Source organism: Vigna unguiculata, chromosome 9 (assembly GCF_004118075.2).
Source record: "Vigna unguiculata cultivar IT97K-499-35 chromosome 9, ASM411807v1, whole genome shotgun sequence".
NCBI classification, from domain to species: domain Eukaryota; kingdom Viridiplantae; phylum Streptophyta; class Magnoliopsida; order Fabales; family Fabaceae; genus Vigna; species Vigna unguiculata.
The window spans coordinates 43,811,582-43,933,251 of record NC_040287.1 but is presented as its reverse complement, the minus strand read 5'-3'; the positions used below and the strand labels follow the sequence as shown (position 1 = coordinate 43,933,251).

At 34.1% G+C, this 121,670-nt stretch overlaps 6 protein-coding genes and 2 long non-coding RNA genes across 13 annotated transcripts; 4 read left to right on the top strand and 4 right to left on the bottom strand.

Annotated features, from left to right (window-relative positions):
- Positions 1 to 53,854: 53,854 nt before the first annotated feature.
- Positions 53,855 to 62,657, top strand: LOC114163285 (histone deacetylase 19-like). 4 transcript variants are annotated; one of them, XM_028047505.1, is made up of 8 exons: positions 53,855 to 54,055; positions 54,477 to 55,061; positions 56,363 to 56,803; positions 57,204 to 57,434; positions 58,709 to 58,776; positions 58,858 to 58,915; positions 62,136 to 62,204; positions 62,303 to 62,657. In XM_028047505.1, the coding sequence occupies exons 2-8, from the start codon at positions 54,534 to 54,536 to the stop codon at positions 62,381 to 62,383; spliced, it is 1,476 nt and encodes a 491-aa protein (XP_027903306.1). In that variant the 5' UTR covers positions 53,855 to 54,055; positions 54,477 to 54,533; the 3' UTR covers positions 62,384 to 62,657. The 4 variants fall into 4 exon arrangements, with proteins under 4 accessions (XP_027903306.1, XP_027903305.1, XP_027903304.1 ...); XM_028047504.1 differs by having other exon boundaries at positions 53,867 to 54,055; positions 54,489 to 55,061; positions 62,130 to 62,204; XM_028047503.1 differs by having other exon boundaries at positions 53,867 to 54,136; positions 62,130 to 62,204.
- Positions 62,658 to 66,327: 3,670 nt separating this feature from the next.
- On the bottom strand, positions 66,328 to 68,414 carry LOC114163747. The gene is made up of 8 exons (XM_028048041.1): positions 68,338 to 68,414; positions 68,167 to 68,259; positions 67,601 to 68,075; positions 67,212 to 67,527; positions 67,075 to 67,132; positions 66,808 to 66,878; positions 66,444 to 66,544; positions 66,328 to 66,338 (listed from the first exon to the last, which is right to left on the bottom strand). Exons 2-8 carry the CDS (start codon positions 68,257 to 68,259, stop codon positions 66,328 to 66,330), a joined length of 1,125 nt encoding a protein of 374 aa, XP_027903842.1. The 5' UTR covers positions 68,338 to 68,414.
- Positions 68,415 to 74,593: 6,179 nt separating this feature from the next.
- LOC114163138 (monosaccharide-sensing protein 2) lies at positions 74,594 to 80,359 on the top strand. Its single transcript, XM_028047256.1, has 7 exons — positions 74,594 to 74,741; positions 74,824 to 74,897; positions 74,968 to 75,075; positions 75,216 to 75,782; positions 76,294 to 77,234; positions 78,750 to 78,937; positions 79,696 to 80,359. Exons 3-7 carry the CDS (start codon positions 74,997 to 74,999, stop codon positions 80,144 to 80,146), a joined length of 2,226 nt encoding a protein of 741 aa, XP_027903057.1. The 5' UTR covers positions 74,594 to 74,741; positions 74,824 to 74,897; positions 74,968 to 74,996; the 3' UTR covers positions 80,147 to 80,359.
- Positions 80,360 to 81,632: 1,273 nt separating this feature from the next.
- On the top strand, positions 81,633 to 83,419 carry LOC114163137. The gene is made up of 3 exons (XR_003599370.1): positions 81,633 to 81,712; positions 81,869 to 81,930; positions 83,214 to 83,419. It is a non-coding gene; the product is annotated as an uncharacterized LOC114163137 (long non-coding RNA).
- Positions 83,420 to 83,729: 310 nt separating this feature from the next.
- Positions 83,730 to 96,404, bottom strand: LOC114162318 (alpha-1,3-mannosyl-glycoprotein 2-beta-N-acetylglucosaminyltransferase). Of its 3 annotated transcripts, none has more exons than XM_028046164.1 (19): positions 96,319 to 96,404; positions 96,154 to 96,225; positions 96,025 to 96,075; positions 95,837 to 95,924; positions 93,574 to 93,636; positions 92,695 to 92,729; positions 92,535 to 92,611; positions 89,760 to 89,805; positions 89,518 to 89,580; positions 88,973 to 89,039; positions 88,831 to 88,899; positions 88,662 to 88,731; positions 88,497 to 88,558; positions 87,534 to 87,624; positions 85,933 to 86,026; positions 85,340 to 85,402; positions 85,223 to 85,261; positions 84,967 to 85,137; positions 83,730 to 84,413 (listed from the first exon to the last, which is right to left on the bottom strand). In XM_028046164.1, the coding sequence occupies exons 2-19, from the start codon at positions 96,220 to 96,222 to the stop codon at positions 84,297 to 84,299; spliced, it is 1,335 nt and encodes a 444-aa protein (XP_027901965.1). In that variant the 5' UTR covers positions 96,223 to 96,225; positions 96,319 to 96,404; the 3' UTR covers positions 83,730 to 84,296. The 3 variants fall into 3 exon arrangements, with proteins under 3 accessions (XP_027901965.1, XP_027901966.1, XP_027901967.1); XM_028046165.1 differs by having other exon boundaries at positions 96,154 to 96,239; positions 96,319 to 96,400; XM_028046166.1 differs by lacking the exons at positions 95,837 to 95,924; positions 96,025 to 96,075; positions 96,154 to 96,225; positions 96,319 to 96,404 and adding an exon at positions 94,659 to 95,805.
- A 2,031-nt stretch (positions 96,405 to 98,435) lies between these two features.
- LOC114196215 lies at positions 98,436 to 100,069 on the bottom strand. The gene is made up of 3 exons (XR_003606638.1): positions 99,982 to 100,069; positions 99,795 to 99,866; positions 98,436 to 98,660 (listed from the first exon to the last, which is right to left on the bottom strand). It is a non-coding gene; the product is annotated as an uncharacterized LOC114196215 (long non-coding RNA).
- A 1,089-nt stretch (positions 100,070 to 101,158) lies between these two features.
- On the top strand, positions 101,159 to 104,935 carry LOC114164046 (probable galacturonosyltransferase 3). Its single transcript, XM_028048516.1, has 9 exons — positions 101,159 to 101,378; positions 101,451 to 101,494; positions 101,571 to 101,616; positions 101,719 to 101,766; positions 101,849 to 101,986; positions 102,512 to 102,649; positions 102,939 to 103,273; positions 103,362 to 104,307; positions 104,535 to 104,935. The coding sequence occupies exons 1-9, from the start codon at positions 101,340 to 101,342 to the stop codon at positions 104,808 to 104,810; spliced, it is 2,010 nt and encodes a 669-aa protein (XP_027904317.1). The 5' UTR covers positions 101,159 to 101,339; the 3' UTR covers positions 104,811 to 104,935.
- A 7,618-nt stretch (positions 104,936 to 112,553) lies between these two features.
- LOC114162505 (protein NLP2-like) lies at positions 112,554 to 115,495 on the bottom strand. The gene is made up of 3 exons (XM_028046423.1): positions 114,495 to 115,495; positions 113,561 to 114,422; positions 112,554 to 113,473 (listed from the first exon to the last, which is right to left on the bottom strand). Exons 1-3 carry the CDS (start codon positions 115,158 to 115,160, stop codon positions 112,641 to 112,643), a joined length of 2,361 nt encoding a protein of 786 aa, XP_027902224.1. The 5' UTR covers positions 115,161 to 115,495; the 3' UTR covers positions 112,554 to 112,640.
- Between the last annotated feature and the right edge of the window lie 6,175 nt (positions 115,496 to 121,670).

Here is a 121,670-nt window from a genome sequence, read left to right as displayed (position 1 = left end):
TGCGTGCGTGCGCGCATATGTGCGTATGTGTGTGCGTGTGTGCAGGCGTGTGTGCGTGTGTGTGTGTGTGGTGTGTGCGTGTGTGCGTGTGTGTGTGTGTGTCCGTGCGTGTGCGCTTGTGTGTGTGTGTGTGGTGTGTGCATGCGTGCATGTGTGCGTAGGTGCGTGTATGCGTGCATTCGTGCATGCGTGCGTGGGTGCGTGTGTGCGTGTGTGCGTAGGTGCGTGTGTGAGTTGGTGTGTGCGTGCGTGTGTGCGTGCACGCGTATGTGCATAGGTGCGTGTGTGTGTGTGCGTCTGTGCTTACGTAGGTGCGTGTGTGCGTGGGTGTGTGCGTGCGTGTGTGCGTGCGTGTGTGTGTTTGTGTGAATATGTGCATCTGTGTGTGTGAGTGTGTGAATCTGTGCATCTGTGTGTGTGGTTGTGTAGGTGTGGGTGGGTGGACGTGTGTGTGTGTGTGTGTGAGTGTGTGCGTGTGTGCGTGCGTGCGTGCGTGCTTTTGTGCGTGTGTGCGTGTGTGCGTCCGTGCGTCCGATCAAGAGTGCGTGTGTGCGTGCGTGTGTGCGTGCGTGTTTGCGTGCGTGCGTGCATGTGTGCGTGCGAATGTCCATGTGTTTCTGCATATGTTTATGTTTGCGTGTGTGCGTGCAAGTGTGCGTGCGTGCGTGCGTGAATATGTGCGTGCATGTATGTGTGTGTTTGTGTATGCGTGTGTGTATGCGTGTGTGCATGCGAGCGTGCGAGCGTGCGTGAGTGAGTGTGTTCGTCGGTGCGTGCGTGCGTATGTGCGTAGGTACGTGTGTGCGTGTGTGCGTGCGTGCGAGCATGCGTGCGTGCGTGCGTGTGTGTGTGCATGCGTGTGCGCATGTGTGCATCTGTGCCTGTGTGCGTGTGTGCATGCGTGTGTGTGTGCATGCGTGCGAGCATGCGTAGGTGCGTGTGTGCGTGCTGGCGTGCGTGCGTGCCTGAGTGCATAGGTCTGTGGGTGTGTGTGCGTGTGTGCATGCGTGTGTGCGTGTGTGCATGCATGTGTGCGTGCGTGTGTGCGTGCTTGCGTGTGTGCGTGCGTGTGTGAGTGTGTGTGTGCATGTGTGTGTGCGTATGTGCATGCGTGCGTGTATGCGTGTGTGTGTGTGTGTGTGTGCGTGCATGCGTGTCCTCGTGTGTGCGTCTGTGACTGTGTGCGTGTGTGCATGCGTGTGAGTGTGTGTGTGTGCATGCGTGCGAGCATGTGTAGGTGCGTGTGTGCGTGCAGGCGTGGATGCGTGTGTGCGAGCATGCGTGCGTGCGTGCGTGCATGCCTGAGTGCGTGGGTGTGTGGGTGTGAGTGCGTGTGTGCGTGTGTGCATGCGTGTGTGCGTGTGTGCGTGGGTGTGTGTGCGTGTGTGCTTGTGTGCATGCGTGTGTGGGTGTATGCGTGCGTGTATGCGTGTATGCGTGTGTGTGTGGTTGTGTGTGCGTGTGTGCATGCGTGTGTGGTGCGTGTGTGCGTGCGTTCGTGTGTGCGTGCGTGCGTGGGTGCGTGAGTGCGTACGTGCGTGTGTGCGTGTGTGTGTGTGTGCGTGTGTGTGAGTGTGTGCGTGCGTGCGTGCGTGTGTGCGTGTGTGAGTGCGTGTGTGGTGGGTGTGTGCGTGCGTGCGTGCGTGCATGTCAGCATGTGGGTGTGAGTGTGTCCGTGTGTGCGTGTGTGCGTGCGTGTGTGCGTGCTAGAGTGCGTGTGTGCGTGCGTGCATATGTGCGTTGGTGTGTGTGTGTGCGTGCGCGTGTATGCGTGTGAGCGTGCGTGAGTGCGTGTGTGTGCGAGCGTGCGTGTGTTTCTGCGTGTGTTTGTGTGTGCGTGTGTGCGTGCGTGCGTGCGTACGTGCGTGTGTGCGTGGGTGTCTGCGTGCGTGGGTGCGTGTGTGTGTGTGAGTGTGTGAGTGCGTGCATCTGTGTGTGTGTGTCATTCTGTGTGTGTTTAGGATTTAGTGTGTGGTTCTGTGCGTGCGTGCGTGTGTGCGTGCACGCGTATGTGCATAAGTGCGTGTGTGTGTGTGTGCTTCTGTGCGTGCGTAGGTGCGTGTGTGCGTGGGTGTGTGCGTGCGTGTGTGCGTGTGTGTGTGTGAGTGTGTGAATCTGTGCATCTGTGTGTGTGTGTGGTTCTGTGTGTGTGTGTATGCGTGTGTGCGTGCGTGTGTGCGTGTATGCGTGTGTGTGTGCGTGTGTGAGTGTGTGCATGCGTGCGTGCGTGTGTGCGTGCATACGTGCGTGTGTGCGTACGTACATGTGTGCGTGTGTGCGTGCGTGCGTGCGTGCGTATGTGTGTGTGTGCTAGCGTGCGTGCGTGTGTGCGTGTATGCGTGTGTGCGTGCGTGCGTGAGTGCGTGTGTGTGTGGGTGTGTGCGTGCATATGTGCGTGTGTTCGTTTCTTCGTGTGTACGTGTGTGCGTGTGTGTGTGTGTGTGGGTGCGTGGGTATGTGCGTGCGTGTGTGATTGTGTGCGTGCACGCGTATGTGCATAAGTGCGTGTGTGTGTGTGTGTGCGTCTGTGCGTGCGTAGGTGCGTGTGTGCGTGGGTGTGTGCGTGCGTGTGTGCGTGTGTGTGTGAGTGTGTGAATATGTGCATTTGTGTGTGTGAGTGTGTGAATCTGTGCATCTGTGTGTGTGTGTGGTTCTGTGTGTGTGTGCGTGTGTGCGTGCGTGTGTGCGTGTATGCGTGTGTGTGTGCGTGTGTGAGTGTGTGCATGCGTGCCTGCGTGTGTGCGTGCATACGTGCGTGTGTGCGTGCGTGTGTGTGTGCGTGCGTGCGTGCGTATGTGTGTGTGTGCTAGCGTGCGTGCGTGTGTGGGTGTATGCGTGTGTGCGTGCGTGCGTGAGTGCGTTTGTGTGTGGGTGTGTGCATGCATACGTGCGTGTGTTCGTTTCTTCGTGTGTACGTGTTTGCGTGTGTGCGTGTGTGTGTGTGTGTGGGTGCGTGGGTATGTGCGTGCGTGCGAGCGAGCGTGCGTGCGTGCGTGCGTGTGTGCGTGCGAGAGTGCGTGTGCTTTTGCGTGTGTGCGTGCGTGCATATGTGCGTTGGTGTATGGGTGTGTGTGTGCGTGTATGCGTGCGAGCGTGCGTGAGTGCGTGTGTGTGTGCGAGCGTGCGTGTGTTTCTGCGTGTATTTGTGTGTGCGTGTGTGCGTGCGTGCGTGCGTACGTGCGTGTGTTTGTGTGTGCGTGTGTGCGAGCGTGGGTGCTTGCGAGTGTGCGTGCGTGCGTGTGTGCGTGGGTGCGTACATGCGTATGTGTGTAGGTGCGTGTGTGCGTGTGTGCGTGCGTAGGTGTGTGTGTGCGTGGGTGTCTGCGTGCGTGTGTGCGTGTGTGTGTGTGTGAGTGTGTGAGTGCGTGCATCTGTGTGTGTGTGTGGTTCTGTGTGTGTTTAGGGTTTAGTGTGTGGTTCAGTGCGTGCATGCGTGTGTGCGTGCACGCATATGTGCATAAGTGCGTGTGTGTGTGTGTGTGTGAGTGTGTGAATATGTGCATTTGTGTGTGTGAGTGTGTGAATCTATGCATCTGTGTGTGAGTGGTTCTGTGTGTGTGGTTGTGTATGTATGGGTGGGTGGACGTGTGTGTGTGTGTGTGTGTAAGTGTGTGCGTGCGTGCGTGCGTGCGTGTGTGCGAGGGTGCGTATGTGCGTGTGTGCGTGTGTGCGTGCGTGCGTGTGCGTGTGTGCGTCCGATCGAGAGTGCGTGTGTTTCTGCGTGTGTGCGTGCCTTTGTGTGTGCGTGTGTGCGTGCGTGCGTGCATGTGTGCGTGCGAGCGTCCGTGTGTTTCTGCATGTGTTTATGTTTGCATGTGTGCTGTGCGAGCGTGCGTGCGTGCGTGCGTGAATATGTGCGTGCATGTGTGTGTGCGTTTGTGCATGCGTGCGTGTATGCGTGTGTGCGTGCGAGCGTGTGAGAGTGAGTGTGTGGGTGCGTTCGTGCGTGCATATGTGCGTGTGTGCGTGCGTGTGTGTGCGTGCGTGCGTGTCAGCGTGTGTGTGTGTGTGCGTGCGAGTGTACATGTGTGCATGCGTGTGTGCGTGTGTGTGTGTGTACGTGCGTGCATTTGTGCGTACGAGCGTGTGTTTCTGCTTGTGTGCGTGTATGCGTGCGTGTGTGCGTGTGTGCGTGCGTGCGTGCATATGTGCTTAGGTGCGTGCGTGCGAGCATGCGTGCGTGCGTGCGTGCGCGCATATGTGCGTATGTGTGTGCGTGTGTGCAGGCGTGTGTGCGTGTGTGTGTGTGTGCGTGTGTGCGTGTGTGCGTGTGTGTGTGTCCGTGCGTGTGCGCTTGTGTGTGTGTGTGTGCGTGTGTGCATGCGTGCATGTGTGCGTAGGTGCGTGTATGCGTGCATTCGTGCGTGCGTGCGTGGGTGCGTGTGTGCGTGTGTGCGTAGGTGCGTGTGTGAGTTGGTGTGTGCGTGCGTGTGTGCGTGCACGCGTATGTGCATAGGTGCGTGTGTGTGTGTGCGTCTGTGCTTACGTAGGTGCGTGTGTGCGTGGGTGTGTGCGTGCGTGTGTGCGTGGTGTGTGTGTGTGTGTGAATATGTGCATCTGTGTGTGTGAGTGTGTGAATCTGTGCATCTGTGTGTGTGGTTGTGTAGGTGTGGGTGGGTGGACGTGTGTGTGTGTGTGAGTGTGTGCGTTTGTGCGTGCGTGCGTGCGTGCTTTTGTGTGTGGGTGCGTGTGTGCGTGTGTGCGTGTGTGCGTCCGTGCGTGTGTGGTGCGTGCGTCCGATCAAGAGTGCGTGTGTGCGTGCGTGTGTGTGTGCGTGTTTGCGTGCGTGCGTGCATGTGTGCGTGCGAATGTCCATGTGTTTCTGCATATGTTTATGTTTGCGTGTGTGCGTGCAAGCGTGCGTGCGTGCGTGCGTGAATATGTGCGTGCATGTATGTGTGTGTTTGTGCATGCGTGTGTGTATGCGTGTGCGCGTGCGAGCGTGCGAGCGTGCGTGAGTGAGTGTGTTCGTCGGTGCGTGCGTGCGTATGTGCGTAGGTACGTGTGGTGTGTGCGTGCGTGCGAGCATGCGTGCGTGCGTGCGTGTGTGTGTGCATGCGTGTGCGCATGTGTGCATCTGTGCCTGTGTGCGTGTGTGCATGCGTGTGTGTGTGCATGCGTAGGTGCGTGTGTGCGTGCTGGCGTGGATGCGTGCGGCGAGCATGCGTGCGTGCGTGCGTGCGTGCCTGAGTGCGTAGGTCTGTGGGTGTGTGTGCGTGTGTGCATGCGTGTGTGCGTGTGTGCATGCATGTGTGCGTGCGTGTGTGCGTGCTTGCGTGTGTGCGTGCGTGTGTGAGTGTGTGTGTGCATGTGTGTGTGCGTGTGTGCATGCGTGCGTGTATGCGTGTGTGTGTGTGTGCGTGCATGCGTGTCCTCGTGTGTGCGTCTGTGACTGTGTGCGTGTGTGCATGCGTGTGAGTGTGTGTGTGCATGCGTGCGAGCATGTGTAGGTGCGTGTGTGCGTGCAGGCGTGGATGCGTGCGTGCGAGCATGCGTGCGTGCGTGCGTGGTGTGTGGGTGTGTGTGCGTGTGTGCGTGTGTGCATGCGTGTGTGCGTGTGTGCGTGGGTGTGTGTGCGTGTGTGCTTGTGTGCATGCGTGTGTGGGTGTATGCGTGCGTGTATGCGTGTATGCGTGAGTGCGTGTGTGTGTGGTTGTGTGTGCGTGTGTGCATGCGTGTGTGGTGCGTGTGTGCGTGCGTTCGTGTGTGCGTGCGTGCGTGGGTGCGTGAGTGCGTACGTGCGTGTGTGTGCGTGTGTGTGAGTGTGTGCGTGCGTGCGTGCGTGTGTGCGTGTGTGAGTGCGTGTGTGCGTGGGTGTGTGCGTGCGTGCGTGCGTGCATGTCAGCATGTGGGTGTGAGTGTGTCCGTGTGTGCGTGTGTGCGTGCGTGTGTGCGTGCTAGAGTGCGTGTGTGCGTGCGTGCATATGTGCGTTGGTGTGTGGGTGTGTGTGTGCGTGTATGCGTGCGAGCGTGCGTGAGTGCGTGTGTGTGCGAGCGTGCGTGTGTTTCTGCGTGTGTTTGTGTGTGCGTGTGTGCATGCGTGCGTGCGTACGTGCGTGTGTTTCTACGTGTGTTTGTGTGTGCGTGCGTGTGTGTGTGCGTGGGTGTTGCGTGCGTGGGTCGTGTGTGTGTGTGAGTGTGTGAGTGCGTGCATCTGTGTGCGTGCGTGCATGTGTCCGTGTGTTTCTGCGTGTATGCGTGTGTGTGTGCGTGTGGGAGTGCATGTGTGTGTGCGTGTGTGCATGTATGCGTGCGTGCGTGCGAGCGTGCGTGCATGCGTGTGTGCGTGCGAGAGTGCGTGTGTTTTTGCGTGTGTGCGTGCGTGCATATGTGTGTTGGTGTGGGTGTGTGTGTGCGTGTATGCGTGCGAGCGTGCGTGAGTGCGTGTGTGTGTGCGAGCGTGCGTGTGTTTCTGCGTGTATTTGTGTGTGCGTGTGTGCGTGCGTGCGTGCGTACGTGCGTGTGTTTGTGTGTGCGTGTGTGCGAGCGTGGGTGCTTGCGAGTGTGCGTGCGTGCGTGTGTGCGTGGGTGCGTATGTGTGTAGGTGCGTGTGTGCGTGTGTAGGTGTGTGTGTGCGTGGGTGTCTGCGTGGTGTGTGCGTGTGTGTGTGTGAGTGTGTGAGTGCGTGCATCTGTGTGTGTGTGTGGTTCTGTGTGTGTTTAGGGTTTAGTGTGTGGTTCTGTGCGTGCGTGCGTGTGTGCGTGCACGCATATGTGCATAAGTGCGTGTGTGTGTGTGTGCGTCTGTGCGTGCGTAGGTGCGTGTGTGCGTGGGTGTGTGCGTGCGTGTGTGCGTGTGTGTGTGTGTGTGAGTGTGTGAATATGTGCATTTGTGTGTGTGAGTGTGTGAATCTGTGCATCTGTGTGTGTGTGGTTCTGTGTGTGTGGTTGTGTATGTATGGGTGGGTGGACGTGTGTGTGTGTGTGTAAGTGTGTGCGTACGTGCGTGCGTGCGTGCGTGTGTGCGAGGGTGCGTATGTGCGTGTGTGCGTGTGTGCGTGCGTGCGTGTGCGTGTGTGCGTCCGATCGAGGGTGCGTGTGTTTCTGCGTGTGTGCGTGCCTGTATGTGTGCGTGTGTGCGTGCGTGCGTGCATGTGTGCGTGCGAGCGTCCGTGTGTTTCTGCATGTGTTTATGTTTGCATGTGTGCTGTGCGAGCGTGCGTACGTGCATGCATGCGTGAATATGTGCGTGCATGTGTGTGTGCGTTTGTGCATGCGTGCGTGTGTGCGTGCGAGCGTGTGAGAGTGAGTGTGTGGGTGCGTGCGTGCGTGCATATGTCCGTGTGTGCGTGCGTGTGTGTGTGCTTGCGTGCGTGTCAGCGTGTGTGTGTGTGTGCGTGCGAGTGTACATGTGTGCATGCGTGTGTGCGTGTGTGTGTGTGTGCGTGCGTGCATTTGTGCGTACGAGCGTGTGTTTCTGCTTGTGTGCGTGTATGCGTGCGTGTGTGCGTGTGTGCGTGCGTGCATATGTGCTTAGGTGCGTGCGTGCGAGCATGCGTGCGTGCGTGCGTGCGCGCATATGTGCGTATGTGTGTGCGTGTGTGCAGGCGTGTGTGCGTGCGTCCGAGCATGCGTGCGTGTGTGCATGCATGTGTGTGTGTGCGTCTGTGCCTGTGTCCGTCTGTGCCTGTTTGCGAGTGTGCATGCGTGCGAGCATGCGTAAGTGCGTGTGTGCGTGCAGGCGTGGATGCGTGCGTGCGAGCATGCATGCGTGCGAGCACGCGTGCGTGCGTGCGTGCATATGTGCGTAGGTGTGTGCGTGTGTGCAGGCGTGTGTGCGTGTGTGCGTTCATATGTGCGTAGGTGCATGGGTGCATGCGTGCGTGTGTGCGTGTGTGTATGTGTGTGTGTTTGTGCGTGCGTGTGTGCGTGTGTGTGTGTGTGTCCGTGCATGTGCGCTTGTGTGTGTGTGTGTGCATGCGTGCATATGTGCGTAGGTGCGTGTATGCATGCGTGCGTGTGTGCGTGTGTGTGTGTGTGCGTGTGTGTGTGTGTGTCCGTGCGTGTGCGCTTGTGTGTGTGTGTGTGTGTGCGTGTGTGCATGCGTGCATGTGTGCGTAGGTGCGTGTATGCGTGCACTCGTGCGTGGGTGCGTGGGTGCGTGTGTGCGTGTGTGCGTAGGTGCGTGTGTGCGTGTGTGAGTTGGTGTGTGCGTGCGTGTGTTCGTGCACGCGTATGTGCATAGGTGCGTGTGTGCGTGTGTGCGTGCGTGTGTGTGTGTGCGTGCGTGCGTGCGTGTCAACGTGTGTGTGTGTGTGTGCGTGCGAGTGTACATGTGTGCATGCGTTTGTGCGTGTGTGTGTGTGCGTGTGTGCGTGCATGCGTTTGTGCATACGAGCGTGTGTGCGTATCAGCGTGCGTGTGTTTATGCTTGTGTGCGTGTGTGCGTGCGGGCGTGCATATGTGCTTAGGTGCGTGCGTGCGTGCGTGTGTGCGTGTGTGCGAGCATGCGTGCGTGCGTGCGTGCGCGCATATGTGCGTAGGTGTGTGCGTGTGTGCAGGCGTGTGTCCGTGCGTCCGAGCATGCGTGCGTTTGTGCATGCGCGTGTGTGTGTGTGTGTGCGCCTGTGCCTGTGTGCGTGTGTGCATGTGTGTGTGTGTGCATGCGTGCGAGCATGCGTAGGTGCGTGTTTGCGTGCAGGCGTGGATGCTTGCGTGCGAGCATGCGTGCGTGCGTGCGTGCATATGTGCGTAGGTGTGTGCGTGTGTGCAGGCGGGTGTGCGTGCTTGCGTTCATATGTGCGTAGGTGCGTGTATGCGTGGGTGCATGCGTGCGTGTGTGCGTGTGTGTGTGTGTATGTGCGTGAGTGTGCACGTATGTGCGTTTGTGCCTGTGTGCGTGTGTGCATGCGTGTGTGTATGTGTGCATCCGTGCGAGCATGCGTAGGTGCGTGTGTGCGTGCAGGCGTGGATGCGTGCGTGCGTGCATATGTGCGAGCGTGCGTGCCTGTGTGTGTGTGGTGTGTGTGCCTGTGTGCGTGCGTGGGTGTGTATGTGTGTGTGTGTGTGTGTGTCTGTGTGCGTGCGTTCGTGTGTGCGTGTGTGCGTGTGTGCGTGTGTGGGTGTGTTCGTGCGTGCGTGTGGGTATGTGCGTGCGTGCGTGTGGGTGGGTGACTGTTTGAGTGCGTGTGTGTGTGTGTGCGTGCCTGAATATGTGTGTGTGTTTGTGTGCGCGTGCGTGTGTGTGTGTGTATGTGTCTATGTGTGTGAGTGTGTGTGCGTGTATGTGTTTATGTGTGGGGGATGTGTTTGTGTGTGTGTATGTTTGTGTGTGTGCGTGCGTGGGTGCGAGTGTGCGTGTGTGTGTGTGTGTGTGAGTGCGTGTGTTCGTGCGTGTGTGCGTCTGTGCGTGCGAATGTGCGTGTGTTTGTGTGTGCGTGTGTGCGTGCGTGGGTGCGTCCGTGCATGTGTGCGTGCGTGGGTGCGTCCGTGCATGTGTGCGTGCGTGCGTGGGTATGTGCGTGTTGGGTGTGTGTGTGTGTGTGAGTGTGTTTGTGTGTCTGTGTGCGTGCGTGCGTGGGTGCGTGTGTGCGTATGTGCGTGTTTGCGTGCTTGCGTGTGTGCGTGTTTGCGTGCGTGTGTGCGTGTGTGCATGCGTGTGTGTATGTGTGTGCGTGTGTGCATGCGTGCGTGTGTGTGTGGGTGCGTGCGAGCATGAGTGTGTGTGTGCGTGTGTGCTTGCAAGTGTGCGTGCGAGTGGGCGTTTATGCGTGGATGCGTGCGAGTGTGCGTGTGTTCGTGCGAGTATGCGTGGATGCGTGCGTGTGTGCGTGCGTGCGTGCGGTGGGTGTGTGTGTGTGTGTGTGTGTGTGTGTGTGTGTGTGTGTGTGTGTGAGTGTGTGTGTTTGTGTGTGTGTGCGTGTGTACTTGTGTGCGTGCGTGCGTGAGTGCGTGTGTGCGTGTGTGCATGTGTGCGTGCGTGCGTGTGTGCATGTGCGCCTGTGTGCGTTTGTTCATGTGTGCGTTCTAAACCCTAAACCCTAAACCCGAAATCCTAAACCCAAACCCCAAACCCCAAATCCAAAAACCTGAAACCACAAACCCTACACACGAAACCCTAAACCCTCAACCAGAAACCCTAAACCCGAAACCCGAAACCCGAAACCATAAACCCAAATCCCAAAACCTGAAACCCTACACCCGAAACCCTACACCCGAAACCCTACACCCGAAATCCTACACCCGAAACCCCAAACACGAAACCCAACATCTGAAACCCTAAACCTGAAACCTGAAACCCTAAACCTGAAACTTGAAACCCTACACCTTACACCCGAAATCCTAAACCCAAACCCCAAACCCCAAATCCCAAAACCTGAAACACAAAACCCTACACACGAAACCCAAAACCCTACACCCGAAACCCGAAACCCTACACTCGAAACCCGGAACCCTAAACCCGAAACCCGAAACCCTAAACCTTAAACCCAAACCCGAAACCCCAAATCCCAAAACCCTACACCCTACACCCGAAACCCCAAACATGAAACCCTAAACCCGAAACCTTAAACCTGATACGTGAAACCCTAAACCCGAAACCCGAAACCCTAAACCCAAACCACAAACCCCAAATCCCAAAACCTGAAACCCGAAACCCCAAACATGAAACCCAAAACCCTACACCCGAAACCCGAAACACTACACCCGAAACCTGACACCCTAAACCCGAAACCAGAAACCCTAAACCTTAAACCTAAACCCAAAACCCCAAATCCAAAAACCTGAAACCCTACACCCGAAACCCCAAACACGAAACCCTAAACTCGAAACCCTAAACCCAAAATCCAAAATCTGATACCGGAAACCCTAAACCCGAAACCCGAAACCCTAAACCCGATACTTGAAACCCTAAACCCGAAACCCTAAACCCTACACCCGAAACCAGAAACCCTAAACCTTAAACCTAAACCCCAAACCCCAAATCCAAAAACCCGAAACCCTACACCCAAAACCCTAAACTCGAAACCCTAAACCCAAAATCCAAAATCCGATACTGGAAACCCTAAACCTTAAACCCGAAACCCTAATCCCGATACCTGAAACCCTAAACCCGAAACCCTAAACCCTACACCCGAAACCCTAAACCCAAACCCCAAATCCCAAAACCTGAAACCACAAACCCTACACACGAAACCCTAAACCCTACACCCGAAACCCTAAACCCTAAAGACTAAACACCAAACCTTAAACCTAAACCCCAAACCCCAAACCCCAAATCCCAAAACCTGAAACCCTACACCCAAAACCCCAAATATGAAACCCTAAACCCGAAACCATAACCCGACACCCGAAACCCTATACCCTACACCCGAAACCCTAAACCCCAACCCCAACCCCAAATCACAAAACATGAAACCCCAAACCCTAAACACGAAACCCAAAACCGTACACCCGAAACCCGAAACCCCAAACCTTAAACCCAAAACCCAAACCTCAAATCCCAAAATCTGAAACCCTACACCTTACACCCTTCACCTGAAACCCTAAACCTGAAACCCCAAACCATACACACGAAACCCAAAACCCTACACCCAAAACCAAAAACCCAAAACCTGAAACCCTGAACATTAAACCCAAACCCCAAACCCCAAATCCCAAAACCCGAAACCTTACACCATACACCCGAAAGCCTACACCCGAAACCCCAAACACGAAACCCTCAACTCGAAACCCTAAACCCGAAACCCAAAATCCGATACCGGAAACCCTAGACCCTAGACCCGAAACCCTACACCCAAACCCCAAATCCCAAAACCTGAAACCCCAAACCCTACACACGAAACCCAAAACCAAACACCCGAAACCCGAAACCCTAAACCCGATACCCGAAACCCTAAACCTTAAACCCAAACCCCAAACCCCAAATCCCAAAACCCGAAACCCGAAACCCGAAACCCTACACCCGAAACCCTACACCCGAAACCCCAAACAAGAAACCCTAAACCCGAAACCTGAAACCATACACCCGAAACCCTAAACCTGAAACCCTAAACCTTAAACCCAAACCCCAAACCCCAAATCCCAAAACCCGAAACCCTACACCCTACACCCGAACCCCGAACCCGAAATCCCAAAACCTGAAACCCCAAACCTAACACACGAAACCGAAAACCCCACACCCGAAACCCGAAACCCGAAACCCTACACCCGAAACCCTAAACCCGAAACCCGAAACCCTACACCCAAAACCCCAAACATAAAACCCTAAACATGAAACCATAACCTAATACCTGAAACCCTAAACCCGAAACCTGAAACCATAAACCCTAAACCCTACACCCCAACCCCAACCCCAAATCTCAAAACATGAAACCCCAAACCCTACACACGAAACCCAAAACCGTACACCCGAAACCCTAAACCCGAAACCCTAAACCCGAAACCACAAACCCTACACCCGAAACCCCAAACACGAAACCCAAAACCCGAAACCCTAAACCTGATACATGAAACCATAAACCTGAAACCCGAAACCCTAAACCCAAACCCCAAACCCCAAATCCCAAAACCTGAAACACCAAACCATACACACGAAACCCAAAACCCAAAACCTGAAACCCTAAACATTAAACCCAAACCCCAAACCCTAAATCCCAAAACCCGAAACCCTACACTTTACACCTACACCCGAAACCCTACACCCGAAACCCTAAACCCGATACTTGAAACCCTAAACCTGAAACCCTAAACCCAAACCCAGAACCTCAAATCCCAAAACCTGAAACCACAAACCCTACACACAAAACCCTAAACTCTACACTCGAAACCCAAAAGCCGAAACCTTAAACCCAAACCCCAAACACTAAATCCCAAAACCTGAAACCCTACACCCGAATCTCAAAACATGAAACCCGAAACCCTAAACCTGATAGATGAAACCATAAACCTGAAACCCGAAACCCTAAACCCAAACCCCAAACCCCAAATCCAAAAACCTGAAACACCAAACCATACACACGAAACCCAAAACCCAAAACCTGAAACCCTAAACATTAAACCCAAACCCCAAACCCTAAATCCCAAAACCCGAAACCCTACACTTTACACCATACACCCGAAACCCTACACTCGAAACCCCACACACGAAACCCTAAACCCGATACCTGAAACCCTAAACCCGAAACCCTAAACCCAAACCCGGAACCTCAAATCCCAAAACCTGAAACCACAAACCCTACACACAAAACCCTAAACTCTACACTCGAAACCCAAAAGCCGAAACCTTAAACCCAAACCCCAAACACTAAATCCCAAAACCTGAAACCCTACACCCGAATCTCAAAACATGAAACCCAAAACCCTACACACGAAACCCAAAACCGTGCAACCGAAACCTGAAACCCAAAATCCCAAAACCTGAAACACCAAACCATACACATGAAACCCAAAACCCGAAACCCGAAACCCGAAACCCTACACTCGAAACCCAGAACCCTAAACCCGAAACCCTAAACATTAAACCCAAACCCCAAACCCCAAATCCCAAAACCTGAAACCCCAAACCCTACACACGAAACCGAAAACCCCACACCTGAAACCCTAAACCTTAAACCCAAATCCCAAACCCCAAATCCCAAAACCCAAAACCCTACACCCTACACCCGAAACCTTACACCCTACACCCGAAACCCCAAACAAGAAACCCTAAACCTTAAACCCTAAACCTTAAACCCAAACCCCAAATCCTGAAACCCTACACTTTACACCCTACACCCGAAACACCAAACACGAAACCCTAAACACAAAACCCAAAACCCTAAACCCGATACCTGAAACCCTAAACCCGAAACCCGAAACCCAAACCCGAAACCCCAAATTCCAAAACCTGAAACCACAAACCCTACACACAAAACCCTAAACTCTACACTCAAAACCCAAAACCCGAAACCCAAAACCTTAAACCCAAACCCCAAACCCCAAATCCCCAAACCTGAAACACTAAACCCAAAACCCTAAATCCAAACCCGAAACCCCAAATCCCAAAACTTGAAACCACAAACCCTACACACAAAAACCTAAACTCTACACTCAAAACCCAAAACCCGAAACCTTAAACCCAAACCCCAAACACCATAATCCCAAAACCTGAAACCCTACATCTGAAACCCTACACCCGAAACCCAAAACCCAAAACCCGAAACCTGAAACCCTACACCCAAACCCCAAACCCCAAATCCCAAAACCTGAAACACCAAACCATACACACGAAACCCAAAACCGTACACCCGAACCCCAAAACCCTAAACATGAAACCCTAAACCATAAACCCTAAACATTAAACACAAACCCCAAACCCCACATCCCAAATCCCGAAACCCTACACTTTAAACCATACACCCAAAACCCTACACCCAAAACTCCAAACACGAAACCTGAAACCCTAAACCCAAAACCTGAAACCCTAAACCCAAAACTCTAAACCCAAACCCGGAACCCCAAATCCCAAAACCTGAAACCACAAACCCTACACACAAAACCCTAAACTCTACACTCGAAACCCAAAAGCCGAAACCTTAAACCCAACCCCAAACACCATAATCCCAAAACCTGAAACCCTACACCCGAACCCCAAACACGAAACCCAAAACCCGAAACCCTACCCCTGATACATGAAACCATAAACCTGAAACCTGAAACCCAAACCCCAAACCCCAAACCCCAAATCCCAAAACCTGAAACACCAAACCATACACACGAAACCCTAAATCGTACACCCGAAACCCAAAACCCAAAACCTGAAACCCTAAACATTAAACCCAAACCCCAAACCCTAAATCCCAAAACCCGAAACACTACACTTTACACCCTAAACCCTAAACCCTACACCTGAAACCCCAAACACGAAACCCGAAACCCTAAACCCGATACCTGAAACCCTAAACCCGAAACCCTAAACCCAAACCCAGAACCTCAAATCCCAAAACCTGAAACCACAAGCCCTACACACAAAACCCTAAACTCTACACTTGAAACCCAAAAGCCGAAACCTTAAACCCAAACCCCAAACACTAAATCCCAAAACCTGAAACCCTACACCCGAATCTCAAAATATGAAACCCAAAACCCTACACACGAAACCCAAAACCGTGCAACCGAAACCTGAAACCCAAAATCCCAAAACCTGAAACACCAAACCATACGCACGAAACCCAAAACCCAAAACCCGAAACCCGAAACCCTACACTCGAAACCCAAAAACCTAAACCCGAAACCCGAAACCCTAAACATTAAACCCAAACAACAAACCCCAAATCCCAAAACCTGAAACCCCAAACCCTACACACGAAACCGAAAACCCCACACATGAAACCCTAAACCTTAAATCCATATCCCAAACCCCAAATCCCAAAACCCAAAACCCAAAACCCTACACCCAAAACCCGAAACCCTACACCCGAAACCTTAGACCCTACACCCGAAACCCTACACCCGAAACCCCAAACAAGAAACCCTAAACCCGAATCCAGAAACCTTAAACCTGAAACCCTAAACCTTAAACCCAAACCCCAAATCCTGAAACCCTACACTTTACACCCTACACCCGAAACCCCAAACACAAAACCCTAGACACAAAACCCAAAATGCAAAACCCGATACCTGAAACCCTAAACCCTAAACCCTAAACCCAAAACCCGAAACCCTACCCCTGATACATGAAACCATAAACCTGAAACCTGAAACCCAAAACCCAAACCCCAAACCCCAAATCCCAAAACCTGAAACACCAAACCATACACACGAAACCCTAAATCGTACACCCGAAACCCAAAACCCAAAACCTGAAACCCTAAACATTAAACCCAAACCCCAAACCCTAAATCCCAAAACCCGAAACACTACACTTTACACCCTAAACCCTAAACCCTACACCTGAAACCCCAAACACGAAACCCGAAACCCTAAACCCGATACCTGAAACCCTAAACCCGAAACCCTAAACCCAAACCCAGAACCTCAAATCCCAAAACCTGAAAACACAAGCCCTACACACAAAACCCTAAACTCTACACTTGAAACCCAAAAGCCGAAACCTTAAACCCAAACCCCAAACACTAAATCCCAAAACCTGAAACCCTACACCCGAATCTCAAAATATGAAACCCAAAACCCTACACACGAAACCCAAAACCGTGCAACCGAAACCTGAAACCCAAAATCCCAAAACCTGAAACACCAAACCATACGCACGAAACCCAAAACCCAAAACCCGAAACCCTACACTCGAAACCCAGAAACCTAAACCCGAAACCCTAAACATTAAACCCAAACAACAAACCCCAAATCCCAAAACCTGAAACCCCAAACCCTACACACGAAACCGAAAACCCCACACATGAAACCCTAAACCTTAAATCCATATCCCAAACCCCAAATCCCAAAACCCAAAACCCAAAACCCTACACCCAAAACCCGAAACCCTACACCCGAAACCTTACACCCTACACCTGAAACCCTACACCCGAAACCCCAAACAAGAAACCCTAAACCCAAATCCAGAAACCCTAAACCTGAAACCCTAAACCTTAAACCCAAACCCCAAATCCTGAAACCCTACACTTTACACCCTACACCCGAAACCCCAAACACGAAACCCTAGACACAAAACCCAAAATGCAAAACCCGATACCTGAAACCCTAAACCCGAAACCCTAAACCCAAACCCGAAACCCCAAATCCCAAAACCTGAAACCACAAACCCTACACACAAAACCCTAAACTCAACACTCAAAACCCAAAACCCCAAACCCCAAACCTTAAACCCAAACCCCAAACCCCAAATCCCAAAACCTGAAACACTAAACCCCAAACCCTAGACCCAAACCCGAAACCCCAAATCCCATAACTTGAAACCACAAACCCTACACACAAAACCCTAAACTCTACACTCAAAACCCAAAACCCGAAACCTTAAACCCAAACCCCAAACACCATAATCCCAAAAGCTGAAACCCTACACCCGAAACCCTACACCCGAAACCCCAAACACGAAACCCAAAACCCAAAACCCTAAACCCAAACACTCAAAACCCGAAACCCGAAACCTTAAACCCAAAACCCCAAATCCAAAAACCTGAAACCACAAACCCTACACACGAAACCCTAAACCCTAAACCAGACACCCTAAACCCGAAACCCGAAACCATAAACCCAAATCCCAAAACCTGAAACCCTACACCCGAAACCCTACACCCGAAATCCTACACCCGAAACCCCAAACACGAAACCCAACATCTGAAACCCTAAACCTGAAACCTGAAACCCTACACCTTACACCCGAAATCCTAAACCCAAACCCCAAACCCCAAATCCCAAAACCTGAAACACGAAACCCTACACACGAAACCCAAAACCCTACACCAGAAACCCGAAACCCTACACTCGAAACCCGGAACCCTAAACCCGAAACCCGAAACCCTAAACCTTAAACCCAAACCCGAAACCCCAAATCCCAAAACCCTACACCCTACACCCGAAACCCCAAACATGAAACCCTAAACCCGAAACCTTAAACCTGATACGTGAAACCCTAAACCCGAAACCCGAAACCCTAAACCCAAACCACAAACCCCAAATCCCAAAACCTGAAACCCGAAACCCCAAACATGAAACCCAAAACCCTACACCCGAAACCCGAAACACTACACCCGAAACCTGACACCCTAAACCCGAAACCAGAAACCCTAAACCTTAAACCTAAACCCAAAACCCCAAATCCAAAAACCCGAAACCCTACACCCGAAACCCCAAACACGAAACCCTAAACTCGAAACCCTAAACCCAAAATCCAAAATCCGATACCGGAAACCCTAAACCCGAAACCCGAAACCCTAAACCCGATACCTGAAACCCTAAACCTGAAACCCTAAACCCTACACCCGAAACCAGAAACCCTAAACCTTAAACCTAAACCCCAAACCCCAAATCCAAAAACCCGAAACCCTACACCCGAAACCCTAAACACGAAACCCTAAACTCGAAACCCTAAACCCAAAATCCAAAATCCGATACCGGAAACCCTAAACCTTAAACCCGAAACCCTAATCCCGATACCTGAAACCCTAAACCCGAAACCCTAAACCCTACACCCGAAACCCTAAACCCAAACCCCAAATCCCAAAACCTGAAACCACAAACCCTAAACCCTACACCCTAAACCCTAAACCCTAAAGACTAAACACCAAACCTTAAACCTAAACCCCAAACCCCAAATCCCAAAACCTGAAACCCTACACCCAAAACCCCAAATATGAAACCCTAAACCTGAAACCATAACCCGACACCCGAAACCCTATACCCTACACCCGAAACCCTAAACCCCAACCCCAACCCCAAATCACAAAACATGAAACCCCAAACCCTAAACACGAAACCCAAAACCGTACACCCGAAACCCGAAACCCCAAACCTTAAACCCAAAACCCAAACCTCAAATCCCAAAATCTGAAACCCTACACCTAACACCCTTCACCTGAAACCCTAAACCTGAAACCCCAAACCCTACACACGAAACCCAAAACCCTACACCCAAAACCAAAAACCCAAAACCTGAAACCCTGAACATTAAACCCAAACCCCAAACCCTAAATCCCAAAACCCGAAACCTTACACCATACACCCGAAAGCCTACACCCGAAACCCCAAACACGAAACCCTCAACTCGAAACCCTAAACCCGAAACCCAAAATCCGATACCGGAAACCCTAAACCCTAAACCCGAAACCATAACCCGACACCCGAAACCCTATACCCTACACCCGAAACCCTAAACCCCAACCCCAACCCCAAATCACAAAACATGAAACCCCAAACCCTAAACACGAAACCCAAAACCGTACACCCGAAACCCGAAACCCCAAACCTTAAACCCAAAACCCAAACCTCAAATCCCAAAATCTGAAACCCTACACCTAACACCCTTCACCTGAAACCCTAAACCTGAAACCCCAAACCCTACACACGAAACCCAAAACCCTACACCCAAAACCAAAAACCCAAAACCTGAAACCCTGAACATTAAACCCAAACCCCAAACCCTAAATCCCAAAACCCGAAACCTTACACCATACACCCGAAAGCCTACACCCGAAACCCCAAACACGAAACCCTCAACTCGAAACCCTAAACCCGAAACCCAAAATCCGATACCGGAAACCCTAAACCCGAAACCCGAAACCCTAGACCCTAGACCCGAAACCCTACACCCAAACCCCAAATCCCAAAACCTGAAACCCCAAACCCTACACACGAAACCCAAAACCCCACACCCGAAACCCGAAACCCTAAACCCGATACCCGAAACCCTAAACCTTAAACCCAAACCCCAAACTCCAAATCCCAAAACCCGAAACCCGAAACCCGAAACCCTACACCCTACACCAGAAACCCTACACCCGAAACCCCAAACAAGAAACCTAAACCCGAAACCTGAAACCATACACCCGAAACCCTAAACCTTAAACCCAAACCCCAAACCCCAAATCCCAAAACCCGAAACCCTACACCCTACACCCGAAACCCTACACCCGAACCCCGAACCCGAAATCCCAAAACCTGAAACCCCAAACCTAACACACGAAACCGAAAATGCCACACCCGAAACCCGAAACCCTACACCCGAAACCCTAAACCCGAAACCTGAAACCCTACACCCAAAACCCCAAACATAAAACCCTAAACCTAAAACCATAACCTAATACCTGAAACCCTAAACCCGAAACCCGAAACCCTAAACCCTAAACCCTACACCCCAACCCCAACCCTAAACCCTACACACGAAACCCAAAACCGTACACCCGAAACCCTAAACCCGAAACCCTAAACCTGAAACCCCAACCCCCAAACCTTAATCCCAAACCCCAAACCTCAAATCCCAAAATCTGAAACCCTACACCTTACACCCTACACCCGAAACCCTAAATCTGAAACCCTAAACATGAAACCCCAAACCCTACACACGAAACCCAAAACCCTACACCCGAAACCCAAAACCCTACACATGAAACCCTAAACCTGAAACCCTAAACATTAAACCCAGACCCCAAATCCCAAATCCTGAAACCCTACATGTTACACCCTACACCCGAAACCACAAACACGAAACCCTAAACACAAAACCCAAAACCCAAAACCCGATACCTGAAACCCTAAACCCGAAACCCTAAACCCAAACCCGAAACCCCAAATCTCAAAACCTGAAACCACAAACCCTACACACAAAACCCTAAACTCAACACTTAAAACCCAAAACCCGAAACCTTAAACCCAAACCCCAAACACCATAATCCCAAAACCTGAAACCCTACACCCGAAACCCCAAACACGAAACCCAAAACCCGAAACCCTAAACCTGATACATGAAACCATAAACCTGAAACCCGAAACCCTAAACCCAAACCCCAAACCCCAAATCCCAAAACCTGAAACACCAAACCATACACACGAAACCCAAAACCCAAAACCTGAAACCCTAAACATTAAACCCAAACCCCAAACCCTAAATCCCAAAACCCGAAACCCTACACTTTACACCCTACACCCGAAACCCTACACCCGAAACCCCACACACGAAACCCGAAACCCTAAACCCGATACTTGAAACCCTAAACCATAAACCCGAAACCTCAAATCCCAAAATCTGAAACCCTACACCTTACACCCTACACCCGAAACCCTAAATCTGAAACCCTAAACATGAAACCCCAAACCCTACACACGAAACCCAAAACCCTACACCCAAAACCCAAAACCCTACACATGAAACCCTAAACCTGAAACCCTAAACATTAAACCCAGACCCCAAATCCCAAATCCTGAAACCCTACATGTTACACCCTACACCCGAAACCACAAACACGAAACCCTAAACACAAAACCCAAAACCCAAAACCCGATACCTGAAACCCTAAACCCGAAACCCTAAACCCAAACCCGAAACCCCAAATCTCAAAAATATCTACTGGTATGTATAGCAAAACAAACTCTCAAGGGTTATGTAGTTATGAACTGTAGTATTTAAATTTCTTAACTAATTATGATTTTATTTTTAAAATTATCTTAGAAATAGAATTAAAAAAATGGTAGTTAGAGATTATTGAGATAAATTATTTTAAATCATACATGAGATGTAATTCTAGAAGAGAGATAGGGAGAGAGAAATAGTCATAATAATTGAAAATAAAGGGATAGTAAGTAATTTTTTTGTAATTTTACTCATGAATTTTATTTTACGATATAATAATACATGAAAGATTGAAATTTTCGTAAGGTACGATATTTTAACAAATAAAATTTTAACAATTTTGACAAACTACTTTATTCTTAAAAAGATAAAAAAAAGTACTATTTTATTATTGTATTTTGATTAAAAATAAAAAATTAATTAATTTAATTTTACATATAAAAACTTTGTCAAGTTTGTAAAAAAAAATTGTCAAAAATTTATTTTTCATTTTCTTAAAAGGTGTAAAAAAAATTGAAAGACAATAAAACTTTATTTCATACACATATTTATTTTGAATAATGGATATGAAAAGAAATTGTTTTTGTCTCATTGTTACCAAAATCAGATAAGCCATGGCTTTTAGAGACATAGGAAGAACTAGTGAAATTATGAATAATACAAAGAAGAAAATATTATGGGTGACAACACGGGTTTGTCTAGCCTGTTTTGATTATCCAACCCAATTTAATTTGTTCTATTCTTCACTTGCCAAAAATTGATTGGACCAAGCTAGTTTGCCAGTGGAAAAAGGGTTAGAATCTGCAGCTTGTCGGGCCATAGTACGGGCTAGCGGGGTGACCCCCCATTTTTTAAAATTTTTTAATATTTTTATTTTTTTTATATTACTTTCAATTTTTTATATATATTATGTTAATTATATATATATATATATAGATATACTAATAAATAAATATATAGAGCATATTTAATTGTCTAAGTATTTTTTAAGTTTCTAATTTATCAATTAATATCTTTAATTGGATAAATTAAATAATTATTAGATTTACATGTTAAATTACTCTATTATTAAATTAATGTCATGCATCTTGTATGTTATCATGTTAATGACATGATTGCATGTTATAAATAAGCCATGCTTAATTGCAAATTTTATGTGCACAACATACACCATAATTGGCAACTCTAAGCGGGCGGCACCATGAAAGGACATGTAGCAGAACTCATTGACAAAATTGTGAAACTTTGTGATGAAGGGCATCAAACTCAAAGTGTCTTGGTGCATATCCCTTCAACCCAAGAACGAGAGGGTCTTTCATGTCATACAATTGGGATACGTCGAACCAGGAGACTAGTCTCTGTGGCTAAGATAGAAGCTCTTGTGCGCACGGTTGAATTACTTGGAGTTGGAAGAGGTATGATGTTATCGATAATATCAGTATCAGTTTACCTATATGTGGATAACTGACTTTCTAATAACATTTATACCCTCAAGAAGGTGGCGCGAGGTTAAGCTACGAGGTTTCTCGGATGCAGACCACAGGACTCATAGAGATCTAAAGCTATGATAGATCTTTTTTTGTTTTTTTTCTTACTACAATTCTTATTAATACTAATTTGATGTAATTCTAATTTGATATGACAGGATAAATGGAACACATTAGTGCACGCGGCAAGAATTCCCCATGAGCGATGGAGGGGAGAGCCCATACCTCAGGAGCTCTTTGATAGAGTCTTAACTGCTCATACGCTTGGATAGAGTCTATATGGATAGAATCTAGAAGACTGTCTGGTTTGTAGGTATATTTGTTAAAATAAAAACAATTTATCTTATTCGAACTTTTGAATAATGATAGTGAAGTATCTGTCTTAAAAATTGCTTTGCATTTATAATTAACTATGCAAAATAATTTATAATTAACCATGCAAAATTATATTGAATACTAACAGTAATTATGATCACGACTTAAAATAATATTTTACTTTCTCGAGGATTAAATGAAATATTAAATTCATTATATATAGAGTTACTTGAATGTGATAAAATGTAGTTCTTATCAATTATGGAGAACTTTGGACGATTACTTCATTGGCCGTCAGCTTGTTCTATCATTGTGAATATATTGATTTAATAATACATATTATTTTATAATTGTTCATTGATGCTAAGGGACTAACGGTAACAAGCAGTCTTTGTGTTTCTCTTTCAACCTTTATCTTAATATGATGTATTTTATGAACATATTTTTGCAGGTAGTTAGATGGAGGTGTTATTATGTTTGATATAAGCATTAACGACAAGAAGGTTATATGAATTTTATGAGCTAACTGAGTGCTTTAAACTTATGAATATTATGATGTGTAATCAAAACTTTTTTTTATTAATAGAACCTTTAGTTATGAGGGCTATTGTGAGTCTAGGTATCAATCTTATATTTCATAGATAGAATTTGTGAGAATCAACACAATATCTACTGGTATGCATAGCAAAACTCTCAAGGGTTATGTAATTATGAACTGTAGTATTTAAATTTTTTAACTAATTATGATTTTATTTTTAAAATTATCTTAGAAATAGAAATAAAAAAATCGCAGTTAGAGATGATTGGGATAAATTATTTTAAATCATATATGAGATATAATTCTAAAAGAGAGATAGGGAGAGAGAGAAATAGTCATAATATTTAATTGAAAATAAAGGGATAGTAAATATTTTTTTTGTAATTTTACTCATGAATTTTATTTTACAATATCATAATACATGAAAGATTGAAATTTTCTTAGGGTATGATGTTTTCACAAATAAAAGTTTTAAAATTTTGACAAACTACTTTATTTTTAAAAAGATAAAAAGTACTGTTTTATTATTTTATTTTGATTAAAAAATAAAAAAAATTAATTAATTTAATTTTACATATAAAAACTTTGTCAAGTTTGTAAAAAAAATTGTCAAAAATTTATTTTTCATTTTCTTAAAAGGTGTAAAAACAAATTGAAAGACAATAAAACTTTATTTCATACACATATTTATTTTGAATAATGGATATGAAAATAAATTGTTTTTGTCTCATTGTTACCAAAATCAGATAAGTCATGGCTTTTAGAGACTTAGAAAGAACTAGTGGAATTATGAATAATACAAAAAGGAAAAAATTATGGGTGACAACTCGGGTTTGTCTAGCCTGTTTTGACTGTCCAACCCAATTTAATTCGTTCTATTCTTCACTTGCCAAAAATTGATTGGACTAAGCTAGTTTCCCAGTGGAAAACTGGTTAGAATCTGCAGCTTGCCGCGCCATAGGACGGGCTAGCGGGGTGACCCGCCATTTTCGTAAAAACATATTCATAAACTCGGGTTTGTCTAGCCTGTTTTGACTGTCCAACCCAATTTAATTCGTTCTATTCTTCACTTGCCAAAAATTGATTGGACTATGCTAGTTTCCCAGTGGAAAACTGGTTAGAATCTACAGCTTGCCGCGCCATAGGACGGGCTAGCGGGGTGCACTAATGTGTTCCATTTATCCCGTCATATTAAATTAGAATTACATCAAATTAGAATTAATAAGAATTGTAGTAAGAAAAAAACAAAACAAAGATCTATCATACCTTTAGATCTCTAAAAGTCATGTGGTCTGCATTCGAGAAAGCTCGTAACTTAACCACGCGCCACCTCCTTGATGGTATAAATGTTATTAGAAAGTCAATCATCCACATATAGGTAAACTGATATTGATATTATTGATGACATCATACCTCTCCCAACTCCAAGTAATTCAATCGTGCGCACAAGAGCTTCTACCTCATCCACGGAGAGTAGTCTCCTGGTTCAGCGTTGCCCAATTGTATGACTTAAAGGACCCTCTCGTTCATGGGTTGAAGGAATATGCATCGAGACACTTTCAGTTTGATGGCCTTCATTGCAGAATTTCTCAATTTCGTCAATGAGTTCTGCTACATGTCGTTTCATGGTGCCGCCCGCTTAGAGTTGTCAATTATGGTGTATGTTGTGCACATAAAATTGGTAAGTAAAAATTGTAGCTGCTTTGCAATTAAGCATGGCTTATTTATAACATGCAATCATGTCATTAACATGATAACATGCAAGATGCATGACATTAATTTAATAATAGAGTAATTTAACATGTCAATCTAATAATTATTTTAATTTATCCAATTAAAGATATTAATTGATAAATTAGAAACTTAAAAAATACTTAGACAATTAAATATGTTCTAAATATTTATTTATTAGTATATATATATATATATATATATATATATATATATATATATATATATATACATATATATATATATATACATATATATATATATAATAATAAATATAATATATATAAAAATTTGAAAGTAATCTAAAAAAAAGTATTAAAAAACTTTACAAAAATGGGGAGTCACGCCGCTAGCCCGTCCTATGGCGCGGCAAGCTGCAGATTCTAACCTGTTTTCCATGGCAAACTAGCTTGGTCCAATCAATTTTTGGCAAGTGAAGAATAGAACAAATTAAATTGGGTTGGATAATCAAAAAAGGCTACACAAACCCGTGTTGTCACCCATAATTTTTTCCTTTTTGTATTATTCATAATTCCACTAGTTCTTCCTAAGTCTCTAAAAGCCATGACTTATCTGATTTTGGTAACAATGAGACAAAAACAATTTCTTTTCATATCCATTATCCAAAATAAATGTGTATGAAATAAAGTTTTATTGTCTTTCAATTTTGTTTTACACCTTTTAAGAGAATGAAAAATAAATTTTTGACAATTTTTTTTTACAAACTTGACAAAGTTTTTATATGTAAAATTAAATTAATTAATTTTTTTTAATTTTTTAATCAAAATAAAATAATAAAATTGTACTTTTTTTATCTTTTTAAAAATAACGTAGTTTGTCAAAATTGTTAAAATTTTATTTTTAAAAATATCATACCTTAGGAAAATTTCAATCTTTTATCTATTATTATATCGTAAAATAAAATTCATGAGTAAAATTACAAAAAAAATTACTTAATATCGCTTCATCGTCAATTAAATATTATGACTATTTCTCTCTCCCTATCTCTCTTTTAGAATTACATCTCATATATGATTTAAAATAATTTATTCCAATCATCTCTAACTGCCATTTTTTATTTCTATTTCTAAGATAATTTTAAAAATAAAATCATAATTAGTTAAAAAATTTAAATACTACAATTCATAATTACATAACCCTCGAGAGTTTTGCTATGCATACGAGTAGATATTGTGTTGATTCACACAAATTCTATCTATAAAATATAAGATTGATACATAGACCCACAATAGCCCTCATAACTAAAGGTTCTATTAATAAAAAAAGTTTTGATTACACATCACAAAATTCATAAGTTTAAAGCAGTCACTTAGCTCATAAAATTCATATAACCTTCTTGTCGTTAATTCTTATATCAAACATAATAGCATCTCCATCTAAATACCTGCAAAAACATATTCATAAAATACATCATATTCAGATAAAGGTGAGAACAGAAATACAAAGACTGTTTGTTACCGTTAATCCCTTAGCATGAATGAACAGTTATAAAAAAATATGTATTATTAAGTCAATATATTCACAATGATAGAACAGGCTGACGACCAATAAAGTAATCGACCAAAGTTCTCCATAATTGATAAGAACTACATTTTATCACATTCAAGTAATTCTATATATAATGAATTTAATATTTCATTTAATCCTCGAGAAAGTAAAATATTATTTTAAGTCGTGATCATAATTACAGTTAGTATTCAATATTATTTTGCATGCTTAATTAGAAATTATTTTGGATAGTTAATTATAAATGCAAAGAAATTTTTAAGACAGATACTTCACTATCATTATTCAAAAGTTAGAATAAGATAAATTGTTTTTATTTTAACAAATATAGCTACATACCAGGTAGTCTTCTAGATTATATCCATATAGACTCTATCCAAGAGTATGAGCAGTTAAGACTCTATCAAAGAGCTCTTCAGGTATGGGCTCACCCGTCCTTCGCTGAGGGGAAATTCTTGTCGCGTGCACTAATGTGTTCCATTTATCCTATCATATCAAATTAGAATTACATCAAATTAGTATTAATAAGAATTGTAGTAAGAAAAAAACAAAACAAAGATCTATCAAACCTTTAGATCTCTAAGAGCCCTGTGGTCTGCATCCGAGAAAGCTCGTAGCTTAACCTCGCGCCACCTCCTTAATTGTATAAATGTTATTAGAAAGTCAGTTATCCACATACTGGTAAACTGATACTGATATTATTGAGAACATCATACCTCTCCTAACTCCAAGTAATTCAACCGTGCACACAAGAGCTTCTAACTCATCCACGGAGGGTGGTCTCCTAGTTCAACGTTGCCCAATTGTATGACATGAAGGACCCTCTCGTCCTTGGGTTGAAGGAATATGCATCAAGACACTTTCAGTTTGATGACCTTCATTGCAGAGTTTCTCAATTTTGTCAATGAGTTCTGATACATGTTGTTTCATGGTGTCGTCCGCTTAGAGTTGCCAATTATGGTGTATGTTGTGCACATAAAATTTGCAATTAAGCATGGCTTATTTATAACATGCAATCATGTCATTAACATGATAACATGCAAGATGCATGACATTTAATAATAACGTAATTTAACATGTAAATCTAATAATTATTTTAATTTATCCAATTAAAGATATTAATTGATATATTAGAAACCTAAAAAATACTTAGACAATTAAATATGCTCTAAATATTTATTTATTAGTATATATATATATATATATATATATATAATAAGCATAATATATATAAAAATTTGAAAGTAATCTAAAAAAAACAAAAATATTAAAAAATTTTACGAAAATGCCGGGTCACCCCGCTAGCCCGTCCTATGATGCGGCAAGCTGCAGATTCTAACCCGTTTTCCACTTGCAAACTAGCTTGGTCCAATCAATTTTTGGCACGTGAAGAATAGAACGAGTTAAATTGGGTTGGAAAGTCAAAACAAGTTAGACAAAATTGTGTTGTCACCCATAATTTTTTCCTCTTTGTATTATTCATAATTCCACTAGTTGTTCCTAAGTCTCTAAAAGCCATGACTTATCTGATTTTGGTAACAATGAGACAAAAACAATTTCTTTTCATATCCATAATTCAAAATCAATATGTGTATGAAATAAAGTTTTATTATCTTTCAATTTGTTTTTACACCTTTAAAGAAAATGAAAAATAAATTTTTGACAATTGTTTTTACAAATTTGACAAAGTTTTTATATGTAAAATTAAATTAATTAATTTTCTTTTATTTTTTAATCAAAATAAAATAATAAAATAGTACTTTTTTATCTTTTTAAAAATAAATTAGTTTGTCAAAATTGTTAAAATTTTATTTGTGAAAATATCATACCCTAAGAAAATTTCAATCTTTCATGTATTATTATATTGTAAAATAAAATTCATGAGTAAAATTACAAAAAAATTACTTACTATCCCTTTATTTTCAATTAAATATTATGACTATTTCTCTCTCTCCCTATCTCTCTTTTAGAATTATATCTCATATATGATTTAAAATAATTTATCCCAATCATCTCTAACTGCGATTTTTTTATTTCTATTTCTAAGATAATTTTAAAAATAAAATCATAATTAGTTAAAAAATTTAAATACTACAGTTCATAATTACATAACCCTTGAGAGTTTTGCTATGCATACCAGTAGATATTGTGTTGATTCTCACAAATTCTATCTATGAAATATAAGATTGATACCTAGACTCACAATAGCCCTCATAACTAAAGGTTCTATTAATAAAAAAAAGTTTTGATTACACATCATAATATTCATAAGTTTAAAGCACTCAGTTAGCTCATAAAATTCATATAACCTTCTTGTCGTTGATGTTTATATCAAACATAATAACACCTCCATCTAACTACCTGCAAAAATATGTTCATAAAATACATCATATTAAGATAAAGGTTGAAAGAGAAACACAAAGACTGCTTGTTACCATTAGTCCCTTAGCATCAATGAACAGTTATAAAATAATATGTATTATTAAGTCAATATATTCACAATGATAGAACAAGCTGACGGCCAATGAAGTAATCGTCCAAAGTTCTCCATAATTGATAAGAACTACATTTTATCACATTCAAGTAACTCTATATATAATGAATTTAATATTTCATTTAATCCTCCAGAAAGTAAAATATTATTTTAAGTCTTGATCATAATTAAAGTTAGTATGCAATATTATTTTGCATGGTTAATTATAAATTATTTTGCATAGTTAATTATAAATGCAAAGCAATTTTTAAGACAGATACTTCACTATCATTATTCACAAGTTAGCATAAGATAAATTGTTTTTATTTTAATAAATATACCTACATACCAGGCAGTCTTCTAGATTCTATCCATATAGACTATATTCAAGAGTATGAGCAGTTAAGACTCTATCAAAGAGCTCTTGAGGTATGGGCTCAACCCTCCTTCGCTCAGGGGGAATTCTTGCCGCGTGCACTAATGTGTTCCATTTATCCTGTCATATCAAATTAGAATTACATCAAATTAGTATTAATAAGAATTGTAGTAAGAAAGAAACAAAACAAAGATCTATCATAGCTTTAGATCTCTAAGAGTCCTGTGGTCTGCATCCGAAAAAGCTCGTAACTTAACCTCGCGCCACCTCCTTGATGGTATAAATGTTATTAGAAAGTTATTCATCCACATATAGGTAAACTGATATTGATATTATTGATAACATCATACCTCTCCCAACTCCAACTGAAAGTGTCTCGGTGCATATTACTTCAACCGAAGAACGAGAGGGTCCTTCATGTCATACAATTAGGCCACGTCGAACCAGGAGACCACTCTCCGTGGATGAGGTAGAAGCTCTTGTGCGCACAGTTGAATTACTTGGAGTTGGGAGAGGTATGATGTTATCAATAGTATCAGTATCAGTTTACCTGTATGTGGATAACTGACTTTCTAATAACATTTATACCATCAAGAAGGTGGCGCGAGGTTAAGTTACGAGCTTTCTCGGATGCAGACCACAGGACTCTTAGAGATATAAAGGTATGATAGATCTTGGTTTTGTTTTTTTCTTACTACAATTCTTATTAATACTAATTTTATGTAATTCTAATTTGATAGGACGGGATAAATGGAACACATTAGTGCACGCGGCAAGAATTCCCCGTGAGCGAAGGAGGGCTGAGCCCATACCTCAGGAGCTCTTTGATGGAGTCTTAACCGCTCATACTCTTGGATAGAGTCTATATGGATAGAATCTAGAAGATTGCCTGATATGTAGGTATATTTGTTAAAATAAAAACAATTTATCTTATTCTAACTTTTGAATAATTATAGTGAAGTATTTGTCTTAAAAATTCCTTTGCATTTATAATTAACTATGCAAAATAATTTATAATTAACCATGCAAAATAATATTGAATACTAATTGTAATTATGATCAACCCTTAAAATAATATTTTACTTTCTCGAGGATTAAATGAAATATTAAATTCATTATATATAGAGTTACTTAAATGTGATAAAATGTAGTACTTATCAATTATGGAGAACTTTGGACGATTACTTGATTGGCCGTCAGCCTGTTCTATCATTGTGAATATATTGATTTAATAATACATATTCTTTTATAACTGTTCATTGATGCTAAGGGACTAACGGTAACAAGCAGTCTTTGTATTTCTCTTTCAACCTTTATGTGAATATGATGTATTTTATGAATATGTTTTTGCAGGTATTTAGATGGAGGTATTATTATGTTTGATATAAGCATTAACGACAAGAAGGTTATATGAATTTTATGAGCTAACTGAGGGCTTTAAAAACTTTTTTTATTAATAGAACCTTTAGTTATGAGGGCTATTGTGGGTCTAGGTATCAATCTTATATTTCATGGTTAGAATTTGTTAGAATCAACACAATATCTACTGGTATGCATAGCAAAACTCTCAAGGGTTATGTAATTATGAACTGTAGTATTTAAATTTTTTAACTAATTATGATTTTATTTTTCAAATTATCTTAGAAATAGAAATAAAAAAGTGGCAATTAGAGATTAGTGAGATAAATTATTTTAAATCATATATGAGATGTAATTCTAGAAGAGAGATAGGGAGAAAAAGAAATAGTCATAATAATTGAAAATAAAGGGATAGTAAGTAATTTTTTTGTGATTTTACTCATGAATTTTATTTTACGATATAATAGTACATGAAAGATTGAAATTTTCGTAAGGTATGATATTTTCACAAATAAAATTTTAAAAATTTTGACAAACTACTTTAATTTTAAAAAGATAAAAAAAGTACTTTTTTATTATTTTATTTTGATTAAAATATTAAAAAAAACTAATTAATTTAATTTTACATATAAAAATTTTGTCAAGTTTGTAAAACAAAAAATTGTCAAAAATTTATTTTTCATTTTCTTAAAAGATGTAAAACAAAATTGAAAGACAATAAAACTTTATTTCATACACATATTTATTTTGAATAATGGATATGAAAATAAATTGTTTTTGTCTCATTGTTACCAAAATTAGATCAGTCATGGCTTTTAGAGACTTCGGAAGAACTAGTGCAATTATGAATAATATAATGAGGAAAAAATTATGGGTGACAACACGGGTTAGTCTAGCCTGTTTTGACTATCAAACCCAATTTAATTCGTTCTATTCTTCACTTGCCAAAAATTGATTGGATCAAGCTAGTTTGCCAGTGGAAAACTGGTTATAATCTGCAGCTTGCCGCGCCATAGGACGGGCTACCGAGGTGACCCGCCATTTTTGTAAAATTTTTTAATATTTTTATTTTTTTTAGATTACTTTCAAATTTTTATATATATTATGTTTATTATATATATATATATATATATATATATACTAATAAATAAATATTTAGAGCATATTTAATTGTCTAAGTATTTTTTAAGTTTCTAATTTATCAATTAATATCTTTAATTGGATAAATTAAAATAAATATTAGATTTATATGTTAAATTACTCTATTATTAAATTAATATCATGCATCATGCATGTGATCATGTTAATGACATGATTGCATGTTATAAATAAGTCATGCTTAATTGCAAAGTTACTACAATTTTTACTTACCAGTTTTATGTGCACAACATACACCATAATTGGCAACTCTAAGCGGGCGGCACCATGAAACGACATATAGCAGAACTCATTGACAAAATTGAGAAACTCTGCAACGAAAGGCATCAAACTGAAAGTGTCTCAGTGTATATTCCTTCAACCCGTGAATGAGAGGGTCCTTCAAGTCATACAATTGGACAACGTCGAACCAGGATATTACTCTCCGTGGATGAGGTAGAAGCTCTTGTGCGCACGGTTGAATTACTTGGAGTTGGGAGAGGTATGATGTTATCAATAATATCAGTAACAGTTTACCTGTATGTGGACAACTGACTTTCTAATAACATTTATACCATCTAGGAGGTGGCACGAGGTTAAGCTACGAGCTTTCTCGGATGCAGACCACAGGACTCTTAGAGATCTAAAAGGTACGATAAATCTTTGTTTTGTTTTTTTCTTACTACAATTCTTATTAATACTAATTTGATGTAATTCTAATTTGATATGACAAGATAAATGGAACACATTAGTGCACGCGGCAAGAATTCCCCCTAAGCGAAGGACGGGTGAGTCCATACCTATAGATGTGTATAAATATATATTTCACTTTGTTAATAAATATAAATTTATTGTATATATCAACTTAATCAATTTATAAATATTAATAACTTGTGTCATTATATAAATATTTAGAAAATATGAACACTTATATGTAATAATAAAATATAAAATAATCAAACAAAGCCGTTTAAGGAATCAATATTCTATTGTCTCACTAGGTTATAATTAATTATTCTATCTTTTATATTACATGATAATTTTGCTATGTTTTTATCAAATTTACATTTTGAAATTAAATTTTAAAATATAAAATTTGTATTTTAAATTATACTATCTAAAATATAAAATTATTTTTTTTAATTGTGTAATATGAAAGATCTACTATAATGCTTTTAGAATAAGACAATATACATTTTAGTGAGTCATTGAAATATCAAAATATTACTTTCTCTCATCTCTATAAGACAACGCAGTATAAACATAAAAAAATTATATAAAAATAAAGACTTTATTGTTCTAGAACTTTTAATCTAAAATGATATTAATTTTTTATATGTAATTTAAACTTGTATTTCATTTATATTGTCTTTCGTCAATAAAACACATTCAAGATATTCATCAAATAAAAAATATCATAAAAAATACACCGACAATCCTAAAATCCTTGTGTAGAGAAAAATGTATTTTTTTATTATCAAATAGTCAGATGAATCAACCTAATTATTAAATTTATTTAATGTCATTTTTTATTATCAAATAGTCAGATGAATCAACGTAATTATTAAATTTATTTAACGATATGAAGATAAATTTGTTAACGTGTTTAAAAATAATTAGACAACTGAACCTAACTAATATTGAGGTAAATTAATATATTTAATTTTTTATATTTAAATATACGTTAAAAGAAAGAGAAAGAAAAGTTTAATATATTTAGATAATAACTTTAACATTAATTATCTTATCTATCGGATAATAATAAGGCACTATTGTTTATCGAAGATAATAAGTCAAAGCAGTTGAATAATCTACCTTAAAAATAAATTAGAAATATGTAACTTATTTTAAATATTTTTGTTATTTATATCTCAGATTTTTTGTACATCATACACATATTTATATCTATATCCATATATATAAGAATATATTTTTTTATATTTTTCTCTTTTTAGTTTTACCTTTTACATCAAAATTACTATTTTATCAATTTTATCATTCAAATAACCGTTATTTTTTAAAATTTAATAGTTTTTTTAATCTAACCGTTTTTTTAATTTAATAAATTTTTAAATTAAAAAATTACTCATATAACAAAAAAAAATTTATAATAAGATTAAAAAAATTTATTTAAATTTAAAAATATTAAAAAAAGTGACACATAAATATAACACATATACTTTCGCTGGTGTTAATATGTATAGAAAAAAAAAGCAATAAAATTTAATTTCATATAACAAGGTTACATGTTACAAAATATATATATATATATATATATATATATATATATATATTACTGTTACAAAATATTAAACCCAGTATTTGTCTTAAGAGAACTGAAATTTATATTGTGACAAATAATATATTTATAGACACAAATAATAACATGTCAAGCAACATAATAATATCAGCACGTAAAAAATTTAATAAATACAGATTTATCAGATAAAATTATATATATATATATATATATATAAACCACACATTTATTTTAATTATAAATAAACATGCATTTAAAGAAAATTATTGAATATTTTACAAATGGCATAGTTTTTAGATGTACTTGAAGGATAACATTAATAATATTATCATTTATAAGAGGATAAAATAAAAATACTACATATTCTATTATATATTAGTGAAAAAGAGTCTTCATATAAACCTAAGAATAATAATTATTATATAATAAATAATAGTCTATTATACTCTTCGAAGAAGTTATTTATTTAAAAGTGTAAATAGACTGGAAATAAATTGATAAGAGAATAATAATAATAACAATAATTATTATTATTACTAGCGAAAATACAGGCGTGACAACTTGTATGTTCGCATTTTTTAATTTTTATAAGAATTTGAGTTAATATCAATAATATTTACTTTAGAAATATATATATATATATATATATATATATATAATAAATTTTAAAATAGTTATTAAATAGAAGAATTGTTAAAAAAAGAATTTTTTTGAATAATGGTAAAAATAAAAGATATTTAAAAAATGGTTAAAGATAAACCAATTATAAAATAATTAATTTTTAAAATAATAATTAAGGATAAAATTGAAAAATGAAAAATGGATACAAAAGAGGGAATCCTCTTTATATATTGAATGGACACAAAAGTCTGTCAAAATAATGTTCCCTAAAAATAATGTAACATTTAGATTTTTTTTCAATGTATATAAATTATTTTCTTGGCAGACTTAAATATGTATGACACAAATCATACTTTAATTTACAAAAATCATAATTTAATAGAAAAAAAGTTGATGCATATGTTTGAATTTTTTTTCCATACTTTTTAATCAACATCAATTTGAACCGTGGAAATATGTGAAATAAAAAAATATAAGTTACAAAAAAAATTAAATATTAAAGTAAAAAAAAACTAAACTATTTATAGTAAAAATTAAATATTAAAGTAAAAATAATAATAAAATTAAACAGTATTGTTTTATCGTTTATTTTAAAAAAATAAACTTCTATCGGTTAACTGTTCACTAATTGAATTATGTATTTTATTTTCTCATCTTTCTTCTATGGCCTCTTATCCTAAACATCGCGCACACTCCATTTTTTAATTCAATCACCACCATTAAGACAATGATCGTGAGCTTCTCATTCCCGTTACTACTGTGTAAGGTCATGCCGCCTTGCTCTCGTCATCTCACCTTACCACCTTTAGTGTAATTTAAACACCTCACACCCTACTCAACTAATATGTTTTTGTTTGAACCTTAACTATAACTAACATTTTATCATTTTCTTATATGTCTTTTACATTTTTCTCATTTTCTTATACTCGTTGCTTCACTACTCCCATTTTACCTTCTTTTTTTTTCATTGTCTTATAATATTTTTCTTAAATATCTAGGTTTTTACCGATTTCGAAACTCTATGTTTTCCACTTTGACGAAATAGTTATTTGTGTGAAAGGTGAATACAAATCAATTTAAGTTTGTCCTTTGAATGTTTTTTTATTGAAAGTATACAACTTGTTTATATTATTGTTTATACACTTGCTATATATAATTTGAGGAAAATCATTATGTTTTAATTGTTTAAGAGGGACCTCACGATTGTGGTGTTGGTGTTCAAAAAGCTTTTGGGTGTGATATTTTTTACGCACATTACAAAAGTGACTCTCCTTTTGCTCTAAATTAATTAATTATGAAAGTGTAAAATTTTCCCTTAAACTTATGAATTTTGTGATGTGTAATCAAAACTTTTTTTATCAATAGAACCTTTAGTTATTAGGGCTATTATGGGTCTAGGTATCAATCTTATATTTCATAGATAGAATTTGTGAGAATCAACACAATATCTACTAGTATGTATAGCAAAACTCTCAAGGGTTATGTAGTTATGAATTGTAGTATTTAAATTTTTTAACTAATTATGATTTTACTTTTAAAATTATCTTAGGAATAGAAATAACAAAATGGCAATTAGAGATGATTGGGATAGATTATTTTAAATCAAATATGAGATGTAATTCTAAAAGAGAGATAGGGACAGAGAGAAATAGTCATAATATTTAATTGAAAATAAAGGGATAGAAAGTAATTTTTTGTAATTTTACTCATGAATTTTATTTTACGACATAATAATACATGAAATATTGAAATTTTCTTAGGTTATCATATTTTCACAAATAAAATTTTAACAATTTTGAAAAACTACTTTATTTTTAAAAAGATAAAAAAAGTACTATTCTATTATTTTATTTTGATTAAAAAATAAAAAAATAATAATTAATTTAATTTTACATATAAAAACTTTGTCGAGTTTGTAAAAAAAAAAATTGTCAAAAATTTATTTTTCATTTTCTTAAAAGGTGTAAAACAAAATTGTAACACAATAAAACTTTATTTCATACACATATTTATTTTGAATAATCGATATGAAAAGAAATTGTTTTTGTCTCATTGTTACAAAAATCAGATAAGTCATGGCTTTTAGAGACTTAGGAAGAACTAGTGGAATTATGAATAATACAAAGAGGAAAAAATTATGGGTGACAACACGAGTTTGTCTAGCCTGTTTTGACTGTCCAACCCAATTTAATTCGTTCTATTCTTCACTTGCCAAAAATTTATTGGACCAAGCTAGTCTGCCAGTGGAAAACGGGTTAGAATCTGCAGCTTGCCGCGCCATAGGACGGGCTAGCGGGGTGACCCGCCATTTTTGTAAAATTTTTTAATATTTTTATTTTTTTTAGATTACTTTCAAATTTTTATATATATTATGTTCATTACATATATATATATATATATATATATATATATATATATATATATATATATATATACTAATAAATAAATATTTAGAGCATATTTAATTGTCTAAGTATTTTTTAAGTTTCTAATTTAACAATTAATATCTTTAATTGGATAAATTAAAATAATTATTAGATATACATGTTAAATTACTCTATTATTAAATTAATGTCAACCATCTTGCATGTTATCATGTTAATGACATGATTACATGTTATAAATAAGCCATGCTTAATGGCAAAGCTACTACAATTTTTACTTACCAATTTTATGTGCACAACGTACACCATAATTTGCAACTCTAAGCGGGCAGCACCATGAGACGACATGTAGCAGAACTCATTGAAAAAATTGAGAAACTCTGCAATGAAGGGCATCAAACTGAAAGTGTCCCGGTGCATATTCCTTCAACCCGTGAACGAGAGGGTCCTTCAAGTCATACAAATGGGCAACGTCGAACAAGGAGACTACTCTCCGTGGATGAGGAAGAAGCTCTTATGCGAACGGTTGAATTACTTGGAGTTGGAAGGTATGATGTTATCAATAATATCAGTATCAGTTTACCTGTATGTGGATAACTGACTTTCTAATAACATTTATACCATCAAGGAGGTGACGCGAGGTTAAGCTACGAGCTTTCTCGTATGCAGACCACAGGACTCTTAGAGATCTAAAGGTATGATAGATCTTTGTTTTATTTTTTTCTTACTATAATTCTTATTAATACTAATTTGATGTAATTCTAATTTGATATGACAGGATAAATGGAACACAGTAGTGCACGCGGCAAGAATTCTCCCTGAGCGAAGGAGGGGTGAGCCCATACTTCAGCAGCTCTTTGATAGAGTCTTAACTGCTCATACTCTTGGATAGAGTCTATATGGATAGAATCTAGAAGACTCCCTGGTATGTAGGTATATTTGTTAAAATAAAAATAATTTATGTTATTCTAACTTTTGAATAATGATAGTGAAGTATTTGTCTTAATAATTGCTTTGCATTTATAATTAACTATGCAAAAAAATTTATAATTAACCATGCAAAATAATATTGAATACTAACAGTAATTATGATTACGACTTAAAATAATATTTTACTTTCTCGAGGATTAAATGAAATATTAAATTCATTATACATAGAGTTACTTGAATGTGATAAAATGTAGTTCTTATCAACTATGGAGAACTTTGGACGATTACTTGATTGGTCGTCAGCCTATTCTATCATTCTGAATATATTGACTTAATAATACATATTCTTTTATAACTTTTCATTAATGCTAAGGGACTAACGCTAACAAGGAGTCTTTGTATTTCTGTTCTGACCTTTATCTGAATATGATGTATTTTATGAATATGTTTTTGCAGGTATTTAGATGGAGGTGTTATTATGTTTGATATAAGCATTAACGACAAGAAGGTTATATGAATTTTATGAGCTAACTGAGTGCTTCAAACTTATGAATATTGTGATATGTAATCAAAACCTTTTTTATTAATAGAACTTTTCGTTATGAGGGCTATTGTGGGTCTAGGTATCAAATCTTATATTTCATAGATAGAATTTGTGAGAATCAACACAATATCTACTGGTATGCATAGCAAAACTCTCAAGGATTATGTAATTATGAATTGTAGTATTTAAATTTTTTAACTAATTATGATTTTATTTTTAAAATTATCTTAGAAATAGAAATATAAAAATGGCAGTTAGACATGATTGGGATAGATTATTTTAAATCATATATGAGATGTAATTCTAAAAGAAAGATAGGGGGAGACAGAAATAGTCATAATATTTAATTGAAAATAAAGGTATAGTAAGTCATTTTTTTGTAATTTTACTCATGAATTGTATTTTACGATATAATAATACATGAGAGATTGAAATTTTCTTAGGGTATGATATTTTCACAAATAAAATTTTAACAATGTTTACAAACTACTTTATTTTTAAAATATAAAAAAAGTACTATTTTATTATTTTATTTTGATTAAAAAAATTAATTAATTTAATTTTACATATAAAAACTTTGTCAAGTTTGTAAAAAAGAATTGTCAAAAATTTATTTTTCATTTTCTTAAAAGGTGAAAAAACAAATCAAAAGACAATAAAACTTTATTTCATACACATATTTATTTTGAATAATGGATATGAAAAGAAATTGTTTTTGTCTCATTGTTACCAAAATCAGATAAGTCATGGCTTATAGAGACTTGGGAAGAACTAGTGGAATTATAAATAAAACAAAGAGGAAAAAATTATGTGTGACAACACGGGTTTGTCTATCATGTTTTAACTGTCCAACCCAATTTAATTCGCTCTATTCTTCGCTTGCCAAAAATTGATTGGACCAAGCTAGTTTGCCAGTGAAAAACGGGTTAGAACCTGCAGCTTGCCGTGCCATAGGACGGGCTAGCGGGGTGACCCGCCATTTTTGTAAACTTTTTTAATATTTTTATTTTTTTTAGATTACTTTCAAATATTTATATATATTATGTTTATTATATATATATATATATATATATATATATACACACATATACTAATAAATAAATATTTAGAGAATATTTAATTGTCTAAGTATATTTTAAGTTTCTAATTTATCAATTAATATATTTAATTGGATAAATTAAAATAATTATTAGATTTACATGTTAAATTACTCTATTATTAAATTAATGTCATGCATCTTGCATGTTATCATGTTAATGACATGATTGCATGTTATAAATAAGACATACTTAATTGCAAAGCTACTACATTTTTTACTTAGCAATTTTATGTGCACAGCATACACCATAATTGACAACTCTAAGTGGGCGGCACCACGAAACGACATGTAGCAGAACTTATTGAAAAAATTTGAGAAACATTGCAATGAAGGGCATCAAACTGAAAGTGTCTCTGTGCATATTCCTTCAACCCAAGAACTAGAGGGTCCTTCAAGTCATACAATTGGGCAACCTCGAACCAGGAGACCACTCTTCGTGGATGTGGTAGAAGCTCTTGTGCGCACTGTTGAATTACTTGTAGTTGGGAGAGGTATGATGTTATCAATAATATCAGTATCAGTTTACCTGTATGTGGATAACTAACTTTCTAATAACATTTATACCATCAAGAAGGTGGCGCGAGGTTAAGCTACGAGCTTTTTCGGATGCAGACAACAGGACTTTTAGAGATCTAGAGGTATGATAGATCTTTGTTTTGTTTTTTTCTTACTACAATTCTTATTAATTCTGATTTGATGTAATTCTAATTTGATATGACGGGATAAATGGAACACATTAGTGCACGTGGAAAAAATTCCCCCTGAGCGAAGGAGGGGTGAGCCCATACCTCAGGAGCTCTTTGATACAGTCGTAACTGCTCATACTCTTTGATAGAGTCTATATGGATAGAATCTAGAAGACTGCCTGGTATGTAGGTATATTTATTAAAATAAAAACAATTTATCTTATTCTAACTTTTGAATAATGATAGTGAAGTATTTGTCTTAATAATTGCTTTGCATTTATAATTAACTATGCAAAATAATTTATAATTAACCATGCAAAAATAATATTGAATACTAACTGTAATTATAATGACGACTTAAAATAATATTTTACTTTCTCAAGGATTAAATGAAATATTAAATTCATTATATATAGAGTTACTTGAATATGGTAAAATGTAGTTCTTATTAATTATGGAGAACTTTGGACGAATACTTGATTGGCCGTCAGCCTATTCTATCATTGTGAATATATTGACTTAATAATACATATTCTTTTATAATTGTTCATTGATGCTAAGGGACTAACGGTAACAAGCACAAGCAGTCTTGGTATTTCTGTTCTGATCTTTATCTGAATATGTATTTTATGCATATGTTTTTGTACGAATATAGATGGAGGTGTTATTATGTTTGATATAAGCATTGACGACAAGCAGGGTTATATGAATTTCATGAGTTAACTCAGTGCTTTAAACTTATGAATATTGTGATATGTAATCAAAACTTTTTTTATTAATAGAATCTTTAGTTATGAGGGCTATTGTGCGTCTAGGTATCAATCTTATATTTCATAGATAGAATTTGTGAGAATCAACACAATATCTCCTGGTATGCATAGCAAAACTCTCAAGGGTTATGTAATTATGAATTGTAGTATTTAAATTTTTTAACTAATTATGATTTTATTTTTAAAATTATCTTAGAAATAGAAATAAAAAATGGCAGTTAGAGATGATTGGGATAGATTATTTTAAATCATATATGAGATGTAATTCTAAAAGAGAGATAGGGAGAGAGAGAGAAATAGTCATAATATTTAATTGACGATAAAGGGATCGTAAGTAATTTTTTTGTAATTTTACTCATGAATTTTATTTTACGATATAATAATACATAAAAGATTGAAATTTTCCTAAGGTATGATATTTTGACAAATAAAATTTTAACAATTTTGACAAACTACTTTATTTTTAAAAAGATAAAAAAAAGTACTATTTTATTATTTTATTTTGATTAAAAAATAAAAAAAAATTAATTAATTTAATTTTACATATAAAAACTTTGTCAAGTTTGTAAAAAAATAATTGTCAAAAATTTATTTTTTATTTTCTTAAAAGGTGTAAAACAAAATTGAAAGACAATAAAACTTTATTTCATACACATATTTATTTTGAATAATGCATATGAAAAGAAATTGTTTTTGTCTCATTGTTACCAAAATTAGATAAGTCATGGCTTTTAAAGACTTAGGAAGAACTAGTGGAATTATGAATAATGCAAAGAGGAAAAAATTATGGGTGACAACACGGGTTTGTCTAGCCTGTTTTGACTGTCCAACCCAATTTAACACATTCTATTCTTCACTTGCCAAAAATTGATTGGACCAAGCTAGTATTTTTTAAGTTTCTAATTTATCAATTAATATCTTTAATTGGATAAATTAAAATAATTATTAGATTTACATGTTAAATTGGTTTAGAATCTGCAGCTTGCCGCGCCATAGGACAGGCTAGCAGGGTGACACGCCATTTTTGTAAAATTTTTTAATATTTTTATTTTTTTTAGATTACTTTCAAACTTTTATATATATTATGTTTATTATATATATATATATATATATACTAATAAATAAATATTTAGAGCATATTTAATTGTCTAAGTATTTTTTAAGTTCTAATTTATCAATTAATATATTTAATTTGATAAATTGAAATAATTATTATATTTACATGTTAAATTACTCTATTATTAAATTAATGTCATGCATCTCTCATGTTATCATGTTAATGACATGATTGCATGTTATAAATAAGTCATGCTTAATTGCAAAGCTACTACAATTTTTACTTAGTAATTTTATGTGCACAGTATACACCATAATTGGCAACTCTAAGCGTGCGGCACCATGAAACGACATGTAGCAGAACTCATTGACAAAATTGAGAAACTCTGCAATGAAGGGCATCAAACTGATAATGTCTCGGTGCATATTCCTTCAACCCATGAACGAGAGGGTCTTTCAAGTCATACAATTGGGCAACCTCGAACCAGGAGATTACTCTCCGTGGATGAGGTAGAAGCTCTTGTGCACACAGTTGAATTACTTGGAGTTGGGAGAGGTATGATGTTATCAATAATATCAATATCAGTTTACTTGTATGTGGACAACTGACTTTCTAATAACATTTATACCATCTAGGAGGTGGCGCGAAGTTAAGCAACGAGCTTTCTCAGATGCATACCACAGGACTCTTAGAGATCTAAAAGGTATGATAAATCTTTGTTTTGTTTTTTTCTTACTACAATTCTTATTAATACTAATTTGATGTAATTCTAATTTGATATGACAGGATAAATGGAACGCATTGGTGCACGCGGCAAGAATTCCCCCTCAGCGAAGGATGGGTGAGTCCATACCTATAGATGTGTATAAATATATATTTCACTTTGTTAATAAATATAAATTTATTGTATATATCAATTTAATCAATTTATAAATATTAATAACTTGTGTCATTATATAAATATTTAGAAAATATGTACACTTATATGTAATAATAAAAGATAAAATAATCAAACAAAGCCGTTTAAGGAATCAATATTCTATTGTCTCACTAGGTTATAATTAATTATTCTATCTTTTATATTACATGATAATTTTGCTATGTTTTCATCAAATTTACATTTTGAAATTAAATTTTAAAATGTAAAATTTGTATTTTAAATTATACTATCTAAAATATAATATAAAAGTATATTTTTTAATTGTGTAATACGAAAGATCTACTGTAATGCTTTTAGAATAGGACAATATACATTTTAGTGAGTCATTAAAATATCAAAATATTACTTTCTTTCATCTCTATGGCAACACAGTATAAACATAAAAAAATTATATAAAAATATAAAGACTTTATTGTTCTAGAATTTTTAATCTAAAATGATATCAATTTTTTATATGTAAATTAAACTTGTATTTCATTTATATTGTCTTTCATCGATAAAACACATTCAAGATATTCATCAAATAAAAAATCTGATAAAAAATGCCATTTTTTATTATCAAATAGTCAGATAATCAACGTAGTTATCAAATTTATTTAATGATATGAAAACAAATTTGTTAACGTGTTTAATATTCAGGTAAATTAAAATATTTAATTTTGTATATTTAAATATACGTTAAAAGTAAGAGAAAGAAAAGTTTAATATATTTAGATAATAACTTTAACATTAATTATCTTATCTATTGGATAATAATAAGGCACTATTTGTTTATTGAAGATAGTAACTTAGAAAATAAAAAAGTCAAAGCAATTGAATAATCTACCTTAAAAATAAATTAGAAATGTGTAACTTATTTTAAATATTTTTGTTATGGTTTAAATATACATTTGGTCCTTATTTTTGTTAAAATTATTTAATTTGGTCTTTATTTTCGTTGTTTGTTCAATTTGGTCCTCATTTTTGTAAAATCGCATTCAATTGAGTCCTTTTGGCAAACAGTGTTAAAATTGTTAACGGAATAGTGACACGGTGGAACTGTTTGGGTTACGTGTCAAATCTTTGAATATATGATGGCACACGTTGGCATAGTGTTTTCGTTGAAAAGAAATTGGAGAAAAAATTTTGAATTACGTAAAAAGATAAAACATGGTAAAGTTAAAAAAATTAAAAAATTTGAATTGAGGGTTTATTGTAGCGAGAGTTCGAGAGAAAATGGGGCATTTGAGAGTTCGAGAGTTCGTTGAGTGAAAAATTGAAATTGGGCATTCGAGAGGTCGAGAGATAGGGAAAAATTAAGATTGGTGAGAAAGCGGAAAATTAGGGTTCTTGGATGGTGGAGTTTTTTGTTCATCAATTAGGGTTCACGAAGAGGGGAATTTGTGCTTGAAGAGTGATTTGTGATTGAAGCTTCGAGATTGCGCTTGGAGATTGTCAAGCAAGTGGAGACATACCTCTCAAACACGAATTCTGAATCACCAACTGGATTGTGCACAAGTTTCTTGTTGGGCACAATTTTGCTTGAAACCTCTCAAACCCTAATTTCTTCCCCAAATCAATTTCACTGACTTTTAAACCTACAATGGCCATAAAATTTCATTGTGCCAACGTCACTGTCAAAAATTTGACACGTAACCCAAACAGTTCCACCGTGTCACTATTCCGTTAACAATTTTAACATTGTTTGCCAAAAGGACTCGATTGAATGCGATTTTACAAAAATGAGGACCAAATTGAACAAACAACGAAAATAGGGACCAAATTGAATAATTTTAACAAAAATAGGGACCAAATGTATATTTAAGCCTTTTGTTATTTATATCTCATATTTTTTTCTACATCGTACACATATTTATATCTATATCCATATATATATATATATATATATATATAAGAATATATTTTTTTATATTTTTCTCTTTTTAGTTTTACCTTTTACATCAAAATTACTATTTTATCAATTTTATCATTCAAATAACCGTTATTTTTTAAAATTTAATAACTCCTCCCGCCTGGACTGCTGAACTTTATTATATTCAATAGCTACTCCCTTCCCTAGCATCAAGAAAGTCTTAAAGACTTCCGGCACAACGCAGGAATAGGAAGCCACTTCGCCAACTGGCGTTACCTGCGCTTTCGTGTCTCTCGGTGTGGTCAGCACTGGGTGTTTCCGAGCAGCGAGGCTTACACCCATTCGCATTAGTTCATCCAAAGTTTTTTTAATTTTATCCGTTTTTTTAATTTAATAAATTTTTAATTAAAAAATTACTCATACAACAAAGAAAATATTTATAATGAAATTAAAAAAATATTTAAATTTAAAAATATTATTATTAATTTCACTATACTACAAAAAAAAAGTGACACATAAATATAACACATATACTTTCGCTGGTATTAATGTGTATAAAAAAACAAGCGATAAAATTTAATTTCATATAACAAGGTTACATGTTACAAAATATTTATATATATATATATATATATATATATATATATATATATATATATATATATATATATATATTACTGTTACAAAATATTAAACCCAGTATTTGTCTTAAGAGAACTGAAATTGATATCGTGGCAAATAATATATTTATAGACACAAATAATAACATGTCAAGCAACATAATAATATCAATACGTAAAAAATTTAATAAATACATATTTATCAAATAAAATTATATATATAAATGACACATTTATTTTAATTATAAATAAACATGCATTTAAAAAAAATTATTGAATATTTTACAAATGTCATAGTTTTTAGATGTAGTTGAAGGATAACATTAATAATATTATCATTTATAAGAGGATAAAATAAAAATACTACATATTCTATTATATATTAGTGAAAAAAAGCCTTCATATAAACCTAAGAATAATAATTATATAATAAATAATAGTCTATTATATTGTTTGAAGAGGTTATTTATTTAAAAGTGTAAATAGACTGGAAATAAATTGATAAGAGAATAATAGTAATAATAATAGTTATTATTATTACTAGCGACAATATAGGCGCGACAGCTTGACATTTTTTAATTTTTATAAGAATTAGAATTAAAATCAATAATATTTACTTTAGAAATATATTTTATAAATTTTAAAATAGTTATTAAATAGAATAATTGTTAAAACAAGAATTTTTTTGATTAACGGTAAAAATAAAAGATATTTAAAAAATGGTTAAAGATAAACTAATTATAAAATAATTAATTTTTAAAATAATAATTAAGGATAAAATTGAAAAACGAAAAGTGGATATAAAAGAAGGAATCCTCTTTATATATTGAATGGACACAAAAGTCAGTCAAAATAATGTTCCCTTAAAATAATGTAACATTTAGATTTTTTTTTTCAATGTATATAAATTATTTTCTTGGCAGACTTAAATATATACGACACAAATCATACTTTAATTTACAAAAATCATAATTTAATAGAAAAAAAATTGATGCATATGTTTGAATTTTTTTTCCATACTTTTAAATCAAAATCAATTTGAACCGTGGAAATATGTGAAATAAAAAAATATAAATTACAAAAAAAATTAAATATTAAAGTAAAAAAAAACTAAACTATTTATAGTAAAAATTAAATATTAAAGTAAAAATAATAATAAAATTAAACATTATTGTTTTATCGTTTATTTTAAAAAAATGAACTTCTATCGGTTAACTGTTCACCAATTAAATTATGTATTTTATTTTCTCATTTTTCTTTGATGGCCTCTTATCCTAAACACCGTGCACACTCCATTTTTTAATTCAATCACTACCATTGAGACAATGATCGTGAGCTTCTCATTCCTGTCACTATTATGTAAGGTCATGTCGCCTTGCTCTTGTCATCTCACCTTACCACCTTCAGTGTAATTTAAACACCTCACACCCTACTCAACTAATATGTTTTTGTTTGAACCTTAACTCTAACTAACATTTTATCATTCTCTTATATGTCTTTTACATTTTTCTCATTTTTTTATACTCGTTGTTTCACTACTCTCATTTTACCTTCTTTTTTTTTTCATCGTCTTATAATATTTTTCTTAAATATCTAGGCTTTTACCGATTTCGAAACTCTATGTTTTCCACTTTGATAAAATTGTTATTTGTGTGAAAGGTGAATACAAACCAATTTAAGTTTGTCCTTTGAATGTTTTTTTATTGAAAGTATACAATTTGTTTATGTTATTGTTTATACACTTGCTATATCTAATTTGAGGAAAATCTTTATGTTTCAATTGTTTAAGAGGGACCTCACGATTGTGGTGTTGGTGTTCAAAAAGCTTTTGGGTATGACATTTTTTACGCATATTACAAAAGCGACTCTCCTTTTGCTCTATATTAATTAATTATGAAAGTGTAAAATTTTCCCTTAAATTTCCTCCTCCTTTTTTGAAGGTGTTTTAAAATTAAGCAAAACTAAAGAATATTTCAGTTCAGTTCCATTCAATTTGGTTCAGTTCGGCTCGATTAGGTTCAATTCAGTTCAATTCGGTTCGATTCAGTTTGGTTCGGTTCAGTTCGGTTCAGTGCGGTTAGCTTCGGTACAGTTTGGTTCAGTTCAATGCAGTTCGGTTCGATCTGGTTTGGTTTAATCCGGTCCGGTCTGGTTCAAATCAGTGTTGTTCGGTTCGGTTTGGTCTGGTCTGGTTCAATTCAGTTAAATTTCATTCAGTTCTGTTCAGTTCAGTTCAACAAAGAATATATAATGAATTTTTAAAATAGTTGTTAAATGTAAGATTGGAAAAATAAAATATGTACATAAGAGAAGTTTTTAAAACAACTGTTGAAGACAAAAGAGGGTTTTAGACTAATGGTTAAAAGTAAACTATTCATAAAATAATTAGTTTTTAAAATAATAAGTAAGAGTAAAATTGGAATAAAGAAATATGGACACAAAAGAGGATATCTTTTTTATATATTGTTATAGATGAAAATAATTAATCTAGCTAAACTTAACTATGATTATTTGTATTTTATTAAAGTAACAAAGAAAAAACTAAACTATTTATAATAAAAATTAAATATTTAAGTAAAAAAAATTAATTATAATTAAACAATATTGTTTTATCGTTTATTTTAAAAGAAAAATGAACTTCTATCGGTTAATTGCTCACTAATTGAATTATGTATTTTATTTTATCATTTTTCTTCAATGGCCTCTTCTCCTAAACACCGCACACACTCCATTTTTTAATTCAATCACCACAATTGAGACAATGATCATGAGCTTCTCATCCTTGTCATTACTATATAAGGTCATGCTGCCTTTCTCTAGTCATCCCACCTTACCACCATCAGTGATATTCTAACACCTCACATCCCACCCAACTGGTATCTCTTTTTTTGAACCTTAACTCTAACTAACATTTTATTCTTCTCTTATATGTCTTTTGCATTTTTCACATTTTTTATACTCAATGCTTCACTACTCCCATTTCAACATTTTTTTTTCATTGTCTTATAATATTTTTCTTAAATATTTAGGCTTCTACCAATTTCGGAACTCTATGTTCTCCACTTTGACAAAATAGTTATTTCCGTGAAAGGTGAATACAAACAATTTAAGCTTGTCCTTTGAATGTTGTTTTATTGAAAGTATACAGTTTGTTTATGTTATTGTTTATACACTTGCTATATTTAATTTGGGAAAAAACATTATGTTTCAATTATTTAAGAGGGACCTCACGATTGTGGTGTTGGTGCTGAAAAAACTTTTGGGTGTGACATTTTTTACGCACATTACAAAGCGACACTCGTTTTGCCTAATTATGAAAGTGTAAAATTTTTCCTTAAATTTTCTCCTCTTTTTTTGAAGGAATTTTAAAATTCAGCAAAAGTAAAAAGTATTTAAGTTCAGTTCAGTTCAATTCGGTTCAACTCGATTTGGTTAGTTTCAATTCAGTTCGGCTCGATTTTGTTCGGTCCGGTTCGGTTCGGTTCGATCCGGTTTGGTTTATTGTGGTTCAGTTTGATTCGGTTCAGTGCGGTTCAGTTCGGTTTAGTGGGGTTCGGTTTGGTTCAGTACAGTTCGGTCTGATTCGGTTAAGTCTGGTTCGCTTCGGTTTAGTGTGGTTCTGTTTGGTTCGATCTGGTCCGGTTTGGTTCAATTCAATTTGATTTGGTTCGGTTCAGTTTGGTTCGATTTAGTGCGGTTCAGTTTGTTTCAGTGCGGTTCGGTTCGTTCCGGTCTTGTTTGGTTCGGTCCAGTTCGATTCAGTTCGGTTTGGTTCAATTCTATTTGGTTCGATTCGGTCTGTTGCGGTTCGGTCCGATTCAGTTCAGTTCGGTTTAGTGTGATTTGGTTGGGTCTCGTTCGATTCAATTTTATTTGGTTTGGTTCAATTCAGTTCAACAAAGAATATATAATGAATTTTTAAAATAGTTGTTAAATGTAAGATTGGAAAAATAAAATATGTACATAAGAGAAATTTTTAGAACAACTGTTGAAGACAAAAGAGGTTTTTAAACTAACAGTTAAAAGTAAACTATTTATAAAATAGTTAGTGTTTAAAATAATAATTAAGGATAAAATTGGAATATCAAAATATGGACACAAAAGAGGGTATCCTCTTTATATATTGTTATATATGAAAATAATTAATCTAGCTAAACTTAACTATGATTATTTGTATTATATTAAAGTAACAAAGAAAAAACTAAACTATTTATAATAAAAATTAAATATTAAAGTAAAAATAATAATAATAATTAATCAGTATTGTTTTATCGTTTATTTTTAAAAAACTGAACTTCTATCGGTTAACTGCTCACTAATTGAATTATGTATTTATTTTCTGATTTTTCTTCAATGGCCTCTTATCCTAAACACCACACACGCTCCATTTTTTATTCAATCACCACCATTGAGACAATGATCATGAGCTTCTCATCCCCGTCACTACTATATAAGGTCATGTCACCTTTCTCTCGTCATCCCACCTTACCACATTCACTACAATTCTAACACCTCACACCCCACCCAACTGGTATCTCTTTTTTTTAAACCTTAACCCTAACTAACATTTTATTCTTCTCTTATATGTCTTTTCCATTTTTCTCATTTTTTTATACTCAATGCTTCACTACTCCCATTTCAACTTTTTTTTATTGTTTTATAATATTTTTCTTAAATATTTAGGTTTTTACCAATTTCGGAACTCCATGTTCTCCACTTTGATAAAATAGTTATTTTCGTGAAAGGTGAATACAAACCAATTTAAGCTTGTCCTTTGTCCTTTGAATGTTGTTTTTATTGAAAGTATACAGTTTGTTTATGTTATTGTTTATACACTTGTTATATTTAATTTGGGAAAAAAACATTATGTTTCTATTGTTTAAGAGGGACCTCATGATTGTGGTTTGGTGCTGAAAAAACTTTTGGATGTGACATTTTTTACGCACCTTACAAAACGACTCTCTTTTTGCTCTATATCAATTAATTATGAAAGTGTAAAATTTTTCCTTAAATTTTCTCCTCTTTTTTTTGAAGGTCTTTTAAAACTCAACAAAAGGAAAGAATATTTAAGTTCAGTTCAATTCGATTCAGTTTGATTAGGTTAGTTTCAATTCGGTCTGGTTCGGTTCAATTCAACCTACATGAATCTTATCCTCTTAATTATTATATTTTAAATTTAAATATTTATTAAAAATAAAATAAAAATTATTTTTCAGTTTTATTATTTTACTGATTTTAGTAACTACTTTTTTTAATTGAAATAATTTTTCAAATATAAAGATAAATGAACAACAAAATAAATAAAAATGTCAAGTAATTGAAACATGATTCAACATAATAAGTAAAAGTAAATATGTAACTAATAATAATAATTAAAACAACAACAATAATAATAATAACTATTACAATAATTATGGTTCTTATTAATAATAATAATAGTAATAAAAATAAAAATAATAATAGAAATATAATAATATAAATAATTATAGTTAGTAATGATAATAATACATATAGTTGATACTAATAATGATCATTAATTATAGTTGACGATAATAATAATTATAGTTAATAATAAGTATTATAATTATAGTTAGAGTTGAAAATAATAATAATAATTATAGTTAAAATTCATAATAATAATAATATATATAAAAAATAATTATAGTATATAATAATAATGATAATAATAAAAATAATTATATTTATAATAATGATAATAATGACATAATATTAATAATTATTATTATTATGGTTAATAAATTATATTTTTGGAATGCCAATTTTTTAAATTAGATATGATAGTAGTTATAATAACAATATAATAATTATAGTTCTTAATTATAATTTTTTTAATGATAATAATAATAATTATTATTATTATTAATAGTGATAATAATAATAATACTAATAATAATCTATAACAATATATAGAGAAGTTTCTCTTTTTTGTGTTCACATTTAGTTTTTTTAGTTTTACACTTAATTATTATTTTAAAAGTTAACTACTTTATAAATAGTTTAACCTTAACCGTTATTCTAAAAAGATCTTTTATTTTTAACAGTTATTTTATTTAAAAACTATTTTAAAAATTAATTATATATCTTGAAAATAAATATTATTGATCTTAATTCAAATTCCTGTGAAAATTAGAAAATGCGAACACACATGTGCAATAACGTTTATGTTTTCGCTAGTAGTAATAATAAAAAAAATAATAACAATAATAGTAATAATTTTTCTAGTACTTATTTTCTCATATCAATAATATATAATAATAAAATTAATATATTACATATTAATATTACTAATAACGCTAATAATAGTAATAACTTTACTACTAACTAGCGTTCACATAGGGATTATCGCGCCTGTGTGTACGCATTTTTTAGAGATATTTTTTAGATATGAATGATTGTAGAGTTGTCAAAACGGGTAACCCGACCCGGCTCGACCCACCACGGGTTGATGATTTAGTGAGCCAACCCAATTTGACTCACTTTTTAGCGAGTCAAAAAAATTTGAACCCGGCCCGACCCACCATGGGTTGGCGGGTTAAACGGGTTCACTTAATTAAAAAAAATACAATTTATTTTATTTTATTTTAAGTCAAAACTAAATTATAATTCTAATTAAAATTAAAATCTAAATAAACTTTAATACAATCCAAATAAAAACTAAAATAAAAAAAATCAAATTATTTATGTGTTGGTTAAAAAAAACCTAATATGACCCAAATGTAAAGTCCAACTTAATAAAAAACACTTATGTAACTCTTTTATCTACGTGTTGGTGAGCCAACCCGGCTCACTACGGGTTCAACCCAGATGAGCCGGGTTCTAAATGAGTTGGGTAAAAAATCAACTGTATTGAAATTTGTAAAAAAATTTCAATTCAATCCGAACCCGTGGTGAGCCGGGTTGACTCGTGGGTTCCAACCCATTTTGACAGCTCTAAATGATTGTATGTTAATAGGTGATAATAGTGTAATGTTATTAAGTTAATAAAGTGAAATCAATAGCTAAATTAATTGTTGATAAATAAAAAAAAGAAAAAAAGATAAACAATTTTATAGAAAATAAGTAAAAATAACCATTAATTTTTAAAAATTTAATAAATAATTATATTGTAAAGGATAAAATTGGTATTATGAAATGTGAACACAAAATAGGGAATCATCTTTATATATTGTTATAGATAATGTTAATAATACTAATAGTAATAATATATAATAGTAACATATAATAATAATAATAATAATAATAATAATTATTATTATTATTATTATTATTATTGTTAATACTAATATTGGTTATCATTTTACTATTATAATTATAAATAATATTTATAATAATAATATTATTAAAAATGTGAAATACTAATACCTATAAAAAAATTACAATAATAATATTACTTATAATTAAACATAAATTGACCATCACTATGACTTTAACACCAATGTTTGTGAATAAGCTAAAGGTAATGATTAAATTGAATTACTTTTACAAAAATTAGAATTAAATTGAATAAAAAATAAAAAAAGTCCAATGACTGATTTGACATTTCTTTACAAAACAAGAATCAATGGAATAATTAAGTCAAAACTCTAATAGAGGAAGTTTATTAAAATTTTATAATGGTCAAAACCTGAACATTTCTTAGGGTGACAAAACAGGTTAACCTAGTCCATTTTGGCCCGCCTCACTATTGGCCCACCAAAAATGGGTTGGGTGAACTATCCTGTCACTAAAAAATGGACTAGAAACTGCAACTCGTCTTGTCACAAAACAGATCGATGGGTTGGATCGTTACCTTTTTTTTAATATTTTTAGTTTTATTTATAAAATATGTTTATATATATATTTATAAAAAATATTTAGAATATATTTAATCATATAAATATTTTTTAAACTTTATATTGATATATTAATTTTTTTAAACTTTATATTGATATATTAATTTTTTAATTGTATAAATTAAAATAATTATTATATTTACATGTTAAATTATTTTATTATAATAATAATTAAAACTTAAATTATTATAAGATATAAAAAATTTATTTATTTTTAATTATTTTTATTTAACAAATAAATAAATAAAAATGGACATATTACGCTTTGACATGTTATACTTTTATTAAATTCTTTTTCACTTAATTTATTTTACAAAATAAAAAATATAACACCTGCTTCACCCAAATCCGGAAGGACTAGTTTATTACGATTGGTAGACGAGAATAATTTGTGGTATCATCGGACAAGCAGCGTGGGCTGTGAGGCACTTTCGCTTTAGCCAGAGTTGCTTTGAATCGTTGCCAGTAGTCGGTCGATACGTTTGTAGACCCGGGAGACTCTGCTAAACAGCACTGGAGAAGAGATAAGACTGAAATCGTAGGATACCTCCACTTTTGCAATGGAATTGTGGAATCAATTACAATTACGTTGTCCATTCATTTTTTCGCTTATTCAGCAGTATGACAATCTATGATTTTGATTGATCTTTTCTGTCGTGCTTCTGATTTTCTATGTCTATACATTAAGCGATAGGTTTTTTCCTCAGTATATTAGGGTTTGTATTCAGTTTGTGCACATGGTGGTGACAGTCTGTCAGCTATAGGAGTTCCAAAACCATAAACCAAAGGCTATAGTAGCCCAACCCAATTCTTATTTTTAATTTTAATTTAATTGTTTGATTTCCCATCGTTGCTATGTACGTTTATCTCAGTTTACGTCAATATTTCTTTTTGAATTGAGCTGTTTTACTACTGCTTCTTTTTCTTTAATAGTCCTTTCTCCCCTTTTCCCTTTCAAGAGATTTTGTTAGGATGGTTGACTATTGAGAAGAAGATAATAACGGGAAACAACACACATGGATTCCGGCAGCAATTCTTTACCATCTGCACCTGATGGAGTTAAGAGAAAGGTTTGCTATTTCTATGATCCAGAGGTTGGGAATTACTATTATGGGCAAGGTCACCCTATGAAGCCACATCGTATACGGATGACACATGCACTTCTTGCTCATTATGGATTGCTTCAGCACATGCAGGTCCATAAGCCATTTCCTGCTAGAGACCGGGACCTTTGTCGTTTTCATGCTGATGATTATGTTGCATTCCTTCGAAGCATAACCCCTGAAACACAGCAGGATCATCTTAGGCAACTCAAACGCTTTAATGTTGGTGAAGATTGTCCTGTTTTTGATGGCCTCTACTCTTTCTGTCAAACTTATGCAGGGGGGTCAGTTGGGGGTGCTGTGAAATTAAATCATGACCAATGTGATATCGCTGTCAATTGGGCTGGTGGGTTGCATCATGCCAAGAAGTGTGAGGCTTCTGGATTTTGCTATGTTAATGATATAGTCCTTGCAATCTTAGAACTTCTTAAACAGCATGAGGTTTGTGTAGCCGTGCATTTCCTTTTGGTTTCCTTTTATTGTCACGCTTTAGACGTATATTGATTTTGTGGACATGTCTGAATCTTTTATACTTTAGATATTCTTTAGGATTTTTGTAGGGAATTATTACTACTGAATAATGAAGGGCATAGCTCAAATTTGTAGGCAATAGGAGCTTTTACATAAGATTCTTTTCTTTTGGATCCTTAGAGAATTCTTCCAACACTAAATTTAGTCGAACATGATCCCTTTAAACGTTCTATAATAAAAAGCTACTATTCATGTTGAGAAGCGTTGGTTGTAAACACCCAACATCAGATGATGATGGGAAACATGACTTTGTTTAGTTGGAGAAGGATCAGATTCTGAATCCAAGTCCAAGCAATCGAGCCATCTAGAAGGTTCACTTTGGAAAGAACAAAATAACTTTAGGAACTGCCATTTGGATCTTGGGATTTTTGTTGGCACGAATCATTCATTGACAAGTGCACCTATAGCACATGAACAAGTGATAAATATTTATCATTCTCTCCAAGGACTTGTGCAACACATGACAAAATTTGCAATCGATAACTAGTTTAGACAAATAATATTTCCATGATTTGTATTGATGCTAGATGATTAAAGCTATGCCAACAAAAATAAAACACTTTTGGAAGTTTGTCAAACACTTAGGATGTGGAAAATATTAGAAATGATATGGTAGATTTTTGTTAGGGTTAGACTTCACTGATCCCCACTTTCATGCATATAATCTCTCAACTCCTCTCCACTTTCATGTTAAAGTCAATTCACAAGTTTACTCAAATCGTAATTCCTTAGTAGAATAAGCCTAGGTTTCTTTATTAAGATTCAATTCCTAGAGCTCATAACAAACAAACTTGCATTTACAACAAGGTTTAAGATAGCTAATTAATGACTCAAGCTCCATTCCTAAATACAAGCTTCATTAGGTATTTTGTTCCATTTATGGATCACAAAAGATATTTTCCCAATACCTAATGAATCAAATATTAATCTATGGATGATTAGACCACAACAAACATTAAGTTAAGAAACAAAATACTAATATTGAATGGAAATGCGCGCGCACACACACACACACATATATATATACACACACACATATTTATATATGTAAAATCAATACCAATTACATGAGAGCTCAAATGGTTACATCTAATAACAAAATGAGTTTAACTTTTCATTGTCATGGTAAAATATTACTATTTTGAAGTTACTCAAATATCTCATCACAAACTTGTGTCTCTTTCTGATTTAAAATATTTCATTTGTTGCAGCGTGTTCTATATGTGGACATTGATATCCACCATGGAGACGGTGTGGAGGAAGCATTCTATACTACTGACAGAGTCATGACTGTTTCTTTTCATAAATTCGGAGACTATTTTCCTGGTACTGGGGATGTACGCGATATTGGATATGGAAAAGGAAAATACTATTCTCTTAATGTTCCACTTGATGATGGCATTGATGATGAGAGTTATCATTTCTTGTTCAAACCAATAATTGGCAAAGTAATGGAAGTGTTCAGGCCTGGTGCAGTAGTTCTTCAGTGTGGTGCTGATTCTCTATCTGGAGACCGTTTGGGATGTTTCAATCTTTCAATTAGGGGACATGCAGAGTGTGTTAGATACATGAGGTCATTCAACGTGCCCCTCTTGCTACTAGGTGGTGGTGGCTACACCATTCGGAATGTTGCTCGTTGTTGGTGCTATGAGGTAGAATGTTGTTTAAATTAATAAAATTTCTGCCATTTATTTATTGTATCCGAGCGGGGTGCCATAACCCAAAAGTGGGATTTTTGTCATGAAATTCCAATATTTTCTACATCTTTCATATTTAATTATAAAAAATACTGGACATGAAGTAACTTGTTCAGTAACAGTAATGATGGTAGAGGGGTCAAAGTAGTTAGTATTGTTTCATTTTGCTTGTCTTGAACTATAAAATGTAAATTAAGATATCCTAAAGTGTCTTAGTATTCAATAAGACACACCTTGTAGTTGTGTTTCTCACTTCTCAACTTGTTTATTTAGTAGTTATATGCTACTTGATTAATTCTTTTGTATAGAAATTCATCCAAATACATTAAATTATTCATTATACATGTTAAGGCAGACAGGAGTTGCTCTTGGAATAGAAGTTGATGACAAAATGCCACAACACGAGTATTATGAATATTTTGGTCCAGATTATACCCTTCATGTTGCCCCAAGTAACATGGAAAACAAGAATTCCCGTCATTTACTTGAAGAAATTCAATCTAAGCTACTTGAGAATCTTTCCAGGCTGCAGCATGCTCCTAGTGTCCAATTTCAGGAAAGGCCTCCGGATTCTGATCTTGGAGAGGTAAACTTCTGTCACTTATTTTACTGCATTTCCCTAATTGGCTTTTTTTGAAGGATTTCTTTTAATTGTGTTAAATAAATGTATGTATTTTATATTATTATGTGTCTTGTGGGTCCATCTATCTGTTTCTTTTTCTGCTGTAGCTGCTTGGCCAAGTGCAAAACTTTGCGGTCCTGCAATCACAATGTACCTTTTTTGACTGTTGTTATATGTGTGTGTTTTGTTTTTCAGCTTAGTTAAAAATTCAACATTTTCTCCCTTGAAACTTCAGATTTAAGTTGGTATCAAAGTAGGTTCTCATCCCACTCTGCTATTTCAGTCACTCTTTGTCATTGCTGTCGGTGACCTATATACATAGATAAAGTGATCGTTGACCATTAAAGCATTTTCAATTTCAAGATATAAGATTTGTTTGTGAAATCCTTTGATTTAGATTTAATTATCTAGGAACATTTTGATTGTTGCAACTTGTTAGTTTCATTTAACTCATAAGCTAAGCAAATCATAAATAATCAAAGCAATAAAACAATTAAGATGTTGACTGCAAAACACGCCCGACGATGCTCATAGTCGTCTAGTATGATCTACTGATGAGTCGTCTAGTATGATCTACTGATGAGTCGTCTGATCAGTTCAAATGTTGAATCATATGATCAGTACATGTTGAATCATCTTATCAGTACATATGCAAACTTGATGGAGACACTTTAACTGCATAAGCACACACCCTAAATATTCAAAGCATATAGACTCACTTCGAGTATTTGTTATCATCAAAACCATTGGGTGATTTTACACGTAATACACTATATGATACAGGTCATCTTATCCTTGACAGAGTTGTGTCGTCTAATTAGTACAAATTTGATAGTTTGATCTAACAATTTTAAATATTCTTGAGATTACAAAGAAAATAAGCTAAAAGTGTAGAGCATTATTCAACTGCAATAGATGTTGAGTAGATTCCTATACAAAGTGAAGACTCCAAGAAGAGTCTTGAGGAAGTGAATAGTAATACTGACTTGGCAGTAATGTGATTCAAAATTAACTACGCTAACAAAGATACAGTTTGAGAGAAAGAAATTAGGTACTACAAAGACTAGGAAACTACTGTACAACCAAATAATATGAATGGATTGTATACACTAACACCCTTAGTGACCAATAAGATAAATCTTAGGCCCCCTAAACTCATATGGTAACTAAATTTTAAATTTTTCCTACCATTCGTGCTCATTTTCTAATACTCATATACACATGCTACAATTTTACAGGCAGAAGAAGATCATGATGGAGATGAGACATGGGATCCAGATTCTGACATGGACGTTGATGTTGAACGGTATTTTACTTTATACTCAATTTATTTCTTATGATTAAACATTACATGATCAGGTGCTCAATTTGTTACCTCATTTATCAGTGAGCTTGTACCAAGCAAAGTAAAGAAAGAAATTGTTGAACCACAGCTCAATGGTCTGGTATGTACCTCTGTTGGTTTTTGAAAATTTAAATAAGTTAATAATATTTTCATTTATTTTGAGACTCTAATGGTTAAACATGCTATATAGTGTCGGTAGTTGTATATAAATCTACTTATATTAGCCATTTTTTCAGACACCATAAATGACATGAGTTGGGTAGGAACATCAACCTCTAACAATAGGGTACTTAGTTGCTCATGGCATCACGCTGACACAATTAACTAAGATTAAGAGCTTAGAGCACACAAATATTATGATGTGTCTCAGTACCTAGGATAATTTACAAGGTTGTCTAACCCTAAGTTTATAATATTTGGTGTTGGGTTTTTTCTTTTCAAACCTACTCTGAAAGTATCCCCTTAGGTCAAGCAACAAAAGCTGTAACAACAGAGTGAATGTAGCCCTCATTGTTAAGAAGGGGAGAGCGCAAGCCCTGTGTCTCGTGCATAGGTGCCCTCGTGGCTTGCTTAACCAAGAGTTCCTTGCTCGAGCTTGAGTAAGTACCACATGCTCAGTCTATCATGGCTCGCTTAACCAAGAGTTCCTTGCTCGAGCTTGAGTAAGTACCACTTGCTCAGTCTATTTAAGTGAGGATCTTAGGTTCTACTTTAATTGAACTAAAAACTACTAAATATATATCATAAAATAATGATAAGTTTCTAAATACAAGTTAAAAATAGGATCAAAATATACCAATATTTGACACAACTCTGCCTTTGAGCAATGCATCACTTCATTTGAGATCTTCTTGGTGCTAACTACTATGACCTATTCTTCCCTACTGGTTATTCACTCCCGCAGCGCGACACAAGAAAATATTTGTTGGTGTATATTCTTGGCATTGAGTAGAGTATCGTGCCATGAGCCATGTGTCATGTTGCTTGCTTTGAGATAATTTGGTTGCATTTTGTCTTTATGAAGCTTTGTTTTACTCAACTCAACCAACACATTACACGTTGAGTTATAAAATGATATTGTAGATTTACAATGAGACATTACCAATCATTATAAGTGTAATTATGACAATTAATATACCATAGGATCCTCTAAGAGATTTTGCTATCATTATTCTAAGGTGATAGATATCTCTATATAGTCTGTAGTATTGATTTACTATCAATTTGAATTGAATTAGTTTTCTTCTCTTAAGTCTTCAAGTAATTTGAAGTTGGTAGCAGAGTTCTCAATCTTGGGGACTTTGCTTTTGTGTCTAAATCCTAGCAACATTAGTTGCGGTTCTTTCTCTTTTTTATTTGGTTGCCAGAAGTGCACCCACCCTATTTTTTGGGTTGCCAGAAGTGAACCCTCTTAAAAAGACTGAGGAAGGACCACCTAACCTGTTGGTTTGGTTAACAATGTGAGATCAGCAATGTTGTTGTCTATAGTTATGTCTTTCCTTAATGAAATCAGAAATCTGTTTGGCAAAGTTATCAAAGTTTTGAGGAGTGATAATGCAAATGAATAATTTTCTTTTAGCTTTTCCACTTTTTGTTCTCATTGCATGCTACATCAGTCCACTTGCCCCTGTACACTTTAGCAAAATGGTATGTGGGATTGCTTGATTATAAGATTGAGAAATCTTACTTAGAGAATCAAGGAGATTCTCAAGGGGTCCAATTTGACATCCCTCAAAACAACGGAGGAATGGTTAGAGGAAAAATCTTCTGCTAGTTTTTCCATCAGAAGATGCAAAAAAAATGCAATGAGGAAGGAACAAATGGTAGGAACCAAAAATGCCCATGAAAAAATAGTGTTCTCCGATCTGGTTTGAACCCCGTTAAATAAACTGGGGAAGGGCCAGCAAACCTGAGGGTGTGTTTAACAATGTGAGATCAGCAATGTTGTTATCTGCAGTTGTCTTTCCTTAAATGAAATCAAAAATCTGTTTGGCAAAGTTATCAAAATTTTGAGTGATAATGGAAAAGAATAATTATCTTTTAGCTTTTATACTTAGTTTTCATGACATGCTACATCAGTCCACTTGTCCTTATACATTTTAGCAAAATGGTGGCAATGCTTGATTATAGGATTGAGAAGTTAGAGAGTCAATGGTGGTGGTGACGGCATTAAGTAGTGGGAAATGATGGAGCTGTGTCATTTTTAACAGGAGGCTTGTCCGTAGATTATTCATTAATTATAGAGATTCATGTGGAGCTGTGGCATCAGTTCCGGAAGATTGAATGTATGAGTGCATGTATTCAAAATAAAAAACAAGTTTTGTTCCACTGAATGGTATGACTACATAGTTCATTGAACACTATTGGTTCTATCTTATAAAGAATGAGTCTAAACAAGCTAAGTTAAGAAAATATTCTTAGAGGATTAAATGGCTGCCTATTTTAAGAATAAGCAAAGATATATGTTCAAAGACTTACCAACGATGCCACATTCCCCTTACCCTTGTCTCATTCCTCAAAAATAAAGAAAAAAATGAAAACTATAACCATTGGGATTATGTCTGTACTTAGTAATGTAAATGACCAATCTTCATAGAACTTAAAACGCTAATTTTGACTGTCAAGCATCCTTAAAAGTTGAAATACACTGATAAAATTGTGTGAAATGAAATCACGTTCTGCGCTGACTGCCTATCAAGGAATGATCGTGTATCTCAACTCAAACTATCTACTGAGATTCCCCTGTAGTCTAAGTTACGAACAGTTCATTTGTTAATAATTGGCAACCTGCTGACATTAAATTCTGGAGACAGTTTTATATTCTTTCTTTTTTAACTTGCATAAACATAGTCACGATATTATATTAATAGACAATAATATTATATTAATAGACAATAATATTGTAATGTTATTAAATTAATTTACAAAATAAATTTATATTTATTAAAACAAAATGAAATGATTAGAGAAAATTTGTGAAAATAAATGTTGATGAATAAAGAAAAAAAGCAGGTAAGGTAGACAATTTTACAGAAGAAAATATGTAAAAGTAATTGTTAATTTTTAAAAATTTAAGAAATAATTATATTATAAAAAATAAAATTGAAATTATGAAATATGGACATAAAAGAGAATTTTTTTATATAATTATAAATTATAAATTATGCAACTTATCGTCATGTATTGTCCATTGCGTAACTCTCCAACTAACTGGTTTTTCTTGTACATTCCTCGGACTGTTCTGTTGAAAACCCTTTTGTAAACTCGTACATAAATTCATATGTAACTTGGTACAATGTTTGATACCTGTTTAGTTTCAGGATGACCAGAGAAGAAGTCGGGAACATTTGAGAGTCTCTGATACTGCAGTTGCTGAAACTTGCATGAAGGTGAATTTCACAACACTAAGCACAAATGCATAAACACTAAGCGTGCATTTTATTAAGTGTCATTTACAATCCTGTCTGACTGAATTTGGTTCTTGCAGGCTCTAGATATTTCTTCTCAGAAAGCTGATGAAGATAATGTGAAAGTTGAACAGAATACTGTGAATGATTTGACCAAATAGACGGGCGTGAGGTGCTGAGGAACATAGGTTTTAACTAATTGGTGAACACTGAAATTAATTTTCCATTTATGCTGTCGCATTTCCGAATTAATTGAGATGTGGCTACTGGTTGGTTTCATTATTGTCGTCATTGTATACACGCAGTCCCATTATTTTCCTAATGTAAAGGGCAAATTTAATTTGATTTTATCACATCCAACTGGTTTTTTTACTGTTACATTACATATTGTAACAGAATAGTAATTAGGTAATTATGTGCTATTATTGAACTTGATTTATTTTTCTTATATTGATCTTTATTTTTCAGTATAAGTTTCTCGGATTCTTGTAGAGGAAGACATCCCAGAATAAACGCTTGCTCGCTTTTAAAAAGGCTAGTAAACACTTGTAAAACTAAAACTTACATGTTTGAATCATCAATTTTATATCTCACTGAAGATCTTCATAAATTTATAATAAGAATAGTATCTTTAATTCAATTTTTTGAGAAAAATAATTCATGAGTTGTGTTGTAATACTCTAAAAATAAAAATAATTTGTTATTTACAAAAGGTTTAATTATTTTTTGAGTCAAAGTTGAGAATTTTTATTTAAGTTTCTAATAAATTTTTATTCTTAAAATTTTAAAATTGTGACTTTTAAGTTTGTGATGTGATGTCACTCTTTATAAATATAAATATAAATATATATATATATATATATAATCATATAATTATAAAACTATAAAACTATAAAGTTACAAAATTATGAAATTATAAAAATACAAAATTATTAAATTATTAAATTGTAAATTTTTTAATTTTTTAATTTTGATTTTTTTAATTTTTTAATTTTATATTTCATCATTTTATAGTTATATATTTAACATTTTTAACATTTATATTTTTTATTTTAAAATTTATAATTTCAATTAAATTTTAAAATAATTTTTGTTAAATAGATTAAACATTTAAAAAAGATCTCTTCTTGTAACATGGACTCAATTTAAAAACTTTAAGAATTCAAAGACCATTTCCAAAGCCATGTAGTTATAAACAACAAACAATTTCTAATAAAACCTATCAAAAACATGATTTTGAAAACAAATTTTAAAAAAATTGAGTTGTCTAATGCTAAAGTATACAATAACCATTTTCAAAATCTTATTAAAAAAAATACTTAAACTAAATAACCTTAACACCTTTATTGGAAGGGAAAAAACAAAAATAAGTTGTCTTTACATAATTATTTTGAGTAACATAATAAAAAAAGGCTTAATTATCATTTTGGTCCCCTAATTTGTTGGGTTGGTTCATTTTGGTCCCCTTATTATTTTTTGGTTCAATTTGGTCCTCTAATTTTTTAAAAGGTTCAATTTGGTCTCTGCCGTTAAGTCAACTTTAACACCATCTCCTTGACCTGCCACGTGTCATTTTGTGGAATTTTTAAATTTTTTTTAAAATTTTTTTATTTTTTTTTAAAATTAAACTGCCACGTGTCACCTTATGGTTGTGACATGTGTCAATTTGAGATATTTTTATTTATAAAAATGTACTGCCACGTGGCAGATCACGATTGTGCCACGTGTCAAGCTAACAATGGTTGTTTTTGATTTAGTCCCTCACTTTACTATTTTGATTAAATTTAGTCCTTCAATTTTTTAAAATGATTCAATTTTATCCTCTCTAATTTGATACCAAATTAGTAATTAAGCTTAATTACAACTTATATATACATATTAAAATAATTTTTATTATATTTATCGATTAAATTACTCCATCTAACTATTCAAATTATTATTATTTTTTACACGTATAGAAAATTTCAAGTGTAAAAAATTACTAGTGAAAAATGTAAGAAATGAAATAACATGAGTATTTAGGGAGTGATTTGATGTATAAATGGTAAAAAATTATTTTAACATGAATATATTAAATTGTAATTAATAAGGGGACCAAATTGAACCTTTTACAGAATTAGATGACCAAATTGAACAAAAAAATAACAAGGGGACCAAAATGAACCAATCCAACAAATTAGGAGACCAAAATGATAATTAAGCCTAAAAAAAATTATAAACTGTAAATTGATAGTCTAGACTCATTCCACTCTCCCCTTGTCTATCATGCATCCAAACATACTTCATCATCTGCTTATAGCATTAGACTGCCTACAATAACAATGATCAATTTTATAATAGAACACCAAGCATAAATCCCAACAAACTAAATTAGAACCCAAACGACAATCATCCACTACTACATATTTATTCTTTAGTAACATTTAAAAAATGTTACTGTATTGTAAAAAATGTTACAAATATAGTTTAGTAACATTATACCACATGTTACGTATACCCTATGTTACTAATAAATATTAGTGACATTTTTACATATTAATTGAGGCATTTATAAAAATGTTACTAGATTATTTTAATAGCATTTATTTAATAAAAATGTAACATTATAAAAAATATTACTAAATTCTTTTAGTTATAATTTTTTTATAAATGAGTGACATTATAAAAATGTTACTAAAAATTATTGGTAACATTTTTTTAAATTAAGAGACATTTTAAAATTTTTTCTAAAAAAATTTAGTGATAATTTTTTTTTAAGGTAACATTATAAAAATGTCACTAAATAGTCACACCAACATTTCTTTTGACTAATTGATCTCTTGTAGTCTTAAAAAAGTTTGATTTTAATTTTTACAGATCAGTAGGATTAATTACGTTTTTAATTTGTAAAATTAAAATTTGTCCTTTTTCTAAATTAATTCCTATATGTATAAAGAGGCAAATATCATCTTCAATAACGGAAAAAATCTTTTACTATATTTCAACATAATAGATAAACAAGAATTAAGAGCAGGTGAAAGAAGTGTTTAAATTTTGTCCAGAGTTTTAAGATTCTCAACATCATCATGTTCTGCATTAAAAATAAAAGTAAATACATCAAAGAATATACCTCAACTAAAACATGGAAAATCTCAAGTTTAAAATATGATCTTAATAACCATCAACATAAATTGAACTGTCCTTCTCTTCTTCTGTTACTAATGCATGGATTTTTATTTTGACAGTTCAGAATTTCTTGGAGATATGATACTGAATTAGCTTTAATTTCAGTCTTATTCTTCATCATCTTCCTAATTCAGAATCTTTTGATGTTGAACTTCCTACGATCATTACCTGTTAAAGACTTAAAATCAGTAGGCACTGAAAGCAAGAGAATTTTGCAGAGAGCACTGAAATCAGTTTTCAATAACTTTTATTATGAACATGGTCTCATTCATGCATGATGCATCCAAAATGAAAGCTATGGTTGGTATCACAGTATCATCATATATACGAATATATGATCATATTTTGAAGAGAATTGGTGATATTGGTTTAATAAATAATAATAAGTGGAACAGTTTAAGATATTCAAGTGATAATTCCTTCTAAAGTGTTCATGCAAGTGGATGGTATAATCATTTTAATTTCTTTCGAAGGTTTGGCTGCTCTGCCTACTCAACAGAAACTGTGATAAGTACTAATGGCCTACTAGGGTTAATGTGCACCCTTGTAACAATATACTTCTGTTTACACATTATGCACCAGAGAACTTTGATGGATATGAAAGAAAAAATCATATTAATTTGAAAGCTTCACACACAAAATAAACAAGTAAAGCAATTTCAGTTATTGCAATTAATATTATTATTTATCCACTAGTTTAATTACTAAAAGTGGGGAATATATTTCAATGAGATAATAAAAGTAATGACAAAAAGACAAGGTTGGCGAGGAAGAGTTGGTTCATTTTTATCCAACACTGTAATTTGTTTCTTCCTATTTCAGATCTAGTAGCTATTTGTAAAAAACAGAATCTTGTGACAATTTATTGTATCCAATAGAAAACATTCACACCTTATTCAAACCACTTCTTCAACTCATTGCATGTAATAATGTATGTGCATCATTTAGCAACTGTATATAAAGATAATTAAAATTGATAAATTAGTATAACAAATACATAAATGTTTTTAATCAAACTATTACTATCATTTACTAAAAGACTTAGAGGAAACTTACACTTGTGAGATTTCTCTTGTTTCAATATTTTTACGTCAGTCCCGTCAAAATGAATTTTAGGTTTCCGCTCTCTTTTTCCTATTTCTTTTCCTTCAACAACACTACTTAGATAAAGTTCATTAACAAACAATCAATATAACAACAAAAATGGAAACAAAAACTACTTATACAGATGGAGGGATGTTAATCCTGAAACTGGTTTGAGCATTTTTCCATTGCTCAGAAGCTAGGAATGATGGGCAGTGGCTATGTATGGATTGCAACAATTACTTTTGGCATGATGTTCAAGAGGATAATAAGAACATCTTATGGCATGATATTCAAGAATGTTAACAACACTAAAGTTATGAAGAAGAAGAAGAACCTTTCCTTTAATGTACTCAAATGTAATTTTCTTTTGAGTTTAGTTGCTGCATTGAAATAAGACTCTAATTCCTGATTCAAATATCATAAATAAGAAGCTCAATTAATATTAAATTTCTTAAGGATGAATAAAAGGCTTGGACTTACTTTTTTTGTCAGAGAATTCCATGCCTTAACAGCTTTTTTCTTAACCTATTTTTTAAATGAAATGTTAAATAATAAGTGATTCAAATAATGAAGCTTTATCAATGTATTGAAGTTTACATACCCTTTCAAAATTGTCTAAATCAACTTTTGTTTCTTTATAGTTGTTTGCAAATTCTTGCCTGTAATAGTGATCATTTATAAGTCAGTAAACCAAAAAGAATAAAATTATAAGCTTATTGTAAGAGAACTAGATCTTACAAGAAAAGCTCAAAGGCATTGGATGGATGTTTGAGAATGCTAAGATATTTATCAAGTGTGACAATTTCAACATTAAGATCTTCTAATTTCCTGGATAAAAGAAATAGTAAGATATGTTCCAAAATATTATTAACAAAATTAATTGATAGATAATATAAAAGAAAAATAAAGAAAAAATATGATAATAACCTCTTAGTTAACTTGGTGTTAGTTTTATGCACTTTTTCATTTTTTCTCCTGGGGCTAGTATGAGTGAATGGAAAGATCAAGGCATGTGCATTTTTCTCTAGGAGCTCACTTGTAGGATCTTCAATAACTACCAAAGGAACAATGCAAAGATCAAAACATTTAATACTAAATCAATATTTATTACTATGAAATAAATAAACCTTTATGAGAGATGTTGTCATCATTATCCATCATCTTCAATGTTGGATCATCTTCAATGTCCACCTCCTCTTTATTCAAATTTGAAACCATTACTTCTGGAGCATAACTTGGGATTTGAGTAAAAGCGATTTTGAAGTTGTTTAGAAGCTCAACTTTCATTGCTTCTAGTTGCTCTTTTAGTTTGGTTTCCACTTGCTCCTTCACTTGCTCTTTTAGCTTTATTTCCATTTCCTCTTGCATTCTGTTTTTCATGCTTTGTAGTTCAACCTGAGCATTCCTTTGAACTTCATCAATTAATTTTTGTATTCCAACTCGGGAGTTAGATCCCCATAGATCGAAAGGTGAAACCCCTTTTCCATATGTGCGCACATAACCATGTCGATCTTTTCCAAAGACTTGGGAAAATACATCATCTCGGGTTGAGTTTTTCTCTGGTTCTATTGAATGCGAAGAAATTGCATCCTCAAGCTTTGACTAAAAAAGGAAAGAAAAAAACAAAGTTAAACTTGTTATTAAACAAAACTATTAATTATAAAAATATATATAATGAATGAGATCATCATACAATAATCTCTTTGGTTTCCTCATTTTTAGGCTTATGTGTCATGATGAACATTTCTGCACGAGATGGCTCTCTTCCATCAATATTTTTCATCATCTACACCATACAAAAGAAAAAAATATTAGTGTAAAAAAGGTACAACCATTAATACATTAGTTATGTAATTAGTTTAACCTCTTCATATCGTATTTCAACAAAGGTTTTTGTTCCTGTGGTATGTATAGAAGTAAATTTTGCTCTACTTGTTTTGTTCTTCTCACAGCGAACCTTTATAATAAAAATATGAAATGATATTCTATTTTATATACTCTTTAATACACTAGTTAATTATACATGATCGTATACCGAACGATTACATTATAATTATAATACATTTTAAATAAATTTATTTCTTGTAAATATAAATCTTAAAAATCATTCATCAAATGATATGTCAACAAAATATTTATACAATAAAGATTAAAAAATCATTTTTTTAATAATACAATAATTAAAAACTAAAAGTTAGTTTCTATTTTGATTATTTTTATTGATTAAAATTTAGTTTCTAAAATAAATTTAAAATGACTAGAAAATAATTTTTAATTACTTCTTAACGATGCGATATTATTATTTTATTTTTAATTAATTTCTGATAATACTGATATTATACAATATATTTATTTATTTAGTATATTTATTTATTTACAGTAACATTTTTGAAACATGTTGCAATATTAGGATATATATAGTAACATTTTTAGTAGATGTGATTATGCAAATGTTAATAAAAATAGAAAAAAGTGTAATATGTACAGTAACATTTTTAAAAAGTGTTACAATATTAATATTAATATTCTTTATAGTAACAATTTTAAGAAAATGTAACTATATTATATCAATAGTAACATTTTTAATAAATGTAGTTAGGCAAATGTTGCAGTAGCTACTAAATGCTGTAGTGATCACAACCAATACGCCACACAAAATACTATTGTTCTCAGCGCGTCGCCTAGCAGTTCCTACCCTCTGCTAGATGGTGCATCAGGATTCAAGACAAGATTCAGGACAAAATCCAGGTTTTGCACCTGCGAGAACTCTAAATCCCCGAAACCACTCGTTAAGTCACCCAATTGCCCGTAAACCACATTTATTCATGTTTCTAGTAATCATACCTATCTTGTTTTTCATACAATTGCAATTTTACGTCAATTAAATGCCAAGTATCACAATTCCATTTTTTCCTCGAACCCTTATGACCTTCATGATTATTCATACAACGATTACTCTCATACATCAGCACATAATATTTATTCACCAATTTATGGCATCAATCACTCAACCAAAATGTAAGAGGACATATTCAGAGATGAAGATAACCAGACGTGTCGTCTGGCGGTCCTTGATTGACGCCAAGCGATCTCTGGAAAAACTTAGAAACCAGACATTCACAATATGAGTCGTCTGGCGGTCCATAAACATCGTTAGACGATTCTTGGACAGAAACCCAAAGACGCAATTTTCAGCTCGAATTGAAAGAGAACATGCACCACATGCATGCATCATATGATAAAACCACATAATCAACGTAGCACATAATGCAGCTCCCCTTACCTAGATTTTCTTGCTCCAAAAGCCCTTCTAGAATTTCCTTCGTGATCCGGAATGTGTTCAACCCTTGCCTCTAATACTAGAACACTCACTAGCTCTCTTTTATTTAGTTTTGTGGTCTAAAACACTCTCCTAACCTGGGCACACGAAAATACCCTGACCAATACTCTTCTCTCCATTTTTGAATTAAATTTTTAACTTAAGAATTTTACCAAATTAATGAAAAACGAATTTTATAATTTAAGTGTCATTCATTGTCCATTAATTAGGAGTTTCTCCTCCAATATTCCCATAACTTCTACGTAAAAAAGCACTATTTTGTGCTAACCAAGGTTCAAACTCATACCCACCTATTTACCAAGAACAAGCAAAAACCAACAAGCCATTACATGTTTCTTGCTATTGCATGCACATAAATAGATACAAAGTACACATCATACGTTCATGCATATTGAATCAAACTCAAGTCCTCCTAAGACCACTCAACATGCTCGACCACTTGAGCTACCATTTCTCCTTGTCATGACTCTCCTCATTAATTAATTTAAGGATTCCTTCCCTCGCATTTAAGAAATAAATATTTATTTATTTATTTAATTTTCCCGAGTCTTATAAGGGAAACTAGGTTTTTCTTTAGATTTTTAAATGTATCGCTTGTCTTAGTTCTTGATGGTGTTTTATTTGCTGGATTGATGAATGCATTATTTGGATTGTGAAGTGGTTTGTGTTGCCCTTGGATTTTTTGTGTTGTATGTGTAAGCAAGTGAGAAACTACTATTCTCACTCAGGCAAAGAACCTTTAGCCTAAGCGAGAATAGAAGGAACTCACATTTTTCTTCTGCACGAGTTGTCGCTTAAGCGAGAAAGTCTAGCTTAAGCAAGAACTCCCAGGCGTGCACTATGCTTTCTGTTTGAGTTCTCGCTCAAGTGAGAGGATTCTAGTTTGAGTGAGAGGACCATGTCGCTTGAGCGAGACCTTCTAGCCTAAGCGAGAATGATGGAAACTTGAGATGGTAATTAATATAAGATATCATGTGATGTATGTGAGAATTTCATGAAGAAATTACCTTGGTGATAAAGTAGTGTATGTAATGACTTATGGATTAAAGTAAGGTTACATCCTAACACTGTAATGAATCAGTCAAACTCACATAGAGTAGATTGATTCATGTAGTGAGAGGAGCAAGATGTCCTAGTCTTTGGAAGGATAATGGCCTTAGATAATCATGGACTAACCTTTTGTGTGGTAGGATGAAACCAATTGGCAATAACTCTATTAAGCAGTAAAGGCCACACAAGTGCAAGTTTTTAGTGAATCGAATTTCATTACATGTATCCAAATAATCAAGTTCTTCTATTGTTTGCTATCACATGTTGCTTGTACTTAATAATTTGCTTATTTATCTGTTAAAATTATTAACACTAGCCTACCCTTTTCCTCTTTGTGATTTGTTTTCTAGTGGCATTTTTTTTTTTTGTAATGATCACCAATTTTGGGTATGAGTAGATGAGAGAGCCCCTGGTCAATGGCGGACCTACTCAATGACAGGGGGAGCCACGACTCCCCTAAAATTTTTTAAATTTATTTTCTAAAATTATATTTATATATTATTTATATTAAGTTTATATTATAAAAAATTATAATAAAAGATAAAATAAAAAGTTTAATGGAGACATTGATTTATAAAAGAGATTAGAGTTTTTTTTCTATCTATAAGAACTTTCCATAATGTAAATTATCATGAAAATGTGTGAGAAGACATAAATACAAAGAGATAGATTAGAAAACAGAGATTGTGGAACACATAGATTGAAATTGAAGTATATATATTCTCGGATGATCTCTCACATATCAAGGTTAGTATCTTATTATAATTTATATATGTTAAATTTATGATTCCTTTTAGGATGTTTCTCCCAAATTAAGTTTATTCCAAATGAGTATAAATCCTAATTTTGATTTTAGGGATTGTTTTATGAAATTTATATGAACCTTAATTATAAATTTTCCCAAATTATTATAACCCTTAATTATGAAATTTAGGGATTTTATGTTTTTTGTTGCCTATGGTAAATTTTTTAAAGTTTTGAATTTATATAGTGTTGCTTATTTAATTAAAGTTATATGAATTTTGTTATGTTTTGCACTATGATAGTTGTGATTTCTGAATACAAATTTTCTTTTTCTAAATAGGTGAGAGGTGATAAATTTATATTAGAAAGATTATGATAAAGAGTAAAATAATTGATTTTTTTTTGTTTGAAAGAGGAAGGCTTGTGATAAGATGAAAAAAAAAAATCTACATTAACTAAACTTAAGAAATTTCATGAGAACCAAGTATTCAAGCCAATGAAAAAAAAATCTCTAAATTTCCTAGGGTTACATATAATGAATTTAAAAATTCATTAGAATACAATCTGGGAAAAACGTCCTCAAATTTGACAATACCCACCAAATCAAATTGATGAGGTACGAAGGGCTTATCAAAACGATATTCATGGTTTATATCATGATATAATAACGAATGATAGTCATATTTTTTTGAATTCTACTATTATGTATACTTGTTTTAAGCCGAAGAAATGAAGAGAAAAAATGAAAAAAAAATCTAACTAAAAAAAATTATATGTAACAAATTTAATTTGGCGCCCCTAAATTTTTTGTCCAAGTTCCGCCACTGTCCCTGGTGATCATCAAGATGGTGGAGATGTTACTATTTAGATTACACATATTAGTTATTGCTCTTTCGAGCATCTTTTGAAAACGCCATATGTGTTTCTTTGCTCTATTGAGCTATCTTTTGCGAAACTGTTTTATATTGTAAGATGTGTTTGACATTGTTTTGCGTCCAAAATACTTCTATTTTAATATATTTTAGATGACTGTAATAGTTGATTCTAATATACTTTCTGCCCAATTACTCTACTATTTTATATTATATGATGTTTTATTTATTAGATTTTTTTTTCTATTAAATGGGATGTCACAATTCTAGTAATTAAACCTTCAAAGTTTCTCCCTATGTTTGAATTTTAGTCTTACTTTCCTTCAAATATACTCAATTGCATTCTTTTTCATCCAAGCTTAACAATCACTCTCACTCATTATGTATGTATACATACTTCACTCTCACCCTTAAAATCCAACATATTATTAAGAAATTTTACATGATATTTCTAATAACCATAAAAATATAAAATATATCTTCCCCTTACTTTTCTATTTTTATTTCTTATAAAATATTTTTAAATTTCTTGTATATAACCAAAATCACATACATAATAAATATTATATCTTTTTAATAAATCTATTTAAAAAATAACCATCATATATAACCCACTAATATTATAATTACCACTTTACAGCAGTCAGAAAATATATTTAATATCTCTTCAATAATTATTCACTAAATATTTTATTTCTTAGATTTTTTAAATAAAATAAATCTCTTAAATTAATAAACTATTATATCTCATATAATAACTTTTAAAATAATTTATTATCACTTATTAGTATGTACCAATATTTAAGAATATGTCACGATATCTAATAATATCTAATATTTTTTTAATTAAATAATTACTAAACCTTTTTATATTTTACTTAAAATATTTATTTAATTATATTTATTTATTTTTATTTATTTTAATTTTTCATAATCTCACATTATGGATAAGTTGCCTTTAGCTTGTTATTGCTTTTTTAATATTAACTCAATTTAATATTATTTGAAAGCGATATTAAATTACTTGAAATGATTCATTTGATTATTGATAATCAAAATATTTTTATCAAATAGTCACTTTACATGCATATATGAAAATATTTGATGTAACTAACAATTAAATTGATCTTCATTGATATTAACATATATTAAAATACTAACAAGATATTTTAAAATAAATATACTACACAAGTTTCCTTTGATAGGTAAATTCTAAATGTTGAAAAGAATAACAAAATCAAAGGACTAATAATCAAGTTCTCTTAAAGAATGAGTCTCAACTCAACAAAAACAATTCGAAGACTTGGAGAATGAAATTGAAAAAATTATCAAAACATTCATTATTCATTATAAAGAACAATTAAAAGATGCTGATCAAAGCTAAGTAAATTCAAATTTCTCAACGATTATCATTTCAACAACCATAAAAAAGGATGACAAGTTGATCACGAAAGACACAAATGCTATATATAAATCGTGTAAATAGGAAACTTGAATAGAGTCTAAACTATCACATGAAGATTTTATTGAGAAAAAAAAAATATGGAGAACTACACCTAACCTCGATAAAATTACATCATACATATAAGCGTATAGACTCTTTTCACATGTAACAAAATCTGAAATAAAGTAGTTAAAAGATCATAAATAGAAAAGAAAAATTATATTCGTTCACCCTTAATTCTTAAACTGCCTCCAATTTTTTTTTCAAGTACAGTATTTAAGAGGTTTACTGATCAAAACACTTTATAATAATAAATATCATCTTCTTCAGTTATAAGATTATCTACGTCTCCATATCATACGAGTATCAATTTCTCCATCTATCTTCTTACCTCTCCTTAAAATTGATATTGATGTTATGTTGTACCATAATTAATCGATGTAAAAATTTATGATTGAATTCTAAAAATTTGTGATTGGTTTCCCCTTTGATATTATTATTGAGGCATTGATATGTATATGTGTGGAGGCCAGTGGGCTATAATAATTGCTACTCCCGATGGGAAAAAAAATGATAATTTGGTTTATTATTTTTATGAAAAGGACGTTGAAGTGCAAACTGTATTTTGTATTTTGTAAATGATGATGATTGTTTGAAGCATAACTGATTCCGATCGGGGAGGGCGATGACGTGGAGAGTAGTGAGAGAGGTCGAAGGCCAGGTGTCCGCTGCCGAGCCTCTGTTGCAAAAAAAACAGGGGACTCACGAATAGAATCGCTACTTGTGCTGTTTTCTACACGCCCCTTTCCTTTTTCCAAGTACTGCACTCTAGTATTGGTTTTCTATGTTTTAAGAATAAAAAACAAAAAATAAAGGTTAGAAATCCGATTCATGTTGCAGTGAGTGAGTGACCCATGTCCTTTTCTGCATCTCAGATACTCCAAACGCCCACCCTTCAAGCCAAGCTTACATAGGTATGAAATGTAAAATTGGGTTTGCGTTCTGGATCTGTCATTCATGCGGCTTCCTTATTTGCCTTTTCAGCCTGATTGATTACGAAACGAATTGAAACGATGAGTGGGGCCGTTCTTGTTGCTGTTGCTGCTGCCATCGGTAACTTACTGCAAGGATGGGATAATGCGACTATTGCAGGTCTGTTTCTGTTACTTTCAACTTTTTTCTTTAAATTTTTGGTTTATTGATTTTGTTCTTTTTCCTGTGTGATGAATTAAAATTGGCTGATCTACCCATCATATGATCATTCAACTGGGTTTATTTGTGTTCGTATGCAGGATCTATCTTGTATATAAAAAGGGAGTTTCTATTAGAAAGTCAACCCACAGTTGAAGGTCTAATTGTGGCCATGTCACTTATTGGTGCCACCGTGGTTACTACATGCTCTGGAGCCCTTTCAGACTTGCTAGGCCGACGTCCTATGTTGATTATTTCCTCTCTCCTTTATTTTGTTAGTTCTCTTGTGATGCTATGGTCTCCAAATGTTTATATCCTTCTCTTTGCAAGGCTTTTAGATGGTTTGGGAATTGGTCTGGCAGTTACCCTGGTACCTCTTTACATATCTGAGACAGCTCCTCCTGAGATTAGGGGATTACTCAATACACTTCCACAGTTTACTGGTTCAGCGGGAATGTTTTTATCCTATTGTATGGTGTTTGGGATGTCACTGACCAAGGCGCCAAGCTGGAGACTCATGTTGGGTGTTCTTTCAATCCCTTCTCTTGTTTACTTCGCACTCGCACTATTCTTCTTGCCTGAGTCTCCGAGATGGCTTGTTAGTAAAGGCCGAATGCTTGAGGCCAAGAAGGTTTTGCAGCGCCTTCGTGGAAGGGAAGATGTTTCCGGTTAGTTTCTTGTTTAGTCTTCATGACTAACTTGCTTTTCCTTAATTTTTCATGTTCTACTACTTTGATGTTCAAATCAGATCTTAGCTGGTTGTGTGCTGGACATTCAGCTGTTCACTTTTGGGTTAGATATGTATATTCTATTAGCCTGATCTGTTCCAGTTGCCATAATCTTTTCACTGTTCATTTGTGATGGGTAACAGGAATTGATATTGAACGATGGTTAGTTATGTCAGTGATTATTTTTCATGTAAATATGATCATAAATATTTAGTGCATTCTTAAATTAGGCGAGTTGGGGGGGAACGGGGGGTTTGTATAGACATTCAAATGTGTGTACGAGTTCAATTTATGCTCTATTAGTATAGAACGTTTCTGCACAAACATCCAATACAAATTCACCCCATCACTATATCATGTTAATGAATATGATGGTGTTTGAAAGAGTGAATTTCTTTTGGATGTATGTCTAATAATTTTTACGTTAATTATTGTCATCGGGCATGGACAGGTGAAATGGCTTTACTGGTTGAGGGGCTTGGAGTTGGAGGTGATACAGCCATAGAAGAGTATATAATTACGCCAGTCGATGAACTTGGTGATGAAGAGGACCCATACAGAGAAAAAGATCAGATTAAGTTGTATGGACCGGAACAAGGTCAGTCCTGGGTTGCTAGACCTGCTGCACCTGGACAAAGTTCCATCGGCCTTGTATCTCGGAAGGGAAGCGTGGCAAATCAAAGTGGTCTAGTGGACCCTCTAGTGACCCTCTTTGGTAGTGTTCATGAGAAGCACACGGAAACAGGAAGCATGCGAAGCACACTTTTTCCGCACTTTGGGAGTATGTTTAGTGTTGGGGGAAATCAACCTAGGAATGAAGATTGGGATGAAGAAAGTTTTGCTAGAGAGGGTGATGATTATGTCTCTGATGCTGCTGTCGGTGATTCTGATGACAATTTGCAGAGTCCATTGATCTCACGTCAAACAACGAGTCTGGATAAGGACATACCTCCAACTGCTCACAGCAACCTTTCAAGCACGAGGCAAGGTAGTCTTTTGCATGGAAATGCAGGAGAACCCACTGGTAGTACCAGGATTGGTAGTGGTTGGCAGCTAGCATGGAAATGGACTGAAAGAGAAGACCCAAATGGAAACAAGGAGGGTGGCTTCAAGAGAATATATTTACACCAAGAAGGTGGTCCTGGATTACGTGGTTCTGTGGTTTCTCTCCCTGGTGGTGATTTACCGAATGATGGTGAGACTGTACAGGCTGCTGCTTTGGTGAGTCAGCCAGCCCTTTATAACAAGGACGTTATGCGTCAGCGACCAGTTGGACCAGCTATGATTCATCCATCTGAAACAACTGCAAAAGGGCCAAACTGGAGTGACCTTTCTGAACCTGGAGTGAAGCATGCCTTGATGGTGGGGGTGGGACTTCAAATTCTTCAGCAGGTAATGCCATATTTTCAATATCTGCATTTTTGCTGTAACCATCTATTGTAATGTTGCATTTTAGTACTTTGTTTTCGTTGCCTTTTGATGAAACATTCATTGTGTTCTATCCAAGTGGGGTTACTGTTGCCTTTTTTCATCTTGTTTACCTTCTTAAAAAATGCTGAACATGCAAGGACAGGTTAATTGCCAACCTATAACTCTGTTCCACCTGTGCAATTTTTCACACAGCTTAAGAATATATTTTGTAAGATGCTCTCTCGATTGTGTTTGTTAGGATATAAGGAGTATTAAGGATTTAGGAATTTTCTGAGGTTAGTAGTCTTGTCCTAGTCGTGCTACTTTGTACTTTACCTAGATTATTAGTATAAATAGCTGTTAGTCGTTTGTATCTAACTCATGCAATTATCTTTTCCATTTTCAACAGTGTCCATACAGTTTATTTGCGCTTCTGCTAAAGAGTTTGATTGGGCTTTGCCGTGACTGAGATCTTTAATTTTTTTAAGCATAATTACTTTAGCAACTAGAAGAGTGCCTTTTTTTAAAAGAAAAGTTTAAATTTGAGATGTTATTTGACTTCTGTGGATGAAATTGTTTTAGTAGATGTTAAATATGAAATCAGTCTTTTTCAAATGTAAAGTTAGGAAATAGTATCAAAGTGATTTGAGCAAAATTTTTCTGGATCTGAAAAATACTTTTTCAGTTCTGTTTTGATAAAAAAATAAATAAACAAATTTATTTGATAAATGAAATTGTGAATGCCAAGGTTGGAACACTTTTTTTGTTCACTACAACTAGATTATTCGTATTATCTTTAGTTGATAACATACATTTTTGGAATTTGAGGCTAAAAAGAGTACGTTTTAATAATGTAAAAAAAAAAATACATCATATATGGGTTAATGGTATAATGATAATATATCCAACTTGGATGAAATTGTGTCCAAACTTATTTGGCCATGCTGGATTATTATTCAACTCTTGATTGAACTCCTATCTTCAATGGCCTGGAAAAGAAAATTACAAAGTGATTGAAGTTCTTTCTACATTATACAAAAAATTTCTTATTATTCTATGTAATCCAGTAGAACTTTGTAAAAACTTTACAAGAATCATTTGCTTCAATGTCCTTGAATAACTTTTACTTTATGGGTTGAAATGTTACTGATTTTACCTAAGTGCAGAAAAGATTCTGTTGACTTCAAAGCTAAGGTAATCTGTTAAATCAAGCTAAAACTTTTCCTAAAATATGTGTTTTGGTTTGGAAGTTGTCTGATACCATACATATGCTTGTCGTGTTCTATTTTGAAAAAAAGGAAAATTGCAAAATTATAATTATTGATAAACATATTTTCAGTATGGGAACAAAAAATTCACTCTCTATTGTCTAATTTACTTCATAAACTAGTATTCATTAACTTATCTTTAACATCTTAATGTCAACAACCAATAATGCTTTGCTCTGCTACTGGTGAAAACTTATGCTTGACTTGTTTAAATCCTCTTTCAATGCAGTTCTCTGGCATAAATGGGGTTCTCTACTATACACCTCAAATTCTTGAGCAGGCAGGAGTTGGTTATCTTCTTTCAAACCTAGGCCTTGGTTCTACTTCTTCATCCTTTCTTATTAGTGCAGTGACAACCTTGCTGATGCTTCCATGTATAGCCGTTGCCATGAGGCTCATGGATATATCTGGCAGAAGGTATTCATCTCCCCGTTACCATTTTCTGTTGGCTTCTTCATCAAATAATATGAAATAGGCTTAAAGGGGTGGATGTCGCTGTTGGGTGTTTTTCATATGAAAATATTATTTCTATTGCATGCCCCCCCCCCACTTCATGCGCTTTTCTAAAATCATTCAGTGTAGTGTAGATGTCTATAACAGGTGGCTTTGACTTCTTCGCTCTTTGTTGTATTGTATCTAGCTTGAATATGTTCATGAGATTTTTGCTGGTCCCAATACCTCTTTTATTTTTTTGTTTTTCATCCTCCTGTATAAGGTGCAATTTTCACTTATTCTATTTCCATGTTCCAATACGAAACATCTTTTAGTTATTTTACTTATACTTTTCTCATGAAGTTGTTTGATGAAATATCTTTGTTATTGCTATCTCTACGAATAAATGTTTCTTTCATTGCTGAAGTTATGCTGGTGTTGGGTACTTTAAATTTAGTAATTACTGCAGTTGCCAAGAATAATTTGGGGATTTTAACTGACCATCAGAGATACAAAAAAGTTGGTTGTTTTCTTCATAATTTGAGAGGTGTCCGAAGATAGAGAAATAGGTAACTTAGGTAACTGCTTTGTAAGCTGTGAGTAGTTAGTGTGTGCTGAAATATCCGCTCTTTGTGCATTTAGTGCCCTGGCAATGTGATTACTTATATCTCTCCCAGTACTTGTTTGTATTCTTTCAGTTGCAATGCATCTTAGTGATACTCTCTGCTTTTTCCTTTCTGCAGGACTTTGCTGCTTAGTACAATTCCCGTTCTAATAGCATCTCTTATCATACTAGTCCTGGGGAGTTTTGTGGATTTGGGCACAACTGCAAATGCATCAATCTCAACCATTAGTGTTATTGTATATTTCTGTTTCTTTGTCATGGGATTTGGGCCAATTCCTAATATACTTTGTGCAGAGATCTTCCCCACTCGAGTTCGTGGTCTCTGCATTGCCATTTGTGCTCTTACCTTTTGGATCTGTGATATCATTGTCACCTACACACTGCCAGTTATGCTCAATTCCGTAGGCCTCTCTGGTGTATTTGGTATTTATGCTGTCGTGTGCTTCATAGCATGGGTGTTTGTCTTTTTGAAAGTTCCAGAAACCAAGGGCATGCCACTGGAAGTCATCATTGAGTTCTTCTCTGTCGGAGCAAAACAAGTTGAGGATGCCAAAGTACAACTGACCTAAGGATAAAGATAAATTGAAAGTTTTGACGGTACCGCTAATTATTTTAATCTACGGCTTTGTTTGAAAATTTTCCCTGTTTAAAAGTTTTCTTTTTCTATTATTTTCTCTTTTCCGTGGGTTGAGATTGAGAAACAAGAAACTCTGTTTCTGTAAAGAAAAGCGTTCGTTTTCTGGTTCAGTTATGGAAGTTTATACTTCATAGTTGCCCTGCTATCCGTAGTCGAAATTTTTTAATGATCACTTGATTTCTCTAATATATGACAAAGATGGCTGGTGTATGATGACCAGAATATTTTGGGATGGTTTCAACAATTGTAGCTTCACAAACTACATTAAAAGTTTTAATATATAAAAAGATAAATAAGTTCTTCGTAAGTTAAAATTAATATAAAAGTAAATTAATTGGTAAATGTTCTTTTATTGAAGTTACTTAAACTTGTTTAGAAATTATTTGTATTTCATAGAAATTTATATTATTTTCAAAAGATTATAAAGAAAATTGTTTTCACATTTTATGGATGATTATAGTTGTCACAATTTCCTTAAGGCAATGGGATGGGTAAGGGTAGGAAAATTTATCCTATTAGCTATTAGGTTTTTATATGGAAAATATTTGTGAAATATTTTATATATTTGTTGATATTCAGGGATATTTTGTAGAAATTTTTAAATATTCTAAATTAATTTTTGAATTAAATATATTTTTAGTCTTCAAATTTAGAAACAAAAATTGGAATGTTCCAAATTTTTATATAGTTAAATCATAACCTTTTAAAATTAATAGATATAAATATGTAAATTTGTTTTTTGAGGTGGTAAATGATATTTGAGGTTGTTTAGAGATTTTGTGCAAATTTAAAATATCATTTAACGTAACAAAAAAACTCACGATGTTGGATTTCGAAGTTTAAAAATCAAACTATAAAATTTTGGAACAAAATTAATTTCAATCTTGTATTCAATTTCAATAACTAAAAATATATTTAATCTTTATTTTTTTTTAAATATTAACATAAATAAATAAAATTAACTTTAAAATATAATTCAAATAAAATTATAATACAAAGCATTAATATAAATTTTTATAAGATTATAAAGTTATAAAATTATAAAATTATAAAATATTTTTCGTTGTTTATTTTATTATCTAAATTTATTTTATTTAAATGTTTTTCGTTGTTTATTTCATAGTTTGGATATGTTAACTTTACTTGTACTTTAAAAAAATAAAATATATTTAAAAATTATAATTTAACACATTTTTTAATGGAAATAAATGTTGCTTAATTTGAAAATATAATATCGTGTGTTAGGATTGATTAAATGTTTAAAACAATAATACTTAATTATTTAAATATTAAAAAGTAAAATATAAATAAAAACTTTATAAACGAAATTCTTTATTTATAAATTCATCATGCCTCTAAAAATCATTTTCTAGAGCCATTTTACTTTTCTTTAGGTTTTCTTACCTTGCGTTCATTTCTTTGAAGATTGGAGACCACTAGGGTGATCCTTGTTGTGAGCTCTTCACTTTTGTCCGATCAATTTCTCTTCTCCAATTGAGTAAGTTGGTTTTCTGTCCTTTTTCTTTTGATCAAATGTTATTATGTGTGCATGTAAGTGATTCTAACTTTCATGCGGTATCTAAGTCATCTTTATAGGTCTCTGTTGATCAATGGTTCTAATGGTATACCCTAATCATGTTTGTATTGGTCCTAGGTTAAGTTGTTCACTCTATTAGCTTGAAGGGGGATTAGTACTTCTTGAACTATATAAGTTAGGTAAGGAAAGCTAATTATTCCATTTTTAAATTGTAAAAACATTGAATTAGTAACCTTTATCATTGTGTTGTGCTTTGCTTGTGTATTTGAATTGTGAAATGATATGTGATGTGTGAAACTGAGATTTGGGTCTAATTTGCTTGCTTATAAATATTGGATGTTTTTGGTATTGAGTATGAGATAAATTGGTATTTGATGATTGTGGTTAAACTAAATTTGGTATGTTTTTGGCATCTATAATAGCTATTAGACTACTTAGACTAGACTGGAATGACATAATTATGCAGAATCAGGTTTTATAGAATTTTGCAAACTCATTAGTTGAATGTGTGTGCTTGTTGAGCAAATCCAAAGTTAGGGAGTTTCTGACTTGGTAGTCGCTAAGAAATAATATACTCACTAAGCGAATCCAAAGTCAAGGACATACTGACTTGGTAGTCCCAGGTCGAGTATATGCTGACTAAGTGAATTCAAAGTAAGAGATAGTCGTTGGTCGAGAATACACTCGTTGGACGAATTTTGGAGAAATTTACCTATGTGAGTTTCAGTGACATTCGCAAGGTAGCTATCTAGTTGCTAGACGAGTGGGATTGTAGGCATCACCCGTTGAGCGAATGGATGATTTCGTTGAGTGAATGCATTAGAGTTTAGTAGTCATTATTATGCTCAATTTTGGTGTGTTGTGGCAAATGCGAAGTATTACTTAGGAAATGGTTGGTGTATAGATTAAATTGAGATTGGTTATATGAGGTTAATGTGAGATTTGTTGATACTAATTCAAGGAGCATTATTAGTGGTTTATAGTAGTGTATGCATTGGTATATGGATTCATTTGGATGTTATCTTGATGCTATAATAACCATTCAATTCTCAAGTAAAGAAGGATGGGGTATGTGGTGAGAGGAGCAGGAGATCCTAGTCTAAGGGCTTTACCTTGGCTAAATACGTTAACGGACTAACTTTATGTGTGGTAGGTTGTAACCCATTGGCAATGCACAACAGTAGAGGCCACTACAAGTACACAACAGCAGAGGCCACTACAAGTACACAACTTGCCAAAATCCAATATCAATACATGTATCCGAATAATTGAGTTATTTATAAGTCTTTGTATGAAATAGGATGGGGTTCATTCATGATTGCTATGATTGACTATGTATGATTTAAACGATTGTATTCTTTATATGGTTAAAGCTTTTTTGTATATTAGCTTACCTTTTTTTCTTTATGTTTTGTTTGTTGTGTATTCTGATTTGTAATTATCACCTAATTGGTGTGAGCAGAAGAGGAAGTAATAGCTGGACTCGTCAAAGAGGAAGAAGATGCAACTATATAGTTAATGTTTGGAAATTCTTGTGTACATATATCTTTTGAAAAACTCTAGTTCATCAACTTTGTTATGTGTAAATATGTATTTTAGTATCTCTTGTATGGATAAGTGTAGTACACTAGTTACATCAGTATTCTATGCTTTATTATATTTATTAGTTTTAGGCTATTAAATCATTAGTTATATGTCATTATTCTATGTTTTATGATTATCAATTATAAAATGTTGTTTAATAATTTTAGGCTATGAAATGTTTTATTTAATAATTTTAGGCTATTATATCATTAGTTATATTCCAGTATTCTATGCTATGCTTTATGATTATCAATTATAAAATATTTTGTTTAATAATTTTAAATTATTAAATGAGATATTATAAATAATACAAAATATTATTAAATAATTATAAATATAAACTGATATATTTTTTTAGTAGAGAAAAAGTAAAAACATCATAAATGCAAGAAAATAGAGTATAAAAAAAATTATAATTCATAAAAATTTTAATTTCTGCCAAATTCAAGCTCCTGGTCGCCTCTAGGCGCTCTATGTGACTTGCGTAGTTCATTTGTGGTTTTGCTCTGCAGAGCGTTGATCTCGTGCCACGGCTGAGTTGCCGTAAGTTCAAACTCTCACACAATGAAAAATGACAAAGTAAGGAAAGGCGTTTTTGTCTCACAAAAGTGTTCTCACATTCTTTTAACTTCTACAAATAAAGCAAACTACATATATGAAAAATAAAAATAAATTGATCTTCTTCAACGTCGCTTTGACATAAACATTCACCATTCCGTTTTTCTGTCACATGAATGGAGAGTAGGGATACATGAGGACCTCAAGCCATCATAAGACAAAATCTGTCTCTACAAGATACCCGCTATGGCCGCTAATTTTGTTCAAGAATGCATCGGCAAACAGAACGTAGCTTCTTCCTATGCCACTTTAAGCTCAATACCAATAACTCCGCAACACTTCCGTTGATATCTGAAAACAACTACTCTCTTACATTGTCAGTATTTTCCTTCCTCATCCAGCATTAAGACTCTTCAATCTGAAGTAGCTTCAAAGACTCTGGACCAATGAGGAATATACGTCGCGAAGTTTGATGTCTGAAAACGACTACTCCTTTATAGGCTGTCCTCGGTACTCCATCCTGGCAATGGACGAATGCAGGACGAATGCGACGAGAAAATGTAGGACAAAATTAGATCAATAAGGCATGAAAAAACACGGAAACATATATATGTTTGTGTTACGCCCGGATACACTACATATTATCTACGTGAATGATCTTATGAAACCAATAATATATTCAACTACAGAAGTATACCCAAATGAGTTTAAGCTTTGATTCAAATCACTACATTTACTATTCACCTTCCTACCCAACCAACAAACATACCAAACGAATGGAAATTTCTAGGGAATCCTTATACCTTATTTAATCCAATTGGGAAAATAACTACCATAAATATTCCTGACTTCTGACGTAGAACTCAGACTTCTAAAACGTATGGACACAATTTTAACCTGGATTTTTGTTTCAAATGTCATTCAGGACTCAGACTAGAGAGATTTAGTTTTATAACTAGTCCAGTGTATAATCTGCCAAGGCAGATTGAAATCAGACATTAAAATTCAGGGCTCCAATTGCATATTATGATGCATTGCCCTTGTGAACTTAAAAACAAACATAGTTGAATTACCTTCCACTCTTGAAATATACCAAATTGGCGAGCAATGTTTTCAAAGTCTGACTGATCTCTATATTTGATACGCACATCACCATCTATATTATATGCCTTTAGAACCACGCCAGCTCCATAGACAGGTGTAGCTTTCTTAACAGTATTGGCAAAATGCATAGAATACTTATCCTGAAAATGGCAAAACAATTTCCACATAGCATTACAGCATTCCTTTGCGTATATGCTCAGACAAAAACACAATGCTGCATCTCACCTCCAGTAAATAGCTCAAATCCATTGATCTCCAGTTAACCTTCGAATAACCCAAAGGAAACTAGCATCATTCTAATAGTAAGAAACATATTTCAGACTGTTCATAAAGCGTGAGTACCTTGACATCATTCAGCTTGATTGGCTCCAGATATTGCTTAAAATACTGTCCCAAACTAGAACCCTGTAATAATTACAGGACTTCTAAATTTGCACGAACAAAACGCAATCACAAGGATTTCAGAGTAAATGGGAAATAAATCATTTTAGTGAATGGAAGGATAAGCTACACTAAGGAAAATGCAATTCTCCTTTTATAGCGGAGAGATGTCTGTAAATTTTGTCATCAAAAATTCTAGAAATACATCATATAGAAGCAAATATCCAACATAAGAAAATTATAATCAAGAATCATCATGAACTTTAGTCAATGAATATGCAACAGATAAAAAATTCATCCTACTCTAGATTACTACTGGATGCATACCATCTGTAAAGAAAAATTTTTAAGACAAGATTCCTATTAACAAAGAATAGGCACCTTTCAAGTAAAATCACAGTGTATCCCATGGAACAAATTTATTTTAGTTTTCACCAGATCAATAAATATTTTTTAAACTGAGGTTCATATAGGATGCATACCTGCAAAGGTTCTACAGAAAATAAATAACCGGTATAAAAGATCAATCTTCTATGTACAATTAGCAAACTTACATGCTCACCAAAATTATATGTTCTGCACACTTCAGGTCGGATAAACTGTCGTCCTTTGTGATTTTCTTTTAGTCTCAACCAGTCATCCCAGTAAGTGAAATTTTGTCAAGAAAAGTTTATGTACAACTACAGATTTACTGAAATTAAATAAGTGTGATTTCGAAATAAGGAAATCTAATACAAAGCTTAGGCTTGGGAGAGCTAAACTACAAAAGCTAGCTATTGTGTTTGGAAAGCCCAAAGCCTTGTAAATTAAACAGGAAAAAAGTAATTAGATCCTGTAGATATGTAATTTAATTCAACGTAAATACAGAAATATAGAAAGATGTGCAGCTAGAGATCTGGGAGTTTATTCATTCATTGTATCCTTATTTACAGCATAACTTCAATAAAAATAAAGAACGATGTGTCAAGTTAGACACACATTTCAATAAAACTTCATGATCATAATATCCCATCATGCTTCGTATACCTAACACTCACAGAGGATGGTTGTGCGCTAGCCCTTTTGCTCACTTACAATTGAGAGATATGATGGTGTCACCAAGAAAGCACTGCAATGTTGGTGTCACCACCCTCTTGCTCACTTATAATTGAGAGATATGATGGTAATCGAATGCCCTTTACAAGACACGTGTTACAAGTAACACAACCAGATATTCATGGCCCTTGCCCTAGCTGGACTTTGACTTAACCTTGAAGTGGTGCACAATCAGATATTGTTCAGTCCATTTACTCCTATGGTATGGTTAGCAAACAATCATTGGAAACCGGAAGGTTAATTTTAGAAGATAAGAACTCCTTTAATGTTTATTTTTTCAAGTTGCCTAATCACTTAGTAGGCTATTTACAAATAACAAGGTTGCCTAATCATTGGAAATAGGCTATGTAGTCTGTGCTAGCCTGGCAAGTCTCACCTATTAAAGCGGTGTTAATGAGATTGAATTAAGCTTTAAATCCAAATTCTAGGATAAAATCAAAGCCTATCTTAGACTTGTTATCAGACCACTCATATTATCTGCCCTCCAAAAGTCTGTCTAGGTGTAATAGGATGCTATTATTGGATCATCCTCATTTGCTCATGCTCTAAATGTCCAGTCCTAGGGAAGGTGTGTATTGAGATCTCATTTCAACTAAAAATAAGACCAATGTAATCCTCTCAAAGTTTTAGGTAGTCCTCATTTTACAAGTCAATTTTCTAGAATAATGTTGTATGCCCAAATTTTAAGAAAGTGTATAAAATTATCCTAGTTTTATTATGGTAAAGATTTCCAATCTAAGAGTTTATTCCTAGGCCAAACAGGGTGCTGTTATTAAGTCATTGCATTTGTCTATGCTCCAAATGACAACTTCTAGGTATGAGGGAGCGTGTAAAATCCCATATTGATTAGATATACAATACATGTAATCCTTATAAGGCTTGAATAGTTGTCATAATACAAGCTGATTTTGAGGGATTAAATTAGGCTTTAAATCCAAATTCTAAGAATTATAATTCCTATGTGATAAATACTTCTACCAAGATTTCTTCATTGGAATCCTCCAAAAAAGACAAATATGGCACACACAAACAAGAATAATTACTGAAATGTCAAGGATATGCCCTAGGCCATTTTGGTGATAACTCATCCCATATAGATCTGGCCAGCATCCATCCTAACCCAGGAAAGAAATCTGATCGATAAAGTTCATCTGCAAATTAGATCAAACAAATTTCATCAGAATGGTAGCAGTAATCTTCTGAGATATCTTATGTAAGAATATGATTTATCTTGTTAATCAGGGAAATGTGTATAGTTGATAAAAGTTAACAGTGCATGTAGATGATCTCGTGTTTACAAACTCGTTTCTATGCATGCAAAATTATTAATGTGTTGAAAAAACCAAATAAATATGAATTGAATTCCAGTATTTTTTAGAGTTCAAGTGAATTTAGAAGAAAATTGTGACCGTAGAAGGCAAAGGCTTGGAAGCCATAGGCAAACCGTGGACAAGGAGGTCCCAGAAATACCATTGCCAATTCAAAAGCTTAATCCCAGAAATACCTCAGCATTATTTATTGTATGAAAAACGAAATTAAAAATTTCCGTACACAAAGCATTAATCATTTGCTTCTATACTAGATTTCCCCTGGGTTTCCATCACTGTGTCAAAACCTCTAGTTAAAGGGTCCACTCGATCATTCACTAGAGGTGGAGTTACAGTTTCACGTGCGGGTGTCAAAAAAAATGAATTGGCACCTGTCATTGAAATTTTCACCTTGGGAGATAGCGAGGCTCAAAGCCAAAGCTCTAAACCATTTATAAAAACAAAAAAAAAAATTATTTCTCTTGTTCCCTTTGAATAATATGGCCGCTGATTTATAGACAGAACCAGTTTTAAAAAGGAAAGCAAATCTGCTGCAATCAAGGAGAAATATTAGAAAGTAAAAAAATAGCCTGTGATCATAATTCAGAATGTATTCAAATCCGATTCTGAACACATTTATTACAATATCAAATCAAGACATGAATTAGAAAATAATTGATAGAAAATTAATGAAACCTACAGATGAATAAACTTACACGGATCATGTACAAACTGCTTTTGTCCATTATCATTCCACGAGGAAACAGCCATAATGGACCTAGAATAGATTAATTATGAACAGAAATCCCAAAGTCTTATAAAACTAGCATAACAAATCAGAAAAAATTAAATTAAGCATTCTGTCCTTATTGAGCACATACTTATCCTTGTCAAGGAGCATTGCTGCAGCTTCAAAATAATCAAAGAAATCAGCAGCTATATCCATGTCATCTGACATTGTATAGTTGTTGCATTAGCTTCCACGTTTTTACTAATGATAAAAAGAATTAAAAAAATACATAATGTAGAAAAGATAATAGCACATTTCACCTTCAAGGATGATTACTCGGCTGAAGTTATGCTTGTAGAACAGCTGATCTAAAGCCCACTTGTAATGACCTGATAAATGTATCAATTGAATATTCCTTCCAAATAGAGAACACATCACAGGAAAACAGAAAAATACTCTTACGTGCAATTTTGTAGTAAGCAATTAACTCTCCTGGTCGTTCAGTTTGAACTGGTTCAAAATCCAAGTGCTGCATCAAACTAATATTATTAGTACAGAGAACCTGTTTTTTCATTATCAAACTATTAGCTCTGTCAATAACCACAAATCTAAAATTATTGAGATCAGAATAATTTTAGTGATTGTTCTATATCTCTATAACGTCACTATGCTAAGAATTGAAACCCATCTGTATTTCTATTATCCAATTTAGGCTAAAGAAACAGAGTGCTTAGGAAATAGGGCATCTGGCTCGCACACAAATATCTTATTAGTAATACTGAAGAAATATATTATTAGCTCCTGGATTTTAATAACCATACCAATTTAATTTAGTATGATTATAAAAATCAAGTTAATCATTGACCATTAACAAATTTGCGGAAATAAACATAACTATAGCTAACTGTCAGTTTACACACATTAATATGCACAACACAACATGTAATTGGGCTTTGGAATACTGATCTGATTTTCAAAGTTCAGCTAATTTACATAAATGCATATACCTGCATATAAGATAACTGATCATAGCTCAAAGTCGTACTTTTAACATCTGGATTTGATCCATCCTGAATAGATAAAAAGGACAACAATCAGCAATTTATGTTGTATTAATTTTCTTTTGGTTCACAATCAGCAGTTAATGTTGTTTTTGCATTTGCATAACAATGACAACTTTTGAATAATTTCATGGAGATAAAAGAAACTCCTTCAAAGTGGAAACCATATCACTAAACAAATAAAATACCTGAGATACAAATAAAGGAAATCTTGAAGAAATAGGCCTTTGGTATCTGTAAAAATAAGTAGATTGTGGCTCAGACGGACAAAACAAAAATGTTGTTATAATAAAATAAAGATCATATATTTATAATTACAGATATCAAGATCATATTTGTATTATCAGTAATGTTTATTATTTATTCTAGTATCATATACTTAGTAACACAGAAAAGCAAATCTCCTATATCTATTGTATTGATTTTGTTTTCACACTTTTTATAAATGACTCATGTTGTCATAGAAACAAACAATTTCAACTCAATACTACCCTTTTCCTTATAGTTCAACCACACATAGAGTCTCTGGAAAACCGTGTTTTCCCATGGACCCTGTCTTTGGGTGGAAATTCTTAGTGAATCCTTTTGTTTCTCTCCAGGTTCACTCACTATTCCTAATGGTTGTTTTTTATATCTTTGACGACTTCTCCAATGACATTTTCTTTCTTTGGCGACCACATTGTTGGGATCATGTTGTACCTATCTATGCAACAATACAAATAGCTGCACAAGAAACATGCCTATGTGCCATCACTCAAGCATGTTCTCCGTGTAGTTGTGTCTCTCTTACCGGCACATGCACCAAGGACTGAGGATCAACAACCTCTTACCCAAGTTGCCTTATCCTTGTTCTTATACCCTTGTAGTTCCAGCTACAATGAAGCTAATTCAGTGGCTCAATCTTCTTTTTCTCTAACAAAATTTATTTTTGTATTTTTTTCAGTTTTTGAAAATGGATTCCAGCACCAACCCTACATCCGGAACATGTTTTGTCATCTTGTCTAACCATCCTCTTACTATTGAGAAGACAGACAAGTCGAACTATTCCACTTGAACTATTCCACCACCTTCTACAAATGTAAAGAAGGAACTTGAAGACCACATTATATCTTTTATGATGTTAGCCTTGTATGGTTTGCCTCACAAGCATGTTGATACACATGATAAGATTATGGGATCCTCAATAATCCCTACTATGACTTCTAACTCTTTTGCACTACTCCAAAATAAATAAAGACATATATCTTCTGCTGAGGACACTTCTACATTTGCCTCACTAGATATGGGTGTTAACCACAAGAAATTCTAAAAATCATTTTAAATGTGAACATTGTCACCACAATGGACATACTATTGATAGGCAACAAGATATGATTGATGAGATGCATTCCCTCCAAAGTAGTGGTACTTGGGAGTTGAGTCCTCTTCCAGGTGGAAAAACAATTGTTGGGTGTTAGTAGTTGTACACTTAAATTGGCCTCGAAGGTAACATTGATCATTATAAATCTTGTTGGACTGCCAAGGAATATATACAAATTTACAGAGAAGATTACGCCAATACTTCATCTCTTGTCATTAAAATGACATCTATTTGTCTTCTCTTCTCCATGATAACGATTAGTCAATGAACTCTCCTACACCTTGATATCAAGAATGCACTTCTCCATGAAGATCTTCATGAAGAAATATACATGGAGCAATTTCTTGAGTTTTTGTTGCTTAGGGAAATTGTCTAATAAGGTATTTCCTCTTTGCTAATCCCTTTATGGCCTTAAGCAAATCACCTTGTGCATGGTTCAAACGTTTTTGTACTGTTGTCCAGCACTTTGGAATGATACAAATTGAAACTAATCATTCATTATTTTACCACAAAATCCTCAAGGACCTTATTGTATATGTGGATGACATTGTTATCATAGGTAGTGACAAGGAGGATGTTGTCCACCTAAACCAATATTTTGCCCAACAGTTCCAAACAAAAGACCTTAATCAGTGTTGTACTTCCTTGATGATATTGAGTTTTGTGATGAATGAATAACTAAAGAGGGAGATAATGATGAGGTTGAGCAAGCTCACAGCCAAGGTAACAGTGAATATTGACTTAGTTGGAGCAAGTTCAACTGATCCAACTTCAGATACACTTGATCTTGATAATACAGTTTTTGATGCAAATGATGATGAGCACTTTTTAGTTGAGGAAGAGCTTGATGGTTATGAAGAAGAAAATGATGATCTTGGAGATGATGTCATTAGAGGATTGAAGACAAAAAGTTGAAGACAGTTTGCCATTTTTAGTTATCTGATTGTGATCAGCTTAATAACTCATGTTTTGTAATTGTATGAACTTTTACATTTGGTGTAGTTTGAACTTATATAATAGTCATGCACTACTAAACTTAGTTATTTTATAATTATGGAAGTATTGTTTCCTATTTTAATTAATTATAGTGTTGGAATGTTGAATAGGTATATGGTATTACATTTATTTTCTCATATGACGTAGACTCTTACAAGTCACATCCACAAGTCCAGTCTACAGATCTCCCATGAGTCTGATAACCTTAGATATCACCACTAGATTTATCAACTCTAGTGAACAACTGGCAGACATATTTGCCAAGTCTCTAAAAGGACCAGAGATCCAATCACTTATAGCAAGCTCAGCACATATATGTTCCAGCTTAAGGGGTCATGTATAATTATAAAATAAAGATCGTATCTTTATACCTATTTATGTCAAGATCATATTTGTATTATTAGCAACGTTTGTCATTTATTCTAGCATCATACATTTATTATTGGAGGAAATCAAATCCACTTGTTACTGTATTGACTTCATCTTCTCAATATAAATAAACCACTCGTGTTGTCACAGAAACACAAGGTTTCAGCACAATACTTCTCAATTGTATTATCAAGTATAAAAGATTAATAAATCAAATATGTTATACTATGATGCATACTTTAACACAGACTTAATAGTCCTCTCCAGGTAATCAGCACGATTACATGCAATGATCACAACAGCAGCCACCGGAACCTAAAACATGCAGCACAAAGAATCATAGAATAAACTCTAGAAAGAATAGAAGAAGCAGCAAATTGTCAAACATTCAGCTCAACCTGCATTTTATCAGTCAGCCTCTGTAGGTCTTTTCCTGAAATATTTATTCATAAACAGTAAGTATCTTGGATATCTAATATAGAAAAAAACCTCATTAGATTGTTATAAAATTTCAGACATGGTGAACAACTAGATATGTTTGTATTTATATAAAATATCAAATACTTGGGTAAATCCTATAACAAGCCTAACTAACAACAATACTCACATAGTGCAATGCTAATCAAGTCTAATCTAAAGGAAATGTCAATACATCTTTGGTATCATACTCTGTGCAAGCTTTCATGTTAGTAACAGCTTCAACATTTTGATGGTCCATATCAAGTTTTCATCAACAATGGTGCAGGTTTAAGTATTTATGGTGCTGGTTATGATTCACATATTACTCTTCAACTAAACAATTTGTTACGTGTCCCTTCCATTACTAAACACCGTTCAAGTATTAGTCAATTTGCCAAAGATAATTCAGTTTTTTTGGATTTCATTTTGATAAGTGTCTTATCAAATCCCAAGGGATGAATAAAGTTCTTCAAGAAGTTGTTGGTTTTGATGGACTTTATTCATTCAATATTCTCCAGATTCACAATCACTTCTCTCAACTGAAGTTGTCCTCTTAATCTCTTACCAATAAAGTATGAAATTTTACTTTGGAGACAAGGAACAGGTATAATCAAACATACACGTATTTTCATCCCTACTCTACAGCTTATTGTAATAAGCTAGAAGAGTTTAAAGAAGGATAATAAGACATCATCATAAGCACATATAAGCTCAAACACCCCATCAATCACATGTTAAGTACAAGAGATTGAGAAAGATATACACTACCACTACCACCATCCAAAAAGAGAAAGATCTTATTACTTATTATAACATACTTTCCAGATCTTGTACAAGAGACTTCATTTGTCCACATTCTTGGTCTCGACGTTTCCTCTCTTCTGAAAGAATCCAATACAAAAAACCATAATTTGATAAAAATATTATATGCAAAGGAGACAAAAGATCAAATAAACATGTAATCCAAAACAACTACTAATAAGTATAGGCTCATATATTTAACGATTAAACTTTGTTACTTAAGGAGAACCATTCTTTTGTCACAGAAAGGGTCCAAAGGCCTAAAATAAGAAACAAAAATATTAATGAAAAACCAAAACAGTGGTAACTCCCATAACATCCCCCAAAAACATCTCCTGAATGTTTCCAAGGATTCACTCCCAAATACTAAGACTAGGCAGATGAATCTGTACAACAATTTCCTAATGTAAATAATTGATGATCCACATTTTCTATTTCTAGTAGTCATATTGTTTATGCCTCTCAAAATCTGTCTATAATACCCACCCCTTATGATTTTTTCCAGGTAGAATCTAACTCCAAAGTAGCCTAATGAACCACATTTTAAGGATTTCAACGAAATCATTGATCCATTAACCCAAACTATCCATTACAACCTACTACCTACTGAATTTTAAGATGGTCCCTACATATTAACCTAATTAAGTTCTGTATAGATTGGATCCATTTAATGTGTTTCAGGGAGCAATCTCTCCATGATGATTCATAAGATTAGTAATCCTAGCGTCTACATGCCTGACAAGATGATCATAAGAAAATCTCTGTTCATCCAAGTCAGTGCTTGTTGTGACCATGTAAAAGTCCATACTATATCTGTTACTTTCTTGTTTCTACTACTCTTCAAGTTATGTTGAATATTAGAGAAGAAACAGAAAACATTGAGAAGGAGAGAAAAGAGCTCTCTATAATTCTTATTATTCTTGAGAATAAGAGAAAGATACAACGAACAATTTATACTCAAAGATACACAATAATAACGGTGACAGTTAGCATCCATCTGGCAATAGTTGGCAAAACTAACTAACTTTAACAAAATGCTAACTGAAAAATAGTTCAAGACGAGGCAGTTGAATAACTGCTCCTATATACAATATTCACACACCTCCCACAAACTCAAGGTGGTAGGTTGTTCTTTGAGAAGAGACTCAAGCACTTTTGAGTTTGTCACTCAAGAACAGAAAGCCAGTTGGGGAAAGTGGCTTTGTCAAAGCATCTGCCATTGATCCTAAGCTGGAATATGTTGAACAGATAGTTGCTGCTTGGCTAATACTTTTTCTCGGACAAATTACTGGTCAATCTCCATATATTTGGTTCTAGCATGTACAACAGGATTATAAGCAAGACCTACAGTTATCACATAATACCGTGGGAGAAAAATGATCCCAAGTTCACTGAGAAGAATTTGAATCCATAATATTTCTTAGGTAACTTGATCTATGCCCCAAAACTAGTCTAATGAACCAAGAAATTATAGCGAAAATTTGTTACTTAGTTGATTAATAAGAGACTGAAATAGCTCACAAGAGCTCGCTATAACAATAATATCATCAACATTGGAAAGCAAGTAGACGGTACATTCTTTGGTTCAACCTCCCCACAGAAGGACCATCGTGCACGGAATGCTCCTATCAAGTGAAAGCTTCCACCAAATCTCCATCCTGCTCTAAAAAATTTGATACTTCTCCATCTCTTGGCAGTGGCCTATCTTGTCACCCTTTTGAGCTAGTGTCCATATTTTCTGCAAGGAAGACACTAGATTGAGTCATGATGCCCTTGGACTCCGTCCTGAACCTCCTCCCTCTGACTTTGAACAAGACTAGCAGAGGTTTAAATGGATTAACATCAACTCAAAGCCCCGTAAATCAACCTATGATTTGGTCCACTGTGTTGTTGACTATTTTCAATCCTCATCGTCCTCCCCCCACCCTATTCCCCGTAAAGCAGAGTAATTGTTGGGTAATACTACTCTACCAACGAGTGCAGGAATTGCAACCAAACTACTAGCTAGAAAATGTCACCAGATATTGGGTGTACATTCAAGAACGGTCAGATAATGTTCATAGATGAGCCATAGGCCACAAATCAACTCATGAGCTTGAATATTCTGGATTGCAAACGCCATCAGAGAAAATTCATGAACCCCGATCAATTAACAGGGTTTCTATATCCTAATCACTGCAATATTTCCCTCCAGCATCAACGAGTAGACCGAAGGAGAAAATTTTAGTAATAATCATGCAACCATTCAGGACGATATTCCACAATTAACAAAAAGCAAACCTTCTAAGGCCACAATTCGTCCCTGTTGCAAGCTAATCTGGTCAATCAGTGATCGCATTTGACTTGTACAATGGTTTTCAGCTTCAATCTGTTAAACAAGGATTAGCCACGATAATAATGACTCACCAAATATTAGACGTGGAAATATCGAATATAGATTTATATGAGAAACGGAGGAGTTCAGTTACAGCTGCAGCTAGGCGATCAGCATATCCTGATTGTGTTGCGAAAAGCCTCATCTGAACAAGCATAAACAACATGTTAAATTAACAGAACCGTCGGAAAAACATAGTTAGGGTTAGAGACACGGGCAGCACCTGGATATAGATGAAGATCCCAGCTGCAACCAAGAGGAGGAACCGAAAATCACAGAAAATTTTCGCCATTTGCTATAGCACAAACACTGAATTACTACGCTACAATATAGCAGGTTTTTCAGATACATTACGTAAGAACAATTTCTATGGATAGCGCTCAGGTACCTGTAACTCCTTCAGTCAACTCAATCCCCAGACGATAAACGATTACCTAATTGCCTAACTTTTCGAACTCGGGTAGTTTTAGTTTTAGGTTTTAAAATAAAGGTTTAAATACTTTTTTTTCCTTTTATGTTGCGGAAGTTGTTCATTTGTACAAGTGTCACGGTTTGTATTATATTGTATTGAGGTATATTAAGTGTACAAGTGGATTATGAATGTTAACTCTTCAATTTGGGGCAAAAAATTTCTAATTAGGTCGCGCTGCAATTAGGAATTGACGAGTACAGGTGATTTTTTCGTCACTTGGGATTAAGGTTTTCATAATTATGTTTTAGGGTTTGTTTGTGGTTGGAATGTTGTAACGTTTTCTCCACGGTTATAAATTAGGATTAATCCTCCATTTCTCGTTGAACCACCAACATTGTGCAAATTGTTACAACATTGTTGTCTCTAAAAGTTACAACCTAGAGGTAAAGAAAGAAGAATGAACCGTGACATAGGATTGTAGGAAAAAGAAAATTGCAACAACACAAATTGGGAATGGAGGAAAAAGATCTGACTAACTGTCTAATAATTCATTTTCAAAACTCTAGAATGCAATACAAACCGTGTCATTTGTACAATGCTCCGTTACTATTTAAACGGCATTATAGAAAGTGACTAAATTAATCACGAATTGCGAAAATGAGAATCATTTTAAACATTTGGTAAAAAATGAGGATCATCCGCAATAAACACTACGAAAATAATGATCATTTTAAAGATTTGATAAAATGAGGACCATCCACATCGAACACTACGAAAATAAGGACAAAAAATATATTTAAACCTAAACTAAAATTAGGTGATGTGAATAACTTTTTATTCTTGGAATAAATGGATATTTTATATTACTTTACCTTTTGATTATAATTTGAGTCTCTTTAATTTTTAATACTCTGTCATATTTATTTTTATTTTCTAGAATTTTGGTGTTAATACTTAAAAAATCTACTATTTTGATTCAGTTCTATATTTCCTGTGTTTTATTCATTTATTCTTATCCAATTGAAATTAGCTCTATCATTTATGATGTAATTTTTTTTTAAGTTATATTAACAATAAATATTTAACCATTTTAATAAGAAAAAGAGTAAACAAAAAGATTTTCTAAAAGAAATTATGATCGAATATGTTTGTTCTCTTCATAGTAGGAATAAGGTGAATTATGATATACGAAAGGATAAGTAAATTCTTAATAAAAATGTATAAAGTGTTTTGGGGAAAATAATGAATTTTGTAAAATGAAATTTGACAGTTATTATTTTTTCTATTTTCAAGTTTAATATTTAAACAATAAATATTTATGTTGCATCTCAATTATACGCCACTATTCTTAACTAATATAGTTTTGACTAAAATCTTATTTTGATTCTTTGATTATTATAAAAAAGATTAATTAAATTTTTAGTATTTATTTAGTTCAATTTAGTTTTATAGTTTTTTAAAATATCCAACTAGGTCAAATTAATATTATTTTTTAGGTAAAGCAATTTAATATATAAATTTTAAAAATATTTAACGTCAATTTAACAAAAATAACTTAATTGAATTATTTTTAAAATTAAATAATTAAATTGAATCAAATAAAAATTAAAATCTAATTGAATTTTTATAAAAATTAAAACACAAAAATATAATTTTAGTCTATCATTTTAATGCTTAAAATATTAAAAAATTCAAAAATTGACTAATGGAATAGAATTGGAGACCGAAATCAAGGAGATTTAAACAACAGCAAACTTTTTTATTGCAACTGTACTTAAATCAAGGTGTGTATATATTTATGTTGTGATAGTTTCTAAACCATCGAGGGACGAGTTTTTAACAGGTGTCATGTTTTAAATAATGAGTTATCGTGTACACCTTGCAATTTAATTTTACACAGTTTCTTAATCAAATAATTGTGATTTAAAAGGATATGAAATTAGATATGGACCATCAAATAGATTAAAAAAATTAAAATTATATTTTATTTTCTCTTGTGTGACATCCCATTTTAATAAGATTAAACTACTAAATAAAATATCACACAGTTATAATAACAGGAAGCATTCAGATGAACATAAAACGTAGGGAAGATAACTATTATAGTCATCCGGAAATACTCCAAAGGAAACTTAGGCATACCACATAGTCCTAAGCAAAAGGAAATTTAAAAGTTCAACGGTCTTGCAAAAGGGTTGCCCTCAAGGTAACTAATACAAAAGGCCTCATGGCCATGAAACTACTCCTAAGACATCCAGTCAAGAAGATCTAAGTTGCACTGCTGCGTCTCCCGGATCCATCTCGAACCTCCCTCTCATCTGCTCCCACCAGAAGGTGATCATCGCAAGAGAGAAAACATAACAGAACACAAACAGAAATGCAAGGGTAAGCTAGTGTAACATGAAACTTGTCATAGTGTAAAAGAATAAGTGCATAAACATTCCCAGGCCTACAACACAGAGACACATAAGTCATGTTATGGCAAACAAGCAAGACACTATGACTCAATTATCCGGATACATATACTAAGATCGGATTCACTGGACGCTTGCACTTGTGGTGGCCTCTACTGCTCTGCAGAGCCATTGCCAATGGGTTTCACCCTACCACTCACAAGGTTAGCCTTTAAGCGTCTAAGGCCATTATCCTGCCAAAGACTAGGGCCTCCCGCCACTCTCACCACTTGGGTCAGATTTCTCTACCTGAGACTCACTGACCCTTTAGAGTTTCGGGATGCGATCCTTACTTGAATCCTTATCTTAATATATACACTACACGCCACCATGGAGTCTCCCCATGGGACTCATGGGATTACGCCTATCTCACCATCATAATCATGTTTCTCATACAATTCCCACCTCTTTTTGGTCATTCATCCAATTTTCATGTTAAAACATCACGAAGCCACAAACTCATGATCAATCTCATACCAAGCATGCCAATTTCGTTCATAAAAATCCAAACACCCAAGTATAATCACGTACATCATTTTTAGGAGGAAAAAGTCTAACCAATAAATACAATGAATCACCCAAACAGTCAGGAAAACACGTCACACATTCGCAAACTCGTTCAGGCGAGACGCTGGCCTTACTGACGCAGCGGATTCTCGCCCAGGCGAGATAAGCAATAGGGGGTCTTCACGAATTCTCGCTCAGGCGAGACCTCCTCGCCTGAGCGAGACAGGGCGTCGCTCAGAACGTGGACTGGTCGCCTAGGCGAGTTCTCGTGGCAGTGAGCACTCTGATACTCTCGCCTAGGCGAGACGAGCTCGCTTGGACGAGAATAACAGATCTCACCACTGTTCTACGCATGCAACCCAGAAACGAGCAACCAAACATCATACTTTTGATTTCCACACACGCACAAACATTTACCAACTCATTTTATGCAACAACAGAAAGGAAAACAAGCACTCACAACGAAAAACGAAGAAAACTAGCTTCCCTTACCTTGTTTTAAGTACCAAAAGACAACAGACCCGCAATCTACGAAAATAGCAGCTCCAGAACCAAGGAAGTGAGCTAGAATCGTGGAACCAGGGCAGAAACACAAGTACAAAGTTAAACCCTACCCAGACCAACGTACAAGACAATGGGAAGGAGAGAAACGGACTAAAGATCCCGAGTTTTAACTTACCTAGAGTACCTGATGGGTTAGGCTAGCTTGGAGATGGAAGATGGTACGTGCCCTAGCAGAACTTTGCTTCGTAGAGGGAGACAAGAGGAAGCTCTGTTTCTGAAAAGGGAGACAAGGGGCAACTGTGAGCTGAGAGGGGGGTATTGGGGTTCCTTAGTGGGCTGGCCTTGGGCCTACGAAGGGGCCAGGCCCACAGCTTCATAACACAAAAGAAAAGGCTTACATCTTGCTCTCTTCATCGATTAAAATTATATTTACGTTATTGTTTGAAGCTCTTCAAAATTATTCTTTAAACAAGTTACATACCTTGATTTTGGTTATCGTCTAAGAAAAACTTTACATCAGAATCTAATGAAGACCACCGTAATGAGAAGTTTTATTCATTTCTTTTTATCATTTCAATCTAATAAAAGTAAAATGAAATTATTTTAAATTCATGGTATATTTGGATTGGACAGAGGATATGATGTAATTGGATGGATTTAGGGAAAGAAAAGGAAATTATGGTACTTGAATTAAGAAAAATAGAGTATGATTTGAGTGAATTTGAGATAAAAATTTGTGTATAATGTGATAAGTGAGATTAAATTAAAATAAATATTTTAATAGATAAAAATAAATGATAATTATTTTATTTTTGGAATAAATATGATGTAAATTTATATATAAATAATTGAAATGATGTTAAAATGAAAATGAAAATATTATTTAAAATTAAAAAATATTATTATTATTTTCATTATGATGATATTATTATTATTATTTATTATATTATATATATATATATATATAATTATTATTTACATATATTATAAATAATTAATAATATTAAATTATTTTTGTCATTATTATTTACATATATTATTTGTCCTTATAAATAAATCACGTATATCGGTAAGTTGCACACCTCCACCTTTCTATGGTCTCATAATAAATTATTTTTTATCTTTATGTTTTGTTTAGTAAAATAAATACTAATATTTTAATTTTACTTGAATTTAGTTAAAATAATTCAAAATCTGTTTAATATGTTATTATGTGTATATATTAAAAAGATTAATGTTATTGTGTAATTAATTTAAAAAAATAAAAAATAAAAGATTATATTAATTATTAATGAAATTAATAAAGAATTAAAACAAGTTAAGATTGTTTACCCTTTTTTGTTTTGTAATTATGGCTTGTTTGGGGACCAGGAAGATGAATAAGTGGTGAAGCGAGGAGCGCAGAGGAGGTGTGGATCGAATGTGAATGGAAGGAGGATGTGATTGCAATTTGGCAGCAGAGGAGAGGAATAAATAAAAAGATGCAATGAAGTGAGTAACACACAGACTTCTTATTCAAGATTGAATCCCGGAATGTCTCCGCGTCCGCTGCTACTTTTCTTCGTCTTTATGGTATCGATCTTTATCCCTCTCTCTAATTTCTAACCCCTCCTACCTAACTCTTTCAATTAATCTTCTCCGCAGCTTCTCTTTCATGTTCTGCACTCTTCAGACGTTTCAACAACCAAGTAACAACTCCACTGTCCTTTTTTTTTTTTTGTCTTTGCCTTTCTTCTCCCAATCCTCATTTCTTCTTTTCTACAGAGCTTCCACGTCCCTCTATGATTGCGACCAATGTCATCGTGCTAAGGTCTTTTCATATCAGATCTTCATCTTATCAATATCTACTTTATCTATATTTACTCCATTTTCATGTCTTCCTCAATATCTATATCTACTGCTGTGTACGCAGGAACGCGAGATTTCCACGACTAGAAATCGCCTCAATCCCGATGAAAAGGTTTTTTACCCGAACCCATTATTTAAACCCACGGGACTGGATCCATAAATAAACTTATATTGTCAGTAATGATTTTATGCAGGACATTGATATAATTGCAACATACAGCGATACTTCTGGCCATGTTCGACTTGCTAGGTTGAAAATGAGGGATTTATCTGATTCCTGGATCTGGGAAAACCCTACTAATGGGAACAGCGAGTATCAAAAGAGCTCCCAGGTACTTTAGTTTGATTCATCCTCTTTTTTTCTGTTCAAGCCGATCTGTAATTTGGAAGGACTAGCCAGATTGCATAAACTATGTGGCGAATGTCAGTTATGAAATTTCCAAACAATAATTCACTTTAGAAGACGGGAAAGCCATTCACCACACTATTGTAAAAGGAGGCTATTGTGAGGCGAAAGCCGCCCCTAGTTAAAGGGAGAAAAATCCCCGATGGAAGAGATGTGAGAGGGTATCTTGTGAGTGAAAGTATCGTCATTCCTTGTAAATCTTGAGTGCTAGGCATAGGATTGTATGGTAAATGCATTTTCAAGTTTGTCTTGACAACTTGCAATATTTATTTAAGATAGTAAATCCTCATCAAAGTGTTTCCATGGACATAGGTAAGAGGTTTTAACCATGTTAACTTTGTGTGTATTATTTTTCTCTATGGTTTGGTGTTCCCATTTTTCATCCTTGTTGAAAATGGTTTTTCCCCGACAAACTACAACCTTTAACACACTGGCAATTTTCATTATCCAGGAATCGGTGGAATCGTTTCCAACCGATTCAAGTATTGAAGACAATCCCAAGCACTCCATAGATGAACGTAAACCTGAAGAAAACAAAGTTGAAGTTCCCCATTCCTCGTCAATGACACCAATGAAGATCAAACGTCAAGTAATTATCTAGTTTTCTCTTTCACTACTCAAGCAAACAAAAATTAATAGGGACAGGCATGGCACTTCTCATACAAATGTTATATATAAATTTTTATAACTTTTGGTCCAGTAGTATAATTTTATGTGTCGTCTCTTAAAATTTAATTGTTTTGTGCCCTCAAATATTTTGTTTTTGTGATTGGTCCCCTCAGATAATGGCTAATCTTGCCCTGAATAGAGACAAGTGGAAGAATGCTTGTTCAGTTTTTGTTTCCATGTTGTTTTTTTAATATTTTTCTATTCCCTAGGTAATGCGGCAAGAAAGAAAGAAAGCTCGTACCGCTGAACTTACACAAGAAAACCGAGAAACTAACAATCACATTGTATCAGCAGCAATTAAACACACTGAAGAATTTGATACCACTGTCAAGGGAAAGTATAGTATATGGAGGAGAGAATATGAAAACCCAAACTCTGATTCAACTCTGAAACTCATGCGTGATCAAATAATAATGGCCAAAGCCTATGCTAATATTGCAAAGTCTAAGAACAATACTGTTCTATACGAAGCTCTTCTCAAGCATTCCAGTGATAGTCAACGTGCTATAGGAGAAGCCAGTTCTGATACAGAGCTTCACCTTGGGTATTTATGTATTTCCTTGGTCTTGTTTCTCTAGCTTATTAGGTTTTTCCAATTTTCATGCAAGGTTACAATTTATTACATTTGCTAGAGCACTTGATCGAGCAAAAGCTATGGGTCATGTTCTATCCATAGCAAAGGACCAACTTTACGACTGCCTTTTGGTGGAAAGGAAATTAAGGGTGATGCTTCAATCAACCGAAGATAGAGTCAATGTACAGAAGAAAAGGAGTGCATTCTTGATTCAGCTGGCTGCAAAAACTGTGCCTAGACCATTACATTGTCTTCCCCTGCAACTTGCAGCGGATTATTACCTGCAGGGCTATCATAAGAAAGGAAATCTTGACAAAGAAAAGATTGAAGATCCATCTCTCTACCATTATGCTATATTTTCTGATAATGTGCTGGCTACATCTGTGGTTGTTAATTCTACTGTGCAAAATGCGAAGGAACCAGAGAAACATGTGTTCCATATAGTCACGGATAAATTGAATTTTGCAGCAATGAGAATGTGGTTTCTCACCAACCCTCCTTCTAGAGCAACCATTGAAGTTCAGAATATTGATGATTTCAAGTGGTTGAATTCCTCGTATTGTTCTGTTCTACGTCAACTTGAATCGGCAAGAATAAAGGAATATTACTTTAAAGCTAATCATCCTTCCTCCTTATCTGTTGGTTCTGACAATCTAAAATATAGAAATCCTAAATACTTGTCAATGTTAAATCACTTAAGGTTCTACCTTCCTGAAGTTTATCCAAAATTAGACAGAATTCTATTCTTGGATGATGACATTGTAGTGCAGAGGGATTTGACACCTCTTTGGTCAGTTGATTTGAAAGGTATGGTGAATGGTGCTGTGGAAACGTGCAAGGAGAGCTTCCATAGGTTTGATAAATACCTAAACTTCAGTAATCCACTGATTTCCAATAACTTCAGTCCTGAGGCGTGTGGCTGGGCATTTGGCATGAATATTTTTGACTTGAAGGAGTGGAAGAAACGAAACATTACTGGTATCTATCATCGGTGGCAAGACATGGTAAATTTCACTAATATTGTTCCTTGTTTTAAGGTTCATTATATATATTAATCAGAAAATTGTTTTATGAAGTTAGTTGCCTGAAGATTCATGTGTGCATCATGCCAATGTTTATTTTGTTGTTCAGGTCTCAATTTCAAATACCGGAAAGCCATAAAGTTTATTGTTTTGTAAATGTAGATTTATAGTTGTTTCTTGTTTTCTGATGTAGAATTAATCGTTTGCAGAATGAGGATAGAACCCTCTGGAAGCTTGGAACCTTACCTCCCGGACTAATCACCTTTTATAATCTGACCTATCCGTTAGATCGAGGATGGCATGTTTTGGGACTTGGCTATGACCCAGCTCTGAACCTGACAGAGATAGAGAATGGCGCTGTCATTCACTACAATGGAAATTACAAGCCATGGTTAAATCTTGCTGTTTCCAAATATAAATCTTACTGGTCCAAATATGTTACCTTGGATAATCCATACCTTCGAGTTTGCAACCTTGGTGAATAGTGATTTTTTTTGCCCTACGCTTGCAGATTGTTTCTTGGGAATGGTACCTAACTAGAACGTAATATAGTTGTTTCTTTTAAAAAAACCCCGAGTGCGGTTCGGTAAACATTTTAATCGTCCCGAAATTGGCTTTCCTTATTAATTTAATCCATGACCTTGTAGAAAATCAAATTTAGTTCGTGATTTTGATAATTGCTATTCGATTCGAGAAATTTGCAGTAATCAGTTTAATTTCGAATATTATTAAATTAGTCGACTTAGTAACTAAAATTTAATTTTTAAGGAAAAAATTTAATTAAAAAGAATTCTAAAAGAAGGTTAGTTTCAAGTAAAATGATCCTTTTACTATGTTAATTAATATAAAGGTTTGAAAATGTTTTCTATAAAAGAATAAATTAAATATTTTGAAGTTAATTTTAAGGTAATAAAATAAATATTCCCAATAGCACGGTGGTTTAAACGAAAGATTTAGTATAACAAAACACACACACAAAATACTTATTATCGATTATAATAAGTATTTGACCAATAGAAAAAGCTTCACTTTATATAATTTATATTTATATATAAAGAGATTTATCAATTTTAAAAATTTGTACAATTAAATAAAATATTAATAAATATGACTCTTATAAACTTTATAAAATTCTAGCGAAAACACATGCACCGTATGTTCGCATTTTTTTAATTTTTATAAGAATTTGAGTTAAGATTAATAATATTTACTTTCAAAATATATATAATAAATTTTAAAATAGTTATTAAATAGAATAATTGTTAAAAAAGAGTTTTTTTTGAATAATGGTCAAAATAAAAGAGATTTAAAAAAAATAGTTAAAGATAAATTAATTATAAAATAATTAATTTTTAAAATAATAATTAAGGATAAAATTGAAAAATGAAAAGTGGATATAAAAGAGAGAATCCTCTTTATATATTGAATGGACACAAAAGTCGGTCAAAACTAATGTATACACAATGTTCCCTTAAAATAATGTAACATTTAGATTTTTTATCAATGTATATAAATTATTTTCTTGGCAGACTTAAATATATATGGCACAAATCATACTTTAATTTTAAAAAATCATAATTTGATAGAAAAAAAATTGATGCATATGTTTGAATTTTTTTTTTATACTTTTAAATCAACATCAATTTGAACCGTGAAAATATTTGAAATAAAAATATATAAGTTATAAAAAAATTAAATATTAAAGTAAAAATAATAATAAAATTAAACAGTATTGTTTTATCGTTTATTTAAAAAAAATTTACTTCTATCTATTAACTGCTCACTAATTTAATTATGTATTTTATTTTCTCATTTTTCTTCGATGACCTCTTATCCTAAATACCACGCACAGTCCATTTTTTAATTCAATCACCACCATTGAGACAATGATCGTGAGCTTCTCATTTCCGTCACTATTATGTAAGGTCATGCCGCCTTGCTCTCGTCATCTCACCTTACCACCTTCAGTGTAATTTAAACACCTCACACCCTACTCAACTAATATGTTTTTGTTTGACCTTAACTCTAACTAACATTTTATCATTCTCTTATATGTCTTTTACATTTTTCTCATTTTTTTTATACTCGTTGCTTCATTACTCCCATTTTACCATTTTTTTTCATCGTCTTATAATACTTTTCTTAAATATCTAGGCTTTTACCGATTTCGAAACTCTAAGTTTTCCACTTTGACAAAATAGTTATTTGTGTGAAAGGTGAATACACACCAATTTAAGCTTGTCCTTTAAATGTTTTTTTATTAAAAGTATACAATTTGTTTATGTTATTGTTTATACACTTGTTATATCTAATCTGAGAAAAATCATTATTTTTCAATTGTTTAAGAGGGGACCTCACGATTGTGGTGTTGGTGTTCAAAAAGTTTTTGGGTGTGACATTTTTTACGCACATTACAAAAGCGACTCTCCTTTGCTTTATATTAATTAATTATGAAAGTGTAAAATTTTCCCTTAAATTTCCTCCTCCTTTTTTGAAGGTGTTTTAAAATTAAGCAAAACTAAAGAGTATTTCAGTTCAGTTCCATTCAATTCAGTTCAATTCGGCTCATTTAGGTTCAGTTCGGTTCAATTCGGTTCGATTTAGTTCGGTTCGATTCAGTTCGGTTCAGTGTAATTAGGTTCGATTCAGTTTGGTTCAATTCAATGCGGTTCGATTCGGTCCGATTCGGTTTAATCCGATCCGGTCTGGTTCAATTCGGTTCAGTGTTGTTCGGTTCGGTTTGGTTTGGTCTGGTCTGGTTCGATTCAGTTCAATTTGATTCAGTGTTGTTCCGTTCAGTTTAATAAAGAATATATAATGAATTTTTAAAATAGTTGTTAAATGTAAGATTGGAAAAATAAAATATGTACATAAGAGAAGTTTTTAAAAGAACTGTTGAAGACAAAAGAGGGTATCTATTTATAATGGTTAAAAGTAAACTATTTATAAAATAATTAGTTTTTAAAATAATAATTAAGAGTAAAATTGGAATAAAGAAATATGGACACAAAAGAGGGTATCTTTTTTATATATTGTTATAGATGAAAACAATTAGTCTACCTAAACTTAACTATGATTATCTGTATTATATTAAAGTAATAAAAAAATAAACTATTTATAATAAAATTAAATATTAAAGTAAAAAAAATCAATTATAATTAAACAGTATTCTTTTATCGCTTATTTAAAAAAAATGAACTTCTATCGGTTAACTGCTCACTAATTGAATTATGTATTTTATTTTCTCATTTTTCTTTTTCTTCGATGACCTCTTCTCCTAAACACCACACACACTCCATTTTTTAATTCAATCACCACCACTTAGACAATGATCGTAAGCTTCTCATCCCCGTCACTACTATATAAGGTCATGCCGCCTTTCTCTTGTCATCCCACCTTACCACCATCAGTGCAATTCTAACACCTCACACCCCACCCAATTGGTATCTCTTTTTTTGAACCTTAACTCTAACTAACATTTTATCCTTCTCTTATATGTCTTTTGCATTTTTCTCATTTTTTTATATTCAATGCTTCACTACTCCCATTTCAACTTTTTTTTTCATCGTCTTATAATATTTTTCTTAAATATTTAGGCTTTTACCAATTTCAGAACTCTATGTTCTCCACTTTGACAAAATAGTTATTTCCATGAAAGGTGAATACAAACAAATTTAAGATTGTCCTTTGAATGTATTTGTTTATGTTATTGTTTATACACTTGCTATATTTAATTTGGGGGAAAACATTATGTTTCAATTGTTTAAGAGGGACATCACGATTGTGGTGTTGGTGCTGAAAAATCTTTTGGGTATGACATTTTTTACGCACATTACAAAGCGACTCTCGTTTTGCCTAATTATGAAAGTGTAAATTTTTTCCTTAATTTTTCTCTTCTTTTTTTGAAGGAATTTTAAAATTCAGCAAAAGTAAAAAGTATTTAAGTTCAGTTCAGTTCAGTTCAGTTCAGTTCGATTTGGTTAGTTTCAATTCAGTTCGATTCGGTTCGATTTGGTTCGGTCCCGGTTCGGTTCGATCTGGTTTGGTTCATTGTGGTTCGGTTTGATTCGGTTTAGTGCGGTTCGGTTCGGTTCAGTCTGGTCCAGTTCGTTTCGATTTAGTGTGGTTCTGTTTGGTTCGGTCTGGTCCGATTTCCAAAAAAAATCGAACCCGACCCGACCCACCACGGGTTAGCGGGTTAAACGGGTTGGCTCACGGGTTCACTTAATTAAAAAAAATACAATTTATTTTATTTTATTTTAATTCAAAATTAAATTATAATTCTAATTAAAATCTAAATAAACTTTAATACAATCCAAATAAAAACCAAAAAAAAAAATACAAATTATTTGTGTTGGTTAAAAAATACCTAACATGACCCAAATGTAAAGCCCAACTTAATAAAAACACTTGTGTAACTCTTTTATCTGAGGGTTGGTGAGCCAACCCGGCTCACCACGGGTTCAACCCAGATAAGTCGGGTTCTAAATGAGCCGGGTCAAAAATCCATTGTAGACTTATGTTAGGCAATAAAATCTAATTAAAATCTAAATAAACTTTAATACAATCCAAATAAAAACCAAAATAAAAAAAATACAAATTATTTATGTGTTGGTTAAAAAAAACCTAACATGACCCAAATGTAAAGCCCAACTTAATAAAAACACTCGTGTAACTCTTTTATCTGCGCATTTGTGAGCCAAATCGGCTCACCACGGGTTCAACCCAGATAAGCCGGGTCAAAAATCAACCCGTATTGAAATTTGTAAAAAAATTTCAACTCAACCCGAACCCATGGTGAACTAGGTTGACTCGCGAGTTCCAACCCATTTTGACAGCTCTAAATGATTGTATGTTAATAGGTGATAACAGTGTAATGTTATTAAGTTAATATATAAAATAAATTTGTATTTATTAAAAATAAAGTGAAATGAATAGATAAATTAATTGTTGATGAATAAAAAAAGAAAAAAAGATAAACAATTTTATAGAAAATAAGTAAAAATAACCATTAATTCTAAAAGATTTAATAAATAATTATATTCTAAAGGATAAAATTGATATTGTGAGATGTGGACACAAAATAGGGAATCCTTTTTATATATTGTTATAGATTTTGAAAGTATTCGAAAGGATGTACAACAATTTTGATGATGTAAAATATATTAAAATTAAAAGATATTTTTATTTATATATTACTTTACATATATATATATATATATATATTTATAAACTTGTGAATGGTTTAATTTCATAACATGTTAGTAATAACGTAAGCATTTTTCATTTTATTTTAATTTCAATATTTTGATTTTTTACAAAGTATGTAAATTAATTTTTTTAATGTAACATAGTTATTAAATAGCAAAAATTATTTAATTATGTCCCGTGAGTGACGCCAACCACTAAGCTAGCTTTAATATAGATCTTGTTTGAGAATAGATTTAAAATAATTTGTACAAAATATATATATATATATATATATATATATATATATATATATATATATTTTGAAGTTGACTATGACTTGTGTGTTTTAATGTGTGTGTGAATTTTGAAAGTGGATATTTTATTTTTGAAAATCTCAAAATTAGCCTTTAATTAGTAGTTCTAAATTGTAATGAAGGGTTTTGAGCCTCAACATATCTAACGATGTGGTAAATGAACACTACAATCAATATAGCATTTAATTACGGATGAGTTCAAATTTTTGCCCTCATTTAATATTTAAATTTGGAGATTTAATTGAACTTTCTGTGCTTAAAGATTGATTTAATTAGGATCTGTGATTATTGGATTTATTGAGTAAGTTTGGTAAAAGTGGCGTAAAAATTGATTTTAGTTGCATAAAATATTATTGGATATTTTAACGTTTGTTAATGCAGCTGGAATTTAATTTTGGTCAATTAATAATGTGATTTTGAAATATTCAAAGTTACAAAAAAAGTCCAAAATCAAGAAATTCTGAAAAAGAATAAATCAGGAGCTAAATGCACCCCCAGTTTTTACTTGCACACTCCTCCCTCAAGTGGACCACAAAAACTTGTTCTGCACCCCCAGTTTTCACTAAGTTGCACCCCTCCTACCACTTAAACTCCACTCAACCAGATCATGCCATGTGGCAATCCCCACCTCTTAAAATTACCCAACCAGAGCAAGCCACGTGGCAACAATCCTTGCACTAACAAGCTGTCCAATGGAAGGCTGCCACGTCATCATCTTCATCTCCCAAAACCCTAACCCTAATTTTCTCCTCTCCTTCCACCCTCCACACAGCCGCCGCCGCCAACCTTTTCCGGCCACCAATGCACGAGTTCCGCCACCTCCAACAGCAGCCTTCACGCACCATCTTCTCCATGGCAGCAGCGAACGTGAGCATCCACCACGCCACCACCATCTCCATCGAGCTCCGCGACCACCACGATTCTGCAGCACACACATCTCCTCGCCGCGCCACCACCATCTTCCTCCATTCACGGCCACCGCGAATTCTTCATCTTCTCGCGCCATCTGTACCGCTGCAGCAGCGGAAGAGCTACGTCGTTCAGCCACTTCACGCGCAACACCACCACAGCTCCGTCGCGCGAACCTGCGCAGCGCACACGATCCACCACCACGGCCACCGCGAGTTCTTCTTCCTCGCGCACAACCATGGAGACGTCCGCGCGCCACCATCTTCTTCCCGCGAGCCACCAGCGCCTGCACCTACAGGAATCACGAACTATTCTGCGCAAGCAACTCGCCGGAAACGCGCCGCACCGTCGGACCACCATGAACCACCGCGCCGTCAGCCGTCATTGCCATCTCCATCTCCATTGCATCTGCAGAAACCCTAATTCTTGAGAGAGAATCTGCACTGCCACGTGTCAGCATCTGATAGGACAGTCAAACTGGTCAACTCTGGTCAACTGGTCAACTAGTCAACTCTGGTCAACTGGTCAAAGTCAGCAGTCAACACTGGTCAAAACTGCAAATATGGTTAAATGAGAGGGGCAGAATTGAAAATTGGACAGAAATTAAGTTGCTAATTAATTAAATAAAAATAAAAGATTTTGGCAACTGACAGATAAAGTCCAAAGTCCAGTGGAAGCCTATATAAAGAGACTTAAGGGAGCAGAAATGGGGGACTGACAATTTTACAGCTGACAGCTTAGACACTTAGAACTCTCTGGTTTTGGCAGATACCATCTCCACCACATCTCTCATTCTTTCTTTTATTTTCCTTCATCATATTATCATGTATTCCATCAAAGCAATGGAGGGCTAAGCTTTTAGGGTTGATTCCACTGTAATTTCTTAAATGGATTATGAATTTATATATTTTGTTATTTTGATTATTGTTGTGGTTTTTGTTTATCTATGTCCTTTGCTTCTTAATCGAATAGAAAATAATGATTTTAAATCTACATACATGCTAATCATATGAGTTAAAAGGTTTTTAAATTAAATTGAGACTTTACTTTGATTTTGTTTAGAAACTTTCATTTGATTAAATAAGTTTTTGCCAATAATTGAGACTTTAATTTGATTAGAGGTAATTACTTTAACTAAAATTAGTCAAGACTTTACTTTGATTAATTAAGTTTTCTATTTGGTAAAGAAACAAAGGAATAGACATGATTAGGCATAGTAAAATTAATTGAGACTGTACTTTGATTAAATTTACTATGGACAATCTAAACAATTCTCACTTTTAATTGAGACTGTACTTTGATTAAAAGTGAGGATGCCAACAAATGAATTGAGTCTTTACATTGATTTATTTGTAAATCAACAACAATAATTAATTTAACAATAATCTCTAGATAACCAATGAAGAATCTTATTTAGAAAAAGCAGTGGAATTAACCTATTTACTATTACTGTGTTTACAATCTTCCGTGTCATTTTCTTTGCATATCAAAACCCCCCTATTTTTATAGTTGCTAGTTTTAAATTGCATTTTTGAGAATCAAATATTTGAGATCAATTCTGTATTCGTTGTGAGACAACTCAGGGTTATTTTAACCCTAACTATTTTCTTCACTACAAACTGGCAATACTGAAATTGCTAAAGTAGTGGTAATTTGATCGCCTAACGACAGCGATATCAATTACTATCTTACTTGTTTATAGGGATAGAAGTCAAAGGCAACTCCATCATCAGTTTGGAAATTTTTATTAACAAAGACACGAATCTAATGTAGATTTTTTTAAATTAAAAGTTTTTCTTATATGATATTTATAAATAACGCACATCAAAATAGTACTTTTTTTATAAGAAATAAGGGAAGAAAGTTGTGAAAAATTGTAAAAGTTTAAAGCAGAAAAAGGTGTTAAGTGGGGCTGGTGCTGCCAAATGCATTAGTTGAATGATTTAGTGGGGAAGCATGAAAGAGGAAGAGTCTAACTGTGCGGCTCTGAGATGATCTATTTATGTCTTTACACTCCTCAAGATCTGCATCGCATGTCAAAAGAACCCACTCTTGAGCATCGTCCAAATACTTCACCTGAATTTTGCTCGTCTCCTTCAGATTGAAACGTCTTGCAATCTCCATCTGCAAATCTCTGAATCCCCAATTTGGTTGCAAGCTAAAACGGATTTTTTCATCTCCAAAAGTAGCTTTCACCCTGAAAGTACCACCGCCCATGTTCCTGACACTGCTGGTTTGGGGCAGGGGAGGTAGAGCATCCAGGCTTTGAATGGGAATGGAAATGGGAATGGGAATTGGAGGATGGTGGACTTGCACTGATGCGCCAACTAGTGATTGCTTATCTGACATCAGAATAATGTCAGGATTGTTATTATTGTTGCTGTTGATCAGAGTGGTTGATTGCTTCAAACTGGGGTTACAAGTCTGACTGCAAGATGAAGTTGGGGATTTGAAAGGAGAAGTGGAAGTGACTCCTTGGTTAAACAACCCATTTTCGGAATAAAACTTGGAATTATCACTGTTGATCGTGGGTGATTCCGAAACACCATTGGCAGAGCTCAACTCTGGAAAACTGGTGTAGAAGGAGCCAATTTGAATGGCACCTTCGGCACCCTGGACGGAGTCGATTACAAGTTGAAGTTTCCTTAAGGAGTGCCCCACCTTCTTGATTTTCCTTGAAGGCCACCTTGTAATCCCATGCTGTCTGCATATTCTTTTTAAAGTGGTAGGACATACTGCAATCAATCAGAAGAAGACAATTATGAATAGCAACACTATAGTAGTAAAATGATGAAATGTGCGTGTATGTGACTCCCACGTACCCCCAATGCTCTTGGCAGCGTCTTTTAGGCTTCCTGCAAAGTATTGTCTTAGAACCGGCAAGCTGATAGTCTTCTCCGCCTTGGTTCGCCTCTTGTCGCCTGATTTCCTGCCACCACGGCGGCCAACGACAGCAGCACCGGCTGTTCCTTCCAAGTCCGAGAATACCTGTTCATTGCAGTTGGTTGTGACCTTGAACTCTTGTTTTGGCTCTTGGAGGTATTCCAGAGAGACGGAAACACCTTTCCCCTTCTGTTGGGCCTCCATCATATGTGCAATCCAGGATGATGATTCCATTTCGTTGGTATCATGATGGTGATGATGTGAAACCAATTCCTCCTCCTTGTCCAGTACAACGTGCAAAGTCCGGCAAGCTTGCTGCAGGAGCATAGACAAGGAGTGGAGCATCTGCTTCTGGTGTTGGGTGTCATGACAATCCTTGGGGAGGAAAAACTCGAGGACAAAATCAGCGGAGACACTCCGGAGAGGAATGGCGAGAGCAGCATGCAAGCCGAACATGTTTGCATGGTGTGCGAGAGGATATTCAGCCTTGGTGAAGGCAGTGATGTCATTTGCAAAGCAAGGCTTGGCGGTTGTGAAGGCTGTTCCAACCACTCCTTGACCACCCAAAAGGTGGTAGTCAGAGCAGGCTTCCACAAATCCCAATACATCTACATCTCCCACAAAGCTTGCTGGATCCACCGTCGACACATAATTCTCATCGTTTGAATGCCCGCATCCAGTCTTTCCTTGTTGGATGCAGGGAGCCCATGTCAGAGCCAAAGGCAACTCATGCGCCTTGCACACACATCTCAACACTTGTACTATCTCGTTCAATGCACCTTGGTATAAGTCGTCAAAACCCTGATATATACATTTATATATAATAATTAATCGCAATCAAAATATATAATATTCACGTACGTACATACGTACCTTCACGGTCATGGCTGGTGGAATCATGTTCTGAACCTGAAGGCCGTGAAGGTCCTGGTTGACGTTGTTGGGCATGAGAATGTCGATAACACCGAGACAAATCCCAGTGCCTCTCTGAAAGACGGGTAGGGCTAGAGATCCAGGACGTAGGTCGTAGTGGTGAAGGCGGGAGTAGTCGTGAGTTCGGAGGAAGCGAATGTTGGGAGGGCAGTGATGAGAAAGCCACTCCTCCTGAAACGGAAAGGGTGTTGTTGCATCCCCATTGTTACTGTTAGTATAGTCGAGGGTGTATGGGTAATCCTGATGGTGATGAATCCCTGCTTCACATCCTCTCCGGGCGGGGACCCATACCTGAATCACCATATTGGAGTTGTTGGCGTATTCTTTCAAGTACCCAACCGCAACCACTAATCTCTCCTTCACAGACGAAGATGGCCCCGGATTCCCCCTTGGTCCAATCCACCATCTCTTCCCCACCATCAAACTTTCCGCCTCCGATTCTTCCTCAAATATTATGTGCGCCTCATTTGACTCCATGCTCCTGTTCCACTTTGAACCCTCCGTTCCACATCCAACCCTTGCTTCCACCCAGCATCCTTCTACAAATAGCTCATCCATAAACTCCGTTTCTGGGGCAAAAATATCTGAGAACCCTCCATATTCCATCTTTCTTCCACTAACTCAACTCCCCTATATTATCCTATGTATGGGGATGAAGTAGGATCATGATGAGAAAAGTGAGTAAGTGAGTGAGATGAAGAAGAAGAGAGACAGGGGTAGCAGGAAAGGAATGGAGAACTAAGCTTATACAGTGCTCACCTGCTCATCAAAGTCTTGTATTTAATGACCCGGAGAGAACTGCAAATTTTCTAGAAGGCCACTGGGACCCACAACTTAGAATAACGTAGGAGGGGCTCGCTCACCAAATTTTGAAACCAAGGTAGACAAATGCAATGTGTGTGTATGGGTTAAATTATAAAGTGGTGATGAAATGTGAAATGTGAAATGTACATACGTTGAGAGTAATAAAGAGAAAATAAAGGGGTAAAGATATAAATGTGATGAATAATTACTAAACATAAGAGAGATGAAAAGGAATTTGAATTTTCTACTGGGTTTTTTGTGTTGTTCTTTTATGTGTCTTCATAATGCACTGATTATCATTTATTTTGACTTTTTTAAATATATTAAAAATATATTTAAAATACCAATACAGTATATTTTTATTACTCAGTAGAAGACAATACCAAAAAGATCAATAAACAATATAGACTCCATGAAAAGATGTATAAAATAAATACAAAAAGTGAAAGACCGTGAATGGTTACTGATAACAGTCTGATGTGAGATCCTTGGGAAGAAGGTATTGCTTGAAGCTGCAGACTTCCTCTCCATGTTCCACTTGGCAGTCGTACAAATTTTGTGCAAAATGTGTGAAAGAAATTATAGTAAGTATTTAGAATTTTGAGATTTAAACCCGAAAAAAAAAGGCTTTAATGATACTGCACCGCGTCATCCGAATTCCAAGTTGATACCGTGAAAAGAAAATTGATCCCATCTGATTGGTGGATGAATTGACGGGAAACTTAAACAAAATAAGAACTGTTGTTAAACCTTGGGCATGGTTCTGCAAGCTAGACAGAAGGGTGGTTTTTGGTTTCTTTGAAAATGAAAGGGAATAATTTTTATTGCTGAGATTTGTTGAAATAAGATTCCTCAGACAACTCATAGAGATCACTTTCACTTAAGCTAATCCTTTCTCTCTCTCTCTCTATATAAACACAAATAAGGATCAACATCAAACAACTTGTTACCAGATATTCTATTACGTTACAGATTTTTTTTGGGTAGGTAAAATATTACGTTAAATATTAATTGAGCTTGGTTGAGCTTTAATAGAAGATGGAAAACATGGCAAAAGATATGTATCACAAGATTTCAAGGATAGGTACAAAGATGGGTGAAATATAAAATAAATTTTGGGAGTCATTCTATAAATTAATATTTATATATATTATATATTATTTATTATGTATTTAAATTAATAACTTAGGTGGTAAGAAGTTAAAAAAGAGTTTATCAATTTCAGATTTTGAATGTCTTAAACTTATTTTTAATGCATGAAAGATAAATATTATTTAAATGGCAAAGGTTGTAATCTTTTATATGATTTGTTTAATTCATAAGTGGTTTATATTAATACGTGTGTAAATGTAATGAATTATTAAAGTAGTGAATTTAGGTATAATTCAACACTATAAAAACTACTTAATAAGATAAGGTTTATATCTACTTATATATTATACTTTGATCTTATTTTTAATTCATGAAGATCTCTAATACATTTTCACCCTAGAACATCATGTACTCATGATCAGTGGTGGAACTTGGACTAAAATTATAGGGGGACCAACTTAGATTTGTTATATATAATTTTTTTTAGAAGAAAAACTATTTATTTTTTTCTCTTCATTTCCTCTTCTTATAACAAAGACATATAATAGTAGAATTCAAAAAAATATTACTATCATTCGCTATTATATCATGATACCAATTCATGAATACCATTTTAGATAAGGCATTCGTATCTCATCAATTTCATTTGGTGGTATTGTCAAATTTGATGTCGTTTTTTCCAGATCACGTTTTGTTGAATTGTTAAATTCATTATATGTAACTCTGATAACTTTAGAGATTTGTTTTATATTGTCTTAAATTCTTGGTTCTTATTAAATTTCTCAAGCTTAGTTAACGTAAATGCATTTCTTTTTCATCTTCATCACAAACCTTCCTCTTTGAAAAAAAGTAATCAATTTTTTTACTTTTTATCATAATCTTTCTAATATAAATTTATCACCTCTTACCTATTTAGAAAAAATAAAATTTATATTCACAAATCACAATTATCACAATGCAAAACATAACAAAACTCATACTATTTTAATTAAATAAGCAATACTGTATAAATTCAAAACTTAAAAAAAAATACCATAGGTAGCGAAAAACACAAAATCCCTAAATTTCATAATTAAGGATTATAATAATTTAGGAAAAATTATAATTAGGGTTCATACCAATTTCATAAAAGAATCCCTAAAATCATAATTAGGGGTTATATTAATTTGGGATAAACTTAATTTGGAAGAAACATCCTAAAAAGAATCATAAACTAACATACATAAATCATAATAAGATACTAACCTTGATTTGTGATAGATCATGCAAGAATGTATACATGAATCTCAATCTATGTGTTTCCAACCTCTATTTCCCAACCTTTGTATTTATCTCTCTTCACAGACTTTCATGATAATTTACATGATGGAAAGATCTTATAGTAAAAAAAAACCCTAATCTCTTTTATAAATTAATGTCTCTATTAAAATTTTTTATTTTATCTTTTATTATAATTTTCCATAATATAATTTTAATATAAATAATATATAATATAATTTTAAAAAATATATAAATATATATATATAAAAAATATAAAAAAAAATTGGGGAGCCGTGGCTCCCCTGTCACATCCTAGTTCTGCCAGTGCTCATGATGATGACATCAAGCATGAAAATCGAGAGAATCATGATAGTGGCTGACACAATAAACTTAAAGGAGAATGCTAATCAGTGCCCTAAGGACACTGGTTAAGGGCTAATTAATGTGTATTAGTATCATCATTTCTACATAGAAAGTTGAAATAATTAAGTACAATAATTAAAATAGTATAAATGTACATAACAAATTTTATAAAGACAAAAATATCATTTTAGATTTTTAGACAATAACTTTATGATACAAAATAAAAAATTTAGAATTTTTAAAATCTCTACTGAAAAGCAAAAAAAAAAATTCAATGAAATCTCAAATTAACACTTTAATTTGTTTCTTTTTGTAAAAATTTTAGATGTTTGAACACTACTTTTTTTGTTGGTTTTTATACTACTTTAAACTTTCTTATGTTATTTTTTTTTTTAATTTTCTGATATTTGACATTATTCTTTTTGTTGGTTTTTCTGTTAATTTAAAATTTCTTATGTTTAATTATATTTAATTTTTAGCAACATTAAAATATAGGTATTTTATTATTTAATTGGTTTTTAAATTTTATTTGTGAACATTAAAAAAATATTAAACACATTTGTATAATATTTATGAGTATTTTTATCTTTTAAATAAAATAAAGGTGCATTAATTGTTATTAGATCAGATTTTATTTAATACCACACTTATTTATGTACTTTTATAGGATCCAATGTATATTAATTATTCTTAACGAGTATCTTTAGGGCAATGGTTAGCAAGACTCAAACTTAAATATTGACTAAAATAGATTTTATATTTATAATTTTGATATCATATTAAAATAATATGTGTAGTCATAACTCAATCTTACAAAATCACTTTAATAAAATAAATTTTACTTTTTAATTATATACTATAGTTTATATATAATTTAATGTTATATCTATAACAATATATAAAGAGGATTCACTCTTTTGTGTCCACATTTTAAAATATCAATTTTACCCTTTAAAATATAATTATTTATTAAATTTTTGAAAATTGTCCGTTACTTTTATAATTTTTTTTATGAAATCGTCTATCTCTACTCTTCTCTTTTTCTTTATTATCTCATCTTTTTTGGTATATTTCACTTTATTTTTAATAAATTAATTTTTTATTTTTTATTAACTTAATAATATTACATTATCATTACCTACTAATATAATATTAAGTATATTTAAAAAATGTGTACACACAGACACAACAACATCTGTGTGTACGCTAGTCTAATTAATATATATTTTTCGACGTGAATTCATTGGACGAGAAGTTAATGAAATATTTGAATTATTAGAATATGTGTACACGACTTTTGTATATATGCATGTAAAATTTTAAATAATAACTTCTATTTTATTTTGTATTTTGTAATGAGTGTAGCTTCATAGTAGTGTAATTTGACTGTAATGATTATGTTGTGTTCTTGCATAAACACATACGAAGACATGTGAGATGTCTATCTGGGAATGAATAATTTGTATTAAGTGTATTTGATTTAAAATTTTAATTATGTTTGTAAATCCTAAGAAGAGAAAATTAATTATTTAAAATTCTAATCGCTTATAAATAAATATTAGGTAAATATAGTAGCTTTTGATATTCCAAGTAAAGTCTCACCCTATACCATATCAAAATATTATTTTGAATTATTTAAAAAAACAAAATTAAAACTGTAATCTAATTGATATGTATGCTAAAAAATTTAATAAATTTTTATCAATCTAATCTGCATTCTAATTTACATGAAATTATAGATAGGATTCAATATTAAGTTAATGGACAATTTTGATATGCTTTAAAAAATTAAATTTAAATTAACAATTTTATTTTTTAATTTTAGATATAAACATTTGGATATATAGAATTTAATACAATTATATAATTTAATAAATAATATTTTTTAAGATATAATATTATTTTATAAAATTAATCATAACCAATTAATTTAGAGAAAACTTAACATAAAGAATCAAAATTAAAAAGTGAAAGAAAATGAGAAACACATTAAGCACAAGTTTTTGTCATCCACAATTATCTCTAATATTAATGAGACAAAACTTTACTTGTTTTTTAAATAAGTATCATTATTAAATCATTTATTGTTTTAATTAATGTTTATAAAAAAAATCTAGGAGGATACAATAAATTTAACATTAAGTAGAATGATGGGAAAATTATAAAGAAATCAAAATATTATATTTACTATTGAGTTTTTTTATGTAACATCTTATTTAAAAGAAATAACTATTAGATAAAATATTACATAAGTTAATATGAACAAGCAAATAAAAAAGAGTATATTAGATTAACTATTATAATCATCCAAAGACTAAGATATACAAAATATTTAAGGACACAAAAAAATTCAAAGATTGTAAGAACAAGAATTTTTCAAAAGGATGTTATGTAGTAGTACTATCTTTAACATCTAAGTTAAACATCTGCTCACACTAATTATGGTGATCATAGTAAAGGAAGAAGACAAATGAATATACAAAGATACAAGGAGAAGGGTAAGTTAGTGAATTTTAAATAAGTCAATAATAATAAAATCATTTCAATACAAGTTACATGTATTAACTAGACGTGAATGACACTCTAACTCAATTATCCAGAAACATCTAATGAAAATGGATTCACTTGAAACTTGCACTTGTGATGACCTTGACTGCCTGCAAAGCCATTGCTAATGAGTTTTACCCTACCCACACAAGGTTAATTCATAGTCATCTAAGGTCATTATCCTACCTTAAATTAGGACCTCCTGCTATTATCATCACATGAACCATTATACTTTATATGAGTCTAAATAATCATTAGAATGTTAGGATATAACCTTACTTAAATCTATATATCAATACATACACTAAATTACAACCAAAAGAAATTTCTCCATGAAATTTCCTTATCTTCCTCATGTTATCTCAAATTCAATCGTCTATTATACAAAAAAACATATCAAGTCAAGTCTCAATATACCAACATCAATCATACATAACTCATCAATCATATTCTATTACAATATTTTCATTACATACCTAAAAAAAGTGACACCATTTCCCTAACCACATACCTCAAAACAAATATCCCAACGGTCAAATCAAAGATCCATGTGCCTAGGACGTGCGGTCAAAATTTCAGTTTTATCCAACGGTTAACGAAGTGTGACCCTCATTTTTCTCGAGATCACGCAGAGTAGAAAACAAGGTGACGCACAAAGCTGGAGAAGTGGTGCTCAATACTACAACCCCTGGAACCACTGACTTGTTAGCGCTTGACAATCCCAAAGTGACACCTAACGACACCAAGTTAGTGGCCAGTGTCACAATGGCGCCAAAATGAAGAAATCACATAGAAGAATGAGTCTTTGATCATGATCAAAGTAGAAATTAAAACCCCAAACTGAAAAAGGAGACAAAGGTTAGATATTCAACTTATGCGGATAAAGAAATTGTTTAAGTAGGTTCAAAGAGAATTTTACGAAGATTTAAACTCTTATTTCTGATCACAAGGAAGATGACATTGAAATGAGAATTTTAGTGAAGAAGATGACCGGTGTGGGGAGAATTTGCACTAAAGAAGCAGTCATATTCTTTTTTTAACGTTTTTGAA

Coding starts and splice junctions, on each gene's coding strand:
- LOC114163285 (XM_028047504.1), top strand. CDS start 54,534: ATGGATTCCGGCAGCAATTCTTTACCATCTGCACCTGATGGAGTTAAG. Junction 56,804..57,203: donor CTCGTTGTTGGTGCTATGAG/GTAGAATGTTGT, acceptor ATGTTAAGGCAG/ACAGGAGTTGCTCTTGGAAT. Junction 62,205..62,302: donor TTGCTGAAACTTGCATGAAG/GTGAATTTCACA, acceptor TGGTTCTTGCAG/GCTCTAGATATTTCTTCTCA.
- LOC114163747 (XM_028048041.1), bottom strand. CDS start 68,259: ATGATGAAAAATATTGATGGAAGAGAGCCATCTCGTGCAGAAATGTTC. Junction 67,133..67,211: donor AATGCCTTTGAGCTTTTCTT/GTAAGATCTAGT, acceptor TCACTATTACAG/GCAAGAATTTGCAAACAACT. Junction 66,879..67,074: donor ATTTAGACAATTTTGAAAGG/GTATGTAAACTT, acceptor TATTTGAATCAG/GAATTAGAGTCTTATTTCAA.
- LOC114163138 (XM_028047256.1), top strand. CDS start 74,997: ATGAGTGGGGCCGTTCTTGTTGCTGTTGCTGCTGCCATCGGTAACTTA. Junction 77,235..78,749: donor GACTTCAAATTCTTCAGCAG/GTAATGCCATAT, acceptor CTTTCAATGCAG/TTCTCTGGCATAAATGGGGT. Junction 78,938..79,695: donor ATGGATATATCTGGCAGAAG/GTATTCATCTCC, acceptor TCCTTTCTGCAG/GACTTTGCTGCTTAGTACAA.
- LOC114162318 (XM_028046164.1), bottom strand. CDS start 96,222: ATGGCGAAAATTTTCTGTGATTTTCGGTTCCTCCTCTTGGTTGCAGCT. Junction 89,581..89,759: donor TTCCTTTATTTGTATCTCAG/GTATTTTATTTG, acceptor TTATCTATTCAG/GATGGATCAAATCCAGATGT. Junction 88,900..88,972: donor TGCTTACTACAAAATTGCAC/GTAAGAGTATTT, acceptor TACATTTATCAG/GTCATTACAAGTGGGCTTTA.
- LOC114164046 (XM_028048516.1), top strand. CDS start 101,340: ATGTCTCCGCGTCCGCTGCTACTTTTCTTCGTCTTTATG. Junction 101,767..101,848: donor GCCTCAATCCCGATGAAAAG/GTTTTTTACCCG, acceptor GATTTTATGCAG/GACATTGATATAATTGCAAC. Junction 101,987..102,511: donor AGTATCAAAAGAGCTCCCAG/GTACTTTAGTTT, acceptor TTCATTATCCAG/GAATCGGTGGAATCGTTTCC.
- LOC114162505 (XM_028046423.1), bottom strand. CDS start 115,160: ATGGAATATGGAGGGTTCTCAGATATTTTTGCCCCAGAAACGGAGTTT. Junction 114,423..114,494: donor CACCAGCCATGACCGTGAAG/GTACGTATGTAC, acceptor TGTATATATCAG/GGTTTTGACGACTTATACCA. Junction 113,474..113,560: donor CGCTGCCAAGAGCATTGGGG/GTACGTGGGAGT, acceptor GATTGATTGCAG/TATGTCCTACCACTTTAAAA.